The 144,179-nt window shown below is 35.0% G+C and overlaps 1 protein-coding gene across 1 annotated transcript; it reads left to right on the top strand.

Moving 5' to 3' along the window:
- The first annotated feature begins 59,550 nt into the window (after nt 1-59,550).
- On the top strand, nt 59,551-111,973 carry LOC149078890 (uncharacterized). The gene is made up of 9 exons (XM_089241077.1): nt 59,551-59,797; nt 75,452-76,541; nt 96,305-96,517; nt 101,724-102,005; nt 103,650-103,974; nt 107,108-107,179; nt 107,975-108,133; nt 110,108-110,256; nt 111,575-111,973. The coding sequence occupies exons 2-9, from the start codon at nt 76,185-76,187 to the stop codon at nt 111,881-111,883; spliced, it is 1,866 nt and encodes a 621-aa protein (XP_089097203.1). The 5' UTR covers nt 59,551-59,797; nt 75,452-76,184; the 3' UTR covers nt 111,884-111,973.
- Nucleotides 111,974-144,179: the final 32,206 nt, after the last annotated feature.

Below are 144,179 nucleotides of genomic sequence, written 5' to 3'. Positions count from 1 at the left end.
AGCTATTAGTTGCTTGTTGACGCCGTCCATGTACAGTGCCTTTCAACATATATATACGCTGAAAGGTTGAAATATTCTAAAAGTAGAGCACTCGTCCGGCAAGCGAGAGACCGGGGTGCGAGTCCCCGGGGGGGGGGGGGCAGTGATGAATTTTCTTCCTTGTAATCTTCATCTCCACAAATAACCAGTCTTTCGATGAATCTTGTATTAAGTTAACGTGAATTTAAGCAAATTCCAAACAACCATCTACATAAAGTGATATTTTTCCATGAAAACAAGTTCCAAAGAACACAAAAAAAAAACAATTTTCCCCTAGAAAAATAGCTTTCAAATGTAAATTACATGAACAAAAACTAATATGATTAAAAGAAAAAGAGTTTTTTTTTTTTATAATAAACATTCAGCTAGATATTTCTATCTCTAAAAATAGAAAACTATATTATTTAAATTTTGTTTATATTCATGTCGCTACGAATATTTTAATGGAAATTCACTTTCATTATAAACACACACGCGCGCGAACAATATCGTCGATAAATAAGTGATGATTTTTAAGAAAAAATTTTTTTTTGGGGATTTTAAAAATTTGTGCGTGTATGTGTGTGTGGAGGTTCTTTTTTTTAATATATATTTCTTCCGATTCTTGCTTATTATCAGAAGGAAAACCCTTTTCATGTTCTCGCCAGCCTTACATTTTTCTTTGCTTGTGTGTTATGTTGTTCGTAATCAATAAAGTTTGACAGGAAAAATGATTAATGTACCACCAACATGTTTGTTGAATTTTTTTTTCCCCCAGCTCTGGTTGTTTTTAAGTAGAAAATTTGTGAAAATTTCGCTTTTTTTTTCTATTTTAGCGAGGGAAAAAAGTGCTTAAAATGCGTTTTTTTTTCTATTTTCCGAATAATCATTAAATTGATATTTACACAAAAAGAAAAAAAACTTCCAAGCTAATATTCATACATGAGTGAAATTATGTCCTGGACCATGTCTGTATTAGCTTGGGAATATATAATTTAAAAATAACAATTTTTTTTTCACAAGCTTTTCTTTGAATTATGCTAATTTTGCGCATTAATGAGTTTTAAAAGCGGGGGAGGGATGGGGGGGGGGGACGTCTAATGGACATGCTTGATGCTTGTATACTGAAAATAACAATAGATTTATATTTTACGATGTTCGTTGTGGAACATGGTGTGCATGCGTTTCCATGCTGTGTCTCGTAAATAATATTATCTAATTTAATTTTTTTTTTTCGAGACACTATCCATTTTGTCCACAACTCTAAAATTCTGTATCGTAACTTGCTCATTTCTTTTCCATTTATGTTCTTGTACTTTGTTTCATGTCGCTATCTCTTGTTCTGTTGTTTAGACAACACTCTTTACATGGTGTCGCGACATCGCATTTGATGCTTTTTTCCCCTTTGTATCGCGTACCGCTATCTTGATTCTTGTATAATTTTGTTTCACTGGTGTGTTCGTTTTGGAAATTTTTGTTTTTACGCTTCGTAAACTTCTTTCTCTGTTACACAAATGTTAATTTTTGGCTCGGGAATACAAAAAATCTATACAGAGTATCAAATACATTTTTAGGTAGTTTAGAAATTATGGAAATCGAAGGAACTGCTGTATTTGAATGGGGTTTGCAGAAAAGTTCTCATACAGAGGGATTTTTTTTTTTGCGAAAAAATCAGTTTGATGGATTGATAAGGTTAAGACGAGACAAAATTTTGTCAATAGAGGGCACTGCAGAAAACAAGTCATTTCTGGTTGAACCTGAACCTTTTTTCAATCTCTACTGTGTCCGAAATGTTCACAAAGCTCTAACCGGTAATTCGTGGCTGAGGTTTCACCAATAGTGTTTTGCAAACTAATGTTACTATTGCGATGAAAAGTATATGCGATTGCCAGTGACAGGAAAATTTAGAAATGAATTGTTAATGCTATGTAACTGCGTTGAGAAATACTCAAGTTATTTTTAAATATACCGCGGGCAGTTCAAATAATTCAGAATGATGCCGCGGGTTCTTTGAGTAATCAGAATGCATGCTCCAGGTAACTCGAGTGATCTTTGAATATGCCAATGGTCCCTCAATCGATTTGAAAAGGTGTCGCGGTCCACTTAAGTGGTATGGAACTGCACACAACGGGTAACTCAAATCACCTATAAACGTGCAGCTTAGTTCATTTTACAAAATTAGTTTTGAAGTCACGGGCCACACATCATATGGGTCCGAGGGCCACATTAGTCACACGGACTATGGGCTGAGCATGTACGGTCGTGGTACAGAAATAAGAAATTGATATGTATATATGAATTTGCAAAACAATAGAATTTTCTCAATCGTAGATCACGGTATCCCCGAAACGTTTCGAAGGACTTACAACGAAGACCGTGCACCCCTTTTGTGATGTGCATTTGCCTAGTGTCATAAATGTTATGTCTCAGAGAGGTGCATCTTTCTCCCGAATAGTAAGTGAGAAATTCGCAATGAAGAGACGTATATATTCAGTAGAAAATAGTATAATTTGTATCGACATATATTTCTCTATATTTCATTACATGTCGATTAGTGTATTCCCAAACATAAAGTTTGAAACCTCTTACCATAATTAGCTTATAGACCTCTGTAGAATCAGAAGTTGGTGAGTGATATAAAATTAGAAGAACAGTTATATAGGTGCCAAATATTTCTTTCGAAACACCGTATTTCCACATAAATAATTACATTTAGATTCAATTGAATCATATCCCACGGATAATGACTCAATTTTCTTGTGAAATTTCTCCATACATTTTCAAGAAAATTGAAAAATAAAAGGTAAAATTTACTCGAAAATAACACGCCATTGTTTGATACATTTCCACTATTTCATCTACTTATTTCTACAATAATATCTGTTGAACGGCACAATAAAAAAAAAAATTATTAATAGCATAAACATAATAATATAAGAATCGAGGGAAAATACATTTTAATACTATTATTCGAGAACAATAATGTATTGTTCACGAAGAATACAAATAATTTGAGTTTTAGAAGTCCTATTATTCCCAAATGATTATTTGTATCCTTATACTACGATACCACGACTTAAAAATTTCCATTTCCTAATTGATCTTCTACGAGAAGAGTTCTAGGAAGAACTATAAGTGAAGTATTTTTAAAGAGAAGTTTCTTGAACCCAAAAAAGAAAATCTTTTATTTTATGTTTTTTGAAGAACGATTTTTTTTTTTGTGTGTGTTCGTTCTCTCGATGTGAGAATTTACAATTCTTTGCTTAAAATGGCGAAAAGTTAGGATAGAAGAAGGAGAAAAAAAAAAAAAACCAGAAAATACGCACGTGTAAAAAAGGAAGCAACTCTTAGGAAATTCTCTTCTGCAATGCAATTAACCAAGTCGATTGGAATTTACAAGAACTAGTTGGAAAAGAAAAAAAAAACTTAAATAAAGAAGAAAAAAAACCTTCCTTCGTGATTCTAATTGTTTTTCTTGCTTCAGGTAACTATTGCTAATTGGTAGAATAAAAAAATGTTTAGTTTTTCTTCGCTCTTTGTCGTGTTTTGTTCGTGGAATTTATTCCGGAATTGTTATGATTTCAAGCGTTTTCCGTATATATGCCTTTTTAGTTTGTTAAGTATCACTTTTTTTTATTAGTAAAGTGGGAAGAAATACCCCCCTTAACATAATTATAGGGTAATTTATTCATGTCGGAATGTTTCTTTAATTGCAACTTTGGTGGTGAGACGGCAAGTTCTCAGACTCACTACACAAAATTTACACACAAATTAAAAAATTTAATCGATTTGCTAATAGCTCACTTCGAAAGTAAAATGTATAGGGTGAATACTATCGACCACCAAATAATTACACACGCGATTCCTTGTGAAAAACTAGTAAGGAAAAGTATTTTCAGTTTTTGGTTTGACAAATAATTATGGAGTTATAATGCTTAAAAAACTAATTAGTCCACTTCATAATCTTGCCAAAATCACCGGACATACATCAGATGTATAACTTGGCATTTTTGAAACTGGTAACAATGACATAACCCTGTAAGTAATCAAGAAAGCTAAAGCTGTGCAAACAAGTTTTTCCCCTTTTTGCACGTTTCTCTCAAACTCGACAGTGAAGGAAAGAAAATTACCGCATTTTGGCAAAAAGAAAAAAAAAATGTTTTGGGAAAACAATTGTTTTCCAATAGATCTCTAATACTTTACATATCTGGTGATAAATTTGTCATTATAGTGTGGTAAAGGTCACACGTAATAATAAGGTTAACATCACTTTACAAGAATAGCAAAAAAGCACCAATCATGAAAGAAAGTAACTGAAGTTGTCTTCTAACGGGATTAGAGATATTTCCGTTAATTTTCAATTAGCGGCAAACCGCTGCAACGGCAAACGCTGCAATTTTTTTTTTCGTTGGGTGTTTTGCATGTAACTGAGCATTAGAAAACTGACACGTCACAAACTGCCTTAATGTTCATCCGATCCTGAAATGGAAAACACTTTTCTATAATATTTTTTCGCAAGGAATCACGTGTGTGATTATTGCGCGGTGGATAGTATCTACCCTTCTCTTCTGAACACGAACAACACAATTTCCCAACTTTTACAGCAAAGAAAAAAAACACAAAAACCCGACATAAACATACACTTATCCGCAAGAGAACACACAACGGTTCCAGCTGTTATCTTTATCAGTTCGAACGTTTAGGAGGTGCATGTACAGATTTGGTAATAGTAAATGCAACCTCTGAAAACTGGTATGTTCAGAGATTTGCTTTATAAATATACATATTTGTGTGAAAGACAATATATGTATATTTAGTACATAAGTGACATCGCCTTTAAGAATGCATTGCAAATTCAGAGAAAAAGTATTTAAGCATAAACTAATACAGATGTACTGTATGTATGTTATACAGGGTGTTTCAAAATTCATGCTACAAACGTTATTCGGTGGGAGAACATAACTAGACAAGCACAAATCATCGTCCGAACTTTGGTGGTTAAGCGTTAAGGGGTGGACATTGTTAATTATGAAATGACGATTGAAAAATGCGGCCACTGACAGTGACGCGGGCTATACTCTGACGACGTAATTATCTACAACCGCACGTTGATGAAAACACCCGGTTTTATGGTGCAATAGCTGGAAGTTTCTCGGATCTAGCCAGCACCTCCTAGAGATAGAAGGCCTCTGCACTGTTTGCCATAAACGTCATTGAGAGACTACCTACCAATTTTGTAACATATTTAAGCGCAGCATCCTATTTCGTTTCTTCTTATTTTGGCGTAGAATCTTCCTGATTGGCTCACAAATACCGCATAGTGATTGGATGTGGGGCAGGAAATCGACAATTCTGAGCACGGTCATTTCTTTTCCTCACAACGATGATACTGGCACGAGCAGGGAATTTTTTTCCCTGAATATTCTGGGGGGAAATGGATAACTTGCTGACGTCACAAGCAGATAGCGGAGGCCTTCTATCTTTAGGAGGTGCTGATCTAGCACGCACGTTTCCCGCCAGTGTGAACCCTTGAAACAATATTTCGGCTTCTTTTGCATTTCTGTCCGCAGCCCCGTGCATATAATGCATATCTTCATATCCTGATTCCCTTGATTCTTATACGCATCCATCTCATCGGTGATTCGCAACACAATTTTGTATTTCATTCACTCGGAAGCGCCCTCTAGCACTTTATTGCCAGAGTTCTGAATACATAATTATAGAGTAATTCTAGATAGTTTAGTACTGTTCAAGTTAGTACACCTCACTAACATAATCATGCATTAAGTGAGCAACGTTCATCATATGATGGGTTTGAAGAACTCATTTATTTTGGACTAAAAATTTATTTGATTATAAATTCTTAATTCCTGCACCTTCTTGAAGCAGGTTTCGAACCCGTTAAGTAGTTTTTAAAATTTTCCTGATCTGCATTATTTCCCGCTACAGTGGAAATTACTAAACCTTCTAGAAATTGACACCTTTTTTCAAGAAGAATATTTATTTCCGATTGCGTTTGAGCTGATAAATGCTTTTCCCCTACACAAAATAATAACAATAAACTTGAATATTTATATTTAAGCTATACTGTAATAAAGCATAAATAATAATGTCATTTATGCTGCAGCATAATCGCATATTACCTTGAAGGGAAAGAAAGAAAGAAAAACATCCTTTTTTCCTCTCCCTCTTTGTTATCAGGCATTTAATAATAGCTGACTCCGCCCACTGGCAGTTGATAGGCAGGGCGGGGGATGGAAACATTTCATCAGGCAAAGCTCTCTATCTAGCTGGCCTCGTGATTGCCGAAATGAGAAGGTTTTATTGAAGACGAGATATTTCGAAATAAGAGGGTTGTAAGAAAACGCTGTAACGGTTAAAACACAAGCGCACAACTTGCACAAACATTCGACTTCCCACAAAATGCCCATATTTCCAGCTGCTAGCTCGCCAAACTCGATGGTGAGAGATCGATGACTCGACGAAATTGTAAAGTGACCGTGATCTCAAACGAACTCAAAAGAGCCCCCATTCTCCTTGATCTTGGCGTAATACAACATTATATTATCATAAAATATGACAGAAAATAATAATAATGTAATGTGCAATCTTATGCAAAAGAAAAAAAGATTTTCTGGCTCACTGTATATTGAGTAAATTCCGTATTCAATTTACGTGTGGGATAACATTTTCTATTCGACATCCGAGTTCGAAATTCCAAAGAAAAATACAAAATCAGCTCCAAAAATGGAAAGAGTGTAGTTTTATTCCTGGTTTGTATATACGAGTATGCACATATAAATGTACCTTGAGGGAGTATTGCCTATTTCGTGCCTGGTGGGGCCGGAGATTGTCATTGGTTCCATTGTAAGAAAGAGTCTGTCGAGGAGAGAAACTAGCGGAAAAAGAATTTATTTCGCATCAACTCAAATCAAAATTTGCAATATCTTAAAATGACACATTTCGTAGAACACATATAAAGTTATGTTGTTTTTTTTTGGTTTTTTTGTTTTGTTTTCTGAAACATTTTCCCCCGCCCCCAAGACTCTCGTATAACGTAAGAACTTCTTCCGGAGAAATTGAACATTTTCCCCCGAATATCCAAATCGGATTCGGAATCGTTTTGGAAACGCCGAGACACGCCATAAATCTCAACAAAAAATAAACTCCTTCAAGAAAAGAAATCAAATAGGAAGTATTTTCCACATAGAGAATCGCGTATTTATAGATTTTGGTGGTTCAGCCTCCATTGGAAAAGAAGTAATGGCAAGGAAAAACATTTACTATACAGACTGTTATTATATTGAAGATGCATTGATGTCCGATTCATATATTTATTTAAAAACTATTCAATCGATGTCCTGAATTTTAAATAACATTAAAGAAGATGAAATTGGCAGAAGAAATTAACTAGGTATTTACTAGTGAATAATCCCTTGCCTGATAATAATAACAGAAGGAAACTGACGAAAGAGGCTAATAATCTTTATAATTCACACCTCTGGGCCAAAACTGACCAAAAAGTTTTTTTTTTTTAGTTGATTTACGTTTATTCTGTGGCAAAATGTCCTGTAAAAATAAAAAATAAAAACACAGGTCAACAATTTTTTACAATTTTTTTATGGCATTAGTGAAATATGTTTTTCTAGACTAACTTTAGGATGCTGAATTCAAATATGGAAGTAGAAAATTTCCAACACGTAGTTTTTTCTGCATTGATGATGATAATTTTTTAGAAATACATACACACCAGGAAAAACTTACATGTCTTGAAAATGAATATAATTGGCAAATTCTTAATAACAAATTATAATACATTTATTCATATATTATTATATATGAAACAGCAATTTTTTTTCTTCACACACATGCATATAATATCCATAGAGTACACGTGCATATACACAAAACGAAATTTATGTGCATTTTTCCAGTATTTCATAAAATATAATCCATTTCCTTCTCTTATGTATATCGTGTTGTCTTTACAACGAACTTGAAACGAACACTATATAACCACTTATCATTGAAGAGTCCCATCTGCCTCCTCCATAATCCGAATGCCTTGGTAGGACCATTCTCCTTGTTTGTCACTGACTGCTCCTAGTTTACCAGAGGAAAAAAAAATCAAAATGCATTTCTGGAGTTATTTGACTTTCAAAATTTTTGTATGAACAGAGCAGGTCTTGTGAAAAAGCTGTTCTAATTTCCCTCTTTGCGGTTCCCTAAAAATCCCTTCATTGCAGATGCGAATCATTGCCATGCAGCAAGTTCTACACGAAAACAAAATCACTCGATAGTTTCCTTATTTGAGGAACTACGAATGATGTTTCTTTTAATTTTGTCTCATTTAATTTCGGAAAATGTTTCTTGTAGGTGCGAGAATTTTGGGCCAGATTTGTCCACGGCTGTCATAATTTTTGGCATCATCAGCAGCAGCAGGGACGTATAAAGGATAGAATTAGGACGGATCACAAAAGTTTTTTTGGGGTTGTTAAAATAACATACTTTATTGTAACAAAAACTATTATGTAAAATTAATTAAATGCGGTCATCGTCAGAGCGGCAAAACATCGTGGCCAGGAAGTCAAAAAGTCAAACATATTAACGGTATTGATCACGGTTTTTTAGTTTCTAGTTGTAGTTTTCACAACAAGGGGGAGGGAATTCACAAGGATTTTCTTCCAGATGAAGTTTAGTTATTAACCTTCAGAAAACATTTAAATTAACAGAAGTTCATTAAAATAGCTGACAAAGATGTTTTATAAGTCTTTCGTATTTGATCTTTCGATGGATTATTTTTTACAAAAAAATTAAAAAATATTTATAATTTTTTGATCATATTTGGAGAGGCACAAGCCCCCCATTCCTCCCCTTCTCCCTGCGTACACCTCTGATCAGCCCCTCATTTAACATGAAGTGGCGGCAGCAAAACATGTGTCAAAACTTACTTGGATTATTTAATGTATCTGTGTATGTGTGACATTGAGTTAGTTCCATTTTTTGACTAAAGGGTTGTATATACACATAAAGCCTGTGCCTCCCTTTCAGTTAAAAGAGCAAGGGAATCCAGCTGCAATTAGAGATAGAATCAGTGTTTCCATTCCTCACGTTTTAGATTGTAAAAAATAGTAACATGATTTCTAGAATCATTTCACACGTATAGGTTAGACATGTACGTATTAACAAGAAAAAAACTAGACGCGATGGCGTTTTTTAAAGGTCAGATCTGAAATTAGCACCAAAAAACTATTTGAGAGCAGCTAATTTCTTTTGTGTTAGAAACAATTTGTAGACTAGTGTAATTAATTATTGTATTTATTAATTTGGGTCGATACCTTCACTAGAACCATTTCAGTTAGGTATACATATATGTACCTTAGGTCTTAACTTGAAAAAAAGGATCATTAGAAATCATTAAAAACCGTTAAAAGTATGAGGTACATTTACGAGGTTTGTTCCTAAGTATCCGACCATAATTTTTTGAGGGTAAACCAATGAAGCCAGGAAGGCGTTGTTTGATGCACAGATGTTGGTGTGATCATAGTGCGCCAACTTGAGTATTGCCTGCTGAACCTGCCTTGAACCTGCCTGCAGTAGCTGCCAGTCACTGGCAGACCGCCGATGTAGTAAAAAAGTCTCGTCACAGAAAGCAACAGACGTACAACGCTACAATTATTCAATCATTGCACTTCAGTCGTAGTTAGAAAATTTGATGGCTGATGGCATTGTTAGAAAATTCCGCAGAGGAATGTAAACAAGGTGCATGTATGGTTTAGTAGTAGATAGATTAATAGAACAGCTCAAAACCCTGGACTAATGCAAATTACCTTACTTCCGTTACCTAAAAAGAGGCAGAGTTGTGTCGGAAAGGCAAAGATTTATGGTGGTGGCTCCCCTTGCCCCATGCTCGCAAGTATCTAATCAATCGCGTCGTTCTCCCCATGAACACAGCCATCAACTCGATGCAACGTACAAGCCATTTGACTAAAATGGATAGCTGAACCTAATGACTAGGAAGAAAAATTGCACGTGAGCCCAGTGGTATACAAGTGCCTCGTACCCCAGCCTGGGTTTTCAAGAGAAGTGTGGGAAAAGACTTGTGGGGCAAGTAAGATCTTGGGTATTATGGTCATTGTAATTAAATACAATTTTAATTTCATTTGTGATGTCCGATTTATTCGATAAGCTTTACCAATATTGGTCCTTTATCAGTTTTCAATATACAAGCTATACTGGCGTTGTAAACAGGCAATTGAATTGTTTCCCGGATAATCAAATACCCTCTTAATCGGATATTGTGTGCTGAAGTCGTTGATATCCGATTAAGTTTCGCCGACTATAAAAGAAAAAACGGCCCTTTAAAGAACGGAATTTAATTCTGGAGATGAATGATTTTATGTGGGCTAATGTGTGTGTGTGTGTGTGTGTGAACTTGTAGCGTTGACAAGTGCATGGCCTTGGTTCGAATAAAACCTACGTTTTTCACTTACGAGTTTAATGGTATTGATATATCGGATGCAACTAGGGAAACCGATTTGGGAAATCTCAATAACGAGCGGCTTAGGTTTCTGAATATTGTTCAGCGGTGAAAAACAAAATAGAATGCCCGGTTTCATTTTTAAAACGTTTTCTTCGCGTTGTCCTGATATCATTCTTCTGCTTTTCCGAGGCCTAGTTCGTCCTGCACTGGAGTGTGCCGTCAAGTTTTGTGTACACCATACCTTCAGAAAGACATAGACTTGGTTGAGGGCAAAAGCGGAGATAGAGAGACATGATAGGCTGGACACAGAGACATGAAAAGGACACGATAATGAAGGCTGGTAGGGGGCATGATGATGATGATGCCAATATATATATGGCTCCATCATTAACGTTGGGGGAGCATTTTCCCCCATGACCCCCCTTCCCTACCCCCGGTTTTCCGCCCATGGTTTTGGGGGTACGGAGAAAAGCTACGCGTCTTCTTGTTAGTACAGGAGGCTTGAGCTATGAAAAAAATACCTGATTTCTTGAATATTTTTACATGTCAGGGTGTTATGATCGAAGTGTTTGGAATTTTCAATGGTATGGATAAGATGGACTATGAGTTATCAATACACCGTTAATCAACTGCTTCCACAAGGGGGCCCCAGTACCGTTTAGTGAGAGACAATTTCAGGTTGTGGTCGCATGGAATTTTTTTAATAGGGTTGTAAATAACCGGAATAGTTTACCTCCGGGGGTCGTGTTAGAATATATTATCCTTTGCAACACGTTCTGAAAGAAATACGACAAACATAGCAAGATAAATTGAGAAGCTATCCATAATTAGATAAAGACAACCGTGATCCTTTTTTATGGGCATATGGTATTAATTATTAGTTTTTTTTCATGTGACGTATGCTTTTATGTAGGATTGCTAAATTTCGGTTACATTTGACATCCGTATTTGTTTATGGCCATCTTTTTTTTAGCCACCTCGTTGGGTATCTTGCTTGTTGCGGTCTCAATGTATTGAAAATGTTGCATGTATACAAATGCCGCTTGTTGCGGCATTGTTGCGGCATTTGTATTATATTTGTATAATATGGGAAGTTCTTTCTTAGAACTCAATGATATTTCTTCGATGAAATGCTAGTAAAAAATTGCATTTTGTATTTTTGCTATCGACTTTCTTGCACTGTTTTTGTGACGGAGATATTCACATGATAAAACTCGAATATATCCTTGTGTGGTCGATATCAACTCAAACAACAAAATTTCACACACACAAAACACGCAATTTAACCACACAGAGATAACTAAATGCTAAGATCTCTCTCATCCGTCCTTTTTTGACGCTTCGAAGATAACGAGGATTTTTACTCCAGAGACAGAGAGAGATCGAGAAATCTTCTTTCGTGTCGTTATTGATTCATCCTATATTAAGCCTGAGCCGAGCTATTTCTTCGAGGCTGACATTGCAATCAAGAAGCAACGAAGGATAGGAATCTACGAGAATGGAAGGGTGCAACAATTTATCTTAGGTAATGCGATAACAAACATCAGCGCAGTTACGGCGATTACAGAGGACGTAATGCGGTTATGTACTAAATATCTAATGAGAACGAGTCCAACGTGAACATATTCTCCCATGACTTTTGTGTTCTGTGTGTGTGTACAGTATATAAGTATGCTTTCTTCATCCTCCATCTGCTTCTCACGTCGACGTTTATTGAATGGGAAATTGTTTTATTCATTTCTTAGGCGCTCTTCTCTGAGCTTTTATTGTGACAATCGTTGCCACGAGAATATTTGCTGGCTGATGCAGTTTCTGCTAATCAAATAAAGAAAATCCCGAGGACGAGGATAATTGCATTGATATTGGTTCGAATCGACTCGGAATAAAAATATGCCTTTATCAAATATTATCTCTGCATTAACGAGTCTGAACATACAAAAAAGCTAATTCCGACACTTCATATCCATATACAGCAAAAGTCTTTTATAACGATGTTTCACAACCGGAGAGAAAATTTTCGTTATAACCAACTTCTCGTTATAAATGAATTTCGTTTTTTTTTTGCTTTGTAGAAACGTACAAATGGGGGAACAACTAACTACAGTGGAATCGAGTGCAGCTGTGAGGTTGTGTGGAAATCGTATTGGACACTCATCGTGAGGATCCAGGTTCGAATCCCGTTGGTCGAACAGTGGTGGTCAGCTGAAGTTGGTTTTCTGAATTTTTTTTTAACTTCGAGGCGCGAATGCGAACCGGTCTCTCATTTGAAAAAGGCTCTCCATAGACAGCAGGCAGGGTTTCAACATGATACCTGTACGACATGAAAATTCAAGTATTTGCCATCTTCATTTCAAAATATAGAAGGCACATGACAGCACCAGAAAGAACACGGAACACCACAACTCTGACAACATAAATACGTTAGAGGCCACACATATACTCGGAGCACATATTCTGGCATGTACCAATTCGTAAGAAATTCCAGCAGAGGAATATGTTCAGTACGTGGAGCAAGATAAGATACAGCATGTTATCTTTTTATTTATGGGGAGTGTAGGTAATATCATGCCCATTTGTGCTTTTATTTGAGAATTTTCGTTGTCGTTATAGCGAATGTGTTCTGATCTTTATTCATAAACAACTCGCTATAAATGAATATTTTTATTTTATTTTTATCATTAGCGATTTGACAGTCATTATCGAATTACTCGTAATGTTGAAATTCTCGTTATAAGCCGTACTCGTTAAAACCGACTTTTATTGTATACATACTAGCTAACCCGGCGATGTCCAGGTTTTCTTCAATAAGGCTTTTTGGATCACGTGATATCTCCCTCTTTCTTTCTTGATGGACATACAAGCCGTGTCCAAGTTAACCAATATGGCGACTTCCAGCGCGACTCATGAAAGAAACAAATCTAGATTTAAAGAAACGTAGAAATGATTATATATATTTTTCCCCCTTTTCTAAGGGTGCTAAGTATTTAGATCCTTCCCCCCCGCCTTTTGACCTTCAAGTTATCCTTCTGCCTGTTTCAGCTTCCAAAAATGCTTAGTTAAAGCTATGGAATTTCTTCAATGTAATTTACGGGCCCATAATTAATTTTAAATATTCTAACCCCCATGAATTTATGCACTTGAATATTAAAAGACAATAAGGAGGCATTAATTTTCATGCTTGAGAAGATATAAAAAGTTGAAATCAATGTTATTGCATGGATATCCAACTCGAAAGTAGGTCCGGCTAATTAATTCATATTTTATCTCCTGGGCTTCGTATATCTCTAAGCCCAGAAACTCAATATTTCAAAAATCGAGTATTTAATACAATTTTTAAAATTATTGATGTGACAGAAAACCCCACCAAATTTCTGCATTTCTACAGTAAAATCGGCAATTTTAACACTGATTTCTATGAGGATCATCCTTTTCCTGACCCTCAAAGCGAAGCTGATGATGATTATGACGTCATTCAAAAAACCTCATTACTGGGAGTATTGAAAATGCGGCAAACCATTATAAAGGCATAAATATTGTACATATACATATATCTACAGGATTAAAGAAGTGACAAACCGTTGTAAAGGCATATACACGTCTGAAACTCATTGCTAGGGAACCACGGTAACCAAAGTAAACGTTCGGAAAGTGATTGTTGAGGCCCAAAAAACATTGTTGCCCTACGGTTTTTTGCCCATTTGGGGCATTTGCCCTGCTCTGACGAAATTTTTAAGTAGCCTATCGTTTAAGTTGGGTCCCATTTGGTATATATGCAAAATTTGGCGACGATCGATTTAAAATTGTAGATTTGTATAGAGAAAACACACACACACAGACAGACAGAAAATCAATTTTATATATATAGATTAAATACATATATATTAATTATATATATATATATATATATATTAAATTATATTTGCAATAATTTGAAGTTTTCAAAGACCGATTGGAATCAGTAGGGGTGGTAAGTCAATGGGAAGAATTTAGTACGAAGCTGTCCTCTGTTTTGCACGACGTCATACCCTTTGTTCGAAAAAAGCGTGTTTGTACATCACACCCTCTATGGTTCACGGATAGCGTGCGGAACCTTTATCTTGAAAAGAAAAGAGCATTCAGAGAGTATAAAAGTAGACGAGGTGACCTATCATTGTTTACTGATAAAAGAAGACTGTTGAAGAAAGCGATAAGGGATAGTAAAAAGCAAGTTGAATCTAGGTTGGCAGATAACATTGGCTCTGACCCAAAATCATTTTTTCGATACGTCAATAATGGATGTAAGGGGACAGTTGGCCCCCTCTCGATAGGAGGCTCAAAAGTAGAGAGCAATGTAGGCATGTGTAGTGCTTTCAATGACTTTTTCGCGTCGGTTTTTAATGGAGATAATGATATTCGATATACGGGTGTTGCATGGGGTAATAAAACGCTCAACGATATTCAAGTGGAAGACGTGGAGGTCCTAAATCTTCTAAGAAATGTATGTGCAAGCAAAGCACCAGGACCAGATGATATCTATCCCAGGGTTCTCAGGGAAGGTGCTAATGAATTGTTGGGGCCAGTCGCACAGATATACAGGAGTAGTGTTGCTGAGGGTATCGTCCCGAGAGATTGGAAACTGGCTAACGTTGTTCCGATATTTAAGAAGGGTAGTAGAGAAGTGGTGTCTAATTATCGTCCAGTGAGTTTGACGAGCTCCCTCTCGAAAATTTTGGAAATTATCATCAAAAGGCAGTTTGTGAAGTGGATAGACGAGAATAATGTATTGTCGGATAATCAGCATGGGTTCAGGAAGGGGAAGTCATGTGTAACTAACCTCCTTTGCTTCTATGATTACGTGACTAAGGCTTTGGGTAAGAGCAAAAATGTCGACGTTGTTTACCTTGATTTCCAGAAGGCATTCGATCGGGTCCAACATGGCAAACTCTTGAAGCGTTTACACGAGATTGGAATAGGGGGCAACTTGCTGAATTGGATAGAATCGTGGTTAAGAGATAGGTCGCAACGAGTTATGGTGAACGGGGAATTCTCTGGTTGGACAGACGTCACAAGTGGAGTTCCTCAGGGAAGTGTCCTTGGCCCCATACTTTTTTCACTTTTTATCGATAAACTCGATCAGGGTATCGATGGAATTACTAGCAAATTCGCAGATGATGTGAAGCTAATGGGGGTAATCGGGAATGAAAGCGATAGGGAGTTGCTCCAGACCAACTTAAACAAGATTGCAGCATGGGCAAATGAATGGAGCATGACGTTTAGCGTAGATAAGTGCATGGTCGCTCATTTTGGTTCGAACAACCCACGGTTCTCTTACGAGTTGAATGGTGTCACTATCCTGGATGCAACTAGAGTCACGGATTTGGGAATTCTCATTGACGAGCGACTTAAGTTTTCTGAACATTGTTCAGCGGTTGTCAAAAAATCGAATAGAATGCTTGGTCTCATTTTCAAAAAGGTCTCTTCGCGTTCTCCTAAAGTCATTCTTCCGCTTTTTCGAGGCTTAGTTCGTCCTGGACTGGAGTATGCGGTAAGGTTTTGGAGACCATACCTACAGAGGGACATAGACTTGATTGAAGGGGTGCAGAGAAGAGCTACGCGTGTCCTTATTGGCACACAGGGCTTGAGTTATGAAGAGAGACTTCATTTTTTGAATATGTTTACATTGGATGAACGCAGGTGTCGAGGAGATATGATCGAAGTGTTCAAAATTTTCAATGGGATGGATAGGATGGACCATGAACTTTTAGTACACCGCCAATCGACTGCTTTTACAAGGGGACACCAGTATCGATTGGTGAGGGACAATGCAAGGTTATGGTGTCGCAGGGAATTTTTCTCCAATAGGGTTGTTAATAAATGGAATAGCTTACCCCCGGAGGTAGTAAATTGCAACACAATTGACACGTTTAAAAAGAAATACGATAAACATGTTGGGGTAAATCGAGAAGCTATCCATTCTTAGAATAAGACAACCATAAGTATTCTTTATGGGCATTGTATAATATTTTATCATGTGTATATATTGTTTGTAATTTGTGTTAATTGCATTTTTAATTGGGTTGCTGTATTTTTTTTAACATATGACAACCATATTTTTATGGGCATCTTTTTATCAGCCACCTCGTTGGGCATTTTGCCTGTTGTGGCGTTGTATTTGTATTTGTATATTTGTATTTGTATAAAATTTTGTATCGTAATCAGCTTAAAACTTTTATTGTTTAAAAAATGCCGATATTGATGGATGAAAACGAATTTATGAAAAGTAAATTTAATATAATAATGTATTATATCAATATCATATCATAAAACAATTATGTATATATTTATCATATAGCCATAAAAATGATTTATTGTAGATATATGATTGATAGACTTATATAAGGATCAATTTGTCACGAAAAGATACGATTATTGTCTCATCTGTCTTATAAAATTCGACATTTATCAAGAGAGGAAGTAAGCATCACCAGATTATGATATATTAGCTAATAATATATCTTTATTAGTCCGAATTATAAGATAGAGTTTATTATAACAGAAATTGATTTATGTCTATATCTTATAAAACACAAATGCATCGTTGAAATTTCAATAGTGAAAGTATTAAAAAAGTGTACAGCGGCAGCAGATGCACAGTGTATTTTAGAAACGTATTCATTACACGCAACAGATTCACTCATTGTCGATTCGGGAAATAGATAGCAGCACTTGCTGAACTTCTTGATGTGGCTCATGGGGGAGGTGCATTTGAGAGTACCCATAGCCTCGCAAAAAAATCTTTGTGCCTGTGTAGGATGAGTGAAAGATTTTAGACAATAGAAGCTAGAGGATGTGTAGGTATTTTAGTTTGGTACCTACATTGTGACAGGTAACATAACATGGACAGTTCTTAAGTTAATTTTTCAAGAATTAACTCTAGAATGTTCCTGAAATGAAATTGCTTATTTCAAAGCAAGTGGGAGGGGGGGGGGAGCTGACTCTACTAATTCAAATGTAGCCATTCTAGTGATCTCCCTCAATAGAAAAACTGCTATAGCAGATAAGACTGCATCTAAGTTCATAATAAAATTCTATTGTTTTGTCCCGAAAAGACTGTACGGGTAGGGAGGGGTCTGGGATCCCTCCGTCCGAGATACTAACGAATGGGAAAATGACTAATACACCATATCAAATAACATGGATATGCTATTTAAATTAATAGTTGTTAATCAATTGTTTATTAGTTAAATAAATTGTTTGATCACCCCCCCCCCCCACCAAAATGCCAGTCGTCCCTCTCTGAAAAAAATGTATATTTACTGCTGAGATGATTTTAATGAAGACTAGCTATAATACCCGGCGCTGGCCAGGTTTTCTCTATATACGTGGAGCATTGAGAAAAAAATATAAAAACATTGAAAAGGAATAAATATGTCTGAAACGTATTGTTTGAAAACCACGGCCACCATAGCAAACATTTCAAAAGCCATTGTTGAGGCCCAAGAGCCATTTCTGCCCGACAGCTTTTTCGCCCCATATCTGATATTTGCTCAGCTTTGACGAACTTTTAAAAAGTAGCCTATCATTCATGTCGGGTCATGTTTGCTATAAATTTAGTTTAATATAACAGAGGTAGGTACGATATTGGAGATTGTAGTACGAAATTGTACAGATTGGAGTTTGGTGTAAATTTACATTTAGGGTATTACATTACATTACTATTAGGTAGATACCTAATAGACCGTCGTGAGATAGATTAGTTTTACCTTACTGTGTTGGGGGGGAGGGGAGGTGAAGCTAAGTTTGATGTTACCGTTATGCAGTGCGAAACTATTGGTTCAAGGCCGCTATTCTTAGCAAGAAACCACACGGCGGACATTAAGAGAGTGGCACCTCTCTCGAACCTGACCTCACTGGCACTTGACTCGGTGATTTATCCCGTCTCGTCCTGTCAGACAACGTAATGAGCATGTCTGTAGCGTCAGGTATATTATTCAACCCGTGGTGGGTAGTCAGCATCTATAAGATAAATGCAAAATTTGGTGAAGATCAGTCCAAAATTGTAGATTTATATGGAGAACAGGTAACACACAGAGAGAAAATGAATTTTATAGAGCTAAGATTTAAAATTTGATCTCACGCACACACGAATCCTTCAGCCTTCTACTACAGAGCAACTGACGTCTATAGACATATTTGAAACATTAGTAAGTTGCCTTGATCAAAAGAGACATCTAGTTTATAGATAACTCAGTAAAAGGTCCCGTAATGACAAATGCTTTATCGCGTTTCTTATAACAAAAGGGATTGACATTTACGAGGTAAAATAAATAATAAAAATATTTCTTTTTTTTTACAATTGAACATTACAGTGTTTTGAATGTTATCTTTTCAAAATTCAGAAATATTTATGAATGTAAAAATGCAGTTTTAATCAAGATCACTGAAAGTGGAACTTTTGTAAACACAGAGGAAAACAGATTGGGATGCATTTTTACATCACGAGTAATGATCGTAAATGAGTACAAGGAAACGGATGTAGATGACAGGCAACTTTCATGCCATTATTCCAAATTCCTCTTTGGAAAGAGAAGATGAAGGGAGGAGAAAAAAAATATTTTTTTTTTGAAAAGAAGCAATTTCTCCAGAAAATGACGTTTTGATTGGAGTTTCGGAAGTATAGAAAGAGGGAGTAATGCCAAGACGAACTCATCTCACGTTTCTATTGCGAGGATGACTTCGGCATCTCGACGAGGTCGATGCATCAATTCATTTTAAACAAGACAAATCTCGAATATTTAAGGAAGATTGTTGACTTTTTCTTGCGCTCCCTAAACTATTTATAGTATAAAAATTGTTTTTAAGTTCTCTCAAAGACACGTTTCTTTGCCGTACTTAATTTAAATCACGTGGATAGTGAAAATATTGGAGTATTAATGAAAATAGAGCGTTGCACAGTCAAATTATAACAATTAAAATCAATGACACATGAATTGTATAAAAATAGAAAGTATTATTATTTTCAGATATTTCCTGCATAGGTAGTGCTTCACAAGCACGCTCCTCCGTTATTTTTTCAGTACATGATGTATTAACAGAGAGCAGTCAAGAGAGAGAGAGCCTATATCATGTATATTGGTAATTTCAGTCCTTTAGCTCTTGCTCCACTGCCAAAAGCTGAATTTTCTTGCTAGGTACGAAAAATTAGAAGGTTTTAACATTGCTGTGCCATCACTGGCAACTGCTGTACGAGAATACTTAAAGCTGCAAAATGTTTACTTGTGATTTGGCGTATCGTATTTTCTTGCTTACAATCCGCAGATTATATGCTAAAAATCACCGGGGCTTATATATATATATATATATATATACGTACAGATATTTCTAATCGTTGCGTATTAACTGCAGCTTTTTTTTCTCTGAAAGATTGGAATAAGAATGAATATTTAAAAAAAAATTAATATATGACGTTTAGATACACGTATAAAAATTCATATTTTCCCTACAAAAAGTGACAAAAGAAAACCCCCACCAGCACTACGTCTCTTCAAACATAAGCCAAAACTGGCTATTAGAATATTTTTTTTTATTGGTTTGTGTTTATTTTATGTCGAAATGCCCTTACTTTTTAAAATACTAAAGGCTGTCTACTAGAACGAAAGAATTTCTGCTTAACGGCCAGTTTTGTATTTGCAGGAATACCAATATTATTGACTTGTAGAGAAGAAGTTTTAAAAATGGAAATTATCTGAAATTTGGGAATTTTTGGGTTGTGACGTTATTCTTGCGGGATTGTGATATGTGTACCCCCTGAAGCGAAGAGTTTAAGATTTTATTATTGGTAAATGAAATTTTCAAAAGTGGATAAATACACCACTAAGGTCGATTCGGTAGGATTTTCCCCTCAAAGTAGCGAAATTTGCACCTGCGAATTATTCACAAGAAATTATGGTGATAGACAAATATTTACATATCTCCTTCGTCATGACATTTGTAATTGCGTATTATGCTACTAATATGTCATTCTTAATTGCGTCTATTCATAAGTTTCATTCACATCTACTCACAGTCCAATCATTTATCAAATGTTGCAACATGACTTGCGATTATAAATGCTTCTTTTTTTAATCATCCATTAATTTAGTTATCTTTATGAGTTTGACTACATTCTTCCACCAATAAATACAATCTAATAGCCAGAAAAAAATGCCTGGTTATATGAATACATATAAAAGTTTTTTTTTTTCGATTCATGCCTCTCAAAAGACAGTATGAAGATGAATGTAAATAACCGTGATTCAAGTATTCTGGAAAAAAAAGGTTAAATGAAATAGTATTGAAGTTCGCTGAAGTTGGATACTTTTTTAAAATTAAACCGTACAAAATAACAATACAAATACAAATGAAAGACAACACAACGAAACAATGCATATACTATGCAGCTCACTTGGCCCATCCCGAGAACGTAAAAAAAATTCCCGTGTACAATAAACAGCACGCTCTTGATTTGTTTAAGTTGTTTTTATTAGTAGTTCAAATTTCGGCTTGTGTGGTTACCTGTTTATGTTTTCGATAAATTAGTTATAGAATTTTCAAATATAAAGAAGTTCTTTCTGGAAATGTTTATTTACTCTAACGTGTGATAATTTTCTTCCGAATTTGTAACAAACGGTTGGTCCTAGGTAGTTTATACTTTTTTGAACAAGGTATTTATTTGTTTTTGGCGTTGAATGGAATAAATTGTATCTATTTGAGGTTCTATCGTTGTTATTTGTGAGAAATAAATTATGGTTTTTAGTCATGAAACTACTATTCGTGGACTCTGCCACGAAGCTGGGCTAGAAGAGATCTTGGCAGTCGTAGCGTTCATTCATTCATTCAATCATGAAAATTATCATTTTATACACATAAATTTTTCTTTGGTCAAGTATTAAAATTTTTGATTTTAGTAGATTTGGATTATTGAATGTTATTATCTTACGTTTTTTATACGATTATAGCTGTTAATTAAGTTTTTGATGTTATCGTGGTAGGCACCTCTAATACACTGTAATAGCGTATGTTACTCTTGATTGGATCCAAGCATGGAAAAAATGTTTTAAGGAGTTCCGAACTTTTAAAATGTTTCTTAATCTATATAAACCTGCAATTTTTGTTTTCTTATTACAGACATTGTAAGAATTACTATTCAATTTCAGATCGTCTTCTATACCTACACCTAAATAGGTATTGTATATTCTCTTACTCTTTAATAGTATATACATAAATCATGTAATAGAGGGCTTCCAGATATGATAATGACTGCAATTCATATCTTCCCTATATGACTGCAAGAACAGCTTCGAGAGGGGTATTTACAAACGTTTCAATCTTAGTAATGTTTGAGTTTCAGGTTTTATTATCTCTACTTTCAGGCACATAAATTTTGTGTTTTTTCATACTGTCGGGGAAAAACCTCAACTCTATCATTAGAAATTTCGATCTCGTTCAAATTGTTTTGTAGATATACAGAGACATTAATCCAAGATTCTGTTCAGAATCCGAAAACAAAATACGGCATGATCAGGAAATTCACCCATGGAAAAATATTCCCTTATATTAGTTTATTAGTTTTGGTTGTTCGTATATCATTTGATCCGAGTTTTGACACGTTCAAAGAAATCAAAGGGAATCGTAAATGAAAATCCGTTCTATTCCGTGTCTTCGAATGACGAGTGAAATCTTTACGCATGCGAATGTAATCGAAATTTCAGACGTGTTTTCAAGAAATTAATTCCGTAAAATCTTCAGATTGAATTTCTTTGTGAAGTTTGGCGAAATTTCGAACAAAAGAAGTTAATTCAATCAGCTTCCGAATTGAAATTGTAGAGAGAAAAAAAAACGTATTTCTGTTAGAAAAATTCTTTGAATTAGTCTTTCCCTTAGAATTTCTAATCTCAGAGTAATTAATTAATTTTTGCATTTCCGAATATGACGTTTGTATTTCATATATATCTTTATCTTATCTCTTTTATTCATTCATTTATGTAAATTTTCCTTTCGAGGAATTATTAATGTTACAGGAACTTGTCATCATCTCAAAAATTGCGTAAGACCTGAAATTGATGTTTGCGTGTTCGGCTGAATAAAAATTTAAATCTAGGAGAGAAGAGGAAATATTTCTTGGAATTGCAATGCTCAGAAGAAAAATTTTAAGTATGTTTAATAATTTATTGAAATGTATGTATTATCGTGTTTTGCATACTGATCGTGTTTTATCATATTTTTGCGAGTTTTCGATAAATTGCTATTTACATTTGATTGTGTGAATGTTGACATGAATAATTAAAAATTGGAGACACTATGTAGAGATATTTTCTTTCGTTGAATATTTTCTTGCTGTGTACACCGGTTACCCGAAAAATCATGTACAGTTGATGCCGCTTACTAGAATCACGGATAATATTATCAATTGGGTATTCATATTTATTTTGCAAAGAACGGATCGGACCAATACCATAACATGTGAAAAATTTGTTTAGTAATCCGTACTTCGGATAATATTATCAGTTTTTTTTCCTTGTCGGAAGGGTTTTTTTTTTTTGCGAATTCTGAGAAATTGTGAGTTAATCACAAATATTTTTCCCTGTAAAATTATCGTTATCAAACGGCAAGACCATGTATGAGGCTATAAGATGTCCCGCTGATAAACATTTCCGTACTTAATGTCGCAATCGATCCGTAGTATTCGCTGTGATCATGTGCGCGTGCAGCCGCTTTTGCAATGGCTTTTCTATAGTTAAGGCAAAAAAACCCTTTTCCGTTTAGTTCTTGATAAATTTCTTTCAGTTGACCAGATTCAAATTTCTTGTTCCGAGAGATTTAAGTGCATGAAAACGTATTGCACATTATAAAAAGTATAGTGATACACAGATTGGGACATTTCTATTCTAACGCCTCACAATGACTGACATACTGTTAGCTCAAATGGAAAACAAAAGTCCCTTTTTGGGGAAAAATGGAATAATTGAACATTTTGCAATCAATTATGTGGGGGGGGGGGGACCGAGCCGTCTTGATTACCAATTCCTATTTACCATACGTACCGTTCGACTAAACGAGATGTATGATTGTCGTACGTGCAAACGGGACTTTTTCTGGTATAGTTATCATTTGGTTATTTTTATCAGAAACCTCAAGTCCCGATGTGATCACATTAAGCGGCGCGGACTGTAGTAAGAATTCATAAGAATTGACTAAAACTTCATCTTTATGATTTTAATGCTAATATAAATGATCAAATTTGTTAGTGTAATAAGAAAATTCACTATGGGGGAACTGAGAGAGAACACAAGAAAGAAGACTCTAAAACCCTATTTCGGAAACTCAAACAATATTTTCTAAAAGTAAACTTGAAATTACTTTTTTCCATCAATTCTCGAATACATTATTTTTCTGAGGTTTTGTTTTTCTTCAACATTTGTATAAAATCTGTAACTTGGTTAAGCTTTTCAATCAGTGGGTCGCAGCAAAAATCTTCGAGAGCCACACCTGGCCCACTGTTGCCATGCTTTGAAGGCCTTATTTCTTTAGTGGTGTGTTCATTGAATATTAATAACAAAAATAGTACAAAAAGGTCTAGTACAAACTTGTCAATAGGTAGGTAGCCGGTCGCCTTAAAGAAAGAGTATAGTAAAAAATCTCAGTTGGTTTCAATTGAGCAATGCTTTCGTTTAAATAATGCTATGGTATCAGCGTTCAACAATTTCTCTCTCCCCCCCCCCTCTCCGTAACGTTGCTCGTAATGGTTTCCCGTTGCTGGTGCCAATTCGTTTGAGAAGTCAATTCTCCGAAGCAAATAGCAATTCACGAAACACAAAACGGTAATGCGCATAAAAATAATCATTTTGTCTGGAAACATTCTATTGCGGAAGAGGAAACGGTAACGAATGCCCATCGAGAGGGCTATTTAGAAATCCTGGCCAGATGAGCTTGGAATTTCGGAACTGGATAAGAGGATTTATTTTATACAGAACTTAATTTCCAAACTTGTTTCTAAAACAACGGTCAAATTACCGTAAGTACTACTACGACGAAATGAACAAGGGATAGCGTATATGCAGTATTTCATGATGTTTTTGGAAATTCTCATTTGGGCTCTCTCTCTCTCTTTTCTCTCTCTCTCTCTCTCTCTCTCTCTTTAGAGTGCATTTACGTATTTTGAAAGCGCTTCCTCAGTTGGTTAAAAATGTCCATTCGTTTGATGTTATCTACATCCAGAAGTTTCTGCCGAATAGATGGAAACACGTTATTTTATTGTTGTTATTATATTTTTATTTTGCAGGATAATTTCATTTTCTCCAAAACAACAGGCGACTCTCATTGCGTCGTTATCGTCAATTGTAATTATGAGCTGTTGGACGTCCATTACGAGGACTGTTTCGAGGTCATCATGGAATATAAAGATGGTAAAAGCACGTAGTGTAATACACTGGCCTCTAAATGGAACATGATTTATTCATTTCTTTTATACGTGTTGTTTTGTTTTCGAATAGCGTGTTCCCAATTCTTCTAAAATTTTTAACTGCTCATCGTACTAAAGTGTATTTTACTGAAGATGAGTTGTTTTCACACAAATCCCTAAAAAAATAGGGTGTCCCATAAACCCGTGAATAGTTTAAGATTTCGTAAATATTGAAAGAATTTTTATATTCCAATATATCAGTGCGGTTTGTTTAAAAGTTATTCTCACGAAGGTGGGACTGTTTTGCAACAGAAAAAAATAGTTCAGATATTTGTTATTACAGGACCAGGGTGACCATTCCGGAAGAAGTGATTGCAGCTGATTTTCCTTCAATATTTTCTGTGTCCGAAACGCTCAAAAAGCTTCATCCAGTGATTTGTGGCTGAGGTGAAACAATTTCATCAATTCTGCTTTATTCATCACAATGGAAACCTTACGTGAGAACCAGTAGCAGGAAAATTCATAAATGAGCTGTACTGTTGACTGTATCAACACCTTCTACAGCAGAAAGCCTCCGCGCGAAGCTTTGACGTCACTGAAGTCATCCATTTCACCTGTAGCCATAGCAGTCTGACGTATGCGAAATCTTTACCTTTTTTGCAGTATATCCAATGACTATAGTTGAAATGGGCGACTTCAGTGACGTCACGAGCTTCGTGCGGAGGCTTTCTGCTACAGAAGGTAACCCCCCCCCCCCCCGCATTTTTTATGGGACTCTGATTTGCATAATTCCACTGATTTCCTTTCATGCAGCCCCATCAAATTCGAACACCGACACTTCAGATGATGCGCTGACACTATGTTAAAAGAAAAAAAAATCACCTACAGATGGCACTATTGCCACTGCTAATCGCTCTACAGATGTTCAATATGTGGTTCATTTTGGTTTTCCGCAATTCTTTTTATTCGCTGCTCTGCCGAGAACGATCCGAAACCCTGTCGCATCTGAAATTCAGGATCAGCTGCGCACGTATCAGGACACACGCCTCAAAAATGGCATGCCACGACTGAACAAATCTATTGCCCGACATACCCGGGGCATTTAAAAAGTTTGACATTCCATGCATTTGTTTCAACTACAAGCCCGATGCGGGAATTTAAAAAAATAAAAATTTTTAAATGTTTTTTTTAAATTTTATCATCGGCAATGATACAAGTGTTCCTACACGAATGCTTTCACAGAATTGATTTCTTTGGCACCTATCGGCAAATTTTCGCATTTTTTTATTTGATAAATGGTGAACGAGTCATTTAAACAAGTATTATGCCTTCCACAATCTTCTGAGGTGCGAAAGTTTGAATTCGATGACCCTGTACTTTCTCACACAAGTACAAGCTCATAGAGCTGTACAAGCTCACAGCGTGAATACTAGATCGGGCTTTCCTTCAAAGCCCGATTCGAGCACATTTCTGAGCCATGGCCAGTTTACTATAGCATGAGTTACGTCGAAAGTGTGCATGTGTCGGTATCTAGTGTTTGTATGAATTCGTAGTGCTGCTATCTATATTTCGAATTGTTAGTGAAGTGTGGTAATTGAATATTTGTACCGTTGTATAGGGTCTTCTCTCTGTGGCAAAGACCTTTTAACGGGAAGATCGGCTCGCATTCAAGCCTCGAAGTTGTAGAACCACAGGAAACCGACTTCAACCGATCAATTCTGTGTCGCTTGTGGGAATCGAATCGCTGACAAACCGCACTGCTGCGTTCCAACGAACTGTGCGCCCTCTTGTAGAAATCATGTATTAGACTGACAAATCCCTTGTTCCTGCGCTCTATCATATTAAAATATAAATTTTAATTATTATAAATTATTTGAATTTCATTTATTTTGATTTTGAGTTTGATGCACTATAATTTTAATTAAAAAAACATAAAATCAGCACCAATATGATATCTCAAACAAATACAAATGCGGTCAGAGAGAGGTTTCAAAAATCATGGAATGATTTGAAACTTAACTACACTGGTGAAATAAATTAAGAGAATTTGCATATTTAATCGAATTTCATGAAAAGAACTGAACTGAATGTAGGCGGAGCCAGTAGGGAAACAGGCTTTATAAGCGCGCGTAAGTTAAGACGCATTTCGTTCGCTAGCACACCTCGGCGAATTTCTTGGTGTTATTTTGCAGCAATCGGTTAATTTCAAATTGTAACAGTAAAAATGAGTAACCACCAACGTTAAGATGATGGGATGAGGTGGCGAATTGTGGGGAGGCTAGAAGCAGGCCAATCTCAATTCCAGATTTTTAGAGAGTTCAATTTAACGCCCAGCGTCGTGTGTAACTTATGGAAACAGTTCCAGGATACCGGATTCATCGAGAGAAAGACTGGGCAAGGTCGTCCAAGAACCACGACGGCCAGAGAAGATCGCCATTTGTCGATTATAGCTAGGCGTAACAGGGGTGCTACAGCTTCTCAGCTCTCTCGTGACGTGCATGCAGCCACAGGAACTCGTGCATCAAGGGTGACTGCTTCCAAAAGACTTCATGAGAGAGGGTTGTTTGCAAGAACACCTGCTGTTTGCGTCCCGCTCACTTCTACGGACAGGAGAATCCGTTTATCATGGTGCAGAGGGCATAGAGACTGGAGTACGGATCAATGGGCGACCGTTCTCTTCACTGATGAGTCCCGGTTCAGCCCAAGCACCGATTCTCGCCGTACGTTCATATGGAGAGAACCAGGGACCCGCTACCTACCCTCCAATGTCCGCGAAATCGACCATTATGGCGGAGGAGGTTTAATGGTCTGGGCCAGGCATCATGTTGGATGGCCGCACACCTCTCCATGTCTTTGAAAGAGGCACTGTGACTGGCGTGAGGTATAGGGATGAGGTCTTGGAGCCCTATGTTCGCCTTTTCAGGGGTGCAGTTGGCCCTGAGTTCATTTTAATGGACGATAACGAGAGGCCACATCTGCTCGACGATTTTATAGAGAGTGAGGATATTCGTAGAATGGATTGGCCAACCTGATCTCCAGACCTTAACCCTATAGAGCATGTCTGGGACCCTCTGGGGAGGGCAATTGCAACTCGCAACCCCCCTCCGGGAACCATCCAGGGAATGAAAACAGTGTTGCTGAACGAGTGGGACCAATTGCCACAGGAAATGATAAATTGCCTTATTTCAAGTATGAAATCACGCTGCGAGACCTGTATATCTGTAAGAGGGGACCATACCCCGTATTAACCCATATATTAACCCATTTTTCTGTTTATTCTGCAACCGCTGTTTCATACCTTCCGACTCCAACGAGTGTCACGCACGATCATGCATGTGTATTACAATTATTGAATGGTTATTTGTTTTGTATTGTATCAATGCATGTACATATCAAATTTCATTAAAATCGGTACAGTAGTTCTAGAGATAATCGACCAAGTCTGCAAATTCTCTTAATTTCTTACACCAGTGTATAATCTTGTACTTACTTAATATTATGTTGAAAGGTTAACATTTTCGAAACAGATATTTTTTTTCCAATACATGGGAAAACATGACATACACGAAGAGAATGGTTTCTGAAAATAATTTTCATGAAGATTGTATTTATAGAAAGAGATTTGAAAAATTATATGTTATTCCATATACAGAAGTAAAAAAAAAACTACATTTTAATAGCATTTAATAAATTCATTTTTATGTATAAAGTGACGGTAAATAATCGCTTCAAATTAGTTATGTTTTGCTTTCGTAGTTCTATCATTTCCCTGATCTCTACAAGTGATGTTTTCTTACATTAAACTTAAGGAACAAAGTTTCAAGAAAGTTTTTTAAGTCATCAAGAAATTTTATGGGAAATAATTTCAAAGAAACTACTTAAATAAGATTAATTCGATCCCAAAATTAAATATATATATATCATAGCGGGAAAAGAACACGACTTCCCTCAATATTAATCAGTTTTACACAAATTTCTAATTAAGAAGATATTTAATTTGATTCTTTTTTCTGACTGATTCTTCGTTCATTTTGAATTAATCTTCATTTTTCTTCGAGATATTTAGATAACTAATATTCAAATCACAAAATGTCAGAAGCATGGATAAAAACCAAAATATTTTGAAAGAAATTCGAAGTGCGATACATTTTTGATCGAAATTTTATTGGTAATAATCAAAAGCAAATATTTACCCGGAAGAAATGAGGTATTTATCAAACATACTTATATCAAAGCTTCAAAAAAAGATATTTTCAAATTTTATTTTTCAATTTTTCGGAAAACGTGTTTCTGAAAATCATTAAAAATTTGTTTTCTCCAGGGCCGTCCTCTCCGTAGGGAAATTTCGATGAAGGTATGACAGTGTTTTACGTTCCTCCACAAAATTTGAAGAGCCCTAAAGTTTGCCATACGGAGCAGTTGCCCTCTTTTCCTTCCCTGCCCCCGGTATTCCCGGCCCGGTTATATCTAAATCTTTCCCTTTATTTAGTTCCCAAAGTACTTTAATTTGTGAAGTTAATAAGTGAACAATCTTCATGCACCCTTTTAAAAAAAATTTAAATCTTGATTGTTAACTCAAGAAAATTTCTATTTGACATTGTACTGCAATCTTCTATTATCTTGGCATTCATACGCTGAATGCCATTTTTTGTTTAACAACTCCATTCCTGTTGCCTCTTATTTCTTAGTATTATAAATATGTATGTGATTTTTTTTTCTTTTCCTTTCGTGATTATTTGCACGGACAAACATGTATCAATTATCGTTTTTGTGGGCTCATAAGCTTGTTTAGCCCCTAAATGCTTTGTGTCTTTATTTCAACTGACTAAATAAAATTGTATTATCTTATATTTTAAGATAAGACCATTTTATTGATATATTTTATTGATATATTTTATTGATATATTTTATTGATATATTTTATTGATATATTTTATTGATATATTTTATATTTATTTTATTGATATATTCTCTTATTCATTATTAATTAAAAATATATATTTCCTACTTTAGGGTGCGAAGAGTATAAACGTAGTGGGAACGAGGGACAGGATATTTTGAGACATGCATCCCTTTTCAATTTCTTGTTGATGGCAGCAGTAGTTCCGACGATGGGGGGGGGGGGGGCTTGTGCTTTCCCTTGACCGAAATTTAAGAAAAGCTCAAAATCTAGGTAAAATTAGTAAAATTATTACACCATCTAAAGAAAATGCATTTTTATGCTACCCTGATTTCTTTAAATTAAAAATGCTCTCGAAATTTGCCGCCTGGCAGTCGAGTGGTTAGGGAAATTCATTGCGCCCCTTCCGAAACCCGTGTGCCCCCTCCAAAGGTCAATCCTGCGTACGCCCCAGGTCCAGTTCCGCCATTAATATCAATTAACTCATTGAAACTTTTCTGAGCATTGGGTTCCTAAATTTTCATTCTTTTTGAGCATTATATATTTTTCTCACGTCTTCGTTCTATCTACTTAATTTCCTTCGTTTCACCCGAATCAGAGTATTGTAATACTATCGGTATAATTATGGCTGTGCGAGTTAGTTAAATCTTTATACCCCTTTATTTATGATTATCTTTGAATCGTTATAGGAACATATTTTCAATTAGGAACATTGTCCAAACAACGTGACCATTTTAGATACATCCCTTATTTTATTAAGGGCCGTATCTGTACCGAGATACAAAATTTCTGTCTCTACTGGGCCCAAAAAATATACATAAAAACAATGCATAAATGATCATGCATATAGAAATGTCCTCTCTACTTGTTAATACAAGATTCATTAAAAGACTGGTGAGGAAAATTACAAGAATGAAAATTCACCTCTGCACCCCCCCCCCCTCCCCCCCCCACGGGACTTGAACCTCCTTGTCGAACGAGTGCTCTACCATCAATCTATGGAAACAGGTGGAATATTTCAACCTCGGTGCGTATATATATATGTTGAAATGCTTCGTACATGGACGGTGGCAGCAATCAACTAAAAGCTCGTGAATGACATACGCCACCAGATGGCTACATGCATATAGAAATGTCCTCACCACTTGTATCGAGTCCCCGTGGGGGCAGAGATGAGAGATGACTAACAAAAAAAAATTCACGTTTTTCAAGAGCAATAGTCAATGAGATACTTGTTTTAAAAGATAGGAAGAAAGTTGGTAAAGGAAAACCGTTGTCCGTTAATTTTTGCTGTTCTTTCCCAATTTTTCTCAGATTTTTTGAATTCTAATATCTCTGAAAATATTGCAGTTAGAAACATGGAAGTTTTTTTTTTGTTGGCCTCTGGAGAGACAGGGCAAAAACTTTCTAATTGGAAATTAGAGGAAAAAGGGACTGTATATAAAAAGTTAATTTTCATGTTTTAATAATTATACAACCGCTTGCAACCTAAAGGGTGTATCCGAGTTCTACTACACGTCATTTGGATTATTGTTCTAATTGAAAGTACGCCTCTAGGATCAACGGTTCACCAGTAAAATTTCCGGAAAAAGGGGGAATTAAGTAATTCATCGTGTATATGTTTCATAGTAAAGTGAATGAAATACTCTGTAGAATGGGCGTGTTATTTAGATACTTTTTCTAATTTGAAAGTGTGATTCTCTATAACCAACAGTCCAAAAAATGAAGGGCGCATCAGAATTTGAAGTCGAACCCAGTATCAACATAAATTTAGTGAACTATGTTAAATACAACAACGTATCAAAATATCACGTCTTCATCCGACTAGCAAACACATTTTGATTAAATTCCTATTTTTAGAAATATGCATACACAAAATTTTTGCGCGGCTCTTTAAATGTAATATCGACTCAACATCTTCCTGCAAAATACGACACGAATAACTTACGGTTAAACGGAAAAGGTATCTTTTCCAAGTTATTTCACTCTCCATAACGTGATGCGCTATGCGAGAAGTAATAAATGCACCTCTTGATTCTCGACGAAGCAGGAGAAAGTAATCATCTCTACATTGAAGTAGTGTTATCGCGAGGCTTGGATTCTTATTCTTTTTTTAAGTATTTGCCACAATCATATGAAACTAGATATTTTCAGACCAAATTTGGAATTCCTAAGGGAGGATCATTGTTTACACTTTGATCGATATCTCGTTGTTAGTTGACGTATATATATACTTTCGTAGAAGTAAAAATTATTGAGAAAACGACTCAAAATGGTTCCAAATTGACTCGTTATTAGAAAATGGAAGACTGTCACGAACTCTCGTGTTCTTAATCCTGGATACACATCATGGATGAAATATGTATTGCATACAGCATAATTTTAGTGGTATATATAGAAATATATATACAGGACCCACACACACACACCCACAAATAGAGATGACGTACATTTCGAAGAAAATATTATCAGGTTGAAGTTTTCTTCAAATATATTGCCAATGTGTTTATTTAGATGTAGCAAAACTGCAGAGATGTTATGTCAATAGTAATTTGGGAGAAATGCGATCTCGCATTTATCACTTCTCCGTAGTGTTTCAGTTTACATAAATATTTAAAAGCGTCTAAAGTTTTATAATATATATTTTAGTAATTTATTTTACAGTATATTTTTTAGTAATTTATTTTACAGTATATTTTTTAGTATAATTTATTTTACAGTGTATTTTTTCTACAATATCGTAAATATAATGAGTCGCGCTAGACTACCATTCACTACTTAACTGCACATACCCCACGTGAACATTCGTCTTGGCAGTTTATAACGCATTGGTACATGTTAGGATGTGTTTATGTTCTTGAAGTCAAACTTGTTTTGTGTTACATTGGTGTTGCAATCTGCCTTACTTATTTAGAAGTGGAAAAGCCTGATTTTCTTTGTGTTATGTGAGGATCGTTAAGTTATGATAGTCTGCCTGCTCACTGCAGTGATGCTTTTTTAAATGCGAGACCACTTCGCATTCTCACCTGGAAGTTGAAAAACTGCAGAAAACCGTACTGGACATGCCGATTGCCGTAAGGGGTCGTTCAAGTATTATGTCAGCAGATTTTTAGCCATTTTGACCCTCCCTTCCCCCCGTCAAAAAAATTTCGTCAGCTCTACCCCCCCCCCCCCACCACCTACTAACGAATATTGGGATCAGAGATACATGCGGGGGACGGGTGGCTCACGAGTCCCCCCCCCCCTCCCGACACGATCAAATTTCTTTATGTAAAAAATTAAAATTTTGGAAGAAAATACATTTATATGTGTCGATATAATCAATTTCTGTTAATTTCAATGCTGTTTGAAGACTAATAATTCAAAATTTCCCTTTAGAAAGAAATTCATTGCGACCCACCCTCAAAGCTAGTCATCTTCAACCTGTTTGTCGTGAGCACCATGGTGCTCTTCGAGGCTCCAAGAGTGCTCAGTGCTCGGGCCCAATTTCGTGCTCGAGAGCACTTGATCAACGCTTTGATTAAACACCCCGCAAAAATGTAATTGAAAGATTACAATTTTGCAGATTTCAGGCACACCTATGTCAAAGTCGCCGTCGGGGGTGCTCTTCGTTTGATGAGTGGCATATGCAGCGCGCGCGACTCGAGAAAGGTTGAAGACCCCTGCTCTAAGCGATATATGCTAAAAAAATGGTTCGCGCGTCAAATGGCCCTTGGGGCTCATCAGGTCACTTGAGTGACCCGCGACACAGTTCCAGAACACTTAAGCAGTCCGTGCACATTTAGAGATCCCTTAAGCTGCATGTGACACAGTTTTAGAGTACGTGAGCGGCCCGCAGTGCAGTTCTATGTCACTCAAGTTACCCGCGGCCCAGTCCCAGATTAATTAAGTGACCCCGTGGCATAATTACGGATCGCTTGAGTGACATGTGGCACAGTTCCAGAGTACTTGAGCTGGCCGCGACATATTTCTAAAGCATTTCAGCGGCCCTAGCACAATTCCAGACCTCTTGAAGGATCTGCGAAACTTTTAGAGATTACTAAAGTGGGTCTGTAGAGAACTTATGAATAGGGAGAATGTTTGTTCAGGTGTCCACAAACAAGGGAAAGGTTTTCCTCGTTTTTGGTTTACCGAGTAAGATGCCATTAAGAATATTTAATATTCTACATAACTTTTTGTAGTTATTATTGTACTTTTTGTCGTTCCAGCGTGACGTCGGAACCTGCATGCCTTTTTCGCGATGTTCACCCTTCCAACGTGGTTTGCGACACCATGTTCCATTGCAATTTTTGTTCCTCTTGATGTCTACTAACAACACTCTGAGTTTGTCGGTCCAATAACAGAACACCCTGTACATATAGTATATACAGTTGACGCTACTGAATGTGATCGCATTGGGATTTGAGTTTTCTGGTGAGAATAACCGAATAATAATTATATCCAAAAAAGTCCCTTTCGCAAGTAAGGTGACCATACATACCGTTTGGTCGAACGGAACGTGTGATGAACGGATATTGGTAAAACGGGACACTTTACTTTTCTTTCTCATATAATTGGTTGCAAAATGTTCAGTCATTGTATTTTTTTTTCATCCCACTTTAAAATATGACTTTTTCCCTTATCAGCTGAACTCCTGCATTTTTGTTATTCAGCCACTGTGAGGCGTTAGAACGGAACTGTCTAATGTACATAACGGATTGCAATATTTTTTTTAATACACAAATGTTTGATCAAGTTTTTTGAGAAAGTTCTTTTGAGTAAGAAAAATAAATTTGAATCTGGTCAACTGACAGAAACTGATCAAAAACTGAAAGAACGGAATTTTTTTATCATACATTTACCTGCTCAAGAGGAAGGCCATTACAAAAGCTGCTCCACACGTACATGGATCTCAGCAAATTCTACGAACTGGTTACAAAATTAAGTACGGCAATGTTAAACAACAGCATAGGGGAGAGATACATATTGTAGCTCTTTATATAGTCTAAGAAGCGCGATAACGACAACTTAGAGGAAAAAAGTTAAGTTTGTTTAAACCTTAGCTTCAGAAGTCACAAAAATAAAACTTTTGACGGGAAAAAAATTGTCCCGATAACGAATTTTTTTCCCATGCTCTGATATTAATCTGTTCCTTTCTTCGCAAAAGTGATAATAATACCCGAATGATAGCATAATTTGCAATTCCAATAAATAGCATTGACAGTACCTTTTCAAGAGGTTAACTTTCCAGTGGTCATCTGTTTCGATTCCATGACATCACCATAGACTACGCCAGGGAGGATCTAGAGCTCACTGTTGGGAGCGGTGATTTTTTTCCCCCACATTATAAGGATAGGGTGATCATACTTCCCGCATTGTCCCATATTTTCCAGGACAGTCACGGTTTTCTCTCTGTCCGGACATTTTTTGAAAAAAAAATGCCCCGGTATTCTTTCCATTTTTTAGTCGAAGTTTCCTTGAAATTCTTATCTAATCAAAAACATTGTTACAAGTAATTTTCAACGGTTTATTAAATGTAATATTATCATATTCGCATTTCGCTTGGGGGAGGGGGGGGGGAATCCGTGCCTGGACCAAGCTCTATGCGAAAATCATAAAAGGTTTGACGTGAGAGGTCGGTTTCTAGCATAAAAAGATTTCCCAATGGCCATTCCAAGTTTTCATTTGACTTCATAACTCGCCAATACAGTGTGTCCTATTATACTATTATGTACTTCTTAATGTATTTGCTTCAAATATGAAAAGACTTCATAAATGATGGAACACAAAAAAAACAAGTGTCGTACAGTGAAGAGGCAAGTCTTTCGGAGAAACTTTCTTTTAAGGACATTTCACTGGAACTTCATAATATTCAGAGAGAGAGAAAGAAGACCATTTGGAGAAAGGAAGTAACTGCTCTGAGAAATAATTACCCCAATTCCTGAACAACTAACAGTTCTCATTTTTCCCATTATCTGCTTTTCAGGAACCAAATAAACGTTCGCTGTCGATATCGTCAGACAAAGGAACATCGCACAGAAGCAGTGTTTGCCGCTTTTGAGATGTAGCATCATTAAAATTTATCGGCTAAAGCATTTATTCCTCCAACTCCTCTCTCTCTCTCTCTCTCTCTCATCCTCGAAAAATCAATCTTTCATTGTTAAAACATAGCTTGTTATCTTCTGCTTTGCTTTTCATGTGAACATTTTTACTCTTCTTCTTTTCTTATTCATTCTCCTACTATATTCTGTTTTTTTTATATTTTTACATCTTTTATTATTTTGGTTTTTTTTTCGTATTGAAGAGAGAGAGAAAGCGATAAAAGAATGACAAGTTACACTCCACGGGACAATGGGGATCTGATCAATAGGAACATGAAACGTTATGAGATATCCTTGTTTCGAAAAGTGTCACAATATCTCTGGAAGAAGTGATGCATGAGTGACTCATCTGGAATTAAGTCAATTCATGAACAAGAACTGATGATGATGGTGATGGCATTTTTCTATTTCCCTCTCAATTTTATTGTGTGTTTTTTTGTCACTCTGATATTCTCATTAAAAATGACTTCAAATTTCATTGATGTTGGATGTGAATAAAATTGGTCGTTGCTTCACAAGAATCGAGGAAAATTTAGTGATTTAGATAAAAGATTGTGTTTCATCCCTACTTCGACTTTATGATACAGTGGTGCTGTGTTATTTGACATACAGTACGAATTACTTGAGATTTCGCATGCGCATGCGTTGTGATTATGAATATTTATTTTTTATTGCACTTAATCATTAGTTTTGGAGAACACTCGAAAATTGTCAGTGGCGTTCACCTAAATTTCAATTTTATTTTTTTTCAGAAAAATTAAATTAAAATTTAAAGTGAACGCATCCAAAATAATTTGAAAAGTGAGTGGAGGAGTATAATAGCAAGGAAGCCTCCACTTCGTTGTGCATAGAAACACGAGTAAATATTTTCTTATTCTTTTATTTGCATCCTACGCAAAAACAACACCTCGTGTTCCACAAAGAGTATGCCCAGAATGAATGGACATTTCGAATAAAATTATGTTAGGGTGAATCGAGAGGCTACCTAGACTTGGATGAGAACAGCCTTAATCTTGTATATGTAGTATATTTCATTACCTCATAGTTTTCAGTTTAGTCATGGGGATTGCCTTTTTTAGGTATGGCTGTATTTTTATTTATTTATTTTTTTTTTGAAACCGAGCACAACTCAGGTCTATCGCCATGGGCAATTTACTACCTAGTGAGTTGTGCCGGAAGTGTAAGTACGTGTACCTAACAGTCTGAGTGCGTATGTGTTGTATATGATTTTTTAGTGTTGTGTATGATTTTTTAGTGCTGCCATTTTTATCTCAGAAGTGAAGCGAGTGAAGTGTAATGACTGTATATTTGTACTGATTGTAGGACTGTTGCTCTCTGGGGCGAGACTTTTTAACGGGGAGATCGGCTCGCATTTGCGGCTTGAAGTTGGGAACCACAGAAAACCAACTTCAGCCGACCACCACTGTGGTGATGGTGGGGCTCGAACCCGGGTCCGTCATTATGACCACTCGACCACCACAGCGGCTGTATTTTTATATGTACATGACATCCATATTTTCATTTTATAGGCATCATTGTATTTTTTTCCCTTCAGTTACCTCGTTGGGAATATTTCCTGCTGTGGCCCTTGCATTTGCATTTGTATAAACGGTGCTAAAAAGTTGATGCCATGCATGTAGCTCGAGCGCATGTGGTTGTAAAGTCAACTACGTTAATGCCTTGCCCATAGAAAAATATCTATGTTCCATATGCATTTACCAGTGACTCTGCGTCCACTCCATGACAATTAAATAAATCAGTAAATCTGAAAAGCAAATTAAGAAAGCGCCCCGTGGAGTTCCGCCATAGAAATTATAGAACTTTAAATGCTCCGCGAGTAAAAAGGTGTTGATAAGTGCTCTGCTTGGGTGTCTGTTTCAGCAACGAATGTTTCTGAAAAACGGTCTAAATCAATAAAGGGATTGGAAAAAAGCACTAATCAAGAGAGAAAACTTGAGCAAAACTTTCGGTGATAAGGCCAGGTTAATATTTAAATAAAAAATTGGAAGAAAACTCAAGAATGTATATCAGATGAAATTGAGAGAGAATTCTAAGGCACGGGTGTAGCCAGGTTTCACAGATTCAATAGCGAACAGGCATCAATATTGATTTTATATATCAGAGAGACTGCTATAGCAGATAAATGAAATGCAGGTCACAGGTTGGACCGAACACGACCAGGCTCAGTCGCTGGGGCGATATAAGATCATTGCCATGGAGGGCGGGGTCATGCCGGGATTATTTCTGACAGGAGAACTAGCCAGATAAAGAAAAAAATTTACATTATAAGGGGTCAGAGCAATTTATGGAGGAGTACAAATGAAGCCTAGAGACGAGCGTGTGCGGTTTAAAAACATGGTGTAACATATTTGCGGCGCTAAAAAACTAAAAGACAAAAAAAATTCACATGCAAAAAAAAGTACAGGATGTTCCATAAATTCGTAAATAGTATAAGAATCCATAAAAATTGAATGAGTTCGTAAATTTGAATGCGTTTCCCGAAATAATCATTGGCATGAAGGAGGATTTTTTAATACAAAAGTAGTTAAAATTTTTATCGATAGAGGTAGCTGTGTGTACGAAAGTTAATCGCTGGAGATTTTCAAAACATTGTTTTGCATTGTGATGTTGACATTGATGGATAAAGCACTATCGGTGAAATTATTTTTCTTCAGCCACGAATCATCAGCTGAAGCTCTACGAACGTTCCGGACACAGAAGAGATCGGAGAACGGTTCGATGTCGTATTACTCCTGCCGGACGGGGGAGGGAGGGGGGTGGTTACAGCGCCACCTATCGAAAAAAGTTTGGAGTACCAAAAAAGTCTCCCTTAGTGAGAATAAGTTTTCCGTGAATCGCAGATTAAATACACAGATTCCTTCAGTTTGTATGAATTTTGAACTTGAGTTTTTTTTTTTGAGACGAGTCGGAGTCTGAAATTCTGAAATTATTTGAATTCGATGGCTTTTTCAACTGTGCGAAAAAAGACTTGGAAAAATTATCCACTGACCATGAGGCAATCTCATTGAGTCCATAGCAATACATGACAAGTAGTAGTTTTACAATCTAAACTGCTTCCAAAAAAGTCGTGACATTTTCTACTTTGTTATGGTACCAATACATGACTGATTTACATATTTAGTGGGTGTTTGTTTTCGTATTTGTTGGTGTCAAAAGACTGAGCCATTATGAAAGTAAATACATTTTTTTCCGAATACGAAAATTTTTAAATACGCAATTTTTTTTGTTCATTACATTTTGTAATGAGTTTATGTTTGATAGTATAACATATTCAAATAGAAATTTTGCAGACCAGACACAATTATGGTTGTCAAAAGACTGAGCGCTACTGCAGGTGGAACTACTACGAAATCGTTGGATAACGATGTTTTTCATTTTGACGTTGATTTTACGCAGAATAAATTTATCTATTCAGTATATAGTCTTCCTATCAGTAAATAACTAATGGATTTATTATTTTGTTATCATTGTTATATTTATGAAAGGAATCTTCGTGTCTGGAGTAGTGCGTATGTTCTCACTTCAACACATTTGAAATCCTCTTTCCTCTCTCACACATATACGGTGGATCCCTCTTTCTCCCTCTCACTACTAGAGAGCATACCGTTTTGACAACTCAAAATGAATGACATTGTGCGAGGAATGTACGTGTGAGTGTATACACTAACCAGCTTACAACGCTTGCTGGCTGAACAATTAAGAGAAACGCAGCGGAACTCTGGCGCAAACTTGAATCTAATGCTTCTGAAGCAGTTCAGTGTCAAAGTCAGTTCCGAGAGTTCGTGTCTGAATGAAAATCTCTTCTCGTCGGGACGAATTCTATTCTCTGAAGCTCTAACGGTACTGTTTTCGTCCGAGAACAGACATTACTTTCGCATAGCATTTGTTATTCTCAAAAATAGTATCCTATCGTATGAAATTTGAGAAGTAACTGAATTTTGATTAAAATTTATCTGTGGTATTACCGTTTAAATTTCAATGGGATTTTTCTTTTATATGGTATTTCACAATGAAATTTCTAGAAGTCACGCTGAAGATTGGATTTATACTGGTAAACAAGACTGAATAGTTTCGAAATATTACCTAAAAAAGATTCGAAACGTTATGTCGATACTCATAAAAATATAATTTTTTATATTTTTTATGAAAACGCTGAGCAATGAATCCTAGATTCAATTATTTAGTTGAATTGTTAATTTGCATCTAAAATATTTCAGTTGTGATTCCGTTCATATTTTGTGTATTGCTATTTACGATTTATTTTTCTAAGTGATTATTATTGTTATTCGAAAAATATTAATTATTTGAAAACTATTCATTATTAGTATTATTATTTATCAGTTTCATTAATTAGTAATATAAATGCATCTTCCTTTGAATGTACTTCGTGGATGATACGTTACAAAACTATCGGGATTTCTTGCAGTAGAGTGCATACCACAGCGTATTATCTGCAATTTTTCCCAAGATGTCAGAATTAGAATAAATGTTTTTATGAACGAAGATGATTCGTTAAAAATGTTCTTTTTTAAATGTATAGAAATATTTCTAAGAATATGAGACAAACAACCGGTTTTATTCCTTAAGATTTCATTATTGATGGATGAAACTTGCATATGCGGTATATACGCCACTGCGGATGATACAATAATATTTTTCTTGACGTATTGGAATTCCTATATGCTGGTTATAAATAGAAAAGTGTACGGTTGAAAATTTAGAAAATAGTACTTTAATAACTTTTATAACATATGGGCTATATCGGTTTTGGAGGCTAAATTTGCTACTAGAAACGCATGCAAACTGTTTCACGGTCTTGCATTTATAGAAAAATTACACATCAATATTAGGAACGGAAACCCTTTTATTCTCATCGACAAGTTGTTGCTCTAACCCCTCGGTGTGGGACTCACAGCGGTGGCAATCTTTTTCTGTGGTTATGTCGCCGTTTCTGTTGTACCCCTGTGTGAGGAAAGTTTCGGACAAGGACGAAGCGGGTATTGAACTCGTATCAACTCTTATTATATTTTAATACTTTAGGTGAATTTATCGACCTGGGGTACCGTGCCCAATAAATAATAATCGTGCTAGTAATTTTTGTTCACAACAACATGAATATTGTGTGTCTCTTCGAAATACATTTAATGTTAATTCTCAATTCATCTCGTATGGATATCAAAATGACTTTCAAACGATTCTATCATTAACAATTTAGTTTCAAACATCACTCTTATTCACAATTGGTTTCACCAATTTTCCGGTTAACAATAGTTATAGGAAACGATGATGAAGCCAACAATAATTTCCCTACAGTGATTGACAATCGCTTTCAAAAGCACTCCGGTCAGCAATATACTTCAAACATAGTTCTCGGTTACAATTATTGAAATATACAATGATGTCAATTAAAATATTCTGCTCGAAATAGTAGAACATGACCTTAAATCTATCAATAACCATTTCAAAATCATCTATTGTTCTTATAAATAACTATTACTTTTGTGAATAACATAATCCTTATGCAAATGTAAAAACAAAATGGGTACACTGTTCGAAACTATCGTCTTTAAATCGGATTATCGTACTATGTAGAATCATTCAATTTCGATCTACGGTATATGTGATATTTCATGAAACTGACTCAGACTAGTTTCGGATATGTCATTTGGGATGGAGAAATTATACACCGGCATTTGACATCACAATAATACTATGGTATATGAAGTTGTACCAAAGGGTATTGATTATAAGACGGACCATGTACAAAATCGTTTTGAAACTAAAGTTTTAAAATAACAGCACTTCATTTGAAATTTTTTTAAACCTGAAAATCATAGTAAATGTGATGGTTGAAAATAGTAGATGGTAAAATATTAGGTAATAGAATGATAGGAGATAACAGAATTATAGTCGATGGCAAATAAGTACTCGGTAATGTAGTATATAATAGAATTATTGTATATAGTAAAAGCGATCCTGTCCCCATTTGAAAAAGTCTCTCCGCAGAGAGCAGGCAGACGTACAACACGATACTGAAATAACACGAAAATTCATGCATTTCCGCCTTTGCTTCAGAAAACGGAAGTTAGATGGCAGCATGAACACAAAACAAGCGCAATTCGACAACGTTAAGCCAGGTTTTCCTAGAAGCAGGATTTCTGCTGCGCTTCCAGCGTGAAAACTGTGATTGGTCAAAAAACCTGAATTTCAGGTTTTAAACCAATCAGCGTTTTCACGCTACACACTACGCAGAAATTTTACTCCTAGGGAAACCCGGCTTTAGGGCAACACATAGACTCACAGCACACATTCCGGCATGTGCCGATTCGTTAGAAATTCCGTGGAGGAATGTTTACGAGGTGCATGTACGGTTAAGTAGTAGTAGTAGTATATAGTAAAATAGTAGATACTATAATTATAGTAGAATATAGTATAACAGATAATAGAACGATATTTGATAAAAGACTGACGGCAGAATATTAGTCGCTAGTAAAAGAGCAGGTAAAGTAATGATCGTAAAGTTAGATTCCATGGTGAAAGCGTAGATAATAGAATGATAGTAATTATTAAAATAATGTATAGAAAAATCAGAATAAAATTATAGGAGAAAGTAAGAAGACAGACAATTAGATAAGATATAAGAGCTTGTCAAAATGAATTTCTTCCATAAAAGTCAAAATAAAAAGCTGAATTTAATATTGACATTTGTAAATTGTTCTCGATCTCTGAAAATGTTTATATCACGTTTGAATAAAATTTTAATTCCAGACGAAACCTCACAGTACTCAGTGATGCAATTCCTACTTCCTGATCATGTGATCGCCGTAAATGTGTACTTACGTCAGTGTAACTCCCCGCTCTTACGTAAATGGCGTATTCTCGGAGAGTGCCGTACTCCGATTCCCGCTATAACAAGCGTGTCCTGTTTAGCAATTCAATGAAATTCGGGGAAAGAAAATGTTTTATTTTATTTTATTATCTTCAGTAAAAAATAGAGAGGGGGAAAAAAAAAACATTTTTCCGGTTTTTTCTTTTCCTAGGAAACTGAGGCGAAGATCCGACAAGGGCTTTAAAAGGCGAGTCACGCCAAGACGAGCATCCAGTCAAGCAGTAAATAGTGTCTGGAGCAAAACCTGGTCCGGTACCGCCTTTCAATCTATACATATATACATACATACACTACGTATGGTGGAATAGGGTGTGAGATGGTAAGAGAGAGAGAGGTACAAAGTATTTCTTGATCAAATGGATATATATATACGTACTACGCGTGAAACAACATCTCTACGAGATTCTCGTGCATATTTCATTTATAAATTCAGCTGGGAAATATTTGGAGGGTTTCGGCGAACAGTATATATATATATATATATATTTCCGAACGAGTAATTATATAACACACAAATACAAATACAAAGGCTACAACAGGCAAATTGCCCGTCGAGATGGCTGCAAAAATTATGCCCATAAAAATATGGATGTCAAACATAAACAAAATACAGCAACCCAATATAAAAGCATATATCACGAAAGAAAACAAATTAATAATATATAATACACTGCCCATATAAAAGAATATGGTTGTCTTATCTAAGGGGTCATTCAAGTATTACGTAAACAGATTTTTAGCCATTTTTGACCCCCCCCCCCCTTGTCAGCAAAAGTCAGCAAAACACTGATCCCCCTTCCCCACTTGTCAGCAAAATTTCGTCAGCAGCTTAGAATATTTCACATCTTCAAAAAAAGTGGTTGATGACGTAAGCAACCTTCAAACCCCCCCCCCCCTCCCTCCTTGTCACCAAAAGTCAGCAAATCTGAAACTCCCTCCCCCTCCCTCGATGCTGACGTAATACTTGAATGACCCCTTAGTATGGATAGCTTCTCGATTTATCCCACTATGCCTATCGTACTTCTTTTCAAATGTATCAATTGTGTCGGAATTCACGACTCCTGGAGGTAGGCTATTTCATTTATCCGAAACCCTATTGGAAAAAAAAAAAACTCCCTGCGTCACCACAGTCTGGAATTTTCCCGTGATAATCGATACTGTGTGCCCTTCCCCCCACCCTCCCGTTGAAGCAATCGATTGGCGATGTAAATTGCTCATCGTTAAATACTATTAAATTCATTTAAATTTTTGAACGCTTCGATCATATCCTCCAGAAACCTGCGTTCTCCCAAATGTAAGCATATTCGATAAATCAAATCTTCCTTCATAGCTCAAGCATTGCGTGCCAACAAGAGTATGCGCAGCATTTTTTTTTGCCCCCCTCCCCCACCAAGTTTATGCCCTTCTGTAAGTACGGTTTCCTAAACCTTACAGCGAATTCCAGTCGAGAACGAACTAAGCCTCGGAAAAGCGGAAGAATGACTTTAGGGGAACGCGAAAAAAACCTTTTTTAGAGTGAAACCGAGCATTCCATTCGATTTTTTGATAGTTTAATCATTCAATTCGTAAGTGAAAAGTTGATTGTTCGAACCAAAATGAGTGGCCATGCAATTATAAACACTAGCGGTCATTCTACATTCATTGACCCAGGCTGCAATCATACTCAAGTTCGTTTCGAGCATCTCCCTAGCTCTTACCGATTACCCCATATAAGCTTCACTTCATCTGTGAATTTTCAAGCAATCTCATGGATATCCTGATCTAGTTTATCGATAGAAAGTGAAAAAATAATTCGACCAAGGACAGTTCCTTGAAGGACTCCGGTATCTTTGATGCAACAGGTATCTTTTTTTTATTCTAGTTGAGACGTAAATATACGTTGATAACGTTTGTGATACATGGAAATCTGCAATCATAATTTATCGAAAACTTTATCTACTTATAAACATCTCATAAAATAATCTAGAAAATATTTAAAAGAACAGAATTCCATCGTTAACACTTTTTTAATCCGATTCTGTCACCTAATATTTTGCCAAGCCAGAGTGAGGAAGGAAGCAACATATCACAGTGCAAATTTTGTAATACATAATCATTTTTAACCAATGATGATTCACCAATATAAAACATATTGGTTTTTTTTTTTTAAATTGATGTAAATTTGTGCTGTTACTATATATTTTTTCGAAACAATACATCAACACTGCAATTTAATCAATTAGAGTGGGTCATTTTTCCAGCTTAAATGATCAAGTAATGGTGAAATATTTATTTTGCCTTGATTTTAGTGTTAGTTATAAACTGAAGAGCCAAAAAAACTGGTACAGGCATGCGTATGCAAATAAAGAGATATGGAACCAATCAGAGTACGGCGCTGCGGTCGGCAACGCCTATATAACACAACAAGTGTCTGGCATAGTTGTTAGATCGGTTACTGCTGCTACCTACAATGGCAGGTTATCGAGATTTAAGTGAGTTTGAACGTGGTGTTATAGTCGGCGCATGAGGGATGGGACATAGTATCTCCGAGGTAGCGATGAAATTTGGATTTTCACGTACGACCATTTCACGAGTGTACCGTGAATATCGGGAATCCGGTAAAAAATTAAATCTACGACATCGCTGTGGCCGGAAAAAGATCATGCAAGAACGGGACGACTGACGAGAATCATTAAACGTGACAGACGTGCGAACCTTCCGCAAATTGCTGCAGATTTCAATGCTGGGCCATCAACGAGTGTCAGCGTGCGAACCATTCAACGAAACATCATCGATATGGGCTTTCGGAGCCGAAGGCCCACTCGTGTACCCTTGATGACTGCACGACACAAAGCTTGACGCCTCGCCTGGGCCCGACAACACCGACATTGGACTGTTGAGGACTGGAAACACGTTGCCTGGTCTGACGAGTACTCGGTTCCAATTGCTTAGAGCTGATGGACGTGTACGGGTATGGAGACAACCTTATGAATCCATGGACCCTACATGTCAACAGGGGACTGTTCAAGCTGGTGGAGGCTCTGTGATAGTATGGGGCGTGTACAGTTAGCGTGATATGGGACCCCTGATACGTCTAGATACGACTCTGACAGGTGACAGGTACGTAAGCATCCTGTCTGATCACCTGCACCCATTCATGTCCATTGTGCATTCCGACGGACTTGGACCAATTCAGCAGGACAATGCGACACCCCACACGTCCAGAATTGCTACAAAGTTGCTCCAGGAACACTCTTCTGACTTTAGACACTTCCGCTGGCCACCTAAATCCCCATACAGGAACATTATTGAACATATCTGGGGTGCCTTGCAACGTGCTGTTCGGAAGAGATCTCCACCCTCTCTTACTCCTACGGATTTATGGACAGCCCTGCAGGATTCATGGTGTCAGTTACCTCCAGCACTACTTCAGACATTAGTAGAGTCCATGCCACGTCGTGTTGCGGCACTTCTGCGGGCTCGCGGGGGCCCCTACACGATATTAGGCAGATTTACCAGTTTTTTTGGCTCTTCAGTGTATACAGATAAAATCTTGCTTAAAAAAAAGCTGTTGCTACTTTGAACTTTATTTTCAATCCCCAAGAATTTGGTGCGATTTTGTAAATCTCAAGACACGTAAAATTTCACCACCTCTCAAAAAATGACATTAAAAAAATAAAAGAATTAAATCTTTTCTGGATATAAAAGTATTATACGTATGTTGCGTATTTATATCAAAATGACACTCAACGATGTACTTTCTAAAATACCAAAAAAGTTTGAAGAAATAAATTGGTGCAATGATTTTTTTGACTATTTGCAGTATAACCCTCTTTTCCGGACACCGGTGGGACAAAAGAAAATTGTCCGTAAAAGAGCGAAGGAGACCATTAATCAGTAGTTTGAGATGCATATTTTTATATTATACAATGGGAAAATTATTATTTGGCCGTTAAGAGGGGTTTTACTGGATTTGCCATTAATACTCAAATATACTCGAGACCATATAGAGTCAACAGTGAAAATGTAATAAATCACTTCTTGTTGCGGGAATATTGAAACAACTTTTACTGTGTTTCGTTTTAGCAAGTTTAGTTCTAAGGTTAAGGTCAAATTTCATCATGTCTAAAACTTAATCACATTTTAAGGAAAAGAAGTGCTCATTTTTCACGTTTTTATCCATTATCCATTTGTTATGTTTGATTAAAGAGAGAAGCTACTAAAGTTGAATATTTCCAATTTTCAGATTAAGAGTCCCTTTTCGTGCTCTGCAGATGTCTACGCGGTACTCGAGGTCTTGCAAAGGGTTTAGTAGTATATACGGCAAGGGTGCGGGTCACCTCATTGGTTTGAAAACGTGCCGTGGATCACTTGGATGATCTGGAACTGAGTTGCATGTAACTTGAGTGATGTGGAACTGCATCGCAAGCCGCTTAATTGCTCTGGAACTGTATCACACGTCACCTAACTGATAAGCAAATACGTTTTCTGAAACAAGTGTTCTGTAAAGGTTTCGCCGGTTTTTAAGTGGTCTGAAACTGTGCCATGGGTCACTCAAGTTATCTGTAGATATGCCTCGGGTCAGTTAAATGATTTGGGAATGCGTTGCGGGCGTTGTGTAGAAGTGTGCAGTAGACCGCTTGAGTGAACCGGTACTGTGCCGTAGGTAACTTGAGTAAAGTGGAACTGCACCGTAGGCCACTCAAGTGCTCTGGAACTGTGTTACAAATAACTATAATGATAATATGTCCCTGGTCACTAAAGTGATTTGTAAATGTGCCGCTTAGTTTATTTTTACAAAATTAGATTTGAGGTCGTGAACTACTCCAGGTTATTCTGATGGCCACATTCGGACCACGGGTCATAGGTTTAGCATATATGATATAAGGTGTTAATGAATTAAGAAATTCCGATGTTTTTTCAACTCATATAAATCTACTGAAAATACGATACTTATTTTGACAGTAAATAAATATATTCTATTTACTTTTAAATAATGTAAAAATAAAAATGTCATACATGTGTAATACAATATTTAACCACAGAGACGAACATGAATGCATGTGTGTGAATTTTATATGCATTTAAATCATAAATTAACAAGCATTTGTCATTATCAGTATGTAAATAACATTTGAGAATTTCAAACAATACATTATTTACACTAAAAATAGCACTTAAACTGCCAATGGCATCATGACTTCGTGACTTGATTTTGTTCATGTCTTCTTTTTTGAAACCTTTTATGCAAACACGAATCGATGTAAAAAAAATTTTTTTTTGTCACACTTCAATTCAATTCAAATCACATAAAAAGAGACACGAATGAGAGGTTAAAGAAAATAACTAAATAAAGCTGTATCAAACGGACTCAGATCAAACAGAAAATTTCCAAGCGAATGAATGTCTTTTTCCATGTTACAAATGACGTGTCCCCTCCTGTCCTTTTTTTTTAAAATTGAATGTCCGGACACGAGAAATCCATTCAATTCGTATTCATTGAAGTTAATGGACTACTTCTCTTCCTTTTAATTTACATATCTGTTGAAATTGATGAATTGGAAGATCCGTAGATGAATGCATTCAAAGAAAAATTTCTGTTCGTTGAATGTTCGTTTTGATGTATTGAGAATATTTTAAAAATATCTTTTATGTCTTTTATGATATTTAAAAAATAACAACTCTTTTGCATAGAAATTAAATAATCAGGGAATTTTAAAACAAAATGTAACTTTATTTTTCCGGCCGAATAATTTGTTCTTTAAATATTTACCTAAAAATACAGAATAATTTTTTTTTTTATCAAGGATATTTTTTTCTCGAAACATTGAGGTTTTAAATTCCTTCCAATTTTAATCAAGCTTTTTGATTTATTTTAAAAGAACAATTTTTCTTATCGTGATGAATGTAATTCGACCACTCTAATAAGAGTGGTAAACCTTCAAAAAAGTTTTAAATAAGGTATTATATTTTCCTTCCAGTTCATTTTATTTTAATTTTCATAACTGTAGTTCATGCGTTGTGTTTTTTAAATTATCTTGAATGGAAAAAAAAATGTAATTTTTGACATCATAAACGATATGTATATAATTCAGAGTTATTTAGTGTTTAATACCAATGATGTGTGTGTGTGTGTGTGTGTGCAGTCAAAAATTAAACTAGGATGAAGCGTACCAGTAAATTATTTTAGGTGTGTGTGTGTTCAGCTTCAAGAAACATAAAAAGTGCTATAATTTGATGGTTTTGTGACCTAGCGATGCTAACCCTGCAAACCGTTTTCTATTTCGGTTATTTTTCCAGTTTTTATGCATTTTTAAACTTTCTACGGACTTTTTGCCCACCCTGTACTTGCATACAAAGGTTTTTGAGAATGTATGACGATTTTTTACTTGCCCTTAGAATTTTTTTCCACCAAATTTAGACGTCATCTTCTGGAGCAAATATATTGATAAAAAATTTATTGTGATTAAGGAGAACTTGGAATGCCAGGAAAAAAAAGGAATTGTATAGGCTATAAGAGCTGGAAATTACAGAACGTGATATTTCAAAAAGTAAACGACATTTGTGAGTAATTTTAAAGTGATAAGTTTTTTCCTCAATTTCATTGAGAAATCTGAAAAAAAAATCACTCAATGATACTAGCTGATGTCATAAGTGCAGAGAAGAATATTATAGCCTTACGCACGCACTAAATCTATAATCTCTCGCTGAAGGTCCACACATATTCATCAAATCGGCACGTTTCAGCGATCCTGCTAATTTGGATGTCATCGATAGCTGGCGGTTGAAAATAATAGCCCATCTCACACATGGGAAAACTCCACCCTTTCTACTCTCGGAGAGATAAATTCTGTTCGGCGCTGATCTCTTGACACTCGCAAAAGTCTTGGCGATTGCCGTAACAGGTGCTGGTGACGGGATTGTCCTGGAATATCCCACGCACACCTTCACATACCCTCCTTCATAACTGGACGATAACTGAGCAAAGAATGAGAATTAAATCCTCTCTGATTGAGAGGCACTTAGTACCACACACGCACGAGATATTCATTACAGATGACGTGTGTAATTTACTTTATGTAAATTCATCTCAAAGTGATAATTAGTAATTACCCTAGGCTAAAAAAAAGTTATTATTATCACATAACCTAGTATTGACGTGGATGGTGTATCTAAAAGATCGTATTTAAACTGATGTGAAAAGTTGTGTTGAAATGCAATGACAGGTTGATATAGATAGGCTGGTATCTCTCTGAGCAGATGCACATTGATCAGATGCATTACTTATCATATATCAATACGATGCTTATCATATTAACACAAATGTAAATTTTTTAGATGCAATGACTGGTTTATCGGATTCAAACAGATTAACACAGCTCTGTTCAAATGCAATTACTGGTGTATTACATTTAAACATATTTTAAACAAATTTTGTTCAACTTCAATGCACCGTTTTGCGCATTTCAGCAGATGTAAACTGTCCAGATGCAAATCCAGTTCAGATGGAATGACAGGTTAATCACTTTCAAACAGATGCAACTCTATCAGTAGTTCTGCAATTGTTTCTTTGAGTAATTCTGCAATTATGTATTTGAGTAATTCAAAACATTATTATTGAATGTGGAAAGTGTTTTACAATTCTACAGGCACAGTTGCACAGATTTCAATGGTCAGTTCTCTTTAACAATTTTTTTTTTTTTTTTGAAATGTAATCGTTTTTCTCTATCTTAAATACATATTTCCTCAAAATACCGGCGTTCCACTTCAAAAACCTTCGAGGGTCACATTTTACCTGCGGCCATGGGTTAAAGACCCCTGCCTTATATCAAAGTATTACACAAAATATAAGTGTTTGACATCAATACAATATTCATTATGTAATAGATTTTTTAACTGAAATAATTTCACGCTTTTCTGATCAAATGAAAAATATTCTGCCATGTACACACATGACGACACGTCCTACGCGAAGCAAAATATTTATCCCAAATAATCACATATTCATTAACGGGAGATTCGTGTTATTTCGAAATCAATATTTAATATCCTCTTATACTTAATGAGATATTTTAATATTCTAAGCTTTTTCTATCCGAAACCGTGCGAATATGATTTTTCCTCGCAACGGAAAACTCAGAAATCTGCGATACCTTAAAAAAAAAAAGAGTTATTAAAATTCTTTTTCCTCCCTCTCACATGATTTGCTTTTCGAGTTTAATTTTGAGAAATTCTTCTTTGTACGGAAATTCCGTACTAAATGAAATTAAATATTAGAAATTTCATTATTAAGTGCCGAGAGCCTAAATTTTTCGGTGAGAGACTGATCAGGTACCATGCGGATTTCTTAGCATCTTGGTTCTGAAGCGTCCATTTTTTTTCCGATACACAATTTTTGAAATGCGTTCATTAATTATAGTAAGATATGCAATTATCACCATGTAGAGGTCCAATTTTTTGAATGATTCAAAGACAATGCGAATGAAACTAAAATTTAAGAAGACAAAAATATATTCATTAGGAAACAGTAATAATTATGATAATACAGTGTATTTAAGAATGACTGAAGTCATTTAGTCCTTCTTTTAAGCTACTATTACTACTACTACTTAACCGTACATGCACTTCCCAAACATTTCTTGTACTATTTTTCTATTGTGGACAGACCACTATTGAAGACCAGCATCTGACCATTTCGCCGATTTGGCGTAAAAAAGCTAACCAAGTCATTTTTAACTTGGCGTCTTGATAAGTGAGTAACTTCCACTATATGAGGCTTATTTATTTTTTGTCTTTTTTTTTTTACCTTTTTGCTACTGAAGAAGAAACCTTATATAGTTCCGAAACGCTTATAGCTGTCACTCTCACTATATTTTGGGTATATTGTTGTTTACTTGTGTTTGAGAAATCCATGGCATAACATTCCAATATAAACTGTTTAAATAACATTTAAACTTTTCAGGATTGGATCCAAACATTAGCAATGGTTTTTTTAAATAAATGTTCTTTGTAGAAGAACAAAATAGAGTGATTACATGGAAAACTAAATTTCATCTTAGGAAGGTGAGGTTGCTTACATTCAATAATTTTTATTCCATGTTTGTTTGTTATTTTCACTGCTGAGCTTACACCTATGTGGTGGATACGCCACTGGATACGGTACCTAAATAGTTCTGATCATATGCCTATCATAAACTTTTGAAACTACTTAATCATTTTTATAGACATCCCGTTTTAAAGATTCATTACTTTGCTACAACCGAACAGCATGGATTTAAAAAATTGCCTGTTTTATATAGCAAAAATAATCGGCAATGCCCTGGTTTTGCTCATATTGTGAAAGCATTGAAGAAGTGGCGGTTCATTGCAATTTTATAAGCCTAGCTGAAACACATTGTATGAAACTCCGTTAATCAAAGTAAACATTTTAAAAGTCATCGTTCAGGTCCACGAACCATTACTGCAGCTCAATTTTTCGACCATTTCGGACAGTTTCCGAGCTCTGACGAACTTTTAAAGTAGCCTATCGAAGAAATCGGGTTATGTTTTGGATTTATATGAAAAATTTAGCTGTATGAGATCGATTGAAAATTATATATTTATAATAAAGAACATACACACAGACACAAATGTACATAAAATCAATTTTATATTTATATGTACGTATCTATTATATTTTGTATGCCGGAGGTAATAGACAGTTTATCACAAAAGGGAAATTTCACAGCAGAGCAGTTTAAAACTTTTTTAGTATGTCTTTGTGTGTAGAGTTCGCTTGTTTTATAAGGTGAATATATATATGTATCTCTATTATTTCTTGAAATAAAACTTGATGTCCTATACCTATGCGTAGTGTATCCAAAGTACTGCCAATAGTGTTATACCAATATTGACGAAAATGGACATAGTGCCCTTCACCTCTGGCATAAAAATAAGTAGATGTGCTGATGAATGGAATTAAATATCAATAAAGGTCGAAAACTTAAAATGAAGTTATGAATGAAGGATAATCTTTTCAGTGTCTACAAAGAAGAAAAATTAAGTAAGAAGAAGTTTCAAACATTTTTCACGCAAAACTTTGAGCATCTTTTTGAATATAAAATCAATTTTTTTAGGCAAAAGAGGGGAGTGCATTACATTATAAAAAACGATCTTTGAAAGTAAGAAGAAAAAACAGGGTGTACGTACATCCCTTCGCTAATAATGGTGTCGAGACACCATTTCCTCCCGTACCACTAGCGATAATGCATATTTTTCCCATCCAACCGTTAATGAAAGCGTCTCGAAGATGGAAGGGGTCGGCAACGAGTACAAAGCATACTCGCATACAAAACACGAAGGGATCTGGAGTGGCAGGGCAGAAACAGTAGGCAGAGATGTAGCAGATCGTATAGATTAAGAGCGAGGGGAAAAGACAATCTTCTCCAGAAAGACAATCCACCAGAAACGTATAACGCCTTTGAGAACTCGCAGATGCACGAGCATTCCTCCGTGATGCTTCCAAAGTCTCATTTTGCCTGAAGCCATTGCCGGTGTCTTGTAGCCCCACTCATTTCTTCCATTTCCTCGAATGATATACACATATACACCCCATCTTGTCAGTTATTTCCCAAGTTCCACTTTGTTCGAGTTTATTCAATTAGCAAAAGTAAATAGAAGTATTTCGTTTAATTGGTTCTTTACATGCTCAGCTTTTAAAAGTCTCAGTTTTGAATGGAGTAGAAAACTCTCACTCACTCATTCACTCGGTTCTAAGTTTCCAATTATAGGAAACAGGAGAAGAGAATTACACAGTCCATGGGCAATCTCGGCTCCTACAGCTATTGATGAAGTAGTTGAAAGTCATTTCGCGACACTTCATTATCGTTCATAATGATGTACTCCAATTATTAAATTTGCTACTGGGTGAAAAGTTTCACATGCATCGTTTGTGTTGAATGGATTTTAATGACAGTATTTATTTCAACATCTTCCAGTCGGAAAGTTTGAAAACTTTTAGCTTTGTACGATGGGTTGATAAAAACTATTCGTTCTAATTGGGTTTATATCATTAAAAAAAATATCTTCAGAAATTTATAAGCATTTAACGAAAGTTATAAATATTTTCAATAGTCACTGTGGAAAAAAAGAAACGAAAATTTTGGTTTCAAAAAATATTTAAGTGGTATGAAAATATTTTTGGGCAACAGCTTGATCATTAAAGCAATGGAAAATTCAATGTGTGATGAAATTTATGTGAATCTCGCTCATTACTAGTATCCATATTTTATAATCACACAAATTCAAACTTCTCCATTCACTGAAAAACTTATAATTACGTTACTCATGTAGCTGTAAAATATAGAGATGTCTCAAATGATACTAGTGCCTACTTATCGTCGGATATGATAAAAGATAGCAAATACAGATCTTAAGGAAGCGTAGGTACAACAGAAATGGTGAAAACATGACCACAGGAAAAGATTGTTACCGCAAGGAGTTCGACACAGAAGGGTTATCGCATAACCACTCGATGAGTATTAAAAAAGGGGTCAAACACTGCCGTTCGGAAACGACAATTAATCTTAGGTCCAGGTCTAATTAACTCTCGAGTGAAAAAAAATGATAAAAAAAAAAAAATTCAACAAAAATGGTCAAAAGATCACATTGTTTTTAAATATTATGTTACGGGAAAATCGTTACTAGTATACTCATATTTGAGAATTTTTTTTTAATATAAGTATTTACCCCTTTAATGACAAGAATACGATCTTAAATACGATAAATATGTTGGGGTAAATCGAGAAGCCATCCATTCTTGGAATAAGACAACCGCAAATATTGTTTATGCATAGTTTGTTACATATTATCATTTATACATATTTTTTAGTTTTTATGATTGCAGTTTTAATTGGGTTGCTGTATTTTAGAAATATATGGCATCCATATTTGTTATGGACATCTTTACTCGGCCACCTCGTTGGGCATTTTGCCTGTTGTGGCTTTGTATTTGTATAAGAATTTTCTGACAGAACTAAACGATTTCGTTATAAGAGGATTCGACTATATTGTATGTATTCAGGGTGATTCAGAAAAGATTACAAAAACTTCAAGATTTCTTATTCCTTTATTTCTGTTGAAATTTATCGAGTGAAAAAGAACACCATGCATGCAAATGTAACCTGGGGAAGAAAAAGAAACCGTATATAAATCTGCGTCACAATGCATAAAAGGCGCGGACTCAGTATTACTAAAGCGGTATTACGGAGCGGCCGTTTCAAAACGCTCTAGCGCGTTTGCGTTTCATGTAAGACTATGCATTCTTCAATGACAATTGTTTGTATTAGTGTGTACTACCACCTCTTAAAGTTTTTACCCATCTTTTTGGATCATCCTGTATACAAATACAAACACAAAGGCCCCAACAGGCAAATTACCCAACGAGATGCCTGAAAAAATATGACCATAAAAGATACGGATGCGAAATATAACTAAACTACAGCAAAACAAAATAAGAGCTTGTATCACGGAAAAAAATAAATAAATAAAAATATGTAATATACTGCCCATCAGAAAGGTTCTATGTAAGGATAGCTTCTCGATTTATCACAATATGTCTATCGTAACTTGCCAATAGTGTTGGAATTCACCACACAATTCCAAAATGAATTTAGTGAGTTTGATAAATATGTAAAAACTACATACAAATATCATTTAAATTTACCCATTTATAAGTTTCAATCCTACGTAATGTGCACTCCGCACGGCTTTTGTCGTCATAAAAACGAAATTGAATTAAAATAAAACTGAAGAGTTGAAAATAAAAACATAGCATTTCATATAATTTTTTAGTACTGTTCTTCACATTAATCAACATTTTAAAGAATGATCGACATTACGATTGGATTCATCATCCTAATTTTAGCAAGTTCTGGTAAATTCGAATGATTTCATTAGCTATTCATCATACATATTCATTCATATGAGCTAGTACTGAAACATAATCACCGGCAAATGTGATGAATTCTCACTTCAAATTAACTTCTCAAAATTTTCGTGTTTATGCATAAAAACCGGATTTATCCCACGTATATGGTATATAACTCTTAAGTTTGTAAACTACAGTGGCCGCGGTTTCCTTTGCAATGTTAGAATGCCTACAGGAAAGCAAATCAGTAAAGAAAACCGACATGTATTCAAAAGCTATTTTGAGTCAAAAAAGGAAATATCTAACACGAAAAGTTAGTAATTTAATTTAGCAAAAGTTATCAGCAAATTTGGTTAAAGGGGGATGAACAGGATGTAGGGGTGCACTGCAGTTAAAATTTGACAACTACAAAATTACGAAAAATATATCAAAATCAAGGGGAAATCTTTGTACATCATATGAGGAAAACATATATTATGATAAATTTCGGTGATCTCGTAACGCTATATGGGAGAGGCTGTTTTAATCACGCCATGTATAATATTCTGTGGAAGAAAATTTCCTTTCTGTTGCAGAATTGACGGGGAGTAGTTATATTCATTTCTAAAAAATATTGTATGCCTTACACTAATTCTGAGACGGATTTTACATTAACAAATATATTTAGGACTTAAGTTATGGGCACGTTGGGAATCAAGTTTTATGGGTTAGTTACTCAGAGAAAATGTAGAGAAAAATTAAGACATATTGATGTTCAATGAAAATAAAATGATTATAAAAGTGCATGGACTGGAAAATTAGATTTTCAAAATAATTGTCTTGTCTGTTTTCACACTGATCATTTCCTATACTAGGGAAAGAAACTAAAACATAATTAGATAATTGATTTAAACAACCTTTGTGATTAAGATAATGTAATTTTATTTTATGTGTGGTAGAGTGTAGGAAAAACAATGCAAAAAATACGATTTTGATAACGTAAAATCCAGATGTAATAAATAAATAAAAACGTTCATAAAAAAAAAACCAGTTTTGAAGAAAGTAATAAACTTCCAAAAATACGGTATAAGTACTTATCTTAATAATGCAATCAGTAAAGAAAACTAATAAAATAATAATGAGGAATGCTTTGATCTTGTTACGAAAGTAATGAAATTACTTATCTGAATTGATAAGTATAAAATTCAAAATTAAAAAAAATATAAATTTAAATAGTTCACAAAAACATTTTATAATTTTTGAAAAAATTATTTCAATCAATTTCTTCAATAAAAACTCTCGAGAGGCCGTAAACGTGAGCCTCAAAGTAACTTTTGATATTTGTGAGATGTTTTTACATTTTATAATGCATAGAACATAGTAAAAATTAAGAAAGAAACTAGAGAGGAAAAAGAATAATCTTTATCATAATAGAATATTCATAAGTTACCCTTTATCAATAGCTTCATATAACATGATACGACCATCTTCACGAGGAAAAGGAAATCATGACCCCTATATAGAGTAGACTTTTCAGAAATTGTTTTGAAAAAAATATCCCATTTTTTGACGCAAGTTATAAACGAAAATTTTCCTATAAATTTGCCAATTTCTTGTCCTGAACTGAAAAAAAAGAAATGAATTATAATGTATGCAAGGAAATTATGAATTATAATGTATGCAAGGAAATTATGAATTATAATGTATGCAAGGAAATTATGAATTATAATGTATGCAAGGAAATTATGAATTATAATGTATGCAAGGATATTATGAATTATAATGTATGCAAGGATATTATGAATTCAAATTATTAATTATAATGTATGCAAGGAAATTATGAATTATAACGTATGCAAGGATATTATGAATTCAAATTATTAATTATAATGTATGCAAGGAAATTATTAATTATAATGTATGCAAGGAAATTATTAATTCAAATTATGAATTATAATGTATGCAAGGATATTATGAATTCAAATTATGAATTTTAATGTATGCAAGGATATTATGAATTCAAATTATGAATTTTAATGTATGCAAGTAAATTACGAAGTATAATTATGTATATACATGAAAAAACATTTCGAAATTTTCTTATATTGCAATTTTGAGCTTGTCCGTAAGATTAAAAAAGAACAACTGCACCTAAATTTCTAAAATAAAGTACGGATATTTACACACAGCAAATGAATCTCAAATACGGATATCATTTGTTAGAATTCCATGAATTTTAAAAGTATGAAAATAGATATAAATAGTATAAAAAAAAAGAAGATAAATCTCAAAATTCTGAACTCACTATATTTCTTTCAAATATTTCCCATTAGTAAATTGCTAAATCAGAAGTTCATTTTACAAACAAATGCGGAACAAAGATTTCTACAAAAATGTTACAATTTTTAGTGTGGTAGTTTTTTTTTAATCTTACGGATAGGCTACAAGAACGTTAGAAATTGGATCTGAGGAAAAACATGTTCAAAATTTGTTTCTTTCTAACTTTTACACTGTCATTCATTATTCCTTTCTTTTACTTTGAAAGAAACAACTAACCGATCGAAGAATAATTTTGACACAACTTTTTGCGTTTGATTTATAATTAAGGTATTCGACTTCGTTCCAGTGAAATTGTCTGTAAAATATCACTGAAGTGAGTTTTAATATCATTTTTTGATAGAAAACGTCCCAAAATGATGAAAACTATAATAAAAACTTTGAACTACCTATGTCACTTTCTATGAAAAAGTAATTTTTATGTCAAATTTTAAGCAAAATAAATGTAGTATTCGAATTGCGATTGCAAAAAATTCTATGAGTGTAATGTTTTGTTATTTTTACAGTATGTTAAGTTAGTACTGTTTCAGGTCATGATCCAAAATTTAAAGGATTGTATGGTATGCTCACATTGAAGTTTCATTCTTCATATTGCTCATAAAACACTGTAATTTGACAAATAAAATTGGTAGACCTTAGATTTTGGTTCATATGTTACCTTAACAATGTATAGCAGAGAATATCGTATTAAAATTTCAAATGATGCAATAAATATATTTTTCAAAATCATTTTTGAATTTCAAGTAAAACTTAAAAAAAAAATAACATTCTTCGTATAAAACGCATTTTAAGATTTCATTCGCCGATTACTTGTATGTAAAATCACAACACTAAAGTGGACGTGATCTGTTGTAAATATATCGCTGGCCAATCAAGTGATCTGAAACAATGCCTCAATTATCGCTCCACACGCACACACACAAGTTACATTATTACACGTCACTTGAGTTATTTGTAAATGTGTCGTGCCGCAGGTTACTTAATTTGTTTGGGAATGTGCCGTGAATCACTGAAGTGAATTAAGAACGTGTCGCAGGTACCTTAAACGATATTTAAATGTAGCGTAGTCACTTAAGCGGTCTGGAATTGTGCTACAGATCACTTAAGTGAAACGTAAATGTGCCGCAGAGTCACTTGAGTAGTCTGGGAATGTGCTGTTTAGGTCACTTTTGCAAAATTAAGTTTGAGATCAAGGGCCACATTTGGCCCGTGGACACATATGTCTTGAATCAAATATTTTTTTTAATCATTTTTGAAAAATCAACATTTTTAAATGTCATATGTCGTCACACTCGTCAAATTATTAGCATATAGCTGTCTAGTTACGTTGTATGAGAAATAGTCTAATCAAACTTTGGACCAAATGCATAAATATTTGAATCTAAGTGTGTGTGCGTGTATAATGAAAGTATTGGAAGATTCATACTTGGGAAGAAAACGGGAAAAGAGAGTATTATTGTGTAGTTTGGTGGGATGAATGCGATACTGCGCACTGTGCTCCTCCTCTTACCGCCTCCTGCCGGCCTTTTTGGTCTTTCAGTGATCCTTAATCGTCTCAGACCGAACGCATTCTTGTTGTTGTTCTTGCGCTTCAGTCGAGCTCTTGCCATCATCGGTTTCGGGTGAACGAATCGCACTCGTGCACCGTCACTCAAGTCCAGACATTTTTCCCGTGCCGTTTGTTATTCACGAAACTCTACTGAATATAAACTGTTTCGTACAAAATATACGAGTGTCATTCCAAATAGCGGTGAAATACAGAAGCGAAACTCACTCGTGTGTGTTGTAAGTATGTTTTATTGTGAGTTTAATTATGTAATTTTTGGAATCCCGTTTTTTCTCTAAAAAACATTTTCAGTAAATTCTGATAGTTAAAATTATCAATTCAAGTAACGGAGAATTTTTTTATATTTTTATAGAGATGTATAGAAAGATTTTTTGAAATATATGAAAATTTTTTTAGAGAAAAGTTTAAAAATTATTTAAATATGCAATGTTCATATCATTTATGTGTAGGGAGATTTCTTTTAATATTCATAACATAACTTTGATATACGTATATGTTTTTTATTGCTCTTAATTTTTTGAAAATATTAGTGATACTTTTGAATGAATTCATCCAGTGTTCAAATATATTCTCTAATTAGATAAATATTCAAATAATATAAGATTTTTTTTTCAGTGCACTATATTAAAAAAACTTATTTTAAATTTGGTGTTAAATTCAATTTTTATAGGCTTTACAAATAAGCTATTTTTAAAGCCTTTATAGCCATTATATAATGTTGCACAGCTATATTTTTAAAAATTAAGGTACAGTATTTTCAATGTAAAGGTTTCCAGGAAAATTAGATTTTTTTTTATAGATAATTCGCATGTTAGTTAGTATTTCTATATTGCAGTGATGTTTTTAATTAGTATATCATTTTTTAATTGACTTCCATGTTCCACTGATGCAAATTAACCGAGAGTCTATTAACCGAATTTGTTTTATAAAAAAAAAACATTTCGGAGAGCATACCTTTTCGTTTTCCTATACAATGAAATTATTTCTTCATACGAATTTGTTATACACAATTATAACGAATTCTTGACAGAAACTAGTGTAGAGAGAAGAGTTTTCCTGTTTTTCTTTTTTTGTTTTAGCAGAGCCCTTGATGGTTACGAGATTGTCTTACAGGAAACAAACAAACATGAAATATTTCTTTGTACATATATTTTAGGGCAACAGCAACGAGAAATATTCTACAGCTATGAATACAGGAGAAAACCACGAAATTATTCACGTTCCAGGATACACCAGTCACAGTTCTATAAACCAGCGACTGAGTTATATTCAAACACCCTCATTATTAATTGAGGTTAAAAATTAACTCCTGGGATTATTATTTGGCTACGCCATTTTAATTTTTTCCAAAACTTCATAAATATCAAGGTCAGGTGCCTTGCGGTCCTCAGTCGATTCATAATGGCTGCAGACATCCAGATTAAGTAACCATTGAAAAAAATATACGTTGATGAAGTTTATTATGTCCAACATGTAACATTAACAAGTCCAACATGTAGATTCAATTAGCACTCTATAGTCCGGTAAATATTAGAATATACGTGGCAAAAACATGATTAAAAAAAATAAACCCATTAAACAAATTTATTTTCTATATATATATTTTTTGGAATTTTAGAAAGTATTTTTTAAAATTGTTTTAGCACAAAATACGGCTACGCAAATACAATAAATACCCTTTTAATTTATAAGAGTTCATTCCCTGCCGGTGTCATTTTTCGAGAGCTGCTGAAATTTTACGTATTCAGAGATTTATAAAATCACACCAAATCGAGGAAATTGGAAATAAAATTCAAGATTACGACTATTCAACTGCGCTAAGCAAGACATTTACAGTTTACAGATAACAGTAAAATACAAGTCAACTGCATATTTCCATAAATTTACCAATTCAGTTAATTAAAAATTAATTAAATTACTGGTGATATACTAAATCACCAAAATTATAAAAATTGTGGTGATACACTTCGTGTATTTTGTTCCAATTAAAAATATTCGTGCAGCACGAATTTTCATGTTATTTTTTTGCAATTATAATTTTTTAATGTGATTTTTATTTTGAATTTTTTAAATATGTTTCTATGGCGGGGGGTGGGTATGAATCGTAGACAGTAAAAAAGAGTTCTTATAAGAGATTAGGGAAAGGAAATTTCCTGTAAATTAAATTAGATCGGATTTTATTAATTATATTTAAGTGCCGTCGACCTATTACCATAGGCAAAAAATAACAAGAAATTACATTTGCATCTATAAATACAAAAATACCATCGGAGAAAATTAAATACACATAACAATCCGCTAGATAAAGGGAAAAAAATTACACTATAATCTTCATAAATTTCCAGCAAAAGGTCGATCAGAAACATGGGTATCCAGTAGGCGCATAAGCCACTGTGGTAGTCGAGTGGTCATAGCGACGGACTCCCTACCGGTGCCGCATTGGTGGTTGGCTGAAGTTAGTTTTCTGTGGTTCTCAACTTCGAGGTGCGAATGCGAGCCGATCTCCCGGTTAAAAAATCTCGCCACATAGAGCGCACAGGCCTACGAGCAGTACAAATATTCAATCATTACACTTCACTTTTGAAAAATAGATGGAAGCACTGAAAAATTAGGCAACTCTAGATACGCAATCAGGCTGTTAGGTACACACACACACACTTCCGGCACAACTCACTAGATAGTAAAAACTAGATTAAGTTTTGTTGACATCAGTTTGAATTCAATATTAGCAAACTGCTTTAAGTAAACTGGGAAGAGATCTGGAAATAAACAGGTGATCATTATAATTAATAAGAAATGCGCGCAGCACCAGCTTTCACGTGTTGTTTTTTGTGTTTTTTTGCAAAATATATTTTTTTAATATGTTTTTATTTTCAATTTTTTAATACGTTTCTATGGGGTGAAACATAGAGGGTACAAAAAGTACTTAAAAAGATTAGGGGGAAAGAAAATTTCCTGAATTTGTAATGTTATTTAACAAACTTTTCTCGAATCAATGTTTAATTTATAAAATCACACCGAATCGAGGAAATTATAATTAAAATTCAAGATAACGACTATTCAACAGCACTAAGCAAGATATTTACAGTTTACGGATAACAGTAAAATAAAAGTCAACTGCATATTTACATAAATTATTTTATTATTTCCTACAAACAAGGCATGGAAAAAATTCGGATTCACATTTATTGAAAATTTAGTAGAATTTGCATATTATATGGAACTATTTATTAAATTATTCACTATTCAAATGGGTTTTGTACATCATTGGTGAAATAACGCGCAATAACGGAAAACTATCAGAAATAAAATAGTACCCTTTATATGAAATTTCTGCGGAAATGACAAAACGGGAAAAAATAGTGCCTTTTGAAGGAATGAAACGGCATCAGACCGCACAAATTTATGAAATAATCATCGTCGTATGTCGCTGGTGAATTTTATGAATCATAAACGATAATTAGTTTCATAAGTTATTCAGAGACATGTCATCCTTAATTAACCGACACACGCATTTTGACGTCTCCTCCGATACAAAATAGTCGATCCCTGAAGTACATCCCGGAATTTCTTTCATTAATTAGGTTAAACTCGGTTTTGCTCGGTTTGATTATGAGAAATTATCAAAGTCAATTGGCACTTGCCACGAGCAGTTCACAACGCAAGGTATATATAAGTAATTCGATTAATTACCTACATTTTTTCGAATACATTTTCTGAACAGCTTTTCGACGTTTGGTTTTGGTTCGCAAATGGATATTTAATTTATCTACTAGAAATTTTGCCGAAGTGAATTGATACAATTTAACTATTAAAATTTTTGATTTTAGGTCTAAATAACTAAGTCCGAAGAAAATATTTCTTTCTGTAAGATAATTTGGCTTTTACACATTGAATACTACATATAAAGAAACAGATACTTTTCGGACTTTATATGCCAGGGCAAACTCGGAAAGAAAGGTCATATGGTCTCCGAAGGGTCTAGCTGGTCCACAGTGGTGGTCGGCTGAAGTTCGTATTGTATGGTTCCCAACTTCCTGGCGCGAAGCCGATCTCCCATTTAAAAAGTCTCACTAAAAAGAGCAACAGACCTACACACAACGGTACAATTATTCAATCATTACACTTCAGTCATAGCTAGAAAAATTTATGGCAGGTGGCAGCACTACACATAACAATCATTACACAGTAACAGACTGAACGTTAGGTTCGCAACCGTACACACATATTAAAACATATACCAATTCGTTAGGAATTCCGCAAAGACATGTGGATGAGGTGCATGCATGGTTTAGTGGTAGTAGTAGTAGTGGTCTCTGCCGGGACTCGAACCCTGGACCTCTTGCATACTGGGCAAGCATGCTAGAGACACGACCGTGCATTCCTTATTTCACACTCTGTGGCGTGAAGGGGGGGGGGTCTCCAATGATGAAGATGGTAGCATGCTTTTCCGGGATACAAGAGGGCCAGGGTTCGAGTCCCGTTAGAGACCAGATGATTTTTCTTTCTGAGTTAACCTCGGCATGAAATTCGAAAAATATGTTTCCTTGTATTGGCTGGAAAAAAAAGGCTGCTATCACTGCATAGCAATTTTACTTTTTAATATTTCACTGATTGAGTTGGATTTTTAAATTAATTAATTGTGTAAGCATACATAACCCACCAGAAAACTATCCACGCAGAAGAGCTGAAATAAATCTGAGCTTCTGAAAAATAGTCTGGTGCAGTGTTCTTCGACCTTTTCCCAATCGCGGACCGGTAAATGATGTTGAAAAATTTCGTGAAAAACGGTGGAAATTAGAAAATAATAATATTCTGCTGACCGGTAAAAATAAATAGATAAGAGAAATACTTTACGGGGGGACTGGCAAAAAAAAATTACATAAAGAGCTGAAATAATTTGAGAACCGGCGAAAAATAAAGGATCGAGAGAAATGATTTGCGGACCAGCTGATGGCTAAGACAGAATTAAAAAACAACTATGCAGACTTCATTTTATTTATTGAATAAGGAATTACGTAGCGACTGCACGAATTTGGCGCAAGTTTCACGGACTTGCTGGTAATTCCCATGGACCGTGACCAGCGGTTGAAAAACATTGATCTGGTGAAATTTTATCTTCCAAATGTTGTGTCTTTATGTCTCGTCAGAGGCGTATGCGGGAGAGGGCATAGGGAGCCCTTAACCCCTACCCCTTAAGCCATCTGCTTCCATAGCTTAGATGGTAGAGCACTCGTCCGGCAAGCGAGAGACCGGGGTTCGAGTCCTCCCCGGGGGGGGCAGTGATGAATTAATTTTTTGCATCAGTCCGGGGCTGTGAGCGGTTCTATCTATCTATCTACCCCTTCAGCCAACCAAAAATTTGGAAAAACTTTATACTTCTGTACAAAAATTGAAATATCAAAACGTACTTTTTACTTGATATTTTAATTAATTTCTGTTAATTTTAATGCTTTTTGATGGGTAGTAATCCAAAAATACTCGTAGAAAAAAAATTTGAGCCGTCCCCCCACCCCGACCAAGCTTTTTGTGCTCCCTCTAAAGGTCGATCAGGCGTACGCCCCTGTCTGTTGTGAGAACCTTCAATTTTTGTCACTGTAGATGTCAAAGTGAAGCAGATGAAAGTTTGCATCTCAAAAGACCAGTGCTTCTCAACCCTTAATGCTGGAAGTACATTTTAGGGTGGTCGCCCAATGAAAGCGACTTGAATCGATAAACAAGTTGCGCGCAGTTGTCTGCATTCGAAAGACTGTTCTTCCATTGCACAGAATGTAGGAGAACGCCGTGCACTAGAGACGATCTTGAGCAACTGACATCCAGTGACAGCAGCAGATAAGCGGCAGATCCTGCCACTCTTAAATGTCTTGCCGTTTCTGCGCAGGTGCAGTACGATTGTTTACTTTAACACCACTCGTGCATTTCGCCCATCCTTTGGTCTCTTTTTTTTCCTCTCTTCCTTTCACGCCTAGAAGCTGAAAATTTTATAATTGAGGTTCATGGGTAAGTATTAATCGATGAAATATTATTATATTGATTTACAACACCAATGCCTTCTCCGAGTTTGTATCAGTCGTCTCATAAGGTATGTACTTAATAAATACAGATTTTCGTTATCCATTTCTCCAAAACGAAAGTTTTCCAACACTTCCTTAAGATTATTAACGAACACACTCGTCCGCACGCGGTACGATTTGAGAATCGTGTAAGTGGCACTTTCAGTAGACGCCCACGTTAGACGCTTCTAGTCGTCGTTGACTCAATGTCAGCTGTTGTAGCCCACGCTGCTTGTGGTGGATCCAATAGACGACCAATCTTAGAATTAGGCATTGAGCTTCAGCACCACATTTGAAGGGCCACCCCGTATTAGCTCCTATTTTATATACGTCAGGAAAAATATCAGTATCGAAAAAAACAGGCAGACAGACATTACCGCTGACCGCCCAGAGAGACCATCTTGGAATGGTTTGCGCTCTTTCCCGAACGGTTAGACGGTCTCGGAGAGCCTGATGATGCCGTTGGACTCGAAGAATAGAACTATCAAGGGAAAAAAAACGTGTTTCTCACTTGTAAGGAACAGGAATGAGCAAAATTCTTTAAATTAGAAAAAATGATCAAAATGAATTAAATTCTTTAATGACTTGTGGGATTCTCCATGATTTGGGTTGTCCTTAACCTGATTCCCGGTTGGTCCCCTCATTTAGATGCCACAGTGGATGCACAAAGCACCATAACTCACGCTTTGCATTCTTTATTCCTTCCGGTTTCCTCGCTATAACTGATCATTTTTCACGCGTACCCCTTCAATGACTCGTCAGTATGGGTTTTCAACCCATGGTATATGACCATGGTTCTACCGCCCAGATTTGAAAACATTCTCTACGATTGGTAGTATTTCTTTCATTACGAATTCAATTTCATTCAAATCAACTCCCACGGGCCAGAATTTCGGAAAGACATCCGAAGTATTCATGCATATACACTGCAAACATAATACACATTTCAGCTAATACTATGAACTTTAAGAGCTAAGATTATGCCTGTATATCAGATGTTCTTAGCGGCATAAATTCTGGTAAACAGTTTTGTCGGACACGGATAAAGTTTTCTATGAACTCGACTTCATTGTGGTGGTAGCAGTGAGAGAGACTGATTTACATCCGAATACAATGACAACATGGTAGAACAGAGTCTTTCAAGATTTATTTTGATACAAACTTCGGTGGACTTCCTTGTGTTCAGACGAATGCGATCTACTCTTCACTCGGAAGTAAATTGGTAAGTCTATGAGAATTCCCCGTGATATTCCTGTGTACTGATGCTCTATCTGAATTGATAAAACTTTGAATAGCTGTGCATGTGTGTGTTTGTGTCTCACTACAGAGTTAGTATTGAGTCGAGGCTGAATTACTATGCGAGAGGACGCCTATCACAAAAGAGACGAACGCCTTCCTAATCTGCGAGATCTCGTTAAAGGAATAGTTCTCAGAAATAAATGGTTCGAAGCGGCCGCTCACAGAGGAGCTGGCGAATTACTTGAGGAGATGCCACTGAAAAGCCCTTCAGAATATACACACAACGTGCGGAATATAACGTGCTTGATCAGGAAATAGCAAACTATGCTAATGAAAGAATACGTGGAATTCCATTTTAGGTTTTAGAGACGATGGGGGGTGGAAATACTTTCGGGAAAATACAATTCAAGAACATCGTCTTACGGTTTCGAGGAACAATATATTCCGCGAAAAAATTCTGACAGCTGTCATATATTCCCTAATTACAATACTAGGAACGAGAACATGTCGGGAATACCAACGCTGTGGAACGTGAAAAATCGCGCGCAATCTTCGGAAGAATATATATTTCTTTCTTAGCTATTTAAATATATTTAAACTTGCAGGTATTACTGATTCAAGGAAATTCCTAATCATCTCGAACCTAATGAGGAAAACTCGGAAAATTATTCATTTCCAAAACAGCGTAAATTTTGCTCATTTCAGGGGCTTAGTTGAAAATTCTTCCCTTCATCTATCTATCGCTCTGGTGTTAATATTCTACGAACCAAAGTATTGCTGCTTGATTACTTTCCAGCATATCCATAAAAAATAAAACAGTTGGAAAATACTTTTGACAAAAATACACAAGCTGTGCATTTTAATGTATATCGATTGGTGTTTTTCCATCAAGTATTTATTAAAAACATCGAAAAATATAAATAATAACAATAATATGCACATTTATGTTTTTACGCTTGAGGAAAAATTTCTCATTATTGTCAATTTATATTATAGAATTTTTTTTCGTTATTTATTTGAATACCTTAAAAAATGCACTCATATGCCTGTAGGTTATATAGTCAATCATAATAAAAATAGTCTGTTTCTCATTAAAACAAAGCCTTCCAGGTATTTTATTTCTCCGAAAAAGAAATTAAATTACAAAAAAATGTTCATTATAACGTTTGTTCTCTACGCGGCTGTAAATATATAGCTTTTTTCTAACATAGAATAGCATTGAAAATGATTTTTTCCCTTACTCAGAACAAAACATTATGATAAAACAAGTATGGAAAACAAAACATAATTGCGAATGGATTATATAGAAAATAAAAGATCGAAAAAGAAGAAATTAAAGAAATATTTGCAGTTAAAAAAGCAAGTCAGACAAACCATAAAATGAAAAAAATCTCATCTTATAATGATGTTTTTATTTTCTCTTTAGACGAACATCGCTTGTGAAGTTTTAAAATAGAGGTATTAAAGTAGCTACAAAAAAAAACACCATTCGATCTATTTTAAATTTTTATTACCCAAAACACGTATTCGTGAATTTAATAAAAATTAAAGAAAAAAATTTCCAGAGTTCATATATTCTCTTAATATTAGTAAGAATTATTTATTACTGCTTCATTCTTGTTAAAACGAGCATCTATAAATGATGTAGCAATAAATTAAGTTTTCAAATTCATGTTTCTTATTTTATACGTATAGTGTATTTAATAGTTAAAATTTTATATATAGTAGATTATTTTGAGTTTTCTCTTGAGCGAATTCCTTTTACTTCCAAATCGAAAAATTATAATTCACTTTTTCGATGTTCCATTGGATAATTATTTATTCTATCATTTAAAAAACAAAATTGCGTTCACATTTTACGTTGACATATGTTTGAATAATTAGCTTATTAATAGTGATTAACACTTTTATTTCTATGTGTTTATTATATGTTTTATATTATACAGGGGGGTGGACGAGAAGTTCTGGAGACATTTTGAAAATTAATAAAAAAATCAACCAAGTTTCATAAAGAAAAGTGCGGTTTGCACTAAAAGTACTTATAATGAATGGCCTAGTTTGCATTTTGTAAGATAAATAAAAAAAGTTCAAACTTCACTGACAAGTGGAGCAGTAAAACGAAAAAATCTCCACATAAAGTGCAACAAAAGCAGTGTATAAATAACGTTTATGACAATTAGCGTTGCATAAAACTACCACATTTCATCATGAGCACCAGCATCCTTTCACTAGTTAAGATGTAGTCGGAGGCCAAGCTATAAAGTGTGCTCATGTTGAAATTAGATCGTTTTTATGCAACGCAAATTGTCATAAACATCAATTGTACACCGTGCTGCAGGTATGTGTTATGTCTGGTTTTATAGCGTAACCTGTGAGTGATTTTTTTTTTTTGAAATCAAAGAAAGGTAAATACAATTTCCAGGCCACGATGAGTATTCTAGTGCAAACCACAGCTTTTTATTTTCTCTAAATACCAATGAAAGTAGACTAAGAAAGAGGTGGCCAATCGCTTCACGGAAAGGCTAATGCCTAGAAGTCACCAGCAAACATCAATTCTTGAAATTTTCTGGTGACTTCCAGACTTGAATTAACTTACCAAAATGTCAAATATTTAAGTGAGGTTATTTTTCGTGGATAACTTTATAACAGACTGGGAGCAGCATCACGGCTCATCAGGCAAAAACTCGAAATAGTCGCCAATTCCCGTATAAATCACGCTTTAACCTGATGAACCGAGGAGTAACCAGAGACTTCGCAATTTTTTTAGAACGTTTCTAAGATTGAGTGCGTGAGCTTTCTAAAGTACTAAGAAGCCCAATCTTTTCAAAAAAATATGAAGATTTTGAAAGAAATTCCTATTTGAGACGTCAAATGAAGTTCCCCGATTTCTTTAGCACATATAATGGAGTGAAATGGTTGAATAAGAAAAATCAGGGAATAATGGAAAAAATATCTGTTAAAAAAATAATTTCAACATTACAAGGATATTTAAGGGGAGATGGAAAAGTTTCTTTGAAGAAGGAGAGGAAGAAAAAAAAACCTATTTTTTTCGAGAACTACCACCATCATATTATTCTTTTTAAAGCGAATCACACATCGATTGACCTTTTATATCTTGTGGATGGAAATTGATAAATTCTTTTTATTTCTTTCTTTCTTATTATTCCTGGTCTTATCCATTAAACGTATAGAAAAATAATAGTAATAAGGAAAAGATATCGAGAGGAAGAAAGGGCAAAAGATCTTGTAAGAAAATTGCGGAACAACGAATGATCTTAAGAAAATCAATGCTTATTTCATTTCTCCTCTATTCTTCAATTCTACGAGACAAAAATTTCATGTGAAACTATTCCTTATTCGGAATAATTTGAAAATTTTCCTTTGTCAATTCGTTAAATTCTTTCGGGTTTTTTTTTAAGATTTAACATTTTCAATGCAAAATTTAAAGTAAAAAAAATTATTTTGAAATTTTTTCAATTGGTAAAATTTTCGTTATCGCGGCGATAAATATTAGAGATATTAATATATACTAGGTGTTCATGATTAAAGATCAGCTGCTTAAGCTCTCCACATCCCTAGAGCACTGAAAAATTAGAAAGCTAGAAAGTTTTGATAATGTCTTAATGAATGTGTGGGCAAGAAATTCTGAGCAAAATAAATAGATTCCTACTTACACCACTAGAGGTTGTTTTCTATAAAATTTTGTGCACATATTGCTCATGTGTAAGTAGCTTTTTCAGGCCACTTTCATGGCACATTAGAAACAAGAGGGAATTTCTGTAATCTGTCAATACACGTCTACACTCGTCAATTTCAAGTCGAGCATCATTCACCGTGCCTTTGAGATTATATTTCTTTTTTTTTTGTCCGATGAATGTACTTTGAATGGCAATGAATTTCAGGAAGTGCAATGATAAAAAAATTAACTGAAGTTTCCCGTTTCGAACCGTTGTTGCCGTAACTATTCATCAGAAAACCACGAAACTTCAAACATCCCTTAATGAAGAGATGAGAAAGGAATTTAGAGGAAAATGAATAGGATCCTACTTTCACCATTAGAGGTGTTTCTATGAAAACTTTAGTGTATGTGCCAATTTTTCGCAAACATGGGACGAGCCTCCTCAAGCTTTATTGCAAGGTACATTATATCTAAACATTTCCACATCAGAGAGAACCATTCTCATTTTACTTTTTCTCTAAACCAGCGTTTCTCAACGTTTCTGAATCTAAGAACCAGTAAAATATCTGAGACAATTCGACAGACCTCTTACTTTCTTCATTGGTAACGCGAGCATGTGTCCTGTATTTCACTGAACATTCATGTGCTCTTTGTCCATTCCGATTTCATACAATTGTCTCTTTATTTTTCAACGATGCTTATTCGAATTCGTAATCTTTATTTAAAATGACGAATGAAGATACCTTTTTCATGACATATAAGTTGTACTATGATAATTATGACTAAAAATATAAAAAAATACACAACTTTTTTTAGATCTTACACATGTTAACGTGTTCAACGTTTCATCTGTAAACTACTACATTTCAGTTCACTGCGAGTTCCCAGTATTCGTTCACTTTTACACTGATTCACAGTTTTCAGTGACTGCAGTAACAGTTGGTAACTTTGCCGACTTATGGCAGCAGTTTTGGAGATAATTCCCGTATTTTACCGCATTTCAGATCAGTTTCCGGTAAGGAAAGTGGTCTCCCAGTAAAGATGATTTTTTTTTCTTTCTCATGAAATACATTTTGCTTGTGGACGACCAGCACCATCGTTGTGGACCCATAGGTTGAGGAAACACTGCTCTAAAGGGTATGACGTTGACTCTAACCGAAAGTGCATTGCTGGTGAACTCGACTCAAACTCAACTCTTTTACGAACATGACGAACGTTTGCGAACATTTTTAGAACAGAGAAGCTTTAATTATGTACGTCATCCTGCAGTTTTAATGTAGTTTCTATGGAGCAGAAAACATATACAGGGGAATTTTTCCAATGAATCTTCATGGGTCATATAGTTTAGAATATATACATAAGGAAAATGCGATGAATTTTGCCGCTTGGCAGTCGAATAGTTAGGGAACTAGCTTCTGACTGTGCAGGTCCGGCACCATCTATAGCAGGAAACTTCCGCGCGAAGCTCGTGGCGTCACTGCTTCGAATAGAAGTTTTGTGCGTTTAACTTTTGGTTCATGTTTCTTTTAGAATTTCATAATATTAATGATTAAACATCCTATACATTGCCTTGTCGAGTGAAAAATATTTATTACATACATACTCGGCATTTTCATCATTTTATACATAAATAAGACTAAAATATATGATCTTACAATCTTTATTTTTTTAATGCATTATTATAATACATTAAAATAGCACTTCAAAGAATATGCACGTAATCATATACTAGACAACAAAAAATGTCCATTATCAAGTACGTTTTGGTACCATGATGCAATAATCAATCTTCAACCAGACCCGAAATTTCAAAAGAAACTACTGTGCATATAAATTTATTTCACACATCAACCTACAGATAAAATTATCGTCGTTGAAATTGTGGGAAAACTTTTAGAAACTATCAGATTCGTTCTATGTAGTCTCAGAAATATTTATGAGATAAAAAACTTATTTAGGCTACGTGATAATAATAATTACTACATGTAAATCATTCAGTATTAGACGTTAACTTCAATATATTTCTTGAGTAATGGCATTTGTTAAAGCCTGTCACGCGTGATTATAGAGTATTAAGTTTATCACGGATGGAAATGAGTTAGTGTTGAGACCGAAATTTTTCACGTATACATTTAAAATACCGTGTAATCGTTTAATACGAGACTGGAAAGAATAAATAAATAATTTAAACGGAGTCATTACCTTCAGTGTTTCAAAAAAAAAGAATGCATTTTTTGCAAAAAATACCTACAAAATCAGTTTTATCTTACCTCACAAATCAGGCTCGTATAATAGGGATTCCAAATACAAATATTTATTTAAAAAAAAAAAAACAACAATAAGATAAGTGAAATCTCGTTTCATTTTCTCAAGTTTTGGTGAAAATCCCCTCGTTCTATGCTATCTAGAAATTACTTTTTTGGAAAAAGAATTGAGGAAATGTCTTTTCTCCCCACGTACAATTTTTTTCCCCCATGTATTACTTGTAGCAACAAGAGGAGAGATGGAGAGAAGGAGGGGAAAAATAGTGATGGAAGTGGATTATAATCTCATAAAATCATCTCACAGGAAATAAAACTCCATTTTCGAATTTCTATTTGGGACAATAAAAAAAGAAGAGAGAGCCCCTGACTTCGACCGAACGATATTTTATTGGGTCCCAAGTTCAACATTTTTATACTTTAGTGGAAATAATAATAATAAGAAAAAAATAATAAAAGAGATCACTCGTCCTTATCTCTATTCATTGTATTCGCTCCATAAATTTTCGTATTCTTCAGAGACGGAGCGAAAAATACTTATTCGACCGTGATCCCTTGAGTACTTGAGCTTCAAATGCAATATATTTATACGCACGTATATATTGATATAATATGCCAATATTTCTAGTGATAAATTTTTTAAGGAGATGTATATATATATATATTTTTTTTTTTTTTTTTACTTTGGATATTTCAAATGATTTAAAGGGATATTGTCCTTTAGAATGATGAGACTATAATTCCATGATCCTATATATATATAAGAGAAATGAGAATCTTGAAATATTTTTTTATTTATTTATTACACCGGGAGTGCCTCTTTACTGACTTTTTCAATTGCCATTTTTGCGCCGATTGAGATGTATAAAAGTATTCGATGACAAACAGTTGCGGAGAAATGAGAAATGACAATTTTTGCTCGGTTTTTCAATGATATGATTTTAACTAGATTTCTATTTAAGATTTTTTTGGAATTCTATGGAAAATATAATTAGTGGATGCAATTAAATGTAAGTTCAATTAGCTATTTTTAGACCAGGGGTTATTAACTTCTTTTGTGCTGTACGGAACCTTTGTAATACCGTACAGAAGGGCTACTTTGGCCTATATTTTGTAAATTTTCAAATTCCCTCTCCGATAAATCAATATTATTACTATTTTTTTTTAAATCGGGTAAACTTTATTAAATCTTTAGGCTAATAACATAGAAACTGGAGAAACATACATAGATAGAATTTATTAACACTATATATACAGGGTGCATAGGTAACAAGGCATATGGTATTTTACTGGGGAACCGTTGATTGTAGAGGCATACTTCCACTTGGAAAAAGTATCCAAATAACGTGTAGTACTCAGATATGTCATTCATATTTCAAGGGATTGTAAAGTTATTGAAATAAGAATGTTAAATTTTTGTATGGACATCTCGTGCTCAAGAACCCAATTGTCCATCCCTATCCAGCCCCTATGATATCTATGTATGTTATGCATATGCAAATAAAATAAGATTTTTTTTTCAAATTAAGCTAATTAAAAAGTTTACATTTTCGGTCATTGCTACCCTTGTATTTGCTAAACATTGGCCCATTTCACTTTTTTTCTTATCTTAAAACATTGAATGAAAATTTAGGGCATTTCTTGAACCTGGGCTCATAATAAAACTTTAAATTTTCAAAGAAAACTTTTTTTTTGTTATATCTAGGAATATTATTTGAGGCATCTAAATCAATTTCGCCAATAAGTTTTATTATAAAAACTTTTACTGAAAATTTCAATCAAGTTGATCGAGTCGATTAACTCACCTACAATTTTAACTGCGATTAACATTTGATCGATTAATCGGACCAGCCCTAGAGAAAATTAACGAAAGCAAGTGAAGTTGTCATTTACCTAAGAAAAATTTGTGAAGCATGTGAGACGAATATATTTATATGACTACGATTAATTATGATTCTTGGAATCACAATTATTTTAATATAATTTATTCATCATGAAAATAATTTTTGATTTCGAAAATTCAACTAAGCCTTGTTGAATATAAAAGAAAAAACGGGATAATTTATAAAGCAGTTGGACAGGTCAAAATCATGGTAATATTCCATAAAATCCGATTGATATAGTCACTCTTTATATAAAAGTTTCTAGAGGCAGAAATAACGCCTATCTGGCCTGGGGACAGAAGAGGTCGTGCACCCCTTGTCTATAGCATCAAGTAATTTACCACTATGCAATTTAGCTGTCATACGTGAAGAAAGAGAAAACTCGGTATCCCATATTACCCCAGTAAGCCATACTCCCCGCAATTGCTATATATTATGTATAAATATATATTTTTTTGTGGTCTATGTACCGCATATGCAAACCGATAAGGCAATGCACTGGATATGAAAATTATGGTATAGGATAAAAATTTAGTTTAAGATGCATTTTGAAAAATCGACGAATTTGATAATCAGATGTTAATTTACTCATTAGATTACTAGTGATATTAGCGATAATGAAGTAATGTAACAATGATGCATCCATTGAGATTCATCATTGACTAAGCTCATTATGTTAATGAATTAAGAAAATTTGAAAAATTCAAGAAGAGGGGTAATTGCTAAGCTTCATGGCATTTTCCATTTTCTCTTCTAGGTCTTTCTCTCCTGATGGTTCCCGTGAGAAAAATGTAAGTCATGAACCTTGGAATAATGTGCGGATAGGTTTGAAAAGGAGAAACGCATATTGAGAGGAAATAAAACTTAGTGTCTTGGAATGAAGCTACGAAAACATTTGAAAGCTATTGTGTAACTATTCTTGACGAAATCGAAAGAAATGAGTATTAAGCTTACTCAAATTTTTTCGTAAATTCAAGACCTGATACATATGCGAATCTGCGAACATCAACTGATTACATTCTAAATTTTTTCGAAATTCAAGAAATTCAACAATACGGATAATAATTTCGTCGTGAATTTCCTCTTGCAAATATCGGGGACAAAAAAAAGAGGATAAACCTGGAACTTCAGCGATAAAACTGAGCTTTCTCGGGAAGAATAATACGCTTCTCAGCAATTTCTGTGGATTGTTTCGCTACATAAAAATGGAAAATTCAGCACTAAGAATTCTTAAAGGAGCTCTTTATTCACACGTAAATGAATGCGAATAATTACGCATTCGCTCAGCTGAAAAAAGGAAGAGAAAAAGATATTCGTCTCGTTACGTAAATTGATATCAAGCCTCGTCGCATTAAAGCACGAGAATCGTCATTATCATCATTCTACCGGTTCGTTTCTCTCTTTTTCTTTTCCGTCTTAAAGCTCCGGTGTGAGAATCGTTGAATATCGCTTGCATTTATCAAGTGATCGCCTTGGAAGAAAAAATAACGATGTCTCTCTTGAGGAAAGACTACAAACAGTGCAATAACCGCGATGACGAAGACGAACTGTTCGAAGCGCATTCGGAGATAAGAAGCGCTTCATCAAGCCACAGGGAGGATGAAGCACCGAGGACTTGTTGGACGAGAAAAATTGTTCTCATACTTTCTGCAACGTCCGCTCTGGTTTTTCTCGCCCTGACTCTAATTATCGCGTGTGTCAGCTTTCCTGGTCTGTTTGGACAAAGTGAGGGCAATTCTTTCCCGTTCGCTTCTTCGTCTAATGGGAAATTTTCCACCAATCCCGTTGTTCAAACGAATTGCGGCAGCTTCGAAGGGGAATTGGAAGATGGAGCTTTCTCTTTCAAGGTGAGACAATTTATTTGCACTTGTTAACTTTTATACATTCTGTTTTTGGTAATGATTCAATGTTTTGTTTTACTTGAACTTTACTTCTCATTGAAATGTTCATACCAGCAGAGAAAGGTGTGTAACTACTACTGCTAAAACCTGCTGAATCCATTAATTTTCGAACTACTTTCTCGTATCCCTCATGATTTCTTGTTCCTTTAACCCCCTTAACGCGGATTCTTATGTCCCCTTAAAGAGATATCTTGTCCCAACGCACTGGTACAAATTTATTCCAGCTCTCCCTGATTTCTTTACTTCTTTTCTCATCACCACGAAGCTTCATTGTAATCCTACGAACGAAAGTTGTTATTTCCCCTCCCCGTTCACAACAATCACCCCTCCCTTTATTATCTTTAATTGTGGGACTGTGTTAATATTTATTCTTCACACGTGACGGTTTATTTTTTTTATTTTCAGTAAAACATTATGGGAAATATATCTACTGCCCTCATCTTTATTTCCTGACGTTTCTAACATGCGAACAAGGATACCAGTTTTGGAGATTTATCGCCGATACCTCAGATACAGATCGTGCATATTTTTTTGTCAAAATCTTTTACGCAAAGGGCGTTAATCATAACTGTTTTCTTGATCCATCGCTCTCGATGCGTACACATTATGAGTTCACAAAGGTGTTAACAACTTTCTTTTTACACAGAAAATCAACTCTGGTCATACGCTATATAACAATTTACTACTTCAAACTCGAACTTGGACATCTGACTGATCACTAGAATTTTATGAATTTTAAACTTCGAAAAACAATTTCAAATATCTGAAACAAACAATAAAAAAAACAATACTTCCCGTTTTGCAGTTGCAAAATCGATAGTTCATTTTACTGACACATGTCGAATAAACATTTCTGCAAAATTTCAGAACTTTTGGTGTGGTAGTTTTTGTTTTATATAACGGATGACTACAAAAAACTGCAATCGGAGAAAATCGCGTTCAGGGCGTTTCTCCTTGCATATAAATTGACACTATAATTCATAACTCCTTTCTTTTATTTTGAAAGAATTAAATTAACCGATTGCCACGATTTTTTTTTGCATTTTTCTTGCAATTAAATGCATTTTTTTTAAAGTCATTTTTGAAAAATCGACATCAGGGGGTCGTGACACTCAAGTACGCAACCATCTCTTATTACAGACATTCATAGTAAAAAAAAATTACTCTACATAACGGTAACTTTTAATAACCTAGTCATTTCTAAGGAAAGAAAAAGTCATTTTCACACACGATCTTTCACATTGCTGATCACATTATAATCATACACGAAGCCTCCCGCAGAAATATAAAAATACATCACTAAAACCGAAGAGAAAAAGTCTTCACGGAAATTATTTCCTTTGTGATAACACATCGTTTTAGTCACGATAGGCCGTTTAAATTCATATTCAGAATATAATATAGGAAGTCATTTATATACACAGAAAAAAAAATATTTCACGTCATCACTTATCGATATTCTCGCCATTTCATTTTATTTTATTTTTTTATAGTAATCTATATAATGGCAGGCTGCGTGTTCACACCGAGATGTCATTAGCATGGGAACCATTAAGAAACGAAAGTCTAATTATCAAAGCCCTATCGTAAAAATTAATTAAAACTGCTGAATGGAATTAGCTTCGATGAACGTGGCTCAATGCGAGTCACAAAAACCTTTTCTCGTCATTTATTATCGTGACGTATCATATCCATAATCCATTTTGGGGAATGAGGATAAAAAAAATATCACTTTATATCGTTTTGTTTTCTATAAACTAATTAAAAGTGGATGATGATCTGAAAAAAAAAATCAAAGTCGAATACCGCAGACGCCGTTCATTAGAATCATCTATAATATTATCGTTCGGGCCCTATTATCACCAAGGCGATGTTGTTGACCTAAAAAATTCTTGAAAAAAATCCAAAAAATGTCCCAAAATTTCGAAGAAAATGCCCTAAAAATTCGAAAAGATGCCTTAAAAAATAAAAGAAAATCTCTTCTCAAAAATGACAAAAATTTGCTATTAAAATAGCAAAACAAATTCCTTTAGAAACTGAACCAGTCATTCTATTAATTGGATGTCAAATGGAAAAAAATCTTTATCTATTGAAAATCACATCAATTCTAAATATCGGATTTCATCAAATTGCTGAAAAGACGATAGACTTCTCTCGACATCGGCAGATGTACCTGGGGATATTTGGAGGGGATAATTTAAGTGTTAATTTCTCTTCAAGGAGTTCTCTTTCTCCATGGATATCTATAGGACCCTATAGATATCCATGGTATATCCTTTAGCTAGGGGTAATGAAAAAGTTGTTTTTTCTTAAGAAGGACAGCAATGGGGGACAAAAAGTTTAGGGAACTATGACTTAAAGGGAGAAAAAATCTGCTTTATAACAAATAATTTCACATTTTGAGACCAGTTATGTGGAAAGTTGCTGTTGTCTAGTTTCATACGTAACGTTCGGCCAAACGGGACACATGTTCATTATCGTTACAAACGAGATTCTTTCGGATATAGTTGCCAATCGGTTATTGATATCAGAAGACTCGAGTTCCTATGTGATCATATTAAGCGAAGTGCACTGCACTTCATTAAAATCAATCAGCATTGTATAGGAATTCCTGTGATAGTGGAATCCGTTTCTGGGAACTATTCCAGGAACTTGAATAGCAGAGAACAAATAGCTGCCCATTGGAATTCCAGCCCCCATTTTCGGATATACATTGAGTTTCGTAACGATTTATGGGCCAAACTATTGTTATTGTTAACCATTTAACCGTTAGAATATTATTTATCTACTCTGGCGTCGGTGTCTTGCAAGGAAAGTATCTCAACCCTGGTTACATTCCTAGAAACGCCTCGGCCTCGCTTTCAGACGCATCGTTAGAGAGGAAATAGCCATTTTATAAGGCCTCCAGTAGCCCATTGACTGTATTGATAAGCAATAATTTTCGTTTCACGGAAACTGTGCCATCGTAAGCAACTAATTTCATCGGAGGATCATTTTCCCCCTTTTATGCGCTTTTCCATCAATGGCCAAAAAGTTCCGGTCCATAAATCACATTTGGGGGAGAAAATGGCCGTTCAGCAATAACGCTGTCACAAGCAGCAAAGATATGTTCTTGGGCTGTTAATAACATCAATTTTTCCTCGTCTTGTCTCTCTCTTTCTCTCTCGTTCACATTTTTCTTCTTCTCCTCCATGTTCTTTCTTAAACAGGTTGTTGCTGAATGTCTAGTTCTTGATCAGTGTCAGGAAGTGTTATCGGTGGCTATTCGATTTGTGTGATGGATATGAAGTCGATGAGAAACGTTGAGAACATTTTTTGGTAGTGAAAAAAGGAATGCAATTTTTTTTATTGTCAAGCGGATGAGAAGAATTACATTAAAAAAAGTATTTCGAGACTTAAACATGTAACACTCATACATGCATGCTTTTTTTTTCATAGCTGATGTCACGTATTGCGTGAAAGCCGGAATAAAACCCTTTAACACTAGAACAACGGATGCTGTCATTTTGACCGCAAAGCTACTTTGACATGCGATTACGCCAAAACGGTTTATTTCAGATTGGTGAGAAATTTCCTTTTTCCTAAGAAAAAGGTTTCTTAGTTTAGTTGTAAAATGAAGTTCTACCTAGACTACTTCAACTTTGCTCGATTTGCGAGCACTGTCTACGCTTATCATCCAACAGAGAGCACCTCTTACGGCAAAGTTGCTCAACCTTTAGTAGGATGCGAGCCATCTTATTCGTTTGAAAATGTATCGCGGGCCACTTAAGCGATCTGTAAATGTGCTGCGGGTCACTTAGTTGATGTGTAAATTTACTGCCGGCCACTTTAGTGATCTGGATTTATACCGCGGGCCATTTATATGATATGGAACTGTGCCATGAACTACTTAAGTGATCTGTGAATATCCCGTTGGTCACGTTTAAGTGACTCATTTTAAGTCAAGTAATTTAGTTCATTAGTTAGGGCTATCGTATCCCATTGAGGTCGCTCTTGCCGCATTGGTTCAGTGGGTGTGGTCTCGGATCAGGTTCGTGACGTCACTGCTCTAGTAATTTTTAACTAAAATGCAATTCAAGGGTAACCAATGGCCACAAATCGGTTTTGCCAGGACGATGGTTTCGTCAACCGCTCAAATCCCCCTCTGGGGACAGAGTGGGAATCATGTTCTGGTCCGGTGTGTCAGGGTGATGACGTCAGCTAGTACCGATACCGGTGAACCATGCAACAGCCCTGGTGCTCATCTCGAGAACTCTGAGTAATTACGGTATTAATTCTTACTTAAGAAAGCGATATGATATTACCTGTCAGATGACACAATAATTTACTCGCAGTCTCGACCGTTTCAGGATACGCCAGCGGCTAGAAGTAATCAACGACAACATTGAGCTCAATTACATGGAAATATTCATTACACAGGCACTATTTTGTATCGAAAAAACAATCACCATACTTTACGCGTTGAAAAAAGTTGAGCAGGCAATTCATAACATAAAAAACGGCATCCCTACGGAGAACTTCGCTCTCAAATATTCAGCTGGAAATAAAATTACATTATTATCATGTCGGCATTTCAAAAGAGCTCGACACTAACTGCAACGCTGGAATTAATCAGGTAAACGTTTAATAGAGAGAATATAAACACTTCCGGGTCTCTTAACGAGCAACTTGCAAACATGTACGTACTTCCCTAGAGAGGTACTTCACTTGCATGTGACGGAAAACACCGTTTCTCGAACTCCTTTTTTATGTTCTTTTCTTATCTTCTTTATTTTCCATTCAAGAGACTCTTAACTAATCACTTAATTATATCGGAATCCCCTTTAGAGAGGAAGGAAATTCGAGACTAACATCTTCAAACTTGTAATATTGTAAGTAAATGGAGGAAACTTTTGCTTACCATTAGTTCTAAGTATAATATAACTAGTTAGAGGGGAAAATATTCTGTATATAGTCGAACAGAGAGAAAGTGTGTGTGTGTTTCTCCCAACTACTCTAAAACAGTTTATAATGGGTGGGCGACGAAACTTGAGAGCCCCCAAAACTTCTTAAAACATGTTCACGAAGTAACGGTAATGGGAAAATAATTTGTTTCGTATCTTCTCCCAGAATGCAATGCATCAAATTATTAAGTAAATTAATACGCTTGGAGTTTCTTTCCTCTTCTTTTTTTTTTACTCCTACGCAACCAATTATAATTGTAGTTTGGAATAGATATCAAACTTTTAGAGTGTAATTTATAGGAATAATACATCGTTTGAATTCATATGATACTGGAAATGTATTCTTCTTTAAAAGATATATATTCCCAATTACCTGAATACAACTAATTAAAAAAAACTATTTTCATATGCCGCTAATTATTTGAATTTTTCTAGGGGGTGATTAAACTTTCATAGCTCTAATGACACGATTTAATGTACACTGAACGTATTCGGGGAAATATCTTTGGAAATTGTGAATTCAAAAATGTGGAATTTCGTAATGTTTTATTTAGATCCAATTTAATTAATGTTGCAAGCATTTCACATATTTATCGGAATAATTGTTTTGTACAAACATACTATAATTATCACTATTCCCAAAATATTATCAGTTGAGCAGTAGGGTAAAGTGGGGGCTGATGAGAGAAATTTTATTTTTATTGTTTTATTGACGAATGTAAACATATATGTTACACGTGGTGGCCGAGTGGTTATAGTGCCGGACTCGTGATGCGAGGATCCGGGTTCGAACCCCACAGTGGTGGTCGGCTGAAGTTGGTTTTCTGTGGTTCCCAACTTCAAGGTGCAAATGCGAGCCGATCTCCCCGTTAAAAAGTCTCGCCACAGAGAGCAACAGTCCTACAACGGTAAATCATTCAACCATAACACTTCACTCATAGTTAGTAAAACTGGGGGCAGATGACAGCACTACACATAACAAGCATTACACAGAAACAAACTATACGTCAGGTTGCACTACACGTACACGCACATTCCTGCATTTAGATTCGTTGGGGGGTTCCGCGGGGGGGGGGTGCATGTGTGGTGTAGCAGTAGTAGGTAGGGGCTCGGGGATCCATGATGTTCTTAAGTCAGCCACCTCGTTGGGCAGTTTGCCTGTTGTGGCGTTGTATTTGTATTTGTTAAAAATATTCAAAAGAAAAATAATTTTAGATTCTTTAGCAGTGATGATCAAGTTAATACATTAACTATTTTGTCCTCTTAAGAAGGAGATTTGGGTCTAATTGGACAAGTAAAATAATCCCCTCAAAAAACTGCTATATATTATGAAATATTATAGTTTATAATAATATCAGTTTATATTATATATAAACTGAACCATACTGAATATAGTTTTTTTTCTTTTGAAACGAAATTTCTTTCGAATAGGTTTGATTTCGAATTTTGATTTTCCTGAAAAAAACTAGTTTGAAACTATTTTGAGTTTTATTCACATTATTTTCTGTATATATAACCGTTATTTGAATTAAGTATACAATATTAAACACATTGTAATATTGTAAGCAAATGGAGGAAACTTTTCCTTATTGTTTGCTTCAGTGTAATATAACTAGTTAGGAGGTGAAATAGCTTATCCGAGGATATGATGTCACTCTCCGCTATCCATACAAAGGTTATTAACAGCTGGCTGATTCGAAGATATATTTAGGAAAGAGAGAAAATTCAACTGCCTTTTGCGGGGAATCGAATCCCAGTGCACACGAGCTCCAAGGAAAGAGTATGAGATTCGTTGCCTTCTAGTTCGTTTAGTCTAGTGGTCTAGGACGTTCACCCGGAAAGTGAAAGGACGTGGGTTCGATTCCCCACAAAAACAGTTGAATTTTCTCTCATTCCTAAATATAGCATCAGCTAGCTTTTAATAACCTTTGAAATAGCTTATTTATAGTCGAAGAGAAGAAGTATGTGTGTGTTTCTCCCAACTAGTCTAAAACAGTTTATAATGGATGTACGACGAATCTTGAGAGCTCAAAATTTCTTAAAACATGTTAACGAAGTAACGATAATGGGAAATAAATTTGTTTCGGATCTTCTCTCAGAATGCAGTGCAACATATTATTAAATAAATTGATTACGCTTGGAGTTTCTTTCCTATTTTTCCCTTCTACGCAACCAATTATCATTGTAGTTTTGTATACATATCATGTTGCTTTGGGAAACTTTTAGACAGAAATTTATTGGAATAATACATCGTTTAGATCTATATATTACTGGAAATATATTCTTCTTTAAAGAGATCTGTTTATTCCTAATTACCTGGATACAACTAATCAAAAAAAACCGACACTTAATATACAACAAATTATTTTACTTTTTCTATTGATGGTTAAACTTGGTTAGTTCCAATTATTTCGCATTTAATTTATACGGGAATGTTTGGAAATTTCGAATTCGTAAACTTTTTCAACTTTGTAATGTTTAGTTTAAATTGAATTCCATTAATATTACACACATTCCACAAATATATTTACCGAGACTAGTATTTTGGTACAAATATTATCAATAGAAAAATGCATTTGAAAATCGGCAATGATCGATCTCTGAATTAGATTTGATATAATCTAAAACTATGGTGCGTTATACTCATGAAGAAGAACAGGAAGATAAAATATGTCTGTTCCAATCAAACGTCGTGGCCAGAAATTGTGTCAGAATAGTCACTTGGACAGACGTTTTTTTTTTTTTCAATTAGCACCCTGGAGTTAAGATTTCGTAACCAACCCATGTAGTATCCGCGGTTAGCGTCATAGTGGTGATATTTTCCTTCTTAATACCTCACCCATAATTGTGTCGAAATGCATTGGGAATTTCGAATTTTTCCTTGTGCTTGTCTTTCTCGTTAGTTCCTCCTGAGAGTATGTTGGGTAAAGGTTTATTTTCTTTTCCATCTCATAATCTGCCCGAAAATTATCAGGCAGCCTGTTGAATAAGGTACAAATGAACTCGTATTTCGAAAAATATATGGCTGATTGCAGCATTATAACAAACATTAGTAGCAGCCTATAGCATATCGGAGATTTCTTACTTTGCATTAACAAATACACAAATTAATTGATTATGAAGAAAAAGGCAGCTCTTTAACGTTTAAATCGATTTCGACACTGTCTTTCTTATATATTTGGCGCTCGTAAATGCAATATACATATTATACTATTCTTCAAATTAGTTCTGAATGAAATACGGCCTTAGAGTTGAAAAGTGGTGGTGGGTCTAGATCAACAGTCGTCAACTATTTGTTATATTTATCCTCTGAATACCGTACCTATACATGTGTGGAAATGCATTAGGAATTATATATTTGTCTTTCCATTTGCCTTTTTCATTGATTCCTTCTGAGAGATTACGTGATACGAGACTTACACGATTGGATCAAACATAAGATATGCATAATATTGTAAAGTTTAAATATATTAAAATATGTTCTAAATAAATTTCAGAGCCCTTATTCTACCTCCAGAGCATTTGCGTCAGAGCTGTTTTTGTTGAAAGTGCCCGAGCAACCCCAGAAAAACAATTTAGAAATTACAATTCCTTCTATGAAACTAATGTCGAATTCTTATAGATCATAAATACTTCTGATGCCCCTGTTCATAGGTGTGCTGTTTTGAAATTTACAGAGATAAGAAGATATTTTAGGAAAAATATAACTTCGGTATATATTAATTCAAATTATTCATTGTAATCGTCTTAGAAAACGCCCTTGACTGTGTGTCGCGTAGGACTATATTCTACGGTAAATGTGATAAATAGGTAATTATGCAGCATTGTGCTTATTTTTATGCAGTTTTGATAAATTTTCCTACATTTATCTTGTTTTATAAGTGATTATGCGTAAGTCCCAATTGAAGTTGTTAAGTACGATAAATGTAGAAGAAATAACGGAGATATCACTTTTAAATTAGGTGAAATAAAACACAATGTACCCCTCCTAACATCTGAAAGGAAATGAAATTAGGAATACAAATTTTCTTTTCCCTGCGAGCATCTCGGTACTCATCAGCCCTCCATCCTCGAGTGAATCCTCTGTATTGAATTTTTAGTGTAAACAAAATAACATTAATAATCAAATTTATCTCGGGTCCTCGTCCTAGAGCCCTGCTAGCCCCATCCTTGTAGGTGCCATGGTGCTCCCTTGAACCATGGTTGATTTCGTACTTAGGGGATATTCACCGACAACACAGATTAAACACCCTATGATTAGCATTATGATCATTTCAGTAAAAGCATATGTCAGAGTTCTTGTGCGGGAGCTCTAATTCTGGTGATGGTTATAATCAAAGCCCTCGATTCGTGAATATGCCTCCTAATAAGATGGCAAGACTCCAGCCACGTGAGTCTCAACCGTGAGTTCAGTCGGGCACGGCGACCTATGCCCCCCCCCCTCCGGCACACACATCCTGCTGTAAGAGAGAGGAATGTGTGAGAGGTTGCATTTACGGTTGAGTAGTAGTAGTTGTTGTTGGAGCCTCTAGTCTGAGATCTGTGTTGGGGGCCCCCATTCTAGTCTTCACGGCCCCTCTATTATCAATTTACAGTGTGAAAAACAAAACTAATGAGAATCATCTCGGGCTCCGGGCTGCAGCCCTGCCAGCGGAGATTTAAGGGGACCTCAGTTGATAGAGATTCCACGATAAAATTTCGCATAATGATTTATCCTCAATAAATATGTATTTTAAGAGCAGAAATGTAAGTTCGGATGGGACATTGGGGGCCCCTGACCCCTGCAAGCCCGACCAAAAATTAAAAAAAAAATTATATTAAAAAAAATATTTCGGTAAAACAAAAATAATATCGAAAGAAAATTAGTTTTTAAAGCTATTTTAAACAATTTCTATTAATTTTAATGGTTTTTGAATAGTGGTATTTCTAAATTTCTCGGAAGGGAAATTTTTGTGCCCCCCTACAAAGGTCGGACCTGCATACTTTCCTTATTAATAGATAGTGAATAAGCCCTCTTTCATTTTGCCCTGGGGCTACGATGCTGTTTAGACAGCGGTAGAACAATTTTTTAAAGATAAATATTCAAAAATTTGAGTTCCATACAACAGCTTCATTATCATCAAGGGTTCTGAGGAACAGCCGGATAACCATATCGAGTTCAACGAGAAAGTCCGTAGAGGAATGTGTACGAGCTGCATGTACGGTTAAGTAGTAGTAGTAGTAGCATATCATATAATTTGGTAAAATTTATAATGTTTACCAACGACGCAACACAGGTTATACATAATCGCCGCCAAAAGTGATGATTTTCTTTGTACTTATTTAATTTACCAACGATGCTTGGGTGCTATTCATAATCGCCTCTAAAAGTGATAAATTTAGGGAAATTTATCAAACCTGCCCATACTCTCGGTGATTATGTATAATAACCGGATATATAAGATTCACCATAACATATCTATTACATAATTTTCAGTATAAGTATTGAATTCAGATAAAATAATAATGTCATCAGAGTTGTAGCTGAATGACCGTATTCATCTGCATATGCGAACAACTGCATAAGTTAGCGCGACGAGCGAGTACGTAATATAGATCGAAAGCTTTCATGCAGTTGGAACTCAGACTGAGAGTTAGTTCATCGAGCAACAGCTGTCGGAGAAAACTTTCTTGAAGTTTCGCTATCGAATTCCGATTCGCATTTCCACGAAAGGTAGATATTCTAGTAATATGACTTACATGGGCATTCCATATGGATTTCATATCGATTTCGCTCTTTGCCCGTATTTCTTGCAGCAACCGTAAAAGAAGAAGAAAAAAAATTCAGATTTAAAATTTAAATTGAATTTATTAACATGAATTAACGTCGATGTTAGGGAGAGCAATAAACTATGGCCTACTTTGCTGAAAAAAAAGTTATTATCACGTTTTTTTATTTATTTGAAACGTTTTTAAATATATTTGAATATGTTATTTTTTCCCTTTTATAACGGTTTAGTAATTATTTAGAATATTAATTATAGAATAATTAGGTAATCGTCGAAAAATTTTTCTTAATGAGAAAGAAGTTTCTTCAACATGAAACTTTCTTGATAATACGCTTCCATGGACTATGATTTTTTTTCCCCATCTTGTCAAGAGCGTGATAATTTGCATAAATGAATAAAAATCCTAACTAATTTTCATCGCGTTTTATAATTTTAGAAATATTAGAAGTACCTAGACCACAAACACCACCCTTCTTATTTCTGTAAGCATGAAGCAATAGATTATACCCATTGGCATTATCGAGAACCTAACTTTATAAAAGCTTCCTAGACCTCCACAATCTAATTACTGTGAATTGATCTAATTCAGAAAATTAAACATTCTAATAACATCGAATTCCATCTGTTAATTGATGAATGTAACATTTTTTTCTTTAAAATAATAAATCATTCACGTCTGACCTTTATGAATGCCTATTGAAATATCATAGAATATAACAAACACATTTTTTTTACGTTTTAACGAACACGATACAGTAATTAAATGATTAATTAATTAGAATTTCTTTATCCAATTCATATAATATCTCAATAGACACCCGAAAAATTTTTATTCACAAATTAATCTTCAATGCAAATCCTAAGTTTGAAAGAAATAAAAACACATGTGTTTCGAAATATCTCTTATTGAGTTTTTGGTGTGGAAATTTCTGATTTAAAACTTCTAAATAAAAATTCAGTTTTTATTTTACATAAAAACTTTTTTTTTAGCGTGGAATTTCCAATGCATTTGTGTTTAATGAATTTGCATTCGTTCTAGATAGAATATGAATTAAAATGGATATTTTAAATTAAAATTTAAATAGGTGTTAAGAGATTTAGTATGCAAACTAATGGCTATGTCATTTTTTTCTCTTATTGTCGGTTATTGGATGGGCTGTTTTCATTTAATTAATATATAATATGAATTCCCCATGGGCTTTATTTTTAGAGAACCACGAATTAATTTTCAATGCCCTATTCGGGAATGAAAATTTTTTTGGATGAATTATTTTTTGATCGTTTTTGTCGCACCATGGTCATTTTCTGCACACGAGGGGTAATTAGAACGGGACCTACAATTTATTGCCGATTCCGAACGGCAGGCTTGTTTTTTTATACTCATCGAGAGGTTGGTGCGCTAACCCCTCGATGGGGGACTCCCTGCGGTAGCAATTTTTTGCTGCGGTCAAGTCGCCGTTTTTTGTTGTACCCTTGTGTCAGGAAAGTTTTCTGACAAGGACGAACCGGGTATCGAACTCGCGACACCTCTAAACATCCTTTGGTACTTTAGGCGAGCATCTCATCGACCGGGCTACCGCGCCCCTTGTGGATTATTTTTTAATATTAACATTTATTGTTTTTGTTATAGTACATTTTTTTTAGCTACTATTTATTTTAATTTTATAACACATTTGCATATCGCACGAATGTTTTTCCGGGAATTCTAAATTAAAAATAATAAATATTAATATGCATCTATAAATATGTGCGGCTATACACCACCCAAAGTTATCAAGACACAATAGTTTTGATTTTTTTTCTTCATTCCAAATTTTTCAAAACGAACCAATATCTGAAAAAGTATAGGGTGCACCTCATAAATTCGTAAATAGTTCTAAAACACATAAAAAAATTGAAGGAATTTAATTTTTATATTTGAATGCGGTTTGTAAAAAAAGTTATTCTCATGAGCCAAAAACTCTCTTCAACCAAAAACTGGTTGCATTTTTGTCGATAGGGGTGGTGCCGTGCGAATGTCCAGCAGGAGTGATTCGAACCGAATCGCTCTTCAAGTCCGAAACGTTCATAAAGCTTCAGACGGCGGTTCGTGGCTGAAGTGAAACTCCCCCAACAATGTGCTTTATCCATTAATGTCAACATCATAATCCGCTTGTAACTGGAAAATTCGTAATCTAGCTATTAATCGTACACCTAGTAATCTTATAAGACCGTGATTCGCATATTTTCATGATTTGCTCTAGTGCAGTACACTCTATCGACAAAAATTTAAACTATTTTTTTTTATACGAACAAATTTTTGTTCGTAAGAATAACTTTTTCGATAGTTGCATTCAAATATACCAATTCGAGTGAGTATGTGTGATTATGAGTTCAATTTTGATTTCTTTTATATCTTTGATCTATTTTTGAATGTATGAAATAACTTTTAATGTTTATTAACGAATTGAAAAGTTAAATTAATAAACTATGTTATATTTTACTATAGGGTTTGATATGTGACATGCTATTTAACCGTAGTTCATTCTTTGAATTATTTTTCATAACCCTTTCGTGAGAATAACTTTTTCTCAAACTGCATTCAAATGTATAGTACCAATTCCTTCAATTTTTTTTTCCGCATTTTAAATTATTTACTAATATCTGGTGGACAGTCATATTAAAATTTCAAAACTCAGAAATCAAAGCTCTCAACTTTGATTCTCAATCAACTTCTCTTTTTTTATATACAATGTGTCAAGTTAATTATAATGCAGCCTTTATCTCATCAACCGTCCATCATCGAGGTATAGTTTCAATTTGAAATATGCTCAAAAGGCGTTCAAGAATTACCCTGTACTTGTTTTGAGAATGAAAATACAGTGTGTCTTGAAATAAAAAAAATTAGTTTTTTATACAGTTCCACTGTCTTCTAACTTCTAATTAGGATGTCGTTGCCCTGTCTCTCCTGAGGCTAATGAAAAAAAATTCAAAATGTTTAAGGGCAATATTCGCGTTCAAATATCGGCGAAAAGTTGGGAAATGGCAGCATAAATGACGGAAAGGAGCATTGTGTCCGTTGGCTTTTGCTGTTCTTTCGTAACTTTTCTCAATTTTTGAATTCAAATATCATAACGAATATTGCACTTAAAAACATGGACCTTTTCTTCTATTGGCCTCAGGAGATACAGAGCGATAACTTTCTAATTGTGATAGTAAAATTTAGTTTAAAGTTTCGATAAAAAGTTATAAAAAGTTAGGGGTTTTTTTTTTTGTTACGCACTGCATTTTCACTCTCAAAATTGGTACAGGGTAATTTTTGAACGCCTTTCGAACATTTTTCATGTTGGAATTATACCTCTACGATGGACGGTTGATGAGATAAAGTTTTCATTAACATTTACAGGGCACCCTGTATAAAAATTGAATGCATGAATTGAAGGAATGCATGAATCGTTGGGGAAAAATGAGAATGTTTAATGAGCAATTGATATGGAAAACGTAAAGGAGTCGAATACGAATACATAAATGTATATTGAGAACGGGGGGAAGAAAGAAATATCGAATAATCATTCAAACGCGATATTTTTCTTTTAAAAGCACCTTTTTTTTTGTTTTCAAATGTTAAAAAAAAAGACATGATTTTCCCATTTACGCTCTTTCGGACTTCGTTGGAGAATATCCACGAGAGTTTCTTTGGAATCTTTTTTTTTTTCATTCTATCCCTCCACCAAAAATGCCCAGGAAAAGTTTAATGGAATTTTAATACCCAGTTTCTATGAAATTCATTTTTATCCAGTGGAATCAGGAGAGGAAAAAAAAAAAAATTGCTAGCAAGACTTTCCGAGAGCCTCTCGGGCGAACTTTTTTTCCCACCGCCTCAAATTTTCTTCTTAAAGTTCTATCCAATGTACTTTTGAGTGAAATTACGTAAAAAAAGAAGTTTCTGGAGGAAAAAAAACGATAGCTATTTAGGAGAAGGGGAATTTTTTTATTTCTTCTTTTATATACTATTTTAAAATCAATTAGAGAAGAAAAGTTGGTTGCGACTTTGTGGTGGAAAGTGGAGTCATATATACTTACTTTCACGATAATAAAAAGCTACATAGGTCGATCGGATGGAAATGTTATATTTTATAGAGTTTTTCTATGAAATATATTTGATAAATGAAATTTGTACGAAATTGTGTAACTCATGCTAAGTGTAACTCTGTAATGTGTGTAATATAATACATATAACTCTGTAATTGTGTAACTCTGCATTTATGTTTTGTATTAACTGTACATTTACACAGGGTGTTCATTCTTATCGTTGTGTGTAATTGCTTATTTCTAAGCCGATATTCAATTCACTCTTGGAATTCTTGACTAAATCGTAGAATTAGTATTACATGTATGATGATTAATTACTTGAATAACATATTTGAGATGTTTAAAAAAATTTGATGCTGAATTTAGCGTGTTTTTCTTTGTAACTGATTCACCTTTCAGATTAATTATCTTCTCAGTTAATATAAATTAATGATCATAATTTAGCAAAAATTGTTAGTCATTAGGATTTTGGGTCTTTGTATGTACCTTGTGACAAGAAAAAATTGTAAAAAAAAACTACTTTTTCCCTATTTTAAAAATATTAATTTCTGTTCGTGGCTATGGGGAAAAAATCAGATTGAAAATCAGGAAAAAAATTCTGAAAACTTCATTTTTGAAAGGTCGCAAAAATCAAATTTCTTTGTAATTAAAAAATACTATGAAATGCTATTTTTAATTCAAATTTCATATAAAATTTATTTCATGCAAAAATGTGCATAAAAATTACTTGAAAAAATTTAAGCAAATTATTGTAGAAATTTAACGTTAGTCACAAGCGGGAGTTCAACCCGGTTTTTATGTAATTCATTTTTGTCTAAGTGAAATCAAGAATGAAATAAAAAAGTATTGGAAAGACTTTTCGAGATCCTCTTGGAACATATTCTTTTAAATTTTTTTTTGTAAAGTTCTACCCAATCTACTACTTTTGAATGAAACTACACGGAAAAAATTTTACGAAAAAGCGGTAGCCATTTAGAAGTGTTTACATCATCACGTGCCGAATGCGTACCTTGACATTCACCACATTCATTGCACAAAAAAGAAACACTTCAAACCATTCGCTTTCTTAACATCTTGGAAAATGGGATGCTAACTCTAGTTTGATCAAAAAATACCGTCATATTCAACGATCCTCCCAAACATTACCAGCCATACCCAAAACGAAGCGTATAGATGGGAAATCTAACGATGACAGCACTCTAGTTCAATTTTCACATGAATTTATAATGCAACTCGTGATAAACTCAACTATGACATGTTATCACAAGAGCCTTGAAAATGTAAACACCCATAGAGTGCTATCCAAACATAACACATCAGGGACATCACTGGAGGAATGGCAGTTAGAAATTCATGCACCACAAATTCCTGGTGTTCTCTCAGGTTCAGAACAGCGTGAGATTCAGAACAATTCAAACAGTTATCAACATACATCTTCACGGGATAAAGCGGAATCGAATCGTATTATAAGCATTTTTATTTCCTTTGGTCATTACGCTGGAACGTCGACGTTTCAGACATGAAGGATTTCGATGCAGGAAGATAATTTCATGAGCGCTATTCGTTTCTACTTCAAGAAAGAAATGGCTTTTTCCCCTTCAAAGAATATTTATAAAAAAAAATGTAATTTCCCCAATTTCTATTCTTTCTTCTCTCTCTCTCTCTTTTTTGTTCGTGTCGCGATATAACCACGTCAAAAGATTGAAGACACTAATCTTAGCTGTCGACGTTTTCAGTCTCTACCACCAAAAAAAAGAATGGAATGCAGATTCCCACACACGCCTTCTGGCGGTTACTTTCGTCAATGTCACTGAGAAAATTGAGTTTTTACTCTGAAATCTTCTTTATACTCCTTTAATGAAAAAAAAAAAAGAGGGGAAAAATTGTATTTTTTGATATATTAAAACTAGATGAGATGCTTCCTGTTCATTCGTGATTATTTTTAGCCCGAGGAGAATGGAAAATTCATTTTTTATTTTATTTTTTTTTTAAAAAAAGGGAGTTACTGAAGTATAATCCCATTCTCATGAGAAAAAAAAGAAAATCAAAATCATTTTATTTCTTGAATGGAGACCAAAAGGAAGAAGACTTTTATGAAATTATAATAACATCCTGGGACATTTATTGAAACAGTACATTACAGGAAATATTCATTGTAGCTATAGGGAAAAAATTGTTTCATTTCTTTATGATGCCGCTCCGTTGTAAGAAAAGATACTATTTATTAAAGTTTTATTGCTATATTAAGTATTCGTGGGTTATTGAAGTTCCGAACCCAATATTTATTATCGCGTTATTATTACTAGTTTTAACTAAAGTCTGCATTCAAAAAAAGGTATAAAGGTAAAATATAATAAAAAAATTATAAAATTACTGAAATGTCAGTTTCTTTTTTTTTGTTATTTTTTCATATTATTCGGTTTCAAATGAAATAAACTCGAAATCTAATATAAGTTATGGAATTTTCTGGCTTAAAATAAAGCAAGGAAAGGCTGTCACGTGTAATTTCATAAGGGATTTCCCAATGCAGGCATGATTTGGGATGGATTAAAAAAGTCACTCGAAGAATGGATAAAACTAGATTAGAAGAATAAAGAACCATGAATACAGAAATAATAATGAAATAAAATTAAAAAGGAATAAGATACCCTAGATGTCTGTGAATACTTAGGATAAAAGTCGAGAAACTTTCTCGGTAATGCCGAAACTAAAATGAGCGAAGTGTAACACTGAAAAAAAACATACGCTGTATTTGGATTTGTATGAAGCTCATAAAAATTCAGAATTCAATATGAAGATATATCGAAGTTGATATTACTAATATATTATTGCTTACACTTTTCTGAAGACACTCGAAACTATAACCAAGTTTCTTTATCTCACAAATGCACGAAGAAAATGTCACTTTTGTATTCCGTAGACAAGTGCATTTTCGTGTATTTATGGTTGCAAACCCCGCTTCCCTATTAAATGTAACGATTCCCGAAATGTAGATTCTACGTTTCACCCACCCATCGTCGAGAGATACTCTGCACTTACTCTTGTATGATTTATTCTGTGTATGCTTTAGGAAGAAATAAAAGAACAAGAACTGAATAAAAATAATGTTTTGGAACGGGAACAAGGAGTTGAAGAAAACGTATGGCGTGAAGGGCGAAGACGTAAGAGCAAAACTGGAAGAATGTGAAGGGTACCATAAACATAAGATGCTATTTCTTTTCTCTGTGGCAAAAAAAAAAAAATGTACCGCTACTCTTTTTTGGACTGATCATGGCTTTGCTGTCAGACTTTACGAACTGCTTTCGTATATATAACAAACTTCTCGTCGTCCAATGCTCCCGTTTCTTTCATCCATCACTAGTTAAGGACTTTTTCTCTCCTTCACTGTTGGAGGATGCAAGACTGTGTGTGTTTGCTCAGAGGATCTCAATCTCTTCCTTTTTTTTTTTCTAATTCTTTTGTTATTTATCCCTCAAAATCCTCTCTGATTGATGGGCGATGAACTATAAGTTAGTAAATGAACTTTCGTTTTGATAAATATATATCTGTTTTATTGGTCAACGCTATGGCTTAATGAATACATGGTATAGGGGATGTTTTTCCTTTTTGTGGTTCTGTCGAGAATACAGTGTTTTCTAATTTTTCTTACGATCGTTATAAGATATATCTTGGAAATATTTATATCTAAGAAATTTCTCTGCTTGAGAGGGTTTGTTTCTTCTGTCAATGAAGAAGTGAATCTTCGATGAATCGTCAATGAAGAAGTGGTGATGAATCGCAGTTTTTCTCAAGCTTTTTGACAGAAGTGACTCCCTTCCCGTAGTGGCCATAAATCAATTGCCTTCAATACTAATTGCGTGTATAAGAGTAAATGATTGATAATCATTTTATTTCCAATAACCACTGAGTTGGTAAAATATCCTAGGTTCACCGCTCTACTATTGAGATACTTTTCGACTTCCTGGGGTACCATGACATACACTTTTAAATTCACCGGAATATTTTTTGCGTTATAAGTTGGAGGAATGAATCCAAGGACTTGTAAATTCACCGGAATAGCAAAATTGTATATTCTCTTTGATTAAACTCTCCACTTTTAATCAGTTATTTTATAGGCTCATATGTAAAAGCTAGCCTTCCTTCGGTACTCTCACGTGTGTAAATGCAAAGTAATCCAAAATGAATCAACCAAAAAAAAACCCCATGCCTGAGACTGATGTAACTTACTCCTTCATTTCTTACTCTTACTCATTACTTACTGATGAGTAAGTAATGAGTAAAAAAGTTTCATAAAAACTTATGAAACTCTTTCATAAGTTTTTGGAACTTATTTTCCAAACATCAATGTTATAATTATATTACATTAACGGCATTATATATATATATAACGTTCAAACTATATTAACATAAATGTTCACTAACGTGAAAGGTAAATTACCCAAGTTTGATTTGGCAGTACTGAAAGCTGCGATACCCACAATTTTCATTTGAAATTTCGCTAGTTTTTACCTTAGGTGTCACAGCATAGCCTTATCTCGAGTTCTTTGATCGTGCAATGGGGTTAGAGAACATAACCTATCTGCTACTTTAACTACTCTAAGTCTTGTAGGGATGGTATATTTTTCCCCTACTACCAAATTAGTAAAAAAATAAACACAAGGAAAGAAGTTTTTGGACATTCTAGAAGGCCGTAAACTTTTTATTTGGCTTGTAGTTTGATTTTGGATAAAAAAGCACATAGTTAACACTTAGGAGGTGCCAGCTTTTCAGTGTCGTCAGATGTAATTTGGGGGGTTAACCTTTTACGTTATATTGATATGTGTGAAATTAATTGGTTACAACAGTCTTTGGAATGTTTTCTTTTTGTAGTTTTTATTTTGAATTTCCTTGTATTTGACTAATCTTGTAAACACACACTCTTTCACAGGGTATCCCATACGCTGAACCACCAATCGGAAACTTGCGTTGGAGGAAGTCCAGTCCATTATGGAGCGATACGTCTTGGTGCAAAGCAAACAATTACAAGAGAGTCACATCATATGGCCCAGCTTGCTACCAGTTGAACCCTTTCACCAAACAAACAGAAGGTAGCGAAGATTGTCTGCACTTGAATGTATGGACACCAACTTTGGATCCTGGGGTAAGACCTTAATTCTTCTCAAATATATTTCAATTAAAACTTGATCTACTGAATCTGAATATAAATTTTGTTAATATTGATGCATCTTTAACGCATATAAGATTTATGCTTTTAAGTAAATCCACTGTTTTAAGATGGTGATTCTAACATTTTTAAGCAATACACGAAATTTGATAGCTATCTTCAAAGCGTAAGTTCGAATCAAGATTTGTTTATGTACGAACAGAGTTCTGACCTATATTAATGACTCATGAAACAGTATCCATGACAATATCTGACGGTGACCGTTAAACGGGAGATATTAATTCTAAAGATGAGATAATGTGTGTTGTATTCGTTTTATCAAAATGTAGACACAAAATGGGGAAAGCCAGCTTGTCAGCCTTAAAAAATAATAATCGTTAAATGTATGCCGGAACATATAATACACTTCATATATACAGCAAAACCACTCTTAATGGACATCCCTCTTTTATGGCCAAACAATAATTTCCTGTGTATTAGGATAAGGAACCACACAAAGGTATATGATATCATGGAAAGAATCAAACGTCTAAAATGGAAATGGGCTGAATATATTGCAAGAAGACAGGGCGACAGATGGATCACAAGTATTCTAGATTGGTACTCCCGTGGTGTCAAACGTCCGAGAAGGCGTCCCCACGCAAGATGGATTGACGAGATCAGGAAAATGGCAGGAGTCAACTTGATGGCTAAAGCATCAGGCAGAGCAGAATGGAAAAAGTTAGAGGAGACCTTCTCATCCAGCAGAGGATTGAAAATGGTTGTTGTTGATGGTGATGATGAATAACATTTTAAAACCCTGATTAATGATCAACCCCCCCCCCCCCATTTTACGGACAAATTGTTTTGTCCTGCCGGTATCCGCAAAAGACAGGTTTTACGGTATTCATGCTTCGATACCTCAGAGATGGGAAATGTTGTGTGTTTGGTCTTCAAAGGTACACATAATAATGAAAAAAAGGAAAAAAAAAAGGAAATTTTCACATAAATTTTAACACAAATAAGTAAATGAAAACCGGAATGGAGTTGACAAATAAAAAAAAAATTGTCATTTAGCGATGTATGCAAGATGAAAGAAACATTATGATATAATTTTATGAATAATCAGCCATAATACCCGGCGCTGCTCTGGTTTCCCGCATGTACTGACAGCATTAAAGAAGTAACAAACCATTGTAAAAACATATACATGTCTTAAACGCATTGTTAGGGAACCACGGTAACCAATGTAAATATTCTAAAAGTCATTGTTCAGCTCGAGAAACCACTGTTGCCTGACTGTTTTTTTGCACGTTTCGGGCATTTGCTCAGCTCTCACGAACATTTATAAAGTAGCCTATCATTCGATCCGAGTCCAGTTTCATATATGTACAAAATTTGTGGATGATCGGTCCAAAATTGGAGATTTTTACAGAGAACGCACGCGCGCGGGCAAACACACACACACACAGAAAATCAATTTTATATATAGCGATAACAATTACATCACAATATCACACGTATAGTTTACATTTTCTTGAGTTATTAACCATGGTTTAAAATTTATAAAAAAGATGTGCATTAAGATCGTTCAATTATGAATTGTGGAAGTAAATAAAATACTTTAGAGCTAAATACAGGAAAGATTTTGAAAACGAATATAATTTCGTTTGGCTTCTCGTATAGTATGAGGTCTAAATTTCATTCCAGTTTTATATAACTTTAGATTGAGATGACCATTTCTTTTATAAAATATTTGTAAGCTTTTATAAGCATACTATTATTATAGAGGGAGTATCTTTTTTAACTAATTTAAAAGCGTAAATGTATGTATGATTTTGTTTTTACTAAGAATGATACAGATAAAGGACTTCTGTGTGACGAAAAGTGTAGAAATATTGCTGGATTATGTTTCCCCCAACATGCATCGCCCTAATTTATAATTTGACTTAGATTATACTAATGCAAAGAAACGTATAGTATTGCTATGGTTTGGGAAAATTTAATCCTCTGGTAAATTAAAATGAAAAAAATTTTAAAAATGAAAAATGAATAAACGGTTTTAACTATAGGAGATGCAATGTTAAAGTCAAGCTGACCATCTGCTTTGACTCTAGTAGCGGGGTTCATCACGAGCACGCACCGCATTGCACGACCATCACCAAGGAGTGCTGTCAAGAGGTTGTTCATCGCAATTGGCAGCCCCGTCACGCTTAACGCAGTACCGCTATATCTCAAAAAAAGTAAGCAACGCACGTAAAAAAGCAATTGTATCGCCAGATCCACATGACCAACTTACATCCAATGATATCACTCCGGTTTCGAAATCTCTTTCCGTCTGGGCGCTTGGCCTATGGCCCTCGGCACCGGCCCTCCGAGATTTGTATTCACCGTTCTCTTTCGGGACGTTCGCTCTCGGAGTCCTCTCGTACAGCACGGCGTATACAGATCTCGGAGGGTGGATGACGGGCGTCGCGGCATCGGTTTCATAAAACTCACCGACCACATTTCAGATGTTTTGAAGTAACATCCATTACTTCAAAAGGTATTCACGTACCATTCTACACTGTTCACAGTGATTATGAGGTTCAGTCCAGCAGCGGTGAAGAAAAGTAATCGTTGTTTCACACTAAGGCCGAGAAGTAAACCGTTTGTGTTGAACGAATTCGTTTTTGAGAAGGATCCGCGGAGGATTAGGTTATTAGCCATGCGATGACGCTAATATAAAACGGGACGATGTATGGTGGTTAAAGAGGTGCAGCTATAATATTATGATGTTAATAGTAATAACGGCTTGCATTAATTGTCGCATAGTTTTGGTACTGTGCTAAAAATTTTGAGGTTAAAAAACCTTAACTGAGCAAAACATTTCTGTGTGACCTCTCATTTATGTTTTTTCCAACAGACTGTTGATATGAATTGAATCAGTGAAATGGGGCGATATAATGTTGAAATTTGTGCCATTAAATCATGCATGAAAATATTTTGCTTCACATGACAGATTTACTCAAAAAACAAATGCAACCAGTTTTGATCCAAAACTCAAAGGGAAGGGTGCCAAAACTGACACATCATCGCTCCAACATATTGGGGTTGAGTGCCGCAGCCAGGATTTTTAATAGCCCTCCAAATAAATATCAGTCACAAAGAAAAATTGATACCGACTGCAAAAAAAAATCTATAAAATAGGAAGGAGAACATGAAGAAGTGAAGATATAACTGGCAACTTTTTATGTGCCATTGACAATTTTTGTCGCTACCATTAGCAACTTTACGTTCCTTTGACAATTTTTGTGGCTATAATTGGCAACTTCACTTGACTTTGACGAGTGTGCCTGTGATGATTCTGGGCCCCACGTTGTTCAAGTTCTTCCTGCCATTTTGTGAAAAAAAAAAAAAAAAACGAAAATGTCACAGTGCTCACATTTCCTCCTTCATCGGAAGTCCGATGGTGTCTTGCAGCTTCTTCAGGTAGGAAAAAATCCAAGCATGCGCACTAGGATCTCCTGCACGTGCACGAAACCACGCTTCCATACCTTCATTGGTTCAAGCACGTAAATTTATGGTCGAGTTCTTTTAACACAAACCTCTACGTGTTTACCTCTACTCTACCCTAAAAATAGTCTCTACTCTATTGACGACTATATGCACATGCAATCTGAGGTACTACTATCTGTCATACTACAGCACTTTAGGATACCGAAATCATTAAAAGTATCATAACCAAATAACATAAATTTCGTTTTTATCTACATTTACATACTTATGTAACTTTAGTTTGTTATTTTTAAACCAGACATTGCGTTACGATCGTTTTGCGTGTTATTTTTCAAGTAAATTGAAGAGCTTTCAAAGTAACAAAGAACTAAATCATCAGCAAAAGCAGTGATTTTTCCTTTCAAATTAAAGTTGCACAAGTTATTTATATATATTAGGAATAAAATCTCGTACCACGTACCTTACCCTGAGGTACACCAGATGTAATTTGCATTTTGGAATGTGTGTGTGAATGTTCTTTATACAAATCTACAATTTTAGGTCTATCGTCGTCAAATTTATCATATGTACCAAACGCAACCCGACTTGAACAATAGGATAGGCTGCTTTACAAGTTCTTCAGAGCTGGACAAATGCCGGAAATGGGTGAAAAACTGTCAGGCAACAATTGTCCCTGGGCCTCAACAATCACTTTCGGAATGTTTACTTTGGTTACCGTGGTTTTCTAGCAATGCGTTGCAGACAAGCATATGCTATTTCAATGGTTTGCCACTTCTTTTATGCTGCCAGTGTTATGTATATAATAGTTCATGCCTTTATAATAGTTTTCACACTTTTAATCCTCCCAGTAATCGAAGAAAACCCGGGCAGCACCGGGTATTATAGCTAGTCAGGAAGAAAATCGGTTCACCTACCTTACCTTGAGGTACACCAGATGTAATTCTCCGTTTATAACTGAAAACGAAATTAACTTTATCACTTTGAACTCTGTTAGTAAGATATGATTTGAGAAAAGTGTTTTATTAATTTAAATAGATTACTTCCTGAAGAATTAAGATTTGCACTTAAAACAGGTTCGACAGAAACTCTGGAGGGAATCTTCAAAAGGATTTTCATTAAATCACAATCCTGAAAGAAATTAATTAATTTTATTTAGAAACGTTATAGATGCGAAAGAGTATATTCAAGAATGGCTCGACATAACGTTAGTATACAGTAGTAATTAGCTTGAGGAGTGAACATCAGTGAGGGTTATTATCTCTTTCTGGAATCCCTATGAGATACGGATCCACCAGTGACATTATCCGTACAATTCTACCAGAATTTTCCAGTTTCGGGAGCACGTCTCGCGTGGGAAGTAACCGGAAGATACAACTAATCCCTATGGAAAGTAAATCATCAGCTGGAGCGTGTGAATCTTTGAACCGGACTTGATTCGCGACACATGTACATTCCTAGAATGTCTCGACAGAAATTGAATCTTGCTCTAGCAAACAGCGTGGTAAAGTAAACAGTGAATACTTTCGTCCCCAAATTTCAACATCTTCAAATCGTTGAATCGAAAATATCGTACTTGTTACGACGAAATGAATGTTAATGTGGGTGTTTTTGTTAACTTTTGAGTGTCATATTGACAGACGTTAAAATGTATCATCGGTGTGACAATTCTAATTACAGACAATTGATTCATTCGACCTCTTCTCAGGCAGGTTTAGAAGTCATGGTATGGATACACGGAGGATTTCTCCAGTTTGGGAGCGGACACGAGCAGGGTTTCAGTCCCAGCGGAAGACTGGCGAGGAACCTGAATGTAGTGTTCGTGTCGTTCAACTACCGGCTTCACGCACTCGGGTATCTTGCTCTAGACCTGCTATACAACGGTACTCTGGATGAAGATGCCAAGGGGAACTACGGCCTGTGGGATCAACTGCTGGTTCTTCGCTGGATCAAAGATCATATTATATACTTCGGTGGAGATCCCAGAAAAGTCAGTAATCAGTTATGTTCCTGTATTATTTCTTTTTTTTTCTATCTCGCCTTCGCATACTTTACGCATACATTTTTCTAGGAAATTTTGACTTTTGCTCGTTGTATGAGAAAAAAAATGTTCATACATAATTCGTCTTACATTTTTGCATTCTTTAAGAAACATTATCTGACATGCTCTACTCTACAGTACCTCGGTGACTGTATTTGGTCTATACCAGTGTTTTCCAGCAGGTGATCCGTCGACTCCCGCGGGGTTCTGTGATTACATTGTAAGTAGTCCGCGCGATGATTTACAGGTACTTCTATGGCAATCAGGGGTGTCAACCTTTCAGACATTGCACGCCAAAATTAAACTTTCCACGAAGCCTTGAGAGAACACCTTGCAGCCTCCTTCATAGTTTTGCAGCCTGATACTGATAACTTACAGGCACTGACGTCTTAACGCATGGTCCCTCCCGGGCACGGCCCGTTGGCCTCAAGAGAAGAGGGACCTCAGAAAAAATGAGAAGTAGTTGAATTCTTCGGGAATTTGCCTGGTAAGGCCTCAGAAAAATCACTTGGTCTGGAGGGCCTATGATGCTCTTAAGACGGCCCTGCTTACAGGAAAAAAATTAAACTTGATTAAACCTTAGCTCAAAAAAACTTTCAACGGGGAAAAATTGATAACATTATCCAAATAAAAATTGATAACATTATCCAAATAAAAATTGATAACATTATCAGAATTCCCGATAACTATAAATGAATTTTTCCCCATGTACATAATATTGGTCCGTTCCTTGCAAAAGTGATAACAATACCCAAGTGATAACTTTATCCGGGATTCCAATAGGCAGCATCGGCTGTATCTCTTCTCCATGTTTAGAGCCTAAAAGATCAGCGACTTAAAAAAAAAACAAAAAAAACTTCATTTTCATTCAGTCATTCAGTAAGTTGGCGCAGCCAAAATGCGGAAAGTACGCTGTAGTCCCGTAAAATAAGAATTTCGTGCCACACCTATACAGTACCATAATCAGATAAAAAAATAATTCTTCATTCACATTTTGGATGTAAATCTATAATTAAGGATCTTATAGAAACTAAATGGTAATAGAAGTGTAATTGAAATTTGTAATGGACCATTACGGACCTCAACTACCTGAAGTTACGAGCAACATTAGCAAAGAATAGAGCTCTAAATAAGAAAGAGCTCTTTTTTAACATCGATCAATGATAATATTTCTCTATAAGAGTGACTTGACTTATTGGAGAGAAGGCTCAACTGTGAGTGTGTGTGTGCGTAAAATATCAGGCATTTATGAGTATAGTATATTTTAGACGAGAAAATTTACGAGAGGAAATAAAATAAATGTTAAAAAATATGTGGAGGGGTAATACACACATGTACTGATGGATATTTACGAGCTGTAGTTATGTGCGAAATTCAAGTTGTAGCTATTCCATGTCTGCTAATTAAGTTAACGTAGAGCTTGATACCTTTCATAAAATATAAGATGAGAGATAAAAAAAAAATTGTTCCTACTATATCACCTAACCGTGGTAAAGTCTAGATCTTTATTATAGTGCTCTCGCTCTCGTGTTTCAGCCCTAATAGGAGACGACCTTTATCCGATGTAATTTGCCTCATGCATCTTCGTTTTAGGTGACAGTGTTCGGTCCCGACGGAGGTGCGGCCTCCATTCTGGTGATGCTCACATCCGTCCATTTCCGGAACACATTTCGCTCAGCGTGGCTCTTGGGACCTTCGATTATCTTCAATAGGAGCTTTTGGGAAATCTCGGCCCACAATCACGGGCATTTTCTGGAGAACTCGGGCTGCGGACAAGACGTTGCGTGCCTCCGAAAAATGAGTCCCAAGGAGGTGATTGCCACTTACATCTGGAACGAAGATCCTTCTTTCCGCATCAGGGATCAGAACGACCTGCCCATCCAAGGCATCCTTCCGGAGCAACTGGTGGTCGTTGACGGTAATTTTATTTACTCGCATCCATTTCGCCCGAATATAATATGCGCGTGTTCGCTCGCTATGGGCTGCTTTTTCGAAATTTACCGACGGCACTTAAAAAGCTGAGTTTCCTGGACGAGCTTCTCAGGAGGGTAAGTTTCGCTCGCTTCGTAAATGCTTCCCGGGTGCGTGGAAATATTCTACGAATCCTCGTTACTACGCTCGAAAAATAAATGAATAAATAAAAATGTCGATGATTTTAAGGCGGAGAAAATGTTTTAGAATATTACAAAAAAAAAAAAAACGGGAAAGTACCTGCAACAATTGTTCTTCGAATTGAACGGTATGTTTCAGAAAGAACTCCGTAACTTTGACAGGTCATAACTTGGGAACAATGATAAACAGAAAGATGAAACAAATAGTACGTTTGATCAATACTTCCTATACAAAGTGATTTCATAACTTCCCTTGGCCGCATTTTACTGGCGAACCGTTGATCCTGGAAGCGTACTTCCAATTAGAAAAAAATATCCAAATAGCATGTAGTACTTAAATTACCTAGTTCGGGAAAGTTGTTGACCTGTTTCTCCTGAACCGAACAAGGAAAAAATTCCACGTTTTTAAATGCAATACTCGATATATGAATTCAAAATCACTAAAAATGAGGGAAGGGAAACCTGCGTAAAGTAACGGACAAGTTCATTATGCTGTTCTTTCCTCTTTTTCAGCGATGTTTTTGAATTCAAATATCTCAGCGAACACTGCACTTGAAAACATGGAAATTTTTTATGTGCTCAGAAGGGACAGGACAACAACTTTCTCTCTGATTGGGTTTTTTAAGGACAGGGTGAACAAACAAAAAGTTTTTGTATTTTAGTAACTGTACAACCCCTTGCAATATGAATTACCTATGTGAGGCATACACATTATTTACAAACTTTCTAATGGGAAATATATTTCTAAGATTGATGGTTCACCAATAATTTGTATCCAATTGGACTCAAGTAATCACCCTGCAGAGCTATACAGCTATAGGAGGTATTGTTTTGATGAGTAAGTGTATAATTTTAAATACATCGGTTTGCCAAACTAACTACAATTTCAACGTATAGAGTGCAGTCACACGGTATTTTACGACTTCTTTCTGTGGAGCCATTTGAAAGTTATTGTTTACAGCAAGTGTTCTTGAACACTGTATCAGCATGAACAATTCATATGTGAGACATACACATTCACTGCGGTAGGAACATTTCAGGAAAGTGGCTTCAAAGTTCTCTCCTCACTTTTTTCATGCTATTATTAAGCAAGACAGACACTTAAAAACCATATTTTTCTTATTTGAGCAATATCTGTGAAATACAATGTAGCACATCGTTTAGAAGACTTGCCTCTATAGTGTGTTGCCATTTAATAGATAAAGTTTTGATTTATTACACACACAAATCAGCGTAATTGAAATTCCTGGAGTGCTCATTTTACGAGAGCACTACGTACTTGTTTCATCTTTCTATGTATAGCAACACTGGATAAATCCAGGCCAACTCTTCATCCACCATTAATGTACAGTGTGACGTCAGTATTAACTTCACAGCCAATAGCTGTCCCGTATGCCGTTATCCTCTCCCCAACGATTAGACGTTACTTTAACTGCATATTGAGCAGAAAATTGGTTTTTCCACCCCCGATGAGCCTGATAAGGATTTTTCAAAGCATCCTATTTCTATCTACTACTGTCTCCACGTAATGTCAATTCGGTCAAGGGAGTCCTTTCTGTAACATCCTGTTTACACGCGAAAAATTTCTTAAAGTAGCTTATACACTACTAATCGCAGTAGTGTCTCGTGATATAACGATTACCAATCTGACACATGGCACTCAACAGAAGCATGTACGAACGTGTAGAAATAAGGTGCGCATAGACAAACCATTATCCTACGAAGTTACGTAGGATAATGGTTATGCTAATGCATAGATAGAATAACGCAATTTGCTGCCTAGCATTGTCCTATACAAGATAGCAAATACCGTCTTGATGCATATTGTTGCACAGACGGGACGAGGAATGAAACAGCAATGCGTAAGAGAAAACTTCCAATAGCGTAATACAACTGATACTTTCCTGACCAGAGGTCGTTTATATGAAACACAACGTAAGAAGTGCTGTTGTAACGCAAACCACTCAGTAAAAAGAGTCATTCAGAATTGGCTATAAACTACAGTTCCCAGTGCAATTAGCTGCAGTGTGGGAAAAAAATGACCTTAAAGCAATAAAAAATATAAAGCACGGGACCCTCATAAAAGCCTCTGCAATTAATTTCTGAGAAACCTAGTATATATAAGTACTGTATACAGGGTGAAAACTTGAGTCCGTTTCACTTCAAATAACTCGTAAACCGTTGTCTATGGGAACATGTTCTCAATTAGGAAAAGTGTTTAAATAACGTGTCCATCTTAGATATGTAATTTATTTTACTCAAAAAAGGCCGATATATATATATATATACTGATACAAAATTTAATTTTTTTATATAGTCTTCTGTCCTCTAACTTCCTCTAAATTCTCTATTTTCCTGCCTCTGTTGAAGTAACGGAAGTAAGTTGCTTTGCATCAGTCCAGGATTGTGAGCGATTCTATCTATCTATCTAACTTCCAGAAAGAAAGTCATTGCCCTGTGTCTCCTGAGCGCAACAAAAAAAAAATCGCCCGTTTTTCAGTGCAATATTCACTGAGGTATTTCAATTCAAAATCTCTAGAAACGAAGGTGTTATGAAGTGGAGAACGATCTTGTCTATTCGTTTATACGCGGTTTCCTCCCTCCCCCCTCATTTTCAGTGGTTTGTGAATTAATTTATTTCACTTCGAAACGGATTTCTTTTTTTTCAGGAGAGACAGGGCAGCATTTTTCTAATAACAAAAGAGAGGACGGGGGACCATATAGTAAATTAGTTGTTGTATCTCGGCACATATGGCACATATACGTTCCTTAGTAAAATAAATGTCAAATCTAAGCACCTTTCCTTAATTGAATGTATGTTTCTATAGCTAACGGTTTGCGAGTTATTCAAGGTGGATACGGACTTCAGTTTTCACCATATACATTTTTTTTCGGAAAGGTAATATTCAATTAGAAATAGATAAACTAATGTTCTTGCAGGTGAACTTGTGGTAACATCTCCAATAGAAGCCAGTGTGCAAAGAAATGTCGAAGACGTACCTTTGCTGATAGGTAAGTAAGAAATTTGAAGATTTAATTATTTTCTTGAGATTCAATCGAAAAAAAAAATATTAAAACCGTACCTTCATTCCGTGTTATGAAAATATACAAATTTGATAACTGACATGGATACAATTAATCGTGAAGTTCTTTGAGTTAATGCAGGAGGAGTATAATAAATACTGTATTATGATCTAAATATCAAGATAGTATAGGGCAAATTATGACTTAAATACGTGTATTAGGATATAATATTAGAAAATATTATTAATATTTCAAAATATATAATGTAGTATGCCTTAAAATGTTTTGACTGCTGATTATGAATAAAACTATCTTTTGTAAATTGCGGTGAGCTTGCCACGAATATTGGCTATGAGAGTTTCTGATATATATATATATAAATTAAGGTTCATTACGCATTGGAAAATAATCATGTAAACTTGACACTTTTGTGCGAAACGAATAATAATAATTTATTCACATTTTTCTAAGGAGAAATTAGTTAAATATTAAACCAGCCTGTTTTATCTGCATTGGTTATCTACAACGCTGAATATGGTTCTAGAAATGACCAATACAAAAGAATCTGCAGGCGGAGAAGAGGAAAAAGAGAAAACCAAAGTTATTCGGGCAGATTACGTCATAGGGATGAGAAGAAATTCGCCTGTCGGAAGGGCTGTCAATAGTATCTACTGTAGATAATTCGTTACCCTTTCCATCCCGCACCCCACTTTTTCTTTTGTATTTCCTTACTTATTCTTCTCATTTCTTCCTTTTTCCTCCCCTGTCGTGTTCATCGATTAGGAACATCGGCACAAGCTGTGGATTTCTGGCCTGGACCCGATGACCTCCATTCCTGGACGTGGAAACAGTATCGGAAGTACGTGACCACTAGCTTGGACAGTTTCGGACCCAGAGTCAGCCAACTAGCGCTTCAACTCTACAATACTTCTATCACTTACGGTAATCGTTTCTTGATCTCCGGGGAGGATAAGATTCTCTGGATTTATTTGGATTTTTTTTTTTACTTTTAACCTTCTATGTCCCAGTGTATATTTGAATATATTGTACATGATAAAAACATTTAGAAAAAAACTAGTAGTTCTTTTACAGTCCAGTAGATGCCATTGCTATCGCATCACGTTTACTAGTACTGTACAGAATGTCCTCCATTGTTTGAGATTATTCCCGCTGTTAAACGGCTGTAGTAGCTAAAGGTATTTATTAATGGGGGATGTATCCATGTCACCGAGATTTCCAGGGGTTTCACGACTAAAATTATTTGGGAACCGTTCCATATGAATTCCTTTTCTCAATTTTTTTTGTCATTTTAAAAAATTACATCTTTTAGTGTCGTTTCAGTACAAAATACGGCTATATCAGTACAATACTTTTTCTGATCTAGAAAAGTGTTGATTCCTTATAGGTGTCTTTTTTGAGAGCTGCTGTACGAAATTTTACATGTTCAGAGGTTTATAAAATCGCACCAAATTGGGGGAATCGGAAATAAAATTCAAGGAAATAACTATTAAACTTTGCTAGACTATTTCGTATCTCTTTATAGATAACAGTAAAACAAAATCAAACTGCTTATTTTACCCTTAATTAACCATTCTGGCTAATTAAAAATCTACTCTAATTAAGGGGGTTTATGCACGATCTTGACTTATACCGTGCTTTCCTATGAGAAAAATATCCTTCCTTTGAGGAACATTTGAAAATATTTTATCCATTTTAAGCACTGAATTTTTTCCTTCTCAAATTCTATGGACATTTTTATACAACTTAATGAGAACATTTAGGATTTCAATTATTGGTTATTGTTCTTCGAATTTTAACTTTAGCAACATGCAGCTTTTTCAAAAGCCACTGAAATTTACCGCTAATTTCTGGCATAAAATTTCTTTAAATCATTTCAATGAGAAATCCTCTAGATAAAGTATGTAACAGCTTAATGTGGAGTCATACAATGTTTCAAAATATTTGGAAAAATGATGTTAAAAAAAATGTTCCTTACCTAACAAAAAATGTCGGTTTTCAAAAAAGAACATTTTAATGGAAAACATTAGCATATGCACAGCAGTTTATATTAAAATATGTTAAAAATACTTCTACAGGTAGAACAAAAAATAGAACACAGTCAGACGCAAAAAATATAGTGAAGTAGGGCATCGATTATCCAAAACAATTGGGTACTGGGGATAGGAGGTACTTCGGATAATTGATTTTTCGGATAACCGATCATTGAATGAAAAAAAATTGCACCAGTGTAGGACCAATATGAAACAAACATTGATATTAAACATAAAACTGCATATATTTTGTATCGCACGTCTTAAAAATAACACAGAACTGACTTGCCTTGTCTGAAAAATTCAAAATGGCGATTAAAGTAGGCGTACAGTGTAGGAAAAGCAGTCCAAAATTTTCTTTTGCTTTACTAAAAGCACTAGATCCCGCTGGCGGAACTTCTACGTGGCGCCCAAATTAGAATTTGCCGACTTTCGGTTGACCGATGTTTCGGTTTATTGGTAGTCGAGATAAAATCGACGTTCTACTGTATTTGAAATTCGAAAAATCGAAAATGCGTTTTTTCGACAATTTCAGTGCACCAATCCCCTTATATAAATTGTGGTGTTGATGTATTGTTTCAATTAAAAATATGCTAACAGCACCAATTTGCATTCGTTTTTGTGAAAAAAATGTTATTTTCAATAGGTTTTTATGGGGGGTCGAACAAAAGTGTTTAAAGCACAGTACTTTATTTACGAACGCAACATTTCAATTTTCATGAAAGAGCATGATGATGATTCATTGCATTTTTCAACAATTATTTCATACAGTACTTCTGCGAGTAACAATTTCTCTGCGATTGATATCTTATAAAATAGGAGAAAACTCTTGAGAAAAGAATTCCTTTCGAAATGTATTTTTCAGATGAGAATCCGACACCGGAGCTGCTCTACACGACGATGGTCAGTGACATCAGGCAAACGTGTCCAGTGAGCGAACTCTCGGAAATGCTGTCAACTGTCATGTTGTCGCCGATTTATCATTATACCGTAACATCGAGGCCGTCCGAACCGGTGAGTTGGAAAATAATATCTTCTCAGATAAAATAAAATAAAACCAATACGATCTCTGATACATGATACGTGAAACAGACACTTGTTACACCATTCCCTTTCTTTTCGATCAATACGGAGAATCGCAAGTATAAAGCTAAATTATAAGCATAAAGTGAATTAAGATTTGTATCCTACGAACAGATTTATGAAATTCTTAAATAATTTTTTTGAAAAAGTGCTCGGAAAGGGAAACGGCGAGGGATTATAAGGCACAAGTAATGGTTGATTAGAACGATGTTTGTCCGTTATATGATGGGGAAAAAACCATATCTTGATTTATCACAAACGTATTTCTTAAATCATTTTTTTGTTTGCATATTGATATATTTTCCTTGCAATGAATTTTGTTTTTCAGAATTTCTGTTACCTTAGAATATTATTTCGAGGGGGTAATTATTTATAAAGTTTGAAAAGTGCGGACATGTTCGTATCAAGAATACCAAGAAGTGTATACAGGCTGTTCAAATTATCAGCATAGTAGAAATCTCTGCAGAGTTGTGGATCTTGGAACCTACTTTCAATTACAAAAGGTTTTCAGATGACGTGCGGTTACTTAAAATCTTAAACGGTCGTAGGGGTCGTATACATAAAATAATAAACTAATTTTTTAACCCCATGTACTTAAAAAGTTCCAATTACTCAAATGTAGTTCCCGCTCTGAAAAGTCATTCGCATAAAATTTTATACTTATAAATACAATATTCATCGAGATATTAAATATATAAAATCACTACGTTTTTGTAACTAATCACTGTATTTGCAAGTATTTATTGGCTCAAAATTTGACATTTTTAGGGACTGTACACAAGTAGAATGAACTCAAGCATTTTATCCATTAACTTCCATTAACCATTAACTTGTATTTACATTATGTAATCTGATCCATCAATTTCGAAATCGACAGGATTCCTAGCTATCTGGAAAGTCAAAGAAAATCAGGGAAATGAAAAATGTCCAGGGAAACTCAGAGAAAATATGAAATACTTGACAAAAGTCTGAGAGATACGCAAATATTTGAAGTCAGGGAAAAGTTCCGTAAATGGAAGAAAATAAACTTGAAAAATTCCAAATTCAGAATGCTAAGATTTTGAATTATATGTCTTTTTGCCCCGGAGTTTCAGTCAAGACAATTTTTTGAGTTCGTGTCAGAAAAAGGAAAGGAAATGATCAAGCAGGTTTTGCTGGGAAAAACCTGACTTGAAGAACTACAAATATTTGAGTCGTTTTCTACAATCTATTTAATAATAATCTGATGTCTTTGATTTTGTCATTACAGCTCCGAGTGTACAACTACCCCGGGATATACAGCACGCATCTATGGGATGCAGTTGCTTTCTTCGACCAAATGAATTACTACATCAAATCTCCGAGCTCCGAAGACCTAGAATTCCGTGACAACATACAGAAGCTGGTGACAGATTTTGTGAAATCAGGTGGCAAAAAAGTCCTCACGAGAGACTGGAAGCCATTCCCGAAATCTTCAGCACTTGTCTTTTCGAATGTGTCCATAGTCGATTCATACCACAAGACTAAATGCAAGTTTTGGTCAGCCCACGGGCTTACCGAATACGCCTGGGTGAGCTGAACTATCCGAGGCGTGAACCACTGACGTAACTTGTCCATCTCAGATATTTGGGGAATGTGATAACATTTTTTGAATGTAAAAAAAAAGAAATCAACGAGTCCGTCTGTTTTGCCGTGAATTCCGTCTCTTGTCGTTTTTTCTGATATGTACAATCAGTTTAAAATATTTGATATAAACCACCGTCATTGATTATTCTTACTATATACTCAATCGGGAATTTAAATGGAAATGTCGGTGAAAGACTTGTGTCAGACACATGTATTACGCAGCGACAATTACCGAGATCGGAATGAGATACCGATTCCAACGATGCATGTCCGATAAATTAAATTCCTGTCCGTATAAACAGGTACTCTCCATACATTGATTGCGGCATGGATTCCAATGTATCCCAGTGTGGTATTTCGAATACTCATTCCACGAGTAAGCATTCCTCGATTGACTGGTTTCGAGTGAACTTCTACACAGCGCTCTTGGAAATCTATTTAAAACATAATAAAAATGTTGTATGGGCAGAGTACGTGCTCACTTTGTTATGTAAGTTTATATGTGCGACAGATTCTTGGAAATCGTTCCACCTGCCATGATCAATCGAAACGATTTCGCCCGTTATACCCTATGAATATGGAATTTATTTACCCTTTCTCTGACTAGTCTCAACTCGTTCTGGAAACTTACAAATAAATCACAGTACTGAATTCCCATTCAGAAATGCCATGTTTATCGCTGCGGCAGTGTATATCGACTGTTGTTTTTTTTTTGTTCTGTCTATTCTTTATGTGCATGTATTTTTCCCGGGAATGTTCTGCAGAAAAGAGGTGGGTGGTAAAGCCAGAAACATGCATGCATTCCATGTACAGATACCCATCCTTCTCTCCAGATTCGCGTTCATTGTTTACTTCCCATGGGATATTCCGGCATTGTGGAGGATGTTCCTCATCGATTTTGTGGGCATCGTGGCAAACTCGCACGGAAACCATACAAGGAGACTTCTAGAGAGAGAAAGAGAGAGAAAAAAAGAAAAGAATGAAAGAGCAAGGGGGAAAAAAAACTAAAATAACAGAGGAAGAGCTGGAATAAAGCCAAGCGATTTTTCTCTATTTCATATTTTCCAAGAAAACGCAATTTCGTTGGCATTACAGAGTATTTAACTCAGCGAGAAACGGCTAGAAGGCAGCTCTGAACTTGTATCCCTGCAGTTTGAAAACTTCAACTGGAAAAGTTAAGATAGACAAAAACAAAGAAAATATAAAAACTGTTTGTTTCATCACTTTTCAAGAACGGTTTTGTATATATCCAGCGTATTTTGTGTATCAACAAAAAAGAAAGGAAATGTTCTTTTGAAAAATCTTCGCTTTTGAAAGGAAAGCTGGTTTCTCGTTTCAGTTGAAATATTGCATCTCGTATCTTCGGATACCTGGTCTATTATTCCTGTGTACTCAGCATTATGTACGTCTGAGAAAGCTTCTTTTTTTCCTCTAAAGGAACAAGTTTTGTTATTTCTTATTCTTTTTTTGTTATTATGAAATTGAAAGAAATTTCCCTTTGCGAATCATTCATCATAATCAGCGTTTTTCATTTTATCTTCAAAAATATAAGTTTGCATTTTTCTAACGTCGGATATTATTCAAGAAACAATGAGGGAATTGTACTTTAGACTTGAAAAGTGTTGATATAACTTTTTAAGAAAAATGAGAAAAATTTGCAAGTTTTGCAATTTTTTTTTTTTTTGGAATGCTTTGGAATATATAATGTTTACTTGTTTTTTCCTTCAAAAACTTCGATAAAATTTCAAATTAATGAATGTTTTTCAAGTTAATTTATTTTAATTGTTATCTTTAGGAAAAATTGATGAAATAATTTTTAACAAAATTGACACGTTTAAAACGAAGTACGATAACAATGAAGAGGAAAGCATGATTTTTTATGGGCAGTGTATTATATATTATTAATTATTTCGTCATGCAATATATGGTTTTACATTGGGTTGCTGTGTTTTAGTTATATTTGATTTTTAATGGGCATCTTCTTTCAGCCATCTCGTTAGGCAATTTGCCTGTTGTGGCCTTTGTCTTTATACAGGTTGAATCCGACCTATTCTGCCAAACGAAAGGGAGGAGGGTAATATAGACGAGCCCAAGTGGATCATGAAACAACCCAACCCTGTCCTATCTCGAATCATTTCCGACAATTATGAAAAAAAATTCGTGAAATCTGATAAAAACATGGGTTTTTGTGAAGTTTCTGAGAGACTTATATGCAAACTAAGCACATATTTGGAAAGCGCAGAAAAATCCTATATGGGCACTCCAATTTCATTGCAATATCTGGATTTAATAGTGAGCTACAGGCACTGAACGATTGGTGAAGTTCAAAAACGAATTGTTGCCAAAATCAGCCAAACTTGCCAAAAACTTTTCCATTCTACCAGCTTTCGAAAGAGCTTAGAATAAACCAAATTGGTCATCTAGTTCAGGAGAAATTCAATCGTTTGTTTGCAATACTTCACTGAAATCTGCGTTCGTTCGAAATAATTTTATTAGGTTTTGGCGACAATCCGATTTTTCACTTCACAGATCTCTCGCCGCTTGTAGCTCGCCATTAAATGCGGAAGTCCTGTAGATTGTGGTAGTGCCACCTTATACGGTTTTTTTGTGCAATATCAAATTGTCGCCGAAATTTGCAACCACCAATTCCGAATTTTCGTCGAATATTTACTTCGACAAACGCTGATTTCAGTGATGTATTGCAAACAAAAGACTAAATTTAAATTCCTCCTGAACCAGAAAACCGATATGGTTTATTGTAAACTCATTCGGAAGCTGGTGGAGAGAATGGATAAGGTTTTTTTGTTTTTTTTTTAGCAAATTTGACCGATTGTAGCTAGAGGGGTGTTTGCAGAATTGGTGATTAAAAGTCTTGACAAAAATTCGATTTTGAACTTCGATCAAAAATTCGATCTTTCAGCGTATGTAGCTCTCCATTAAAACCAGATATTTCTATGGAAAAGGTTTTGTCTTATAACTTATTTTTCTGTTCTTTCCAAATGTGTGCTTAGTTTGCACGTAGGCCTTTCAGAAACTTCACAAATACAGGCTTTTCTAGGCTTGACGCATATATTTTCCATAATAGATTATCCACCATAACTCAATAACGGTTTGAGATAGGACAAGGTTGGTGAGGTATTTCATGATCCACTTGGACTTGTCTATATCCATCCCCCCTTCCGTTTGGAAGAATAGGTCGGATCCCACATACCCATTAATGCATACCCATTGATTCACTCTGTATTTGTATGCAGGCCTACGCGTTATATTTTTCACACTCGAGTGAATGATATTAATGCTTCACGACGCCATTCAAATTTTAATATATTCAAAATGAAAAACCTTAAATTTTTTGTATGATTTATTTACTTATTCTCAACGGTAAAAGTTTAATTTTTCCAGTTTTCCGGAGACAAATTCAATAATAGATTCGACAATCATTATTAAAGGAGGAAAAAAATTAGCACTCCTTCAGTATTGATTATTACAGTCGAAAATTTAGAAACTAACTTATTTTGATTAGTTCCGCTTTGAAGAGTTCTGAAGTAAATTAATAATTAGCCTTAATTAGAAGAAATCCGTCACTTATTGAAAAATTTGAACCAACAAATACAATTAAGAGACTTTTTTTTCTCCCACGCCGCAACATGAATGATAATATATTTAATGTATTCAGTAATTATTGGTAAGTTCAATTCAATCAGCATAATCAAGAAAAACTAATTATACTAATTAGAATCCATGAAACGATATTCATTTTCTGAATTTTTAATTTCGATCAAGATGTATTTTGTTTTAATTATAAAGTATTCATACGAATTTTAAAAGTATTCATTTTTTTACGTTTTGACTAAGACACGTACTTTTATGCTCCATAAATTATATTTTCTCACCAAATTTCTTAATGCATACCCATTGATTATTCAATAAAACTATATATTGATCTGTATGAATGAATTATTATTATCAGGTAAAAGACTATGCGATGTAACAATCCGTCTAAATTAAAAAAATAATAATAATGGAAAATAAAATATGTTGAATGGAATATACATATATATATATAGTGTATATAATGCATAAGGCTTATAATACTCATTATGAAAATACTGTACATAAATGATGCCCATTTTGTACGGAATGTTTAATCTCTTTTGTCTGTTTCAAGGAAATGTCACTCATGAGCTGATTGAAATATGTCAGTAAAATTGTTTCGATTGAAATATATGTGTATGAGGTGAATTTTTTTGCATGTTTTAGTAGCGTGCGTCGCATTTCGTACGTTCTTTTTTGGAAGATCGAGAGAATAGATTAATAAAATTAGAACTGAGAAAGGGTTTTTTTCCATACAGAAGAATGTGTGGTTTTTGATTACTGATTTTCACATGGGTGTAAAATTTAAATCGTGTAATTCATAAAAAAATAAATTCGTTTCACAGCATTGCACCTCAATTATTGGCGTGAGGGCTTTAGTCAGGAAAAAAGAAATTATTCGATGTGAATATAATTTAATTTTTATGTAATATCTACTTTTAGGCAATTATTTATTCGAAAATTCTTGCCAAATGCTCTGAATCAATTTCGAATTCATAATTTCAATTTAATCAGTAGATATGTGGATAATATAAAATAATATCCGGCGTTTTTGGCCATTGTGTTTTTCAGAACAAAAACTGACGTATATGCAACAAACATCTAAAATTTGACTTCTAAATATAAGACCACCGTATTTTCCTGCGTATGATCCGCAGTTGCGGATTTCACTACATTGAGAAAAAAAATGTTATCATATTGTCCACGCAGTGGGGTATTATATGCTGTAAAGCTCGTACGGTTGAAATACTCAATTTATTTACATGAAGCCGTTGGGGAAAACCGTGCCTATACAAAACCACACACTCCGTGTGGACGACATCGCAACTACTTCTTCATTCGAGAGAATTTACTCTCGAATACTACTCGCCACGAGAGCGAACCTCAGGCACGCCACTTACACTCAAGGAAACGGTCGGTCTTGACTGCCACAATGCGTATAAAAATTTTATTTAAGTCTTAACCCCTCTAAGCGGAATTAACGAGATATATCTCGCCTTCTTATTTTAGTGATGTAATGTCCAAATATTTTGTAAAGCTGATTTTTCAATGGAGCACATTTACTTTGTACCTGTTGAATTTCGGAAGAAAAAAGAACGAAATTTTGGATAGGAATGAACAATTCAACTACTCCCTCTCCCTCCATTATCATAATTTTATATCATAACTATTTGAAAGAATTCTCTACCAATAAATCTTAGAGGATACACAAATACATAAATTATAGTAACAAATGCGGTTGACAAAAAAATCCGTATCACACTTAATGTCGTTTAGATAAAATTTTGAACACATATTTAGTGTCTGGGAATGTACAACAGAATCGCTGCCATACCGGGCACTTCAAACACCATCTATGACGGAAGGCGTCCGTGTGAAGCTCGTTACATCACTGAAGTAGGTCATTTCACCTGTAGCCCGGGCCGAAGCATGCGCCATCTTTACATTTTTCCATTTTTCGCAGTGTATCCAATGACTATAGGTGAAATGACCTACTTCAGTGACGTCACGAGCTACGCGCGGAGAGAGGCCTTCTGTTATAGATGTTGTTTTTATTTGCCATTAGCGGAGAGCTCCTATAATGACCACTATTATCAATTACATCGACGGGACTCATTGTATTTTACTGTCTATTGACAGACACTCCCCGTCGGTGGAGAAAAAACTGTCGGTCCAATGAGTCCCCTTTATTGGGAGGTTCTACTGTATTATTGTTGGAATGTTGGAATCTGAATGCATTTTTAGGAATTTATATTTAGAATTATACGATCTAAAATTTTCTATCATTTTTATGACACGTTTTTTGCAGAGTTTTGAATTTCATCACACACCAGCGTAAAAAATACCATTCAATCATTTATTTCTGCCTGACAATATCTCAACAAATTTCGTTCAGATTTGTCAAAAATTTATTTCTCTATAAAACCGTGATGCCTCAATGCACCACCGTATCGATAGAATATTCGAAAAATGCTGAACACTTGTAACAGAGACAAAACGCTTGAACGAACATGAAAATATCATTTCAAGCACCAATTTATTTCTCAGAGAAATCATGAAGTATTCTCCTCGATTTTCAAGTGATATATAAGTAAACCAATTCACTGGAAATAAATAACGACTGTTCATTTTTTGTTTTTTTGTCTTCATTTCTTGTCCTATTAGAGACTTTTTAAGAGTTGGGGTTTTTTCTTTAGTTCTAATTCTTTTGATGATGAACAAAAGGGTCATTAGAGAAGTTTTTTTTTAGTTATCTTAACTTTAGGATGAAGAAATCACTTTTAATCGGTCATTAATAACGATTACTTTGAATCAAGAGAAAATATAGATATATATGTATCGAAAATTTTTTTTTTCTAAGAGAAAAAAATCCATTTTTTTAAAATTCCAATAATTACTCTGGAGAGTGATTATATTTCCAATTTTAATGAACCCTAATGGGATGAAATGCAAGAAATAAGTTTTGCATAATATGCATTCATTTAGCAGAATATGCATATTGAATGTGTTCCTGATGTTAATATACAGCAAGTAATGCACAAACTTTTTTTTTGCGTGGGCCAGATCTGCGGCAATTCTATCATTCGCGGGCTAAAAACTTGTATATGTAGGGTGACCTGTATTTTACTTACTTGTTATATTTTATTTGGTAGTCTCAACTGTTTTCGCCTTATTTTCGACGAGGCTTACTCGAATTGTTGATGTCAAGAATTTAGACTATTTTGATGACTTATAAGTTATTTACTTTGATAATCTTTTTTATGGCTGGGAATGGCAATATTACTCACTTCTGACAATTTCATGGCAATATTACTCACTTCTGACAATTTTTTTGGCTGTGAATGGCAATATTACTCACTTCTGACAATTTTTTTCGCTGTGAATGGCAACATTACTCACTTCTCATAATTTTTCTCTGGCTGTGATTGGTAATTTTACATTTTTATGACAATTTTTTGGGTTTCATTTGTACATTTACTTCCCTCTTGCAATTTTTTGTTTACAACTTTACTTGCATTTGACAATTTGACAATTTTTTGGATTTAATTTCCAAATTTACTTGCGATTGGTATGTTTTTAGGACTTTATTTGGCGACTTCACTTGCTTTTGACAATTTTTTTTTTCTATAATTTCCAAAAGCAAGTAAAGTTGCAAATGTAAGCCAAAAAATGGCCAGAGCCAAGTAAAAGTGCAAATGGGAGCCAAAAAATAAATTGTTGAAAACAAGTAAAATTGTCAATTACAGCCAAGGAATTTTCAAAGTCAAGTAAGGGTGGAAATTACAGCCAAGTAAAATTGTCATAGGCAAGTGAAGTCTCCAAATACAGACCAACTTGGGATTTGAAACCCTTACCCCGTTAACCCTAACTTGGCTTTGAAAATTTCTTTTGCCTGTACTTGACAATTTTACGTGCCTTTGACAATTTTTTGGCTCTCATTTGCACTTTTACTTGCTTCAGGCAATTAGTTTGGCTTTCATTTGCAACTTTACTTGCTTTCGGCTATTTTTTTTGGCTGTAATTCGCAATTTCACTTGCGTTTGAAAATTCTTTGGCTGTAATTGGCAACTTCACTTGCGTTTGAAAATTCTTTGGCTGTAATTGGGAACTTCACTTGCCTTTGATATTTTTTTTAGGCTTTAATTGGCAGCTTCACTTGTTTTTAAAAATTTCTTGCTTTTGAAATGGTGTGATTGACGTTTTACTTGGCTTTGATAAAATTTTGGGTGATGATTTGCGACTTCAGTTGCCTTTGGAAATTCCTTGTCTGTAATTAGGAAATTTACTTTCTTTTGACCATTTTTCGGATTGTACTTAATTTTTCTTTTGATAATTTTTTTGTGCTGTAATTGACAACTTTACTTTCATTTAACAACAATTTTGGCGATAATTGGCGACAACCAGTATGGATCGCGATTCCCAGTGTTTCTTTAAGGAAATATAGTCAGCCTAGGCATTTATCATGTTGCATGTATTGCCTTTTCCGGGCAAGGTTGTGCATCCCCTTACATACGGTGTCGGAAGATCGAAGGAAAATTTGATGTCGCAAAATGGCATCAGGGAGAAGGAGTTTCAAAAAGATGGCGATGGGAATAAAAACTCGAAAAATTAATCTAATATTCGAGTACATAACTTACGGGTATTTGAACAAATATTTGACTCCCTTTTCGAAAAAAAAAAAGTGTTTTCCCTCTTTCTCATTTTCTAGCGAAACAAGTATTATTTACTTAGATGAAACAAAAACCGCAACACACATCATGGCACGTTTCCAAGGAGAAAAATCAGTGATTCATGTTACCGCAGCTGTCGACCGCATTATGTAAATTTTTTTTTTTTAGGTTTTCGGATTTTTCTTTTCCGAAAAATTTATACATTTCTGGAAACTTTAGAGAAAGCTACATAAAATTTTTCTTTTTTAAAATTTTCTTCTTTTTTTTTAAATGTGAAATATATCAAAGAATTTCTTGGAAATAAAATTCATCGTGCGCCTGATCACTTCAGAAATATGAGGTGCATTCAGATGATACGATTCGCATCCGAAAGGAAATATGCTATATGCGATTCATATGATCATGTCTGATCGCTTCCTGCTGTCTTTTCCTCCGCAGGAATTGCTGTCGGAACTCTCGGTTATCGATATCGGTATTGAATCTTATAGTAGAATCTATCCACTTGATATGCTGCTTTCTTGGAAATACCCCTACGGAAAATCCGTGTTCGCAATAACAAGTACCTCCTATTCCTCAAATATTCGTACAGCTGAACCAATAGTTCAAAATTCCTTTGATCTGTTTCCCCATCTTTCTTCAATATTCAAGTGTAGGAAGATCTAATTTAGCTACATTGGCATTATATCCGTATCTTTATAGCGGAGTTTGATTTAAACAAATATTATTTATTTATTATTTTTCTTCAAAACTTTCGTTTACTATTTTTTTTTTTGTGAAATGTAATATTTTTATCGTAATTAAGAAAATAATTTGGAAATGGCTAAAAAAAAAAAAAATTGGCAAAAATTTTAGCGTTTTGATACTTAAGGAATAATATTTTCACTTGTCATAATACAGATTCAAATATTTTCTGGTATAATTATACCATGTCCGTATTAGGATGAAACCATATGTCCCGCAATACGGGACATTCAGATTGAGAAATAAAATACACATATTATGGAGGAATGTGCCCCTATTTTGAGTGATTTTCCTGTATTTTTGGTCATTTTCACTATTATATAGATTTGCCCTGGTGTTTTTTCAACGAAGAATATTTGGATTTGCAATCTTTATTGAAAACTCAATGAAAATAGTTTCATCACTATAAATTATATCATGATAATTACGCTATAAATATTCGTCTGAACATATTTGTCATGTTCTAACATGTTTTTATCCGTGAACTACATTTTTTTCAGTTTAGTGTGATTTTCAGTAATGCTTCGCTGCTCACTAATCGATAATTTTTTACTAATAACCGACTTATGGCAATGCTTTTGTTGAAAATTGTCGATGTTCCATTTTTTTCCAGAGCTCACATTTCCCGTGTTTTTCCGAATGAAATATGGTCACCCAAGTCATAATGAAATCAATTCCATTCAGAAATAAATTCTTTTTTACTGAAATTTGCAGCAGCTCTCTTTACTTCTTCTTGGCAAATTCGTCGAAAATTGTATTTTTCGCTTACAATAATATACCGTATTTAGAATCACAATGTCCCCTATTTTTCTGGTTGAGGTATGGTTACCCGAACAACGAAGATCTAATTTCCTATTTTGAACCATGAAGATATTACTCTACAATATCTACTACTTATATCCATTACAAGAATTGAATAATTTTTCGGTCAGTTAGAATTTAAATACCATGTACGTCAGCGGACCATCACCGTTGTGGTCCGCGGCCCATAGGGTGAGCACCACCGCCCTAAGATATCAATAAACTGGATCCTTTGTTCGTTAGGGTTGCCATAGCTAACCATAATCATGAATGGCCATAATTATCACAAAAAATAAAAATAATAAACGCCAACTCCGCGATGGCCCAGAAGCAAGCTTTTCCTTTAATCCTTCTTTAAACTTCACGAACTGGTCGATGATTTCGGGCTTTCGCCGTAACCGATACATATATCCAAAACCTATCCACATACGAAATTTCATAATAAATTCTTGCACATTTTAATTTTAACAAAAATATTATTTTGTCAAATGTCTTTTTTTTAGTAAAATGATTTTTGTCATATTTTTATATTGAATTAATATATGTATTTTCAAGATATATCCACAGTGAAAATTTTCATCCTAAATTCCTAAAAATATCTATACAGTATTAACAAAAGTATGTTTTTTTTATCAAACGCCATCTAAATTTCCAGTGACTTATTAGATATAAGTATATATTTATAATAGATATTTTTAGTATATATATTTTTCTATAAATTTACCTATTCCCTTGAAAAAAATTGTGTTTCATTTCCTGATATACCCATACATTATCGTTGAAACTGATCTGACAATTTAGAAACTGAATGATACTTTCCAAATATAATAATAGAAAGATTCAAACGCTTTTTTTAAATAATTATACTATACATTAAGTGATTATGTAAGTACGGGTAATTTTGGCCGTATACTGATACCAATCCCTAATTGAATATAACTAAAATGAGTTTTCATTTTAAATGACTGGACACGTTTTTTTTAGATCTATCGCATCTAAATTTAATAATAAATTCCTTTAAATTTTAAATTTTACAAAAATGTCATTATTTTGTTACGCGATTTCAAAATTTTCGTGACCTTAAATGCGTAGTTTAAAGTTCATCTAGTTTATGGATAGCTATTTTTCTACATTTATAATTGTATGGTATTTCCTTTAAGAATTGCATTCATTTTCTTCTTTTTTTTATACCCATATATTATCCTTAAAACCGATTCAAAAAATGGAAGATTTAATGAGAAAGTATGAAAATAATACCAGTTTATTTCAGATTCTCAACAGATAATGTCCGAAGGGTACGCATTTTGTATCGTAACTACTAATTAGTTTTTCCGGTAGAGGCGGAATATGCCAAGTAAATCTGTACAAGAGTGATTTTGTTTTTTGACTTTTTTCAATATTTTTTTTATATCTCCGATCGATTTGATATAATGCTAGTTTCAGATTTTTCAAAGAGAGAAAATTACAGTTATTTTGATTGAAATTCATGTTATTTTATTTTTTTTACGGGAAACATTAAAAGAAGAGAAAAGAAAATTACGGTTGTGTGTGTGTGACGGGGACAAAAGTTTGCGAATATTTCCATATTTACCATAAAGATACACCCTATTTTACGTAAGTAAATTTCTTACGGGCGTGAACATAAAATAGTGTAAGCACCGTGTGTTTTTCCCGCGTATACTAAAAATGCTTCTAATATCCGAAGAAATTTTTGTTAAATATCACAGTAATTTTCTAAAATATTCTTTGCAGCTTTTGGGGTTTTAAATATTGAAATTTATGCATTAAAACCTTCTTCACACCTTACTCCTACATTATGCATTTTTTTTAAATTTTACATAACTGTTTCTCCTAACATTAAAAAATATTTTTTAAAATAAAATTTTTTTTCAAAATATTGATATGTAACATACCTTTTAAAGAATTCACACTATTGGGAACACAACCTTTGGCTCGCCAAATGGTTCCATCCGGCCCGCGAAAGTTGCTCCGGTACAAAAGTATCAATAGGAAAAGATACCATACGAGACATCCAATTACGGCCAAAAAATACTGTCGCAGGTACGTTATGCTGCCAATTACAGACAAAACATTGTCAAAGGTATGTAAAGTTACTAACTATCGCTAAAATTGCCAATGGTGGGAAATAGAAATGCAGTGGCTGCTGTAAGTTGCAATAGATTAGAACAGCGGTTCTCAACCTTTATTCACTCGCGGAGCCCTTTTCAGTATATAATTTCTATGGCGGAGCCCTGTTTGACTTGAGGAGCGCCTTTTTGTATATAATTTTTATGGCAGAACTCTTTTTTTTATTTATCTATCAAATTTATTGATCTATTGTATTTTCCTTGAGTCGCCGCGAAGCCCCTGGGAAGTGCACACGGAGCCCAAAGGGCTCAGCGGAGCACCAGTTGAGAACCGCTGGTTTACACTATAATTCAGTATTTCTTTCTTTAATTACGGAAGAACAAACTAACTAATTGACACGAAATTTTTAGTATTTTATTTGCTGTCAAATGAAATATTTTTTGAAGCCGTTTTCGGAAATTCGACAGAGTAGTGAGACCCCGTAATGTAAAAAAGATCCGATTCCAATGACATGACAGTGCAATGACAATTTCAGTTTAAAAGATTTTAACACAGGCAATGACCATTTGTCGAAGCTTGTCTAATATGTTTACTACTGAAAATAAGAATCTATTACATAACATTAACATTGAGCCATGTATAGAAAGAAAACGCAAAGAGAACCCCGGATATTTCTTTTAGTTAATTATAAATTTAATAATTATAATTTTAGATAGAATTTCATGAACAAAAAATTCGAATAAAATAAAAAAAATTATCAAATTTCAATCAAATAATGTTTTCTCTTAAAGAAAATAATAACGTGTGATTTATTTTCCCGAAAATGAAAAAAAAAATGAGGAATTTTTCAATTGAGTTCCTGATTTTCAAAGGGAGAAAAATAATGGAAAAAAAAAGGCACTTTAATAAGAAAATCGATCACCCGAACGATTTCTAGGAAAAATAAATTGAAAAATGAGGGAAAAGCCACTAAAAAAGAACAGAACTAAAAACATAAAAGAATACAGTGAAAAAAAGTATGTAAAGAGGCAATTATAAGGAAAAAAAAAGTAGGAAAACGGGAAGAATAAAAGTGGCGAATTTGGCAGTACATCTAGGTACTATTTACCGCCATTTTCATTCCTTTTCCCATCCAAATAGAAGATACAAGAAAAGAATTTCTAATTTAGACAGCACAGAGGGAGAAAGGAACCATTTCTTCTCATTCGCGTTTCTTATTTCCTCTCGGATGTTATTCTACCATCCTGCGAAACATAATTAGGTCCAATCTCCTGCAAGGGCTTCATTTTTGACATTATAATTCCGGAAAAGCTAATTTGCATTTTCCACAGGGTGGGTTATTTAAAAAAGAAAGACAAGATAAAGTAAGATACGGAATTTTTTTGAGAATATAGGACAGAAATAAAATAAAAAAGAAATATATAAAAGGACTATAATGACAGTATTTTTTGGTTCCTACTCTGGCTTATGATCATTTGACAACGGAACAGAAAAGAATGCGCTTTCATTTTTATTAATGAATTATTCAAAGGTTACATTGATTGAGTTCCTTGGAAATTGGTTGGGGGTTTCGAGAAAAGTTTTGTTCGTGTTTTTTAGTAAAAATAATTTTTCGTTGGGTTCGAGTTCCTGTAAAAGGGTTATTTTGAGATGAATGGGTTTAAGAATTCCGTATATATTTTCAGAAAACTCTAGAAAATTGAATGGGTGTGATGTATCAGAATCTAGTGTTAAAATTTCGGAATTCTAATTTTTTGAAAATTTCGGAGAAATTCGGATTTTGTTTTGAAAAATTCTGAATTTACAGTTTTTCTCTTTTGAAATAATAAATAAATAAATACTTTTTCAAGTAATTTAGCGGGAAAAAATATTCTTCTTTATAATTAATGTAATAATAATTGACTTAATATTGTTCTCATAAAACGCGTATGTTCTAATTATGCTCATGAAATTGATTTTTCTCCCCGACGTCTGATGCCTCGTTATACATATAACTGTAATGCTATTGAACAGGAGAAATGACTGAATCCGCTCGTTATTTAACGTGTTTTGTGCGTATGTTTTCTATAAAAATCTACAATTTTAGACCGATTGTTGCCAAATTTTGCATATATACCAAACGGGAACCGATTTCACCGATAGGCTACCTGAAAGTTCCTCAAAGCTGGACAAATGTCCGAAACGGGCAAAAAAACTGTCGGACAACACAGTTTTTAGCCCTCAACAATGACTTTTGGAATGCTTATTTTGGTTACTGTGGCTCCCAAACAATGCGTTTCAAGCACGTTTATTCCTTTGTAATCATTTGTCTAGTGCAGCGGTTCTCATCCTTTTTTACTCGCGGAGCCCTTTTCAGTATATAATTTCTATGGCGGTGCCCTGTTTCACTCGAAGAGCACTTTTTGCATATAATTTTTATGGTAGAACCTTGTAGGCCTCTTATTTTTTATTTATATATCAAAGTTACTGATTTGTTTTATTTTCCTCGAGCACCGGTTGAGAATCGCTGGTCTAGTGTATGGAGAACACCCGTCCTCCTCCTAACCAGAACATAGCCGGCCGCTCTATCTCAACGAACGGAGATAACCCGAGTATAATAATTTATATTATTGTACAGACACAGCGCCGGGTATTATAATTAGTACTTAATACAAAAAATTTCTAATTTTTCCGTATATTCGCATTTGTTGTTACTTATACTTTTGTGATTATATCAAGCAAAGAATTATTTACTCTTCCATTTAACTAAGTCAGAGATTAATGTAAATTTCATTTCCCAGAATTCCATTTCACCGATGTACACACTAATACATGAACTTGAAAAAAAAAATTTCATAATTGAGTACCACAGAGGCAAATATAAGAGTAATTAATCGAACTAGAAATTCCACGTATTTTCAAGTAATTAAGAAAAAATGGGGTTTTAATAAATAATAGTTATAAATATTGTTTAATCTCAATGTTATAATTTTTTGGGCTTATATCATTAGTTCTTATTAATTATTTATTAGGGAAAAAATATGTACGTAAAAAACAAATAATAATCAAAACAAAAATGAAACATTTATTTAATGTCTTTTGGCACGGAAAGTGGTTTTTGTTATTTACAATAGGGATTACAACGGCGATTAATAATACAAAATATTTTGAATGCTGTTCTTAGAACGTTCGTTCATCATAATGATTACCATTGCTTATAGCTTTAAATAATTTGTTGTTTTTGTTGTTTTTTTACTGGCAGGGATGTGCTTTTCGGCTGCGATAACTTCCATTAAAATTGATTCATCCCATTTTGTTGATTTTCCGCCCATGAATTAATGATAAGCTTGTTTCTTTGAATTGTTTCTCTCTCCCATCAATATCAAAAAATAATTCAACGTGGGAAAAATATTAAGGAATGATATATTATACATCGGAACAAAAATGTTTCAATATATTTATATATGATTACAGAAGCAACAAGCAACGGCCCTGGAAATACGTCGGATTTTATCAAGAAAATTAATAAAATATCGTATTTTTCGTGAAAGAAAAATATGATTTTGTGCTACTAATTGAATTTCTCTTAAGTAGTTTTTTTTATCAATAATTTATCATTTAACTGCAAATTTACGTATTTTTGTATGATTATTTACTTTTTGTTTTTTGTTGTGTTCCATCGTGTATACTTTTTTACGTGTATAAAGTATGAGCTCAGAGAAATTTTATATAATATTCCTTTTAAATTATTTATTATAATCCTACTTTTTCATCATAAGGTACTGATAAACAAATATAATTTTTATTTTATCCATTATTTTAAGTATAACGATGTTTATAACAATTATTTATTAAAGTTCCGATTTTTTTTTATTATGATTGTTCACAATTACCTGAGATTTCGATTCTAATGAACACACAATGACATATTTATTATTTTTAATATATTTATATACTTCATTTTCAATCAGAGCGTTACAGATTTTTTCCTTTATCCAAGCATTATTGCATCGGTGAAATGAAAATCTAGGAAATAACATTTACATAAATATTTCTATCAGTGAAATATTTAGCTTCAAGAGGAAATTATATTCAATTTAAATTCACGCAATGGCTACTTAGTCATAATATAGTATTTGATTTTTATTATGAGGCTATTTTTTATTTTTATGAAACATGAATGACGTATCTGCACGTTATTTGGATACTTTTTCTAACTAGAAGTATGCTTTTAGAATCAACGGTTCGCACAGTGGCGGCAAGGGAAATTAAGTAACCACCCTATATACAGTCAAACCTCGTTATTGCGTCACTTGGTTAACACGTCACTCCGCTCACTAAGTCATATTTTTGCTCTCCCAAGAGTGACTCATTAACGAGGGGTTTGACTGTACACATAAATATATATTTTTCTTATCTTTTTCTGATTCTTTATCTATTTCTTTCACTATTCTTTTTCAAATAACCTTCTTGGGTTATTTGCCTGCTGTGGCTTCAGATATTGTATTCGTTATGAAGCTGTTAAAATGTTGTCATACGTCATCTTAGTTAGCCAAATAGGGATAAGGGGTTAAATTAATCGTATAGGCCAAGTTGTTACTCGAAGAACCGCGTTACATCTAGAAACAAACTTTAGAAGTACTTGAAGTGAAACATAGTTGAAGATTCCTCTTGTTCTTGCAACATATTCCATTTTGATACATTTCACATTAAGATTAGAACAAATGTTAAAGTTAGATAAATAATGAAGTTCTCATAATTAGAGAAAAATCCAGCAATTTTTTGGGTCGTCGGCTGGAACAGTTTCCGATAATCATCTTATCCAGTTTTTTTTTCTAAAGAAGAAACTTGTCTTCATATTATCCTCGAACAACAGCTGCAAGTAAACGAAAGCAAGAGGTTTAAGAGTTTAATGAGCGAGTTTCTGGGTTCCGTTCCTTTTCCCAAATAAGAAAGTGTCTCGTTTCAAGCATTTTCTTCTACTTTTAATAGGATTCGGTTAAGCGTGTGAATTGAGAAGAGAACTCTTTTCTTCAATACAGGAAATGAAAAGTTCTTCCTCGACAAGAAATATAAAGACATCATATATATATATATATATATATATATATATATATATATATATATATATATATATATATATATATATATATATATACGCATTTTTTCCCGTTTCAGCAATTTAAGCGCTCGAAGAATTCCACAATTCTTGTTTTGTCAGACGATTAGCTTACTTGTGCGACACTATTTTAGTTTCCCCTGTTTTAAAGCGACACATCTTGCAGTATTTTGTTTGTAGTCATAATTTTCAAAATAAGGTGGCTGGTAGTGATATGGTCATGTTAGTAATATATTGCAAATTTTCTGTACTTTTTTTTTAAATTTCAAACAGAATTCGGAATTTGATGTACTTATGGTGCGTAGCTATTTTTTTTGGATGCATGACATAATTTATTTTTTGTTTGGGTGATGCGTAGTTTTTCGACAGTTTTCCATTTTGTGCTGGAAGTGTCATTCGAAAAACCATGCTGTTATTTTCTTACGATACATTTGTATTTTTTCTCGGGTTCCGTTATTTTGTGCAACTTTAGTTTGTTGATTATGACATGTGCAGCCCATTGAGATGTACCGTGGATCATTATTATTTTTTCAACAACAGAGTTGTTTTCAGAGTATTTTTTTAACATAATATCAGTTTTTCAGAACTTATCATGCAAATCCCTGCAAAAATCAGACCACGGCAAAAACCAATAAAAATTAGCACGGCCATATTACCCTTACTTGCCTTAGTTCGACATAAAAAAATATACAGGGTGTTTCGAAAACAATCACCCGATTTGAAATGCGTATATTTTGAAAACTATTGAACACATTAGACACTAGATTAATTTTATATTACATCGCTAATCACAAAGTTTTTTTACAAACCAAATTAAAGGTGCTCAATATGTCAACCTTGGGATGCACGGCATATGTCTATACGATAGTGATAGTGATAGGAACCGGGAGACACCCAGGCTCTGCCACACTCAGTGATATAAGCACATTGTCCCTGGGGACTCGGGTGCCTCCAGGAAAACCTAACCATTTATTGATCTTGAGAAAGATATATTACATACATGGGCAGGATTACGCACCTTGCCAGTAAACAAGTATAAATTTTGTGGTCGAAAAATGGTGATTCATGCAAATAAACCACATTTATAAATCACATAATCATCGTAATAATCGTCATAATCGAGAATAGTTCTTGATAAAATTGGATCTGCTTCTCTTCAGGGATTTTCATTGGCTCAGTAACTGTACGATATCAGTCTATACGATTCGTCCCAAAATTTTGGAAGCATGTTTGCATCCATTGCGAGTGGATTTCTGTGCGAAACTCTGTCGGATGCGCCCCCCCCCCCCAATTTTCGTCTGACATGCGGGGACGGCCAAGGAATTTCCCTTTACACAGACAAACCGTGTCTCATAATTGTTTACACCATCGTTTAATGCTCTGAGCGATAGGAAGTTCAACACCAGGGTATTGTTGACAAAAAACACGATGAAAAGTTCTTACGGACTCACAGTTCGTGAAGATTAGAACACGAAACGATTTCTGTTGTGCAGTCGCCATCTTGACAAACACTGAAGCGGTGACCGAAGGAACAGCATTAGCGCTACTTGTCCACCACTGCGTGTGTATGAAACTCGAGAGTTAATTTTTTCTACCTACACATTATTCGATCAAAATGGATTAAAAGCTGAATAGTTATGATTTCTTTTAAATCGGATGATTCTTTTTGAAACACTCTGTAGATAAAAATAAACGTCCACGATTTCAACATGAAATTGTGCGTAATTTTGTCCAAAAAATAATTGAAATTTCGAAACAGTTCCAGAGCTTTCATCTGAGAGTATTTATTTCTTTTGTTTTCACTATTTCATGTTTGACATTGTTCGGAATGGAATAGTTACCAGGAAAAAAAATAGTATCAAAATGAAGGAATGGCACTTACCTACCGAAAAAACAAACACGTGTAGAAGATATAAATAAGTAAACAGTTGCGCATTCCAACGAGTGTAACCTGAAATTAGGGATGGGACTTGGGGGTTTCCTCGGAAAAAAACATTCCATGTTGGAAAGGAAGGTGTTTCTTCAACTCTCTTGTATTTTTACCAGGTTTATTTATTTTTATTTTTGCTGAATTTTAGTCATTTTTCGCATTTTTTTTTTACTTTTTGAATGAGCAAATACTCTGAATTTCCGAGATGCAAAAAGCAAAGCGATCTTAGAAGATGTTAGGTTTTATCTGAGCATGAGTTGTGTTATACAGATATTACTATCTCACTAGAAAATAATATAAGAAATTGTTTTTCTGTACAATTTATACTACGATATACTACAATACTGTGTATATAAAGTAAGTGAATTCCGATTTCATACATAATGTACTCCTTGTAATGTTATTCCATGAATTTAAAATACAGGGTGTCCCATAGACTCGTAAAATGTTTACAAATTGATAAAAAATTAAAGGTATTGGTGTAGTTGAGTTTAAAGTAATTTTTGCACGAAGGGGATTTTTGTTGAAAAGAAAAAAAATGTCGATAGAATATAAATCACTGGAAATATGCAAATCAGAGTCCGATAAAATGCAGGGTGTGCTATTAACACGTCATTTCTGAAATTTCCTGTTACTGGAGCATACGTAAGGCTTCCATTGAAGTTGGCATTGGTGGATAAAGCACTATATTGATCAAGTTGCTTTACCTAAGCTACGAATTGTCGGCTGAAGTTTTACGAACATTCCGGAGGCACAAAAAAAATGAAGAAAGGTTTGTGTTGGATTGCTGTGATTTTCTTTTTTTTCGTGCGACATCTTCTGTCAACATATTTTTTTCCGCATAAGAAAAAAATCCTTCTTTGGATTGGATTTTAAATTTATTGGCGCAAGGACCAATTTGGTCAAACTGCACCAAAACAAATGATTATAAGAGTATATAACGTGAAACGCGTAAAACAATCACATGAATTATATAAAACTATAATTTGTCGTATAAACCAATGGCTTTGATGAATTTAAAAATTCGAGATGCATCGCAATGGTCATTCAAAATGTCGTGAAGTGAAAGATGACTATGACCAAAAGCGGTCGTGAAATGATGACGATGATGTGAACAAGTAAAAGCATGAGCGATGGTCAATGGACTTTGACAATGTGGGCACTCTGGTTGACTCTCTCGTAATAATAGGTATGATTGTGTGAGACGACTGTGTCCTATGCGTAACCGGGCAAGCAGAGCTTCCTCCTTTCGGTTGGTCCTGCAGCTCGAACGCCAATGGCCGATAGTGGGCTTGATAGCATGTAGTTTGTTATTAGTTTGATTGTTCCAATGATCCTGCCAGCGGCGATGCATCACTTCTCGGAGGATTGAGGAGTGGTCACTGGCAGGGACCAAAAGGTTATTGTCAATGTCAGTAGTTGTTCGAGCTGTGTTGTCTGCTTCCTCATTGCCCGGTATTCCAACATGACCTGGTAAAATCCATCTTTGTGAGAATACATTTTCTGCAAACTGCATTCAAATATACCAATTCCCTCAATTTTTAAACTATTTACGAATTTACGCTACACCCCCTGTAAAACTGTTATATTTATTCACAACATTTCAATGACGTTTAAATTGATGCAATAATTGTGCTAAACTAGTTATTTGAAAAAATAAGTGGCTTTTCAAAAAAACTCTTTTCCATTTCTACTGTTATAAAATTAATCCTGCGGAATTTCTAGAATATTCAGAGCTGAATATTTTCTAATTGTCATATTACAGAAATAACGCCATTAGTTATCCCCAAGATGAAGGATACGTCCGCTCCTAGTTGGTCTGGCACTCTGTGTTTGTATACAGACTGTCCCAAATTGTTTGCATAGTAGATATCTCTGCCACCGTTGACTTCAGAAACATACTTTCATTTGCGAAAAAGGTTTTAAATGGCGTGCAGTTACTCAAAATATCTAAAATTTCCTAAGGAGTCGTATACATGAAAAAATAGAAAAATTTACTTTTTAGAAATTCCCCGTGTGCTAAAACATTCAATTGGCGAAATGTAAATGCGTCTATAAGTCATTTACAAAAAAAAATTGCATACTTTCAAATGCAATGAATTGGAAATTTTCAGCATTTATCACCAGGGATTGAGAGCGACCTTCACAAATTTCGAAACGTAAATTGAAGTGAAAGTTGTAAAGATTCTGCGACAATCAAAATAATTTCCAAAAAATGGTATTGCTATTTATTGTGATTAAAAAAAAAATAAAACAGTTGAGTTCATTCTATTTGTGCAGAGTTCCTAAAAATGACAGTTTTTGAGACAATAAAAATTTGTCAACATAGTGATAAGATGCCAAAACATAGAGATTTTATATGTTCAGTATCTCTCGCGATAAATATTGCATTTTAAAACATGAATTTGTTTGCAAAATTATTTTCAGAGCAGGGCCTATATTTCAATAATTTGATGTCTAAGAACACAGGGACTGTATTGAAAAAGTAGGCCTCTTTATTTTATTTTATTTTTTCATTTGTATGATTCCTCAGACAAACACAGTATCTTCACGCCATTAAAAAAAAAAATTGCAATTAAAAGTATCTTCCTAACGTCAACGGTTGCAGAGATATCCGCTGTCACAAACAATTTGGGACAGCCTGTATACAAATACGCTCCAATCTATATAAAATTGAAGATCAACTGATAAGTCTACAAAAATTTTCGATTGATTTACTCCATTTCGGTGTTCAATTGTCCTCGTACCAACATAATTCTCCCCCCCCCCCCGCTCACGTCAAACTACACGATACCGCGATAATTTCTCCAACATTTTATTCTCTGCATTATATCGAGTAATCACTTAATTATTCATAATTATCTCAGTTCGCTGAAACTGTAACACATTTCCAGTGCTCGGGAAAAATTATCACACGAGACTCGAAGCAAGCTAGTAGCACACACAATGCATCTTTTCACAGAAATCCACAAATGCCAGCCGCCTTGAAGAACGTTATTGATATCTTCTATGTGTCCACTCTTACCTCTCTCTCTCTCTCTCTTTCACACACACACACATACACGAGTGCGCGTTCTCTCGGATATCTCTTTAGCCCTTGATTAATTGTTATTTTATGCGCATGGACGATTCGGCGTTGAATAGAAAATTAATTATTAAAGGTCTGCTTATCTCAAAAGAGATTATTACGTGAATTACGGTTAGCGATAGAGAGAGAGAGAGAGAGAGTCGCTACAATGTCGTTTCGAAAAGGCTTAATTGTTTCTACTAACGAAGAATGGCTTAGAAAAGAGAGAGAGAGAGGACGTGGGTGAGAGTGCCAATTATACTTTCGAGCCAGATTTACATTGCATTTACAAAAGCTGGTATGTAGGAATAAATAAACTCTTAACTGCAATTGTTAAGAGGTGATTGGAGCACTGCCAGATAAGTTTAACGAGTACTTTCAGCTAAGTTCGAACCGATGTCGGTTAAGTCTTAATACGCAGATTATTTGTATTCAAAAGAAATATACCGCTGAATTATTCAGTCCGGAAATTGTTCGGTGAGTTGCCGAAATTCTCTGTAATTTTATGAAGTAATCGCTGATTAATATAAATACTGTACGGAGTATTTCTGCAAGGGCTTCCTGACTCTGAAATGTGGAAACAGTGATAGTGCATCGAGTTGTGCCAGAAGTAAGTGTGTGTATAGGAGAGTGCCAAACAGTCTGAGTGCATATATAGTGTCAAATATTTTGAATTTTCAGTGCTGCCACCTTCGAGTAAAGCGTAATGATTGAACATTTCTGCCGTTGTAGGCCTGTTGCTCTCTGTGGCGAGACCTTTTTAACGGGAAATCGGCTCGCATTTGCGCCTCGAAAGTTTAGGAACAGCAGAAAATTAAACTTCAGCCGATTACCGGTGAGGTTCGTACTCGGGACTTCCCGATGCGAGCCCGTCACTATGACCACTCGACCACCACAATGGCTAGTAATACATGCAGTGCCGACTCGTGGTCGAATCCTCCGGGGAGCCAAAACAAAATTTCGTTCCGAGATACCAGTAGTCAATTTTCACAAATATGATTTTTCTTATTTATTTATTCTAATTAATTAAATAATTTGTGTATTGAAATTTTATTTTCAATACGTCTGTTGAAAAATCCAAGCTAAGGCCTGGCTGTATCGAACAGCAACACGTCAAAGAACTTTATTTATACTTTTCATTAGAGGAAAGTTATCGTCCTCTGTTGACTCAACAAAGAACAATAATATAATAATTCAATGTGCGTATAGAAACCTCAAAATTTTAATTACGAATTGTGCCGGTAGATGGGCATAAAAGTAGGCTGTACATAGTGGGTAATGCAAGCAGCCCTCGTTGCGTTCACATCAAAAGCGATTCAAAATGTGCACCTTTCACACAACACGCATGTCGCAAACGAAGAATGAAATTGTCAGCGACTCTCTGTAGTGTGCCACCGGAAATCGACACACAAGCTTGACAAATAGCCTCCTCCAGCTCGTCGAGTACTAAAGATTGTTGCGGTAAACAATATCCTTCAGTGTGCCCCACAGAAAATAGTCTCAGGGGGTCAGGTCGGGGGTCAGTCCATGCCTTTTCCCTTAACTGTGGAAGATATCAAATCATCGAAGTATTCGTCCAGAAAGTCAAAAACGGCTTGTGTACGGTATGAGCGAGTTCCATCTTGCATGAACCACGCCGTGCCTGGTCGATTGTCCAACGCTTGTTGAGTGGCGAAAAATTGTTTCAATAGCGCAATATACTGGTCAGTCGTCGCCGTTTCTCACAAGAAAAAGGATCCAATGATGCCTTTGCAGGAGATTGCAGCCCAAACAGTAAGTTTTGAGCCATGGAGTGGTTGTGCGCGAGACAAATGTGGGTTTTTGGTACCCCAAAATCGCCAATTGTGTCTCTTAACGATACCATCCAGATGAAAATGCGCCTCGTCTGTAAACTATATTCGAGCGACATCGAAACTAGAACCATCAATTATGCTGAGTATCTCGTCAGCGAAATCCTCTCGTTGTCTTTCGGCTCGAACTGGTATGGCGCGCCGGCATTGAATGTTGTTCGGAAACATGTGTAATGTCTTCCGCAGGATTCTGTACGTGCTGTATGGCGTGATTCCGGATTCAGCTGCAAGTCTGCGGACAGATTTATTCGGATGACGCTCACAATAACTGCAGCAAGTGTCGTTGCATTTTTGGGGTGTAACGGTGGGACCCACATTTCCGACTAACGCATCGACCACGTTGCCTGTCTGTTGAAATTTTTTGAATAGCTCACGAATTGTTTTCCCATCTGGGCCTTTTGCGACGTGAAATCGCGTTTGAAAACTTCTCCTTGTGGCAGCAGGGCTGTCATTTAATCTCGGTGGTACTCCAACACAATAAACACACGTTCCTCCATGGAATATATCACTTCCGGAATGTTTTTCACTAAACGCTAATAGCGGTCACGTTCCAACGGCGAAATCTTCGACGATCCTAAATCCTAAATATGACATAGTGGCCTGTGGGTTCCGACTGAAATTGGCAATCAGTGCATACCCCTGAGTCATTTCTTAGCCATCCTGGACTAGTAGTGCGATTTTCGCCATGGTTGTATATGTTTTATTTTTAAACTACTTAGAGTTTAATATTACCCATATTGGGTTATTAATCTAGGGGGAAAAGAAAGCTTAAGTAGGCTGGAGGAGAAATAGAAAGCAGAAAGTGTCACTCAACAAGGCAGTGACAGAATGTCACTTCATCAGCCTGTTAGGACGTCATTAAGTTATAATTAATGCTATTCTTTTAACATTAATCATTCATAATAATGCATATATTACCTACTCTCATTTTTATATTTAGCGTCAACTACATATCATATTACTAAATGCGATTATATTTTATTAAATGCTGTTAACCCGTTCGGGTTTGAGGCCGTTCTCGTAAGTACGTAAGCGAATACCGTTCGCAGGTGTACATTGCGTTGTGTTTAAAAAAATATAAATAAAGTAAATAACCCAGGCAAAGTTTACACAAAGTAGTCACACACGAGATGCTGGAAGTTAATTAGTTTATTTACACTATAGTTAATCGAATTAATGCAAATTGTATTCTCATATTACCATCCTTATTAAAAGAAATTAATACAACTTCATTCAAAAATACTTAACAAAATCTTCGGTTGGCCCCCAAAACAATTAAGCTCTTGGCCCTGAACATTATATGACCCGTGATTTTCCATTACACCTCAGTTCGCCCCCAAAACAATTAATTACAAGTACCTACACTATGTGTCACATATGGGAGAGAGAATATAATCCATGCATCACTCACCAGGTGAGACCCTTCTCCAGTCTTTAGCCCATTAGACACTCATCGCAGCCAGGAAACCGATTCCTGTGATTACACTCCCGTTTTCACCAGTCATCTCTTTTTCAGTCTACCTTCGTTACTCCATTGCTCTCTAACTCCAAACTCTAAGTCCTCCTATCCAGATTTTCTCTTCCCTTTAAGATTTCATTTCGGACGTCCCCCGTCCCTTGGAAAACTCCACCCATTTAATTTGATTTGATATTTTACCCATCATCTCTAAGTTTCTATTCGTTTCTTGAAGGTTTATTCATAAGATTGGCCACTGCCGATCCATCCCTAATTTCTTTGTCCAAGCGACTCTCCCTTCAGGACCCCGAGAACCCCAACGGCCATGGCCTAACCTACATTGAAGCTTCCCATGACTCATACTCGGCATTTTAGATCCTCTGTTATACTTTAATTGCACCCCCTAAATAAAGGAATTCTACTTCTACTTAAATGGCCGTCATCTATTCTCAATCTTGAAATTTGTCTATTCATTCGCGTTGGTCCCCTTTATTTTCTTCGATTCCCCGCTTTCTCTCCAAGAAAACACTCCTCGGACGATCCCTTTTGCCTAGGGCACCCCTGAAGTACAACCGACCAGATGCTTTGTGACGGTAACTAAAAGATTCCCTAATGAATGGCGATTGCCCCATCTACTTACATCGGCCTGTGATTGTATTTCTTTTTAATTGGGACTATGTTCCCACCGCTTGGACAAAGCTTCTTCCATCGACATGACGCCGCTTACTTTAACCCTCAAGAAACATGTTTACCATCCATAGACAACCATTCTTATTTACGTTCCTATTGTTCAATTATTTGTTTGCTGTACGTATAGTATATCGGTTACTGTCGCCTGCTATCGGCGCCTGACCTACAGTTCTAAAAAGTTAAATCCAAAAACAAATTTAAAATACTTTAAACTATCAATTTAAATATATCTGAAAATAATAATTTTAAATATTCCTTCTATTCTCTATTTCTATTTTAACTAGCACAAGCTAGTTAACATTCCTCCCCTTTTTCTAAAAAAAAAATCCATTTTTTTTTTCCCTCTTTCCATGGTGAGCGATGATGATGATGATACTCTCTTTCCCTTACAATGTGTCAGCATATTAGCGAACTACCATTCATGTTGCTGGAAATGAACATTCAAACAATCTAATATTCTCTTCATGTCAACTCAACTTCTTTCTATTGCGTACGTTAATAACGCATGTTGAACATTCCCAGAAAATGTAAACAAATATCATGATACTTCAATTGAAATGCACTAAGCAGTACCTGAACTAATAAAACAAAATAAATGCACCAAATCTGTAAGAAATAAATATAACATAATATATATAACACAGTAAGACATATAAACACACATATTTCAACCTATGCTACTTCTTAGTATATTATTCACTGTTTGCTATCAGAAAGATGTAGCTTATACAGTATATCGTATATAGGCACTTGAGGAACACCTGATGTGTTATTCGGAAATTCTTGCTGAATTTTCTACTCGCAAAAGTATTTATCTTCTTCATATGATTCCAAATCTGAAAACCGTCCTGAACGAAGCACTAGAATGTCACTATTTCGACGTTCAGTGTCTCTTAGCGTCACACAGTCACACGCGAAATAGTTCGTTATTTTCTTTCATGATGAAATGTACCAATTGGACAACACTCCAATTAGAGAACAACTGTCAGCCGGCATGGCTCCAGCTGAAAACCCAATTGAAAATTGAGATGCTGCTTTTCCCAGTGCACCACTGTTATTGGAAACTACACGTTACAGTTTGTCTTTTCTCCGAGGTGAACTTTGAACACACCTGTAGGCTTCATTCACTACAATCCACGATAATCTAAGGTATATGAAGATTCACTGCTCACTGGATTCGATTATAATAGTTCGGAACACATTTTAGGCTGGGCGCTCCCAATAATCTCCCAGCTGCTGGTCTGGTCGCATTCATCGAATACAGTTCATATTGGCCGCGTAAAACGTAGGACTCCATGCAAATTCGTGATGGAATTACCCATCTGATGTATGTCCCTGCTATTAGGTTTTACCTAGCAGTGAACTAGGCACCGTGTACACAGGTTATCCACTGCATACCTTCTAAACCCGTGCATCGTGATCCTTTAGACGATAGGCATCAATACCGAATGAGCCACCGCTGACCAATGGAAGGCTTGGATGATCTGGAATCTTTGCGCTTCCCATCATGACGAGTAGCTGCCCATCTGCTGATGCAGTTGCAATGATAATGAGAGTTTATTCATCGAACTACTCTCTTATTTTCGGCTACTGTTCATTGTCACGTGTGGCGCACACCCAAATGTGACACCAGGTGAATATAGGTGGAGATGCTTAGGTCTCTTCCGTTCCTCGTGAAATAGCATCAGTGCTCTGGTCGACACTGTTACACTGTTTACAGTACTGCATGTAACTTATAGACAAAGTGATTAACATGATATATCTCTCTCCCAATTGTTAATATGTCACTTATACTAGGTACACAATTACACATTAGTTTATACAATTGCTCTTTTTTTTTAAATCTATATACAAGTGATATATCTCATATTTTCCATATTTACATCTTTCTTCGAACTCTCGCCTTGAGTGTTTAAATTTATACTTAGCTAATCACATTAACTAATTTCTCAGCTAACCTATCTGCTAATCGATCAAATAACGTTTTCTCAGATTCAGGTATGTTTACTGGTTTAATCATCCATGAATATATTCTGTCAGCTAAATTCTGCTCTGTTCTATAGTCAGTGGTCTCTGAATGACTACTCTCTGGTAAATTTTGCCGCACCGGAACACTTGAATTTTCGGCGGTCCCATCTACAGTATTTAATTTCTGTACTTGCCCTCGTTCATTTCGGGTTCTTAAATTATATCGAGCTTGGGGTAAATTTTGACCTTCCCTATTTTCACTTTCGGATTCATCCTTATCAGTAACAATGTCATTAGGTTCGGAATGAGCATCATCCTGGAGCAACGATGTATTTACGACATCGGTATCTTCTGTACTTGTCACTTGGCTATTGCTATTATTCTGCTGGACAAAGGGACATAGAAGGTAGGGTGGCAACACAAAACTTTCTTCTTCTTCCTCCTCCTCTGTTCCGAAACTGTCGGCTACGACTTCTTCTCCCTCACTTTCAACGACTATTCGTGCACCCTCCGGGGTTTCTTTTTCCCTCGAATTTTCACCTCCTCCCCTTTGTGGTGGGAAAGGTTCGTACGGTCTTTCAAGAGAAACTTTTGCTAACCTATCTGAATGAACTAACTGTGAATCCTTTGGATTCGCTACATTCCGTATGCGAAACAAAACCGGAGATTTTCTTTCAATTACCCTGTAAGGACCTGTGGAAGGCCTATTCAACTTCGCACTCTGACCTCTCTTTTGCCTTCCGGGGTTATATAGGTATACCAAATCGCCTAGCAATATGTTCTTATCCGTAGCTGTTTTCTCCCTATATTTCTCTTGTTTCTCCGCTGCCTCTACCATACTATGTTTCACATACTCATGGGCTTTCTCCAACTTGGGTAACAACGATTCAACGTAATTCTCATGGGTATAGTAATTAAATACAAGGGGTTCTTTTAAGAGATCACCCGCTGTTGACATGTCTCTACCGAATAAAATGAAATGAGGAGTTTCTTTCAAGACCGCATGAATGGCACTTCGGTACGACATCAAGACATGCGGTAGCATTTCATCCCACTCATCTGAGTCAGTGACCATACACGATAAGGTGTGCGTAATAGTCGCATGGCTACGCTCGTTCATGCTGTTGGTTTGAGGATGAAGTGCTGATGTCGCCAGGGCTTTTATCTTTAATTTGTCCAACATAGCCCTAAATACTGATTTATGCAAGTTTGACCCTCTATCCGATAAACAAAATTCGGGAAGTCCATATCTCGCTATAATTTCTCTAAAGAATGTCTTCGCTAGTGTTTCGGATTTTACGTCTGGTAATGCTACTGCCTCTATAAATTTTGAAAAGTTGTCCATTAATACGAATATATACCTGTTTCCATTTACAGTGATATTTAAGGGTCCCATAATGTCCACACTAACTAACTGAAACGGTCTAACGGGAATAAAATTTCGTTGCAATGGGGCCTTGCTCTTCGGGTTATGACTTCTGCGTTCGAGACACACCTTGCATGATTGGACATGTATTTGGCAATCCCGATAATATCCAGGCCAGAAATATTTGGTGCGCAACCTCTCGAACGTTTTATCAAAGCCCATATGACTACTGAGGGTGTCGTGGACTAATTCCAAAATTTTCCCTCTCAATACTGATGGTACTACCACTTGTTCAATGTAATCATCTCTAGAGGGGCGGATATCCTTAGAAGCGTAGTGGCATAATAACTCATTTTTCATAAAATACGCATCTGCTACCTTCCTAGTTGGTTCTGGTTGATCTAGAGTTAATAGATCAATTATCAGCTTTAACTGAGGATCTTTCCTTTGAAATTCTCTCATGGATTCTTCAAGATCATTGGTCTCTATATCTATTGAGCTTATCTGTCGGCTAAGACAATCCGCGACCACATTATCCTTCCCTGGTTTATGAACCACTTCGAAATCGTATTCAGATAGATTCAGAAGCCACCGAGTTAATCTCGGATTCTGAGTTTTTAATGAAATTAGATATTTTAGAGGCTTATGATCGCTCTCAACAGTAAATCGCCGTCCTACAAGATATGGTCGAAAATAACTTATACCTTCCATGATAGCCAATAGCTCTTGCTCAATGGCCGGGTACCGTTGCTCTGTTGGCTTAAATTTACGGGACATGTATCCTATAGGTTGATTTCCATCGTCGTTTTTCTGATACAAACAACAGCCCAGTCCGACCTTACTCGCATCTGCGGACATAATAAAATCTCTATCAAACCTTGGATAAACCAACACAGGGGGGTTAATTAGAGCATTTTTTAGATATTGAAATGCTTGTTCTTGCTCTGGACCCCAATTGAATATAACATTTTTCTAGTCAGGTCTGTTATGGGTTTTGCGTAGTCTGAATAGAAATGTATAAATCGCTTGAAGAAATTACACATCCCCAAGAATCGGCGGCAATCCTTTAAGGATTTCGGCTGGGGGAAAGTTTGTATAGCTCTAACATTGTCCGGATGCGGACGCACTCCCTTTTCCCCAATTATGTGTCCTAGGTATTTTATTTCTTTCCTCAAAAAGTCACATTTCTTGGGTGCCAATTTCAAATTGTATTTTTCTAACAAAATGAAAACCTTTTCCAATTTACGCAAGTGTGTGTCTATGTCAGGGCTAGCAATGAGTATGTCATCAATAAAACAATGTATTTTGTCATCATGTAATTCCGATAATAAGGTATCGGCCAACCGTTGGAACGCTGCCGGAGCAGTCTTCAACCCCATCGGTACTACATTATAAGAGAAACACCCTTCTTCATTCACAAAGGATAATTTAGAGCGGTCCTCTTCTGCCACTTCTAACTGATAGTAGGCACTACATAAATCTAAACTACTGAAATATTTCGCACCATCCAATTGTGCTAGAATATCTTGGATCAAAGGCAATGCATACGAATCAGATTGAATGGTGTCATTAGTCTTTCTAAGATCAACACACATCCTATACCCTCCATTTTTCTTACGAACCATTAATGTAGGTGCTGGGTTACTGCTCATACTAGGAGATATGATTCCACTCTCTACCATGTCTGCCACTTGTTTCTTTAACTCAGTTCTTAAATGGTACGGGGTGCGATATCTGGGCGACCTTTGTATTTCCTTCCCATTCCAAGGTATTTTATGTTTTGCTACGTTCGTCCGACCAATTTCAGATATGTCTCGAGCAAAAACATGAGCATATCGCATCAAAAGAGATAATAATCTCCTCTTCAAATGTGCAGGCATACCTTGAAGATCAAAATCATCTGCTTGCAACGGCTCCAAATTTTTCTTTTCAAGGGGTATCGGTTCCTCCCTCAATTCTGAGTCATCTGAAACTGTGACTGTACCCAATTTCGTACCCTTTGCTAAATACCTATTAGACTCAGACATATTAGCTATTAAAACTTTAACCTTTCCTTGTTCGTCGATCTTCCCCACTGAATGAGCCAACCATATAACACTATTTCGATTCCCTTCTTTAGGAGTAATTAGAACCTCACTTCCACGTTCAATATATGGTACTTCTACTGTCAATAACTTTTGCGTTCTAGGAGGAATTCTCAATTTACCTGGTAACACCAAATTCACCATACACTGCTGATCATTCCCACGGTTGTCTTCCCGCCTATGACTCATACTCGGCATTTTAGATCCTCTGTTATACTTTAATTGCACCCCCTAAATAAAGGAATTCTACTTCTACTTAAATGGCCGTCATCTATTCTCAATCTTGAAATTTGTCTATTCATTCGCGTTGGTCCCCTTTATTTTCTTCGATTCCCCGCTTTCTCTCCAAGAAAACACTCCTCGGACGATCCCTTTTGCCTAGGGCACCCCTGAAGTACAACCGACCAGATGCTTTGTGACGGTAACTAAAAGATTCCCTAATGAATGGCGATTGCCCCATCTACTTACATCGGCCTGTGATTGTATTTCTTTTTAATTGGGACTATGTTCCCACCGCTTGGACAAAGCTTCTTCCATCGACATGACGCCGCTTACTTTAACCCTCAAGAAACATGTTTACCATCCATAGACAACCATTCTTATTTACGTTCCTATTGTTCAATTATTTGTTTGCTGTACGTATAGTATATCGGTTACTGTCGCCTGCTATCGGCGCCTGACCTACAGTTCTAAAAAGTTAAATCCAAAAACAAATTTAAAATACTTTAAACTATCAATTTAAATATATCTGAAAATAATAATTTTAAATATTCCTTCTATTCTCTATTTCTATTTTAACTAGCACAAGCTAGTTAACAATGCAGTTAATTATGATTATTTGATTAA

The sequence above is a fragment of the Pholcus phalangioides genome, unplaced genomic scaffold (assembly GCF_987345545.1).
Source record: "Pholcus phalangioides strain wild (caught in Gottingen) unplaced genomic scaffold, Ppha-v1.0 ptg000013l_1, whole genome shotgun sequence".
Classification (NCBI taxonomy): Eukaryota; Metazoa; Arthropoda; class Arachnida; order Araneae; family Pholcidae; genus Pholcus; species Pholcus phalangioides.
Note: the sequence above shows the minus strand (reverse complement) of the source record. Positions and strands in the feature narration are given on the sequence as shown.

Coding starts and splice junctions, on each gene's coding strand:
- LOC149078890 (XM_089241077.1), top strand. CDS start 76,185: ATGTCTCTCTTGAGGAAAGACTACAAACAGTGCAATAACCGCGATGAC. Junction 102,006..103,649: donor TCGGTGGAGATCCCAGAAAA/GTCAGTAATCAG, acceptor TCTTCGTTTTAG/GTGACAGTGTTCGGTCCCGA. Junction 107,180..107,974: donor AGACGTACCTTTGCTGATAG/GTAAGTAAGAAA, acceptor TTCATCGATTAG/GAACATCGGCACAAGCTGTG.